This window comes from Thunnus thynnus, chromosome 22 (genome assembly GCF_963924715.1).
Source record: "Thunnus thynnus chromosome 22, fThuThy2.1, whole genome shotgun sequence".
Lineage (NCBI taxonomy): Eukaryota > Metazoa > Chordata > Actinopteri > Scombriformes > Scombridae > Thunnus > Thunnus thynnus.
Window position 1 is genome coordinate 8,124,825 of NC_089538.1, and position 106,351 is coordinate 8,231,175.

The window sequence follows — 106,351 nt, forward strand, 5'->3', positions numbered from 1 at the left end:
ATCATGCTCTGCTTCACAGGATCTGCCTTGCTCCATCAAAACGTAAAAGAGAGATGAGAGGACTTTTTCCTCTTTCCCTTTCTTCTCTCTCCGGCTAATTAATTACTTTCTCCACCTCCTTCTTTTTCCTTTCTTCCTATGTGTCTCTTGTTAGGAGGAGGAGGAGAAGGAGAAATTATCTGCTAAGTTTTTGTCTCCCACTTTCTCTCCTCCCTCTTACTTATCAGACTTTCTGTGAAGTATCCCATTTCCTCTCTTCTTTTATCTTGTTCTTACTTTATCTCCCTTGTATTACCATAGATTCATAATGTATTAACCTAGATTTATTGTACTCCTCTGCTAAAACCACTTGTGATTTTTCTAGAAGTGGATATGCTTAGATTAAAACTAAGCTTTGTTTAATAAAATGGCTATTATATTAATCTGCAACTGTGAAAGGTAGGCTGCCAGGAACTTTGTATCCATAAAATAAAACTTTTTATGTTGCCAAAATCTTTGAAACATCATGCACGAATGAAATTACGTTATGTCTAACAACCTAAAACAATGTCTGTTTTACTCTAAACACTCTACATCCATTCACTATTCAACATATATGTAGCCAAGCTTGTGGGTGTTCTGTATTGTGTAATCATATTAACTGTTACACTGCCTGCAGTACGTACTGTTTGCCTTTTCATCCTTGTGACTGCCACCTTGAATAAGTAATGCTCTTTTTGTTTAGTGTTTTCCTTCTCCTTATTTGCCTCCTCCGGAACACTTAAGCTATTTCCACACCCCACACAGTTGCACTTGGATCAGCATACATCCCACAAATCCACTTTGAGTCGCAAGAATAATGACTCTGAACATTTATGTCCCTTGAGCAGAGGATTATAATCCACTGGCCCACAGCCAAGAATTATAAAAGGGTAAGCCAAGTCTTCATCCTGAGGCCTCACAATGAGACATATTTCTTGTATAACATTACAATAATAATGTGAAACGTCATTGATCCCCAGAGGCAACTTGTCAGCACACTTGCCCTTCTCTCAATGGGGAGTTCAGACCTACATAGCAGCAAATCCTAGCAGAGCAGAAGAGGAATAACTTCTGCATTTTATTTAGCTGTTCAGTTCCAACAATAACAGTTTAGCTAGATAGCTACCAACTATCCATAAAGTAACACAAACACATGGATGCATTATATTTATTTATACTGACCTGTAAACAGCTTTTTCACCCATGCATATCATTTAACGGTTGTACTGATCAGGGATCAGATAAATGCTACTACAGCTCGGTGCGCCTTCTGTATGATTGTATGAGTTAAAGTGGCTAAAGACGCTTTCTTCCTGTCACATTAATGTGAGTAAAAGTGACAAGAAATAAAGATTCCATGTGTGTCTTGGAGAGACGGATGTATTTAAACCTTTTCAACATCCGGCCAGAATGGAATGTCGATTTTATGTCTCGATTGCTTTTTAGACACATTTACACTTAGCTTGTTTATGTTTGATAGCTATCCAATCTGTCCAAGATGCTTGAAGTGTAAGTAGGGTCTAGGTGAAGGACAGTCTCCCTGCAACCTGTCCCCAAATGAGACTGAAGTCTCATCTGTAGAATTTCAAACTTGTCCAAAAAGTCAAATTTGGTTTATTAGCTAGAAAAAGATTTCATGAAACTCACTGTGCAAACTTAGTATTTCCTCTTCAGTATATCTTAAGATTTTGATGCATTTGTAATTTCAGCATTTTGAACACCCTGGGAGTAAGTAGAGGATGTTTTTATGATCTGCTTAGAACAAGTCTTGTGCTGCTACCTCCAGTATAAACTCAACTCCAGTAGGATGTTAATAAACACCATTCCTACATTTTTGTGGCCTTGGTTCTGCGTAAAAACAACTTTCCACCCTCTCTTTCTCTCACCCTCAGCTAGTATTACAACCACACACCTGCAGTGATTCAACCCCGGGCCGCCCTTCTCCCTGTCAGGCTCCGTCTCTCTGTTTCTGTTTCTCTTTATCTTTGTCATTCAGTTAATTTTTCCATCATAGTCAGCTAGTTCAGGTTTAGTGTGCAGTCGATAAAAGTGCACAGAGGTACTCAGGAGGAAACCCCACCCAGTCACACACACCCAACAACTACTACAACTACTGCATAACATTCACACAGACACTACACACGCTCAGATAAATTGGCCACAAAGTCAGTCACAAGAAGTTCATATCTTCTGCTGGCATCATTGTTTCATGTATTTGTCCATAAATATGGTTTAACAAGATTGATAACGAAGATGCATGACAATCAGGAGTGCGTGTTTTTCATCCTGCCACACACACACATGGTGCCAAGGTCAGGCTGTTCACACCTCTGTGTGACGTTAGCAGAGCAGCAGGTGGCTGTACAGATGGATACTGGTATCAGTCTTCACACCAGGATATGGAACCTATTAGTCCCACACTGAGAGATGGCTGGTTGCTACGCATCATGCAAACACTCACTTTTTAAAATCTAAACCCACCTAAAGTCTTGTTTGTCAGCCAATCCATCTAAAATCTTTTCATCTTTTTTAATACCACTGTTCATTCATTATCAGATCTACAGTATAGCCTGACAGACATATTCATAAAGGAAGACTTAGAACAAAGCAGTTGATCTGTAAATATTATGAGGTGGGGTCTCATAGGATTTCCTGTTGTTGCAACTTGCAGCCAAAAGAGGTTTTAATTATCCCTCCCTCTCGCTCTTTTTTTTTTTATTTTGTTCATTTGTCTTTATGATCTGTGCAGAATAAGGGTTGATAAAGGAAAAGCAAGGTGAACAAAGAAAACTGGTTCACAGCTATTAAACACTCAGAGGGTGCTGTTACACTCCATTCTCTGACATCCTGCTGTCTGCCACCACCCTGCTCCTTCAATCATATCCCTCTTCTGTTTGGAAAAAATTGGAGTTTGAAGAGTGTAACACTAGATACATTTGATGGACAATTGAAGGCAAAGTCTAACAATTATTTACATCATCGAAATCAATCTTTTCTTGATTAAATCATTAATTGTTTAATCTGTGCATCAAAAATGGGAAAATGGCCATTAGAATTCCACAAAGGCCGAGGTGTCTTCAGATTTCTTGTTTTATCTGGTTTTATGTGGTCGACTAATGAATCTCCTGAAAAAGCAGGGCTGGCCTGAGATCAAACAGGGAACTCAAAACCCATTTTAGCATCTATCCTGCTGCTGTACCATTGAGCAAGACCATCATGACAGGCCTCATGGCTTCTGTTTTGTAGCTGATCTGACTTCTGATCACCCTGTCAAGGATGACAAGATATAGAATTTCCTCATATTAGCATAAAGGTTTTCAGCTGCATATCTTAACTCAGTGCTATACTCCAACTCTTAAACCCAAATATATAAGAAATATGCCAAATGCTGTCATTCCAGTGCCAAAAAGTGAACCTGCTAGGATTGTCTTATCATCACAAAACAGCAATTAAATTTGTCCTTGCAAATTTCTAATTCCTGTTTCATTTGCCTAAGGTCTTAACAAGTACCAAAATGAGTCTGCACTCTTCAGTTTGGTATCTAACATCAGATAATCCCTTCCAAACTCTCATTTCTTCTGTAATGACACACTTTCTCTTCTCACCATTTTGTTTCTCTCAGACTTCTTCCAACACTGTTTTCACCTCATCTCCTCTCTTTTAGTTTCACTCTATTTCTCAAGTCACCATTTATAAGAGGTCAAAATTACTGCTCCCACTCCTCATCTCTCCTCCTGTCTTCTTTATCTGTGTTTTGGCATACACAGATAGACCGTGTATCCTGCTCTCTCTCATCTTGGCCTTAAGGAAAACAAGGTTATTCTTCCCTTCCTCTCTTGAGAGGTTTGCTATTTTGCTATCGCCTCTCCAATCTCTCAGCTGTGCTCTCATCTCATCTGTCCATCCTCTTTTAAAGGCCAGCTCTGCCACATATCACCCTCCCTATTCTCATTCATCTTTCCTTTCTGTCTTCTTCTACTTGAATTTGCATGTGCACTTTTTTGGTTTGAGGACGTTGCATGACATTAGAGACAGTGAAGCCTCTTCAAAAACATTTTGTACCAAAAATGAGTGGGAGTCACTTTGAGATTGATAATACCTTCCTTGGAAATGGACTTTTTGGAGTCATAATTGTTTAATTCCATAAAAGCGATCCTGGTCAGAATCCCAAAAAACCCCAAGTTGTCTGTTATTTTTCTTTATCTCTCCTGGTTTCCTCTCCCTCTGTCTAACCCTGTGCAACCCCTGAATACCAACTGAAGAGCTTTTCTCATCCTGCATCCTCTTGTCTTTTTCAAGTGCTTCAAAGAAGTTGTCCAGCTGCCACCCTCTCTGAATCTCTGTGTCCTTCTCATCTATCCAGCACTCTCCTATTTCCAGATTCTACTTGAAACCATGCAGTTGATCTCTTGCCATCACTTTATTTCTCCTTGCCTGTTGGTCATGCTCACTGTAACGTGATTTATTTGAACTAGAAGTGAAGAGCAACTCATCCTCTCCAACATCTCCAGGTTTACATGATTAGTTTGATATTAGTTTAGTGTCTTATTAGCCCCACAATGTGTGGTGGCAAACCTGATGCTCACTCATAAAAGGATGTCGCCTCTTTTTCGACCTTCTTTCAAGTATCTCTCCTTTTCTCTTCTTTTGTTTCTCCACCTCTAAGAAGACATGCAGATAACTCGTCCTCCTTGTCCTTCTCAAGTGTCCGTCTTCTTTAATTGCTTCCATGACCGCATGGCATCAACAGAAGTGACTGTGAGGCAATTAGGTCACACAGCCACTGGTGTGTTTCAGACTACATGATCAATGTCCCATTTGTCACAGTCTCAAACTACATCAATGAGCTATTCATCATTAACGCTCATGCAGACGTGCTGACAGACAAGGACAGAGTGTGCGTTGTCTTTGTCGCTTTGTACGTGAAATATGGATGTCAGAGGGAAATTCCACAGACAGACAATCATCAACACTTCCTTCATGTTTATGTACACTTTATGATGTTTGTGTCAGGGAAAGGCATTAGGTTGATATCACAGTGTTGCCTCACTCCTTAAATTGACACATTGGTGCCTTTATTTGTGTTAAGTAAGTTGTATTGTATTTATTGGGACAATGTACAGTTTTAAACATAAATGTTAACATTTGAGGCACTGCACCAGAGTTAGCTTTAAAGCTAATTTTCATCTGCAGTCCCTTTCAATTAAAACATATAATAGCACAAAGCAAAAAACACACAGGACATACTACACAAAATACAAAGCCACACACAACAGCATATCACATATACCCACAATGTCAACCAGAAATCAACAATGCAAGCATGTCAAACCAATAGCAAGATTATTTGAGAAGACCATGAGATCAAATCCAGACTCAGTGGCCACAGGGCTGAAAAGCCTTTAGCAGATTCTTCAACCTGGTTCTAAATGCACTGATTGAACTGCAGCTCTTCATATCATCAGGTAGGACATTCTACTGAGTTGTGGCTTTCACAGAAAAAGCTGACTGTCCAAATGCAGTGCGACGAAATGGTATGGTACAATCATGTATAGAGGATATTCTGGAGGATCTAATAGAACTTACTGAGTGAGAGTACACAAAGTCACCCAGTGGAGGAGGGGCCAAACCATTTAAAATTTTATAAACTAGGCACAAATTTGAGAATAATCTAAAATTCTCAAAGCTCAGTAAATTGTATTTCTCCAGTACCCTACAGTGATGGAAATGCATTGGCTTTTTGTTAATACCTGGTGAATTGAGATTCTAATAGCATAGGGTAGCACTTAGCTTTAATCATAAGTAAGGCAGTTATATAAACTTTTATTATATTATTTAACCAGCAAATCCTCCAAATGAAACAACCAAAAACATTGTTTGACCATGCACTTCACAACGACACATGGAGCGTTTTCTAATCTGGCACCTCTATCACCAGTAAACGTCAGGACAGCATCATTTGTCCGTGCTTTCCAAAACTGTTACAAATCACTGACAACACTATGTGGGTTAAAGTTACTACTTCCTTAAAGTTAGGCAACCTTCGTCATCATGGCTACCCTAATGATACCCACAGGATTAAGGTTAGGGGACGACGCAGTTACGGGCTTTTTTCACGGTTGGCAATGTGACACTCAAGGTTAGAAATGGGGAACAAACTGCAATCTCCTGTGGCAAAGTCCATTGTTGGGTTATAGCTTATCATACTCCTCCGACTGAGAAAATTTGTCAATAGACAGTTTATACTATATGCCATCTGAACTGCTGGTTATAAATACAGCAGCCACTAGATGGCATCTGTCACTCAAACGTAACAGTAGCGATAGTAGTAGTAGTAGCAATGAACTTTGTGACTATATCATAAACAATAGAACTGATGGCCAAACCTAAAAAAATAAAATCCTAGCTGTCGTAAACTGGGATTATCCTTCAATGAGAGTTCAGACCCCATACGTATCCACTGTATTGAACTATCACTGAGAAAGAAACCTCCAAAACAACTGTTATTTATCTGACCTCTGAGCTCACTGGAAAGGAAACAGACATTTTATACTATCATGAAAGTGTCATAATTTAGATGAAAAGCTAAAGTTATATATATATATAATATGGATGCAGTAATTAGGCCCTGAGGAGGCCTTAAAAGTAATGTTAACTCATCATTTTACTAAACTTCTGTCTGTGTCTTACTAATTGTTTTTCACAAAAGAATCATTTAAAACAGAACAAGGAATTCCAAACTATTCATGTTTTAATTAATCTTTCAGTAATATGGCCTACTTCAACATAGTCCTCCATTAACATGATTTTTCTAGAATAAGACAAACTAATCATTAGAAGCTTTGAAGAGAATTTCTACCATCACAGAGCACAGTGTCCATTATCTGTATCTGGTCAAGCTGATTCATATCTAAACGAATGAGTGAAAACAAGGTTGTAGAGTAAAGCTCTGCTTCCTCTCCTGGTTGTGCATTAGCTCCCTGCATCACTTTTTTCCCCCAAACAAGCTAATGTTACATTGGTTGATGGTCATGAGGATGATGCACTCATGCTAATGCACAGAGTAAAAGGAACCATTAAATGGCGTGGACCAGGGAGAGTGGAGGGTAGAGGAAGAAGAAATAGCCCAGGGACAGGCAATAAAACAGAGATTGGGAGGGAGGAGATCCATAGAGTGTGAGTTGAAGGAAGCAAGGAATGTTGTAGTGAGAGATTTATATATAATCATATTATTTCAGTTACCAACTTGCAAAGCAAAAATGATTGCCCACCTGGTCATAGAGACACCATGGCTGTAGCCAATTAGGTAGATGTCCGCCTTGTAGAACTAACTAACACATATATCTTTTGAATTATTTTGAATGCAACCATTGCAGCATAAACTACTTTACAGAATTTATATTGTTCAGTTCATGTTTGGCGTCTCTGCTGCCTCACTTAAGTGACAAGTTAACCGGTTAGCCTGTATTTGAATCACCTACATTTCAATTTGTTCAGTGATTTGAAGCGAAACAAAATGGCAGTTCAATCTTATTATCAGGCTAACAGGTGACTTCAGATTCGTTGTGGTCATAATGTTTCTGTAAGGCAGCAATGTTTCTTTTCCTCCATTTTGTGTTAACAAAGACAACAAGTCTAGTTTTGTGAGAGTTCAGCGGGACATGCAAAGGGTCTGACTGCACAGTACATTTTATTAACACACCTGCTGGAGTGCAAGGCTTGGCTTGATGAGCTTATGCACTGATTTTTTAATTACAACAGACCACTAAAGGTTACTTTTATCCCTCATTCAGAGGGTATTCAAATAAAAATCTCTTTGTGTGAGAAATAACCTGACCTTCTCTGAAGGCACTTGCATCAATCATTTATTTAACAAAAAGAACAGAGATCTCTGGGGAAATTATAGCAAAACATTTTCATCTAATCGAGTAGTGTTTTGAGGTTATTTATGTGTGTGTGTGTGTGTGTGTGTGTGCGTGTGAGTGTGTGTGTGAAGGTGAATGACAAATATGATTGCCCTTGCCAAATTTCAACAGTGCAAGAGATTCAGTGGCACCTCTAGACTGTGAACTAATATTGAAATGGGTGTAGCACATTTTTCTTCAGCGTGGTTTAAACGTTATTCAACATCAGGAGATATAAATGAGTCATTTGGAGAGAAAAGAAACTCAGATAATTAGTGAACTTGAAACAAATAGAGATGTTAATGTGAAATGAAACAGGCATAATCAGGCTTTTTTTTTTTTTTTTTTACATGATGTGTGTTTCTTGACTTGGAATGAGTCAGCAACGGTAACTCAGTTCCTGCAGTTTAAATCTCCACTTTCTTAACTGCCCAAACAGCTAAAGCCTATTACATACTGTTATGTAGATACAGTAGACGTGCATGTGTACATGTATCTCCCTTTATTAATTTATTTTAAAGAGTAGTAGAGGTAACTTTGCAAACTACAAGATGAGAAAATAAAGCGATCTTAGGATTCTAGTTTTGAGCCCTAAAACCCTCCAGTGAGTTATTGTCTTTGCTGCATGAATTCTCGTAGATTAAAATACTGTTTGACTGTAGATTTGACAGTTTTACTCTTGAAAGTTAAATAAAACATTAAACATCCCATTTGTGAGAAATTTTAGTTAAGAAACTGTCTTTGAAATCCAACTACAGTTATAATATTTTCACATCTCACTTACTTTCTCTAATTTATAGTATCACACTGCAGATTTATAAATGTATGTTCCTTTTATTCAATATGAATACAAGGTTTATTGCTGTTTTTATGTGCAGTATCCGACATGTTGCTAGTGTTTATTGGTGGATATGTATTGTATAATTCCAGTATAGTACTGAGTGTGAAAGGGGGGAAATAATTATCTTATCTCGTGACCACCCCCCAGCTGACGGCATCTAATAGTCTGTGTAAAAACAGCTTAATATAGTGTCACACATTCATTCACACACCTACATATGTTTTCATAGAGATCCCTGTTTAACTCATAACCCTCATGTTTAACCCTACAGTCAGCACACACACTTAATGAGATTCAACTGCGAGCCTGCATCCTTACCTCAGCATGTGTGTCACACTTTATCTTCTCAGGTATACACACACTCATACACACACACACCACAGGACACGCTAATGAGATGCAGTAGCACAATTATACTTGTAGATCAGAGGGATGGGTCATTCGTAATTTAATCTATCACACTAACAGAGCAGAGAGAAAGGAAACAGACTAGAACGATGAGGAACAGGAAGAGCGAGAGGCATGGGAAGATAGAGTTGGGAGGCACGGATAATACATAATTGATTTTTTTTTTTTTTTTTTAATCTTCCATGCCTACAATGAACACACACTTAATGAAGTCAGTAAAGATTCGGAAGGAGAGACATCTGTAGGAGGATTTAGCAGTGTAAACACATTCTTCATGAAGTCAGATAAGACTGCTGGAGAGAAAACACACACACTTCGAGGTTAACTGCTCTCCCCTTTCCTGCTCAGTCGGTAATGTATTACTTTGTGGAAAGCATTAAGTCTCTCACACACACACACACACACACAAGCTGGGCTGTCTTCAGCAATTCACCTCATTTTCTCTCTTTATCTCCCTCTCTCTCTCACACACACACACACACACACACACACACACACACTTCATGGTCTAATTACAAGAGAGCAAGCACTTCCAACACTGTGGTCCATCATCCATCACCCACCACACCCATCTGTGTCTTCTCCCTCTCTTATCTCCCTCTGTCCTCTCTCCGTCCTCCTGTTCTCTCCCTCGCTGTAATTTATACTTTCTTTTCCTCCTTTTCTGCATTCTCCGACTTTCGTAATTCTTTCTCCTCTCCCTCCCTCCCTCCCTCCCTCACCCTCTCTGTCTCTTCCTCTCTCCAGTCTTATTCCCCAGACAGACATTATCGGAGGGAATAGCGATCGATTTGCTCCAACTCGCTCATCTCCACCTCCGTCCATCTAACCGAGGGTTTTCCTCTTATCTGTCCATTAGCGTTTCCACAACGGCAAGAACACATCTTCCTTCCTCTTCTCTTTCTCGTCATCCTCCTGCACGTATTTGTAATGTGTCCTCTCCATCTCTGTCCATTTCTCCCTTACCGCTAACTTTTTACTTTCCCCTCTGTCTTTCTTTCATTATTTTGCGTTGGTATTGATTGATCCATGTTCTCCCTCTTCTTACTCTTCTTCTCTTTCTCTGTAGTCACTCTGACTTCGATCGGGAAAGTAGCAATACTGTTATAGGATGCTATTCTAACGCTAATCCCGAGTATCTGAGAATTTCCACCAGTTCTTTAATCCGTATTAGAGCAAGAGCGATGTGGCATGTGTCGGAATTGACTTTACAGTGTGCTTATTTCCACACATAAAAAGAAACTGGATGGATTGGAGCAGAGCTCGTAAAGCAAAAGTACCATTAGTACATCCTTTTGTTACCTTCTTAATCGTCTCTCTCTCAACCCTCATCCTTCTTGCCTTCACCCAGCAGGGATCAGACCACAAACATCCATCACACCAACTCTGCAAAAAAAAAAACCTGGCAAACATAATTCTTCCCCCCCTCAGATGAAGTACTTATTTCTCAATGAAGCACTTTTGGAAACTTTGGCCTGAACCAGAAATAGCTTCTGTATCCGCCTCTGACAGATGAAAGAAGGAATGACATATATTTTATTCTAGGAATTTAAAGTTTCTCGTTTTTTTTCTCCTCCAAGAAGTTTCTGGTTGGAAGAGTTTAAATAATTTGTCTATTCTCCATCCATCCTCACTGCTCGTTTTCTCTCTTATCCCCTATTCTGTCAACCTCTGCTCTGTCTGCCCCCTCCCTCGCTCTTACAGTACCTCCTGATCCTCCTGCTCCCTTTAGTCCCATTAGTTATCTCCTGATGGATCATTAACTATTAAACACCAGATACAGGGAAAAGGAGAAGAGGGGCGTTCTATGAGGTTTCTGTCTAGTTTGCAATAATAAATGAACATTGAACGCTATATTGAACCCATTGATCGTTGCTGCCATCTAGTGGTCAAAAAGGAAAGTTGTTCAGAAGGAATGAACTAGTGCAACTGTGGTCTGTCTAATACATGGAATTGGAAAACTTGGAGAACCAAAATTGATTTCTTGAATTATTTAAACAACAAGACTGAATTAGCTGCCAAAAGTAAATGTATAAAAAATAAAACATGAGTACTGGTTTGTCCTTATTGATCTTTTTAAAAGCATCCAATGTCAAAGAAATTAATTAATTAATTGGAGCATGGGAATTCTTCCAGGTTCTCTGTCAGTCTGGTCTACTTTTTATCCAAATATTGATGCCACAGTGTGTCTGTCTTCAGACAGTCTGATGTTGGGGACGGAGGTTGACCTGCTGCAGGTGGACAACAGTGTGTTCGCCATGGAAACAGTGTTAAAGGCGTGGCTTCAGGAGCAGGGGGGAGACAGAGAACACCTCCACCTTCTTCTGCCAAGCCCCCTGGACAATCCCATCCCAGGTTTGATACTGCATACACATACATGTATCCACCAGTTTGTTAACTCAGTGGATATGACTTGAACTGACGTAGTGGAGACTACATAATGTCAGCTTCTCTTATGGCCTCCTGTGTAGTGTGTGTTAAGTGTGACATGCAGGAGCGTCTGATAAGCCCTGCCCTCATCCCCCTGACCCCCAACCTGGGAGTGAAGACCGAGAGCGTCCGAGACTTCATGCCTGTCACTAAGGGCTCAACCAATCAGAGCACAGCGCCACAGAGACTGAAAGTAATCAAGTAAGAGAAGGAGTGCAGGGGAAGGGGCTTCTTACTCTAGACGGAAACATGAAGTAGTCTGGTTTCCATTAATCAAATCTATACATATGTATTCTTTTTGAGCCTCAGTGAAACAAATGTACAAAATACTAGTGATGTTATTTTCACTTTTATCATTCTTTCTCTTTTCACACTAATATACAACCAGTTAAAAGTGATTTAAAGTTACAGACTACTAAAAGGCCATGTAAATAAATATGGATACTTTTTCACATCCTATGTATGTGTTTAAATGTCACATGAAATTGTAATGTAATGACACTTATAGTGAGTAAATATTTAAAAATTTTGTTTTTTGACAATTTTATTTTAATAGTCATGCAGTTGTTTCCCCAAAATAACCTCAAATCATTGATGGAAGCAAGGAGCAAAATGAATATATCATATTTATTCCCTGAGGGTACAAAGTTTTAACATGAAAGGGAGTGTTTAGATCTTACTGTGTGAGCCATGCTCCCTTGTTTTTTTTTTTAGTTTTGTAGAAGGGAGGGAGGCAGAGTGTCTGTGTATGACTATGTGTGCATGCTCCATCAACCACGCGTGTACTGTTGTGTGTATTCAGTAAAACCCTCCCTGCCTATGAATGGCTCCATTCTGATTGCAAGGAGTAGTGGAATATTTCTTGGATGAAACTCTCCCCATCACATCAGAGTCTGCTTTGTTCTGCCCGAGTCATCTGCTCTGTTGACCCAAAACGACTACAGTCGAGCAGAAAAATTGCTCCACGTTGGAAAGCTCCAGTCCAGTGAATTTGATGGTGTTTTTATTCTCATACAGTAGAAACTCACGACACAACAGCAGCAGTGGTACAATGGTGGTGTACAAGGAAAAAGACAGTGATGCAATAAAAGATAAGCAGACGACAACACACTGGCTAGAATAACACACAGCAAAATAAGAAAAAGATGTTAATTGAAAAGAGTTTATGAATCAATCACAACACAAAACACAGATCAACACATAGCGCCAGAAACCAACTTAATATCAACTAAATGTTTAAAACATGATGAATATAATCAAATCTTTCACAGTCTTCTCATTTAGCTGAACTAAGTGGATTGAGTCTAACAAATTAAGGTATGTCTAGTTCGAGGTGATTATCCTAAAGTTATGAATTTGTATGGTGTGTTTTACTGTGTTTTCCAGTCTTTGTGAATGCATTTTTGTGTATCTTTATACAAAATGACAGTGTTTTAAATAGATTCAAGAAAGATACCTTGCTGGAAGCATATTGATACTGTTGCATTGGTATAAACAGCTCTGATCGTTCAACACTGATGTCATTTCTTCTAAAATTCACACAGACACAGACTCACATATACAGGTGAGCACTAAATGCGTCGTATGTACACACACTTACTCCACTGATGATAGAAAGCAGACATTCACGTGTAACCTAGATGAACTACTTCCTCCTCTTCCCCGATTTGCATGAGTTTTACATTTTCAGGAGCTGCAGTGCGATGTTGTACGTGTGTGTGTGTTTTGCATACCAGTCAGTGAGAACGTTCTTGTGCGTCGTGTGTGTGTGTGTATGTATGTGCTTTACATACTGATGACTCATGATTTACAGCTGTGACATTTAAACGAAGCCGGGGGACGGTCGCTATGTTAACAAATTCACCTCCGCAGGGATAACGTCATTCTCTGTCTCTGCGCTCCTGATGATTTGTTGTGTTTGCATACTGACGGTGTTCTACTGAAAAATATTTGATGATTGACATCATCTTCCTCACAGGACAGATTCAGCTGTCACAGTTAGTGCAGGCTACAAAACATTGTGCGAGTCTGTAACCAATTGTTTGTGTGTGTGTATGTTTGTGTGTTTGTGTGTGTGTGTGTGTGTTGTAGGGCCCTGCGAGCAGACGGACTGTGTGAGAGTGTGTTGTACGGCCTGCCGCTGGTGATCCGCCCCACCACCTGCTGGCAGCTGGACTGGGACGAAATGGAGACCAACCACAACTTGTTTCACGCTCTCTGCCACACACTTAGGGTGTCTTTTAACTTACTTTTTGTTTTTTTACATCTTTGGACAATTGCCTGTAATTTTTTTTAAAAGATGTTAGAGAACAGAAATTGTCAAAAATAACAACTATATATAGCTGACAACACAACTACTGCAGACGCCTCTGTATAATTAATATCACTATGTTATAGATCACTGTCACATTTTCTAGTTTATCTGTTGATGTTACATCTCCATATATTAACATCTTGCAGGTGTCTCTGTACGTTAATGCAAATCTTTGACTGGATGATAGGAAATCACATCAGCAAAGATAGTAATGCACTTCTTTTGCAGTCTGCTCATCCATGTCTGCGTCTGCATAATACAAACAAGGTTCCTATTAAACAAAATAGTTACTAAGACAATGTCATATTTTTCATAAGAGTAGAATAAAGTAGTGAAACATTTATGCTACTGAACTTTTCATTATAATCACTGAGTAAATTTAAAATAATAATCAAGGACACAAAATTATTATTTCCATCAGTCTCTTCATCCTCTTGTACTTTGTTTGACCCTCTGATTGGTTCTTTAGTTTATTTTGTAACACTCAACATCTCACTGTATGTTGCAAATGTATGACACTGTTTGATGTGAGATTTGCTTTTCCCTCTTTCAGAGTCGTGACTTGTTCCTGCTGCTGCAGGTGGAGCCTGCCCAGAGGTCTACAGCTGGAGGCTCAGGTCCATATGTGTGTGTGTGTGTGTGTGTGTGTGTGTGTGTGTGTGTGTGTGTGTGTGTGTGTGTGTGTGTGTGTATGGGTGTGTGTGGAGTATGTGTGTGTGAAAGAGAAAGAAACACACTGTACCATATAACCGTAATATCCTCAGTTGTTTTTTTTTTTATCAAATAAAATATATAAATAAATAAAATGCAGTAATGCTTGTATTCATATGTCGTGTGTGTGTGTGTGTGTGTGTGTGTGTGTGTGTGTGTGTGTGTGTGTGTCTTTGCATGCAACGTAGGTGTGCATTCTCACTATGTCCTCCAGCCTTCCCCGTCTCTCTCCCTCCTCCTCAAGCCGGTGGTCTCCAGAGAATTGTTGCTGCCCTGCTCACTGCCTGTCTCAACTCAGGACCCTTCACCTGAAACCATGCAGATTATTCAGGTTAGGTGACCTCTGTTCTGCCTTATTAAATTAAGCAGGACAAGTAAACACAACTCAAAAGCAGAAACTCAACTTTAAAAGGATTCCTTATCACTCCTGAGTAGAAAACATCATCAGTTAGGAGACTCTCCTCCATTCTCCTGACAAATTCAAATACAAGAATACATAAATATGTACTTCCAGGCGTGAGAGGTTAATCAATAAACCTGTATATTTTAATAGACAACACTACAACACTAAATGTTCTCTCAGCAGCACAAGTTTGTATTCTTGTTTACTATTTATTATTACATATGTCACATAACTGTCATGGCCAGAAGCAGAAAAAATCACCTCTTATTCTCAGCCACTCACTTTTCTGTTGTATTTAAACATTTTTCATTATCTGTTTTGTTTATTATGGAAATTACGTCAAGCAATACCCACAAACAGCAGTTAAGACATTCGAATGATGCTGGTTTGGTTGATGTTTTATTAGTTTTCTGTCTGTCTCGGTCAGGGTTGTCTATCTCAGCTGGACGAGGAGTTTGTGTTCAACCCCCTCTCCTTGAGCAGTAACCTCTACCAGCACCTCAGGAGCCGAGGCCTGCTCTCACAGCCGCGATACCCTTACAGGTCGGTTGATAGTGGTAACATAACAGACGTTGATGTCAATGATGATGGTGATTTAACAGTGCTTTTGTCATCATTATCCTCATAAGTGTGAGCATTATGCTCATATTAGACTAGATATGAGTAAAGAAGGTAGTTTAGGAGACATTTGATGATGATGTTGGTGTTTAGGGTCCAGCCAGCTGCCCACAGAGACCAGTCTCAACCACTAGAGGGCCCTAAGAGCACAGCCAGCAGACAGCCTCGGCAGGTAAACAAATCAGCTTTATGACAGTGTAAAGGTCAAAGCTCAATGATGATCACGTGAGTAATCATGATAAGCTGCATAAAAGATCATTTGATAGGGTCATATTCTGTAAACCTCATTATGGTTGATAGTACGTAGTACTATTGCAACTTCCTCCTCACTTCTTTACTCACTAGGTGGCAGCACTTACCACTAAGTAGATACTTCTATATGTCTCTTTATTATAAGCTGTTGAATTTCTCAGATGTCGGGAAGTGATCCTGCAAATTATTTGTGTCAAGTGACAAGTGAGAAGGTTTCATAGAACTGAAGATGAGGTTGATTGATATATTTTACCACATTTTCAACTGTTCTAAACAACATGAACAGCCTAACGCTTCTTCATTTTTGTAGTTTTGATGAATTTGCATTTGTTACATGTTAAATGACCAACATTCTCAGTATAAGAAAGACATATAATCAGAATTCTTGTAATAGTCCCAACTACTGGAAGTCTCACTAAACTCACAATAAACCTGAATTTCATGCTAATAATCATTTTTATTAGACTTTGAAAGGATCTCAACATTTCATTCTTCCATGTTCTTTTGTTACATCAGTTGAGGCCTACAGTGACCTGAAAGTGTGTAGCTGTTGGCAGTGTGACTCATCAGGGTTGATAAGGCTGCTGACATGCAAATAGTTCAAAAACACAAAGAAAATGTTCATCTGCTCTGCTTTTGTTTCATCCTGTTCTTTGGCTCGCTCTGTTTAACCCTAAACTCTTAAAATAATCTTGCTGTATTTGCCCTGTTCATGTCCTCTTCCTCTTTTTTCTTCTATAATTCTTGATCTCTTTTTTTCCTCCTCCTTCAGAGCCTCCTCCTCTTCCTCTCTTTTATCTTTTTTGCTTGTCTTACTGAAAAATAAAATTTCACAGCTCAGACTTCTCTTTTTTACTGCATTGTTGAGAGTTTTTATGTAGTTTCTTAAATTGTTTTAACTTTAGCATTTAATAATTGATTATAAAACATGTATATACCCCGGATTTTTAAATTTGTTTTTCATTCAGCAGCAAAACCAGAGTCGCCAACTGGGAATGAACAGCAAGGTCAGAGCCACTGTGGCTCCTCTGCCTTCCACCTCCTCCTCCTCCTCCTCCTCCTCCTGCTCTTCCTCCATGGGACCTCCTCCGGCTAAGGCTTCTCGTCCAGCTTTGACCCTCATGAGCAGCAGCAGTGGAAGCCGCCGGGCCACAGCCCCTACGCAGCAGGAGGAAGACGATGATGGTGACTCCATGGTAATACTGTAAGAAAGGATGGAGGGTGAGTGGAAGAAAGTGCGTAAAGAGAGCAATGCGGGGATGGGGAAGTGATGAAGAGGGAGAGGTGGTGTAGTACGTACCTAACAAGTCATTTTACACACTCACGCACGCACACTTTGCAGTCACACAGCGTGCTGAATGAGGCCTTCCATATCCTGACCTGTCATTTCAAAAAGCCTTTCCAGTTACTATACAGTAAGACAGCACAGCTTAGTCAACACACACACACACACACATATAGCTAATTGGTCTCCATTGTCAAGTTTGTGAGTAATCAGACAGCTCATAAAACCTTTAAAGACTTTGTAAAGGTGGAAAAGACACACACTCCTTTGCGTGTAAACGTGCATGACACACACTTCTGTGGTAGACTCTGGGTAGTTACAGCCTCTTTTGATACTACTGTTCATCTCTGTTTTAGCAGTCCCACCACACAGTGTAACTGTAAGTTACATTTGAATTTAACAAGCCCCTGTGTGTGCATGTGTGTGTGAGAAAGGGAAGTTTCGACTCACCGCCATCTGCATCTTGCTGAGACAGCAGAACTTCAAAGAATGGCACACCATAAACAATGAAAAGATGAAAAGAATGGAAACAGCGGGACACTGGAGGCCTTAAAAAAGTCAGAAAAGGAGGGAAGGAACGGAAAGTTCATTAGAAATTACTGAAAAAAAAAAAAAAAGGTGGGTGTTTGTGCGTGAGAAAAGGAGAGGAGGCTGTCGGATAAAAAGCATTGTGTGCATGTCACCGCACGCAAAGTTTAACTGAAAAAATTAAAAAAGCAGAAAAAAACAAATGTAAAAATACAAATGTATACGAATAGTATATACTGACTAATAGACAAACACACATATGCACATTCCTTTTCCATTTTGCCCTTAAGCCCTGGTCTGAACACAGCTTCACTGTTTTAACGAGACAGAGAATAAAGCATCAGACAGAGGGGCCTCTCTGCTCTCCTTCACCCCCACAGCAAGGACTCTCTCTGGGGGTTGAAAGGCAGCGTGAAGGGGGGGGGGGGGTGGATGGAAGGAGAACAGAGATGAGAGGAAACTGATAAAAAAAAACCTGAGAATGTTCTTAAAAATTGTGAAATACGGCAACTTTTTCACACTTTGTAAGAAAGGAGAAAATTTCCATTGTCTGTGTGTGTGAGTGTGTGATTGAGACAAGGGTCAATTAGAGTTCATGCATTTACATCACGGCTTGATTTCTGCACAATGTCAGGCTTTTCTCAAATTACATTCACTCACATTTAGTCATTGACTTATTGCTCATACGCACATATCTGTCAGTTACACACATCCATCGTCACTGTTATTAATTTTGCCTTCCTCACACATGCACACACTGTTACATAGGCTTAATCAGTCTCCCGCCATTCCACCCCCTTGTTGAACCTTATAACATTAGGGACTACCAGTGGCAAATGACTTCATGACGCTGTGATGTCACAGGACTTCCGCATTCAGGAATTACAACCACAACGATCCTTTTGTCTCTGAGGAGAAGTCAAGCGGACCTCCAAAACTTCCCACTGACATTTTACCCACTTCTCCCTCTCTCTCCGTCCTTTCCCTTTTCTCTCTCTGGCTCAGTACTTTCCTCTTATTGCTCAGTGGCTCAGAGAAGTTGAGTCAATGTGTGCGAATTTCATAAATTTGTTCAAATAGAACAACAGCAGCTTCTCTGTCCCCCAAAAAGGTCAAAGGGCTGAAGCCAAAGTTCCCCTGTGCGACACTGAACGCTATCAGCCACTCTCCTCAGTAAATGTCACAACTGTAAGAGATTCATGGGATGCGGCCACCAGTTAACAAAAGCGTGATTATTTGTGCAAACTCATTCAGAGTTGGATTTGACAGAAATCGTCTCGTTGGTCTGGAGGTGTTTCAGATTTTGTTCTCAGTTTTTGACAGATAGCAGATGTTCTTTTTTTAAGAAAGTTATTAGTTCATCATTTTTGTTTCTACAACTTGTTATCATAGTGCTGACTCAGTCATGTTCCTGTTCAACTTTCGTGTTGTGTGCGTTGACTGTTTTTAATCTAATTTATTGTCTGAGCTACAAAGGAAATTGAAAAAGATTTATGTAAGTTAGTTGGTGATATTTCAGCTGATTCAGGATATTGTGAGTTTTTACATATTTATATATATATTTATTGACCTTCTGTCAGATTTGTAGTTCTTTTCATGAACTTTGGGTTAATAAATTGTCCTTAAGTTACATTTTGGTTGGATGATTTGTATGACAGCTATCTTAACCACATTTAACCTTTTAACACCCACTAATTCAGCCGCGAGACACTAAGATAATCACATCAAATAAAGGTCAAACATGTGCAGCTGTCCCACATTTCAATTCATTCAGTTATGTTGAATATTTCAGTTGCCTTTATCCAATTATGTTGAATGCTTTGGCCAACAGTGTCGATGAAATAAAGTGAAAATATCACTTTTGATGAGTCAATAATTAGCAGTTTTAGGCCCAAAAAGAAAAATGCTGACCCAATTATTTTTTTTTCTGGCACCAGGGCTGGAATAGCCTCTCATCTTATCTGGTCTCAAGTGAAACCTTAAAAATATGATTTCTTGCTATCCTCAAAGCAGTCTTAAAGTCTGACAGTGTAATAAATCTGAAAACTTTGTGTCCAAATCGATTGTGTTGCTCTAATTATCACAAATGTAGTATTTGTTTTAATTTAGGTGGGCCAATCCAAAAGGAGAAGGAGTCATAAATGACATTTAAGGATCTTTCAGTTATTCTTAGAACATTGAAAAAACTGTTTTTAATCCCATTTTTTTATATCAAAAGACAACAGAAGGATGAGTATGAGTGGTGAGTCTGGATTGCACACTCATGTTTAGGAGACAGTTTAGGAGACAGTTTGTCTCTGACTTTTAACGTTTTGATTCATCATTTCCTTCGGGTGGAGAAGTGACCTTTTATCGCACCATTTTGTCTCATTTTGCAGACATGTCAGTTCACGGACGATGGCACGAGTCCAAGTTTTTGAACATCGATTTCTTGGCTTCCTCTTTTATTGAAACGTCTATCATTTGCAACTTTTAAAATAAATATGCTTTTTTTTAAATTTTGACAACAAAAAAAGAACTTTTGTCTGGTTTGGCTAAAAGTATGATAATATTTCTTCTATGCCTCATCAGCCACTATATCTGACTCAGGATAATATTAGTGCTGTGACTTCCTGCTTTATTCTCAATGTTCCATTTCCTTCTTTGCTGCAATCTGCAGAACAGAAAAAAAACCTCTTTCAGGCTCTCTATCTGTCTCAGAAACTCTAATACACTGTGTCTTTCCTGTAATTGTCTGTGTGTTCTGGCCACAGTGTCGACACAGCACTCTAACATACAAACAAAGCAGAAACACACACAAGAGACACAATTCATTTATAGGTTGCAAGCAGAGAATAATCGACTCTCACACTGACAGCGCTGAGTGAGAACAGAAAGAGGAAGTGCATCTTTAGTGAGGAGGAAGTGAGGAGGTGAAGTCAGGAGGCTACAGGGCCTGAACTGTAATCCCACTGACAGAAATCTGAAAGGTTTGTGCTCCTACGCAGGTCTCAAAAGTCTTGGAATTTGATTTGCTTATCTGCATGTCTACAAGATAAAATCACAAACATGAATCACACTAAAAACCAGCTCTAGTCACCAAATCTGGTCATTAGAGTGAGCTCTACAATGTATGGAAACGTGTACTTTTTTGCATAATTATGGTTTGCTGTAGCAGGATCATAAGATCACTGAAACACTTTAAAACATCACTTTACAATTCCCTTTTAGACACATATTCTGCCGGGTTTTGCATACACATCTCTTTTATTTACATGAGAAACTGTCATTTCCTTTAGATAGCACTGAGAGGTGAGTGAGTGAATGAAACTCTCTTTCAGAGACAAATGACTGAATGGATTGCCTACGCACAGCTAAAAATAGATCTTGGTGGTCTACTTTGTGAAAGTTAGAGGAAACCGGACACTTTCATGTTTGTCTGAGGTCAAATGTGCAGAAAAGAAAATGGTGATATTTCAGTTATCTTAAAAACAAAATGAGGAAATACTGCAGCTGACAGGTGTGAATGTTACGCAAGATGAAGAACATAATGTCCATATTATCCTAAAATGATACTAAATGTTACAAATATCATGAATTTTTGATATTTCCTATTCTTTTAACACTTTAACAGTCCTTAGAGATGATTTATATTACATTAATGGGAACATTATTGCATTAAGAGACTTTTTACAGATTTCAGTATGTTACCTACATCACTGGGGAGTTTTTAGATGTCTTAGCTTGATCAGTTTGTTAGATAACACCAAACCCCAGACATCACCCACCCACTCTGCAGTTTCCCTCAGCTCAACAGAGCTTTAGCATCTTTCAGCTCATTGTTTTGGTTTTTCGGCCTGCAACTTTTACTTGAAGCAGTCTCATCGCTCTCATCGGCATCGTTTCCAGTCAAAGATCTCTGATAAACAGCAGACAAACAAAATTAGCAACTAGCTGATGAACACAGTGGAACATTTAGCAGCTAAAGAGTTGGTGGCGACCAAAACAGAACTGAAAGGAGAGTAAATATTGGATTCGGTGATTCAAAATGAATGCTTATCAATAAGAAACTGTTTGTTAACACATTCACCATATGAACTTAAAAAGGGAACAATAAGTCAATGTGTATACAGCTTGTTGCGCTGCCCCCATGTGGCCAAAAAATCAGTTAATACAGCTTTAACAATTTAAAAATTTAAGTCTTAAAACTATGGGATTGTTTTTCCAGTAAAGACAGCCCAGCCTCCTATATAACACCTGTTGTTGTAAAGGCTAGTTTCAGTGCTTCTTGTTGATGAACTGAACCTGTTCTCTTTCCATAAGTCTGACATGACCTTTTAAAAAAAAAAAAAGACAGGTAGGCCAAGTAAGGGGCCTTGAGGGGGAGAGGACAATTACATAACATGTAGAGAAAGAGGACAGGAAGCGCGCCACTGACAGGATATTAGTTGAAGTTTACACGCATGTGTGTGTGACACAGAGACGTGACGTGCAAAGACCTCAAACCGGCAGATAAAACTGTCTGGACAAATATAGCATCATGTGGCTAGAAACAACACACAAACACAAACACGCGACTACATAAACACGTCTTACCTTGAGCTCAAACCCTGAAATACATTTTTGATTAGAAAAAATATGTAAGGACATGTGAGTGTTAGTCATGCTAAAGCGAGTGTGTTTATCTGTACCGAACTAAAGGAGTCTCTTTGTCTCCTTTTTCAACATTTATCAGACTATTGTAATCTAGAGACTTTGGTGTCATGTGTTTGTGCCTTCTTACTGACTTGACATTTCTCTATAAAACTGAGAGATCTTGCAGAAGTTGATCTGAAACTATGAAGTGAGGTCTCTGATATGCTTTCGATATGAGGCGTCCAACCTTGAGCGCGCACACACACACGCATCATCACACAGGAATGTGCACTAGGTGATATGGTAGCAGAAGTGGAGTGTATTCTCACATTTTCACAGACTTAAGTCCCACCCTGATGAACCATACACCGAACCAACTTGACAGCAACAGGTCTGTTGGCACATTTTCTCACACATAGCCCTGCCTGTAGCTGTCACACACACACACACGCACACACATTCATCAGTGATCAGGCAGGCAGTTGAGCTGTTCTGCAGATGCATGAAAGGTCAAAGCAGATATGGAGAGAGATGTGAAGAAGGAAGGAGAGGAGGTGACAGAAAGCACAGAGGAACATTTTGAAACAGAACCAGTAAGAGTTGTCAAGACTATAACCAAATATGTTCTTCATAAGTTCTAATTACCCAGTATTTTATGCCAATAACTGGTTTTACTGGTGTTTAAGATGGAAAATGTTCTGAAACTACATTTAAATCATGATGAGACACAAAAAAATGAAGAAATACTTATAAACAGGCAGAGAGGGTCTAACGAAAAGATGCCACTGGTTGCATTATGGGAAACGTAGGATCCAGCATCTCTGAAGCATGACCCATAATAGGGAACAGAAGTCGGGATATCTCTGCACCTGTTTCTTCGATTTTTTTCATTTTTTTTAAATCTGACGCTTGACTCGAATTTTCCAATTTTTTCGAAGGGGAAATATTAAATCTCTGGAGAAACTCTTTAATATTTGTCTAATGTGGCCCAGCAGACCAGTCTAGTCCCAATGGAAACTGGTCAACACTTAACTTTAAGTCCCCCTATTTAGCATTTGTAAGCTGTGAATAAACAGTTGATAAATTACTTTAGCACACTATAATGTAGCTGTAAGCATATAGAGGTGTTTATTAAGTCTTCTTAAGTTATAATTGTAAATTAATAAACACTTAAAAATGTCTTTATACACTGCTTATACAAGCAAAATAGGGGGACTGGAAGTAATGTGTTGCTACTTTTTTTTTTTGCTACGATGGTGAGCAAAAATGAGGTTAAAATGTCACTGAGCCGCTATAAAAAAGAAAGCATTAGTATTTATGTCCATGATTTATTATCTGACGGGTGACAAAACATATGATATAAAAAAGCACTACAGCCACCTGCTCAAATCTGACCAATGCACAGTTAACACACTAATATGGTTTTCAACTCCGTATGGTGAATGTAATTTACATTTAAAAAAGAATAATATCGCCCTGTGGTAAGTGTGGTAAATATAAGTAGCTGTGTTCCACATCAAAGTGAAACAACAGTCTCTAGATATAAAATGACACATTTTATGGTTAAAGTTCACAGAACTCACACTGAAGTCATATTAAATCAAACACAATAGCAGTCATTAAAAAAGCAGCCATTTGCAGTTCACTGTGGGCAAAGTCTTCCACCCACACACACTGCCTGTGAATGTGTAAACGGCTTGTTTTGGATATTCCAATGGGAAAGTATTGACCCATATAAACAAGCAAATGTTGAAGGCATGAAAACTGTACCATGTACCGATGCTGAGTGTGTGTGTGTGCCTCTTTTCCAATGAGTTCACCGAGAGTTTAATGAGAAAGACAGAGGTTTGTCGTCCTGTTTTTCTTCCCTCACTCTGTCTGAAAGAACAGAGGAGGGGAGAGGCAGAATTAGGAAATGTACTCTCAAAAATGTAATCCTGTTACTTTTGGAGGACTTCCCCGTCCAGAACGTAGTGCAGTGGCAGGTGGGGAAATAAAGAAAGAAAGGGAAAAAAAAGAGACGGATGAAGAGGGATGAAGGGGATAAAGAGCTGCAGCAGTGGAGGGAACAGTCTGTACCTGCCAACCAGACACAGACAGGTTTCATCCAGCCAGCATTCATCATGTCAGCATCTTTTTCTCCTTCTTTAAGTCCCTTTCTTCTCACTCTTTCGTCATCCTCAGCTCCGGATAAACACCCACATGTTCCCCTCCCTCTGCAGCATTCTTCAACATGTCAATTAGCTGTTTTTTCTTCTTCTATCTTCCTTTTTTCCATCTTGTACTCCTGCCCTCCTCTCACGGTATCTCTGCAGTTAAAATGCACAGCGTGTCGGACACAAACCAGCCCCCATTAACCGTCGCCACAGCAACCGAACAACAGAATCGATGCGGAGAGGGAGAGAGGAAAGGGAGAAAGACGAGAAGAAGAAAGAGAGCAAGAAAGAAAGTCGTTGTTTCGTTTTTTGAGGCTCAACTTTAACGGTGTGATTAAGTGGTTGGAAACGGACCGAAACAACAAAAACAGAGCGTGGCAGCGGGAGGGAAGTGGAGGATGAGGTCAGACCGTTTAACTGTCCCGTTCGGTCCAGAACAAAAAGTCTTTTTAACATGAATAACTGAGCGTGATTGGCTCCTGGCAGGACAAACACACCGAGGGGAAGTGGTGATGTAGCAATTAGAGTAGTTCTCTTGTTTACAGACCCACTATGGAGAAATATTTTAGGTTTCTTGAGTCATTTTTATTATTAGTTATATTTACAGACAGCACAGCTGTTTCTAACACACACACATACTGACACATTGAAAGGGATTAATTAGTTCCATATTTAGTTTGTCTGTACACACAACCATACAGGATTCAAATAATATTATCTTATAAAACTGTGACACTCTGTGCAGGAATGGCCGCATGACCACCCTATGACCCCTTCACATCTGGTAAAGTCCCACTTTTCATACTTCCTCCAAAACAGTAGCAATGATGTTTCTCCATTTTGAGGAGCCCAGGATGAAACCACCTCACATGTTAGTGTCCTGGGCTGAAAATATTGCAATTCTCACTGTTTTGGTGGCATTTAGCATGATTAATCAGTCCAGAAAACACAAAACAGAACGGAAAAGGCTCCACTCTTTTGGTTCTGCAGTGAAAATCCAGAACATAGTCCGAGCCTCAACCTGTCAAACAAAATCTGTCATATCGTCTCATATTGCAGTGAAACAGAAACGCAGCAGTACAAAAAACATGTTTCCCAGTCGCTTCATAAGCATGACATTTTATAAAAGAAGAGCCAAGCCGCTCTCTCAGCTTGTTAAAAGTGAAGCCTGTAGGCTGAGCTGCTTTTGGCAAATGCGTACACTTTCTGTGTGTGTGTGTATGTATTCAAGTGAAGTGGCTGGCTCCAACCACAATGTGGCTTGGTACACCAATTATGGGTTTGACCATGCAAACACTTTCACTCTCTTTTTCCTCAAACACACACACACACACACACGCACACACCCGCAGAGGGTGGCCCATGCCTACCCTTCAATAGTTGCACTCCATGTCTCAGAAAACGCAGGCAGTTCTCTCATGAGCTAATCCACTCCGAATGAATCTCAAATAATTATTCCAGTCCACAGATGGAAGGAATCTGAAATGAGAAATATGCTTGGTCCTTACAAAAACTGCATCAACCGAAAGTTCGTTTTTCTGCGACATCTTTTCTGCGTTAGCGTCTCTCCTCTTCTCAAAGAGGGGAGGAGCAGCAGCTCTGCAGTCCACAAAGACAAAGGAGGATGTCAAATGTCTCCTAAGTTGTCATAGATGATATCAGGTGATCTCAGCGGCGCCTGGCTGTACCACGAATTAGAAGATGTAGGTTTCTGTTTGGACACTTTGCTGTACAGCTCCCTCCCCGTGCTTCCTCCTCCTCCACCCCAAATGTTGTTGTTGTTGTTGTTCACATTACTGCCAGGTTTCCCAGGGGGCAACGGTACAGGCTCCTTCCGTGCAAAAGGGCTCCTGCCTGGCTTTGGGGCGGTGACTGGTTTGGGCCACCTCGGCGCTGGAGGTGCGCTACGGCTCGGGCCCTGCTGCGGAGGAGAATGTCTCTGGGATTCTGCCACCTCTTCCGGCCTCCTCTGGCTGTGAGGCTCCAAACGGGCCTCGTCGTAAAAAGTCATCCTTCCAGCAGTGCACGTGCTCGCACCTGCTTTGGCACAACCCTCCGGCTCATCGTATATGTGCTCCAGAGCTAGAGAGGGAGGTGACGACGCCCCTTCTGCTTGACCTCCCGGGGGTCGCCTGTTACTGTTCACCCCTCTCGCTCCCCCTCTTCCTCCCGCATTTCCAGCCCCGTTTAGACTCAGCGCGCTCGTTTTCTGGCTCAGCTCCAGGCTGATCTGGTCGTACAGGTGTGAATACAGGTCCGGTGGTTTCCTGTGGTTGCTGCCTCCGTGGTAAGGATCCCCTTGGGCGCCGCCTCCCGAGGTCTCGTCGCCCACCGGTCGGAGGCGTGGGGTGGGCACTGGGGGAGTGGATGGGTTGCTAGATTGGTTCTGGCCCTTGATGCTGTCCACCGGATCAGAGTAGAGGCTATCAGAGCTGTGCAGAGGCAGGCGGACTGAATCTGCAGGCTCAGAATAGAGACCTGCATGCTCATCAGGGGAAGAAAAACCTTTTGCTGCTGCCTGCCCTCTGGGAGACCGCGGAGGGGTGCTTCCTCCTCCCAAAACCCCCAACATGGCTGGCGGTTCTGGTAAACTCCTCCCTTTGATTCCCGATGCTGCTGCACCACCCCCTTGCCCCCTTCCTCCTGCTCCATCTCCGCCCTCTCTCTTCCCGAGCACGCCATCTGCAGAGCCCGGTTTGCTGCCGCCCGAGTCGCCATCCGCCTCCCGACTGCTGCAGCTGCTGCTGTCTCCGCTTCCCGCTGTCAAGCCACCAGCGTTGCGTAAGTGCTGCAGTGACGCCGGGCAGTCTGGGTCAAAGTTGATGGGACAGCTGAGGTGGCGTTCCTCAGCCTGCGCCTTTTGCGAATGGATGGCCTGGTCCACCAGCATGAAGATCTCGTTGCCTTGCTTGGTCTCGAAGGTGAAGTTACCGGGGCCCGAGTCGCAGCGCCGGCCCGCCTCGAACGAAAACATCACCTGGAGATGGAGACAGAGAGGAGAGAAGAAAGGGAGAAATGGAGCAAGGAGGAAGAAATGAAGGAAGAGTGTGAGCAAAGTGTGTCTGATCATATTAATACACATAAATACAAATATACATACAAATACACAGGAATCTGCAGAGAGTAATGGAAACTAGTCAAAGAAGTTCCTGCTCCAGTCAGCACTCAAAACTATTCTTGCTTCCTTTTTCCACTGAACTGTGCTTTTCAAGTTTTCTCAGAATATATTTTTTAATGCTTCATTTCTTTCACTTTCCACTTTTTAAAAAATCTTATACTTCCTCCCCCTGACTTCTTTCACAAATGACCTATTATTTCCACATAGGAATCAATAAAGTCACACCATCTTTTTATCTTCAGATGCGAAGTGATGACCTGCCACATGCATAAATAAACATGTTCAGACAAAAAAAGGTCATCTGTCATTTTTAGATGCTTGTCTTGAACTTTGAAGCATCAAAGTGGCAAAAAATAATCACAGACTCAATAGCAGATTTTTCTCGCTGACGCTGACGTTCCAACCACATGGACGAACACTGCTGCTAAAATTATTATTCGCACTTCTGAGCTGAGTTGTGCTTATATTTAACAAACCGCACATCGTCTGTCTGCCTACAAATGTCAGGTGTGTCAGAGATCGACCTTTTTTGATCCCTGAAGAGAAATGTTCTTTTCTTATAAGCACAGGGCTTGTCCGTGCTTTATGCACCCACCCGGTCTCTCCCGTATCTCCTCAGCAGCTTGTAGGGCCAGACCAGAATGTTCCTCTTGGTCTTTGGCTCCTTACAGATCAAGACGTCGCTTTCGGCTTTTAGCCAGTAGTTGCCGGACAGGCCGCAGCGCTCTGACGCCTCAGTACGCTGAATGCTCACCCAGAACTCGTTCACTGCAAGGAGAAATAGAAGAAAATTTTGTTTTTGCTTTGATTAGCCTAAATTCTACTAATTATGAAGGATCTTTTGTGCTCCAATTTTTTTTTATCTGTGTCCTGACCTTCCTCTCGGGAGTAGTAGATGAGGTTCTCAGACATCTGCAGGTCATGGGGTCCTCCATTAGAGTCTGCAGCACAACTGCTGCTGCTGCCGCCTCCTCCCTGTGCAACACACAGAGAGACAGAAAGACACACTGAAAGTCAGCCAACAGGATTTTTTAATTATTATTTAATTATGTTATTAATCTACACCCACATGCAGGAGTTTGGATTATGTGTTGTTGCTTTGTAGACAGAAAGAAAGAAAAGAGAAAAAGAGTACAGCGGATGGAGTCTTCCCCATGGAAACTCCCTCCGGCTTCCTCTCTGAAAAAACTGTGTGATGTTCATGCTTTTGTGTGTGTGTGTGTGTGTGTGTGTGTGAGTGCACACAATAGAAACTGCGGCCTGTTTAGACACTCCTGGGGTATGTGGGAAAATTTTGGCAGACACAAACAAACTAGAAAACGAAGCTACGATCCCAGATGAAAACTAAATTTAAAGCAGCAGGTCTTCAGGCTCTTCTTTTTCCCCATTTAAAAATATTTGTATGTTTTATTCACATTCATATACACACACAGTGAGAGCAAAGAATCATTTTGTAGATGGAATAAAAGGCACACAAATTCAAAACACACACAAAGAGGAAGCTTGCACCTTCAGAACTCACACATCCACCCATGTCTTTACTTACTCACTGCAAACGCTATTTCCTGAAGAAAAACCCTGTAGCCACTGGTCACACTGTTTTTTGACACATATACACACACACATTTAGGAGCAGAGGAGGTGAAAAAGTGTAAAGATACCTGAAATGCAATGTCACACATGGTATCCATCCAGTCCTTGGCAGCGTTCTTCTCCGCAGCGAACACATGGGTCTTGTCGTTGGTTTCCACACAGAACGCTGCCATGTTTTCTTTGGGACAGCTCTCCGTCAGCGACGGCAGGATGGAAATGCATTCCGACAGGCGGATGATCTTCTTGTCCAGCTTCCTGGTTTTCTCGTTTGACCCGCTACCCGAACCTCCACCTGCCACGCCCCCTCCGCCCGATGGCGAGTCGAAGAACTCGAGACGGGCGATGCCGTTCTGGCTGGCGGGGTAGAGGACGAACCAGTTCTTCTTCCATTTCTGATGGGTGGAAAAGAAGGGACAGTTATAGAGGAGGAAGGTTAAAGCTGCAATAATCAGTATGTTGATATTAATAATGGAACAAATGAGAAATGTGAGAGACGTCGCTCGTAGTTATGAACCCACAGAGAAATACCACCGAACTCTGCAGCTCCCCTCAGCCCCACAGAGCGTTTTAGTGCTTTCAAGACATTGTTTTGGTTTTTTACGACCCACAACTTTTCTGTTTTGATTCAGTGAAAAAACTCTGAAAGCCCACTGTACACTACCTTCTAAGCACCAGACAGCAGACAAAGTTAGCGGTTAGCTGATGAGCATAGTGGAGCATTTAGCAGCTAATGAGCCAGATTCCTACAGAGTTGGTGGAGACCAAAACAAAGCCAAAAGGGAGAGTGAATATCAGATTTGTCATTTGTCAGGTTGCCTAAAACATGAGTCTAAATGAATGTTAATGTTGCTTTATATCTGTTTGATTTGCTAAAATGTTCGTCATATCAATTACAGCTTGTTCCCACTGCCACTAAAAAAAAAAAATCAATTAATGCTGCTTTAATATGATTTTTTTATCTTTTGAGTTTCTTCAGTTCATGATCAAAAACAAGATTTTTAAAGGTTTCTATGAGATCGTATCATGTTAGTGTTACAAACGCCCCCAATTTCCCCCTAAGCTGCATCACCAAATGACAAATGAAACTGGGAAACAGTAGTCTATTTTTTTTTTTATGTATTTGTGTTTTGTGGTGTTAAAACAAGAAACAAACATTTTTGTTCCATTTGGTGCCATTTACTGTCAGAAACGGCTGCTGAAACTGAAAGTAGACAAAATGAGAGGCAAGACTGGAAATGGACGACAGGAAAAAAAAGAGGAGGTTGGAAAACAGAAACAGAAAATGTGATTCTTCTTTTTTTTTTCGCAACACACATCTGTCCTGTACACAGCTGTTTAGGGAGGATAAATCATTTGGATGCAGTTTGTTCAGAAAGCATTGGGGAAAATGCAAAATGCAGAGTTGGCCACAAATAATCACAATCTGATGAAGACGAGAATTTTAACGCTTGAAGTCTAGAGATCTGACTCAAAATGACATTTCCGGGTCTTTCTTTTACGTCTACTCTACTGACAGAAACGTTATGTAGGAGGCTTGTGGTGATAGACCTAATACAGTCTGACTCAGATCAGTTGCACACACTACTGTTTTCTCTGCATTCAATCAGCAGCAGCAGCAGCGGACCACAGTTACAGCATTAGTCACTGCTGCTCTTAGAGAAAAGAACCATTTCCCCCAAAAATCAAAACCGGTACTGTCCCAGTTTTTATAGTTTGATCAAAGAAGTGAAAGTTTGGTGTGATAACCTTTATCACAACAAAACAAGGACATACTGTGTGCTCAAAACCAGGATAAACACAAAATAAGATAAACTTCACACTACATAACTAGTTTATGATGTTGAACGCATTCCAAAACTTATTTTGGATGTAGGAAGTCACTCCACCCTTAACTCAATCCGCATCCGCCAACATCTGTTTAAGTTACAAAGAAAAACACAGTGTTTTAGGTTGGATTTTTCTTTGAAATACTCATCTACCGTGTTGGAGTGGCCACACACACGTTCCTTAAGATTTTGTCAGTGAAATGAAATTAAGAAAAAAGAAGGTGACACTTAAAAAGTGCACCAGCTTCAGTTTACATGTTAACATTGTGGTCTTGAACGAGTCAAAGTGTGACATGGTTTAAATTAGGTAGCAGGTGCATCGTTTGTCCCTGAGGACAGTAGAGAGGAAGCAGTGGTTAACAATGATCTCTTCCACCTCAGACACAAACATGGACATGACACAATGCCGAACAATAAGACACACAGCTAGTGTGTGTAAGACTCCAGATGTTCAGCGCTAACAATGGACACGATGACACACTGCGTGCGAGATTATGTGCACGGCTGAAATCACTCAAACACACACTTGTTTGGGAAGTCCCTGTCGTCCCCTGTGCCCTCTCTGGATACGTGTGTGTGTGTGTTTTGCTAGTCCACCCCACACTGTGCCTCATGGCAGCTACATTTCTCCACAGTGTGTGTCTATGTTTCCCCCCTACGTTCACCGAGCGCGGCGGACGCTGCCTGACGGTCAGAGCTCAGCTTGTGACAAGGAGGTCAGTGATATGAAAATTCTGCAACCAAAGGGGGAAAAACCAGCTAATGAAGAAGAATGAGACACACTAAAACCTACAGGTTTCCAGCGTGTTACGTCAGTTGTGGCCATTGTAAAAAAAAAACAGCAACCAGAGGCTGACAGATGTGATTTTTGAGGCCGCACCAATATCAATATTTGAAAGTTAGAGGTGCCTTTTAGTCATGCATTAAGACATGTAAAATTACTCTGCTTTGAATAATAAATTGTCTCATACGGTTTTTCCACCAAAAAGTTGATTTAACTCATTAAAAATTCTTAAGTCCAGTCTCATTGTATGTGTGCTGGAAGTTATAAAAGTTCATATCACACTTCTTTAAGTTGCTTATTGGACTGGGACTGGATTACAAAATATTTCACAAACTGTGCTCGTACGTGCACATGTTCAAATTTGTTTCATCTTCTTTCAGCAGATGAATGTAAAAACAGCTTTCTGGTGTTTTATTGATACTTTTCTCCATCATCCTTCATTATTTTAACATTTCTCCCTGTTTTTTTGTTTCTACCGTAAAGCATTTGAAGTGCTACAGTACATAAATCATTTCAAATCATTTCTTTTTGTCTATCTGCTAAGATATACATCAATACTGACATATCTGTGAGTCTGTATTGGCCAATTCTATCATCCTGCTGACTCACTAATCATTGGTTCTGGTACCAGATGAGCTTTTACACGTCGTCAGCTTATGTCGCTATCATTTACAGTATGAAAATAAGTGACATGTTAAGAGTCAGTCTAAAAGTGTAATTGCAGTATTTGCATGATGGAACTGATACACCTGTAGCCACAGGGTCTATATGCTGCACAGCCATATGGTATATTTAGCTCTCAATGCTATTTATTAAAAAGCACGAACCACATGTGGCTTAGCTGCGATATAAGTGACACAATTTGAAACTATTGATAGAACAAAAACGGAGGTACATTCATGCATGAAAGCTATCTTCATCTTTTTCTATATAACACATACACACACGCAAGGTTTCAAAAGTCGACACAACCTGTTAAAATTAACTGCCAGAAAGGACAGGAAGTGTGTGGGATTGTCATTACCCAGGATTCTCTTCGCTTCCTTCTTTTGACTCCAGGTGTGTCTCAGTATGTGTATATGTGTGTGTGTATACATGTATATGTGCCTGCATTTGTTTCCGTTGTTTTTATTATTCCCTCGGTGCATTTTGGACCATCTGTAACTGTGCACAAACAGATTCTGTTAGTCAATACACGGGGTGTGAAACAGTAACCTCTGCTGCAGCGTGGTCCACACACACACACACGTGTGTGTATGTGCATGTGAAACAGCTGCTCCATATAAGGCAACAGACCGTTATCAGCTACTAATACACTGAGTGGAAATTATGCAAAAGGGTTCATGAAAGAGAGAGAGAGAGACTTCCTCACTGATGTCCTGCTGGTTCAAGGGACCACGTTAACGACACGTCAAACGCTCGTGTGTGTGTTTGTGCCTTTCACTGCCGAAACGTCACGCGGCCTTCACTGTCACTGTCATGTTATCTGTCACATTTTATTGTTACGCTTCGAAAAAGGCACAAAGATCAACACTGCTTTACATCAATTATTGACGCTTTCAGATTTTCCTTCTCACTATATTCTCTTTGTCACTGAATTCACGGTTTTTCTATATCAACAAGTTTTTCAGAACATTATTATATCAGAACTTGCATTTGTTCTTCTAGCCGTTCAGAACTGTGTAGAGGCATTCAGTAGCAGTTTTGTTTTTCTTTTACAATCCTTTTGAATACCACAAAGAAAATCTCAACTCTGTCTTCAAAGCAGTTTTCCACCTGTCAGTCGTTTAATTCATTTGTTTATGAATATACATCAGTTTCATTTTCAATGCATTTACTGATGTATCATTTTTAGATATACTGCATTGAATATTATTAAATTGTTGTAGAATTCACTTTGGCTTTCACGCATATGCCCACAAACACACTCTGCTGCAATAACTATACTTCACAGTGGATTTGTTTCTCAATCATGTCCTTCAAATAGCAACACATGACAGCATATTGAAAGGACATTTATGATTCAGTGTGACTTCAGGCTGCTGTGGGGATTTTAGTCACTTCAGATCAGTTTTGATATTCTGCAAGCTGTCAAACGTGTCGTTAAGCAGCGGGACAGCGGTCATTTCTGCATAAAAGACTTGTGTGGAGTCGTCTATCATTATAGTCATTATGTCATTATTAATCGGGAAGATCGCTTTCTAGAAACTGAGAATTTTCCTCTTTAACTCCAAGCTTTCATTGCTTAAAAACACAGGATCCTCTCAATCTGTCATGAAGCTATTTAACTAAACCACTCGACCGTGTTCCCGCTGGCCACAGACAGACCTCAATGACACATGCAGGAACAGAGAGTGTGTGTGTGTGTGTGTGTGTGTGTGCGCGCACTGTATGTTTAACAGAGTACAACTGTGTCTGCTCTTGTTAATGTTTGTTAAAGGAAGGGAGAAGGAAAACAGGAAAGCTGCATGACTGTGTGTTAGTATGTGTCATACATGTGTGTGCGTGTGCATGTGTGTGTGTAAGAGACCACAACTCGGTTGCCCTAATCTCAACCCTCTGTTGTGTCAACAAAATACAGCTCTGGAGAATATTTATTTTAAGAGCTGCAGAAAAAAAGTCCTGAGAAAATACTGTACTCCTGAGTACAATGATGAGCTTTGGGGTTTTGTTTTTTTTGACTGCTTAACATTTTCATAAAAAAAAAAAAAAAACACTGAGCCCATGTCGTGCGTCCTCACACAAATGGCTATTTGTGGAACTGTGAAAGATTTCAAGGGAGATAGTGATGCCTGCAAGCATGCTCAGATGAGTCAGGTGCAAAAAGCATGCGGCCAATGCAAAGACTGGTGAGGAGAGAGAGGATCCACGTCCAATGCAGTGAGCAGTGATAACATGACGACCTGAACCTCAGAGCCGTGTAAACTGTAATTCAGCTCAGTTCACACAGCAGGTGTCCAATGTCACCTGCAGGCTAAAGGACTGGTTCACCCAAATCACTAAACTAACTAAAATTCATTAGACTATAGTAGGGCTGCAACTAACAATTATTCTTATCATCAACTGATCTGGTGATTATTTTCAATCAATTCATCAATTAACCATTTGGTCAATAAAACATCAGAAAATGGCGAAAAAGACCCGTCAGAACATCCCTGAATCAAAGGTGATATCTTATTTGTCGTTATTTTAGACCAAACAACAGCCAAAAACCCCAAAATATTACATTTACATTGATGTAAGACCAAGAATAATAAATTCTCACATTTGAAAGTTTTGAACCAGCAGAAAAAAACAATTCTTCAATTATCAAAATAGTTGTTTCTGAACAGGAACAATAGATGAATCAACTAATCGTTGCAGCACTAGACTGTAGGCTACTATAACAAAGCGTTTACTGTACAATCGAATAAGAGCGCAGCCTCTCTGATGTCCTCATGTCAATAGTCACAATGCTACAGAATGAGCTGTTTGTATGTCCAACACAAGTAAAAACCTGTAAAACAGCAAACATTCAACGTGTGCCTGATAAGATAGAGATCATGCATGTTTTTCTTTACTTTAGCCTTTGACCAACATTTACAAAGTATGTTTGTTTTGGTGTTTTTTGCTTCCAGCAGTTTGGTTTCTTTCCCCAACAGAATAAGAACATGAATTCATAAGCAAAATGGGAACTGAGATCGATCAAAACGAAATGACACCCGACCCTGTTGAAACGTTGCAGCGTCTGCACACCGACTACAGTGAGAGGTGGACTCCGATATAAGAAGGTTTGTTTGTCGTGATATAAAGTCGTTCTTTATCTGTTTAAAATCAGCCTGGTCTCTAAAGACATGCTCATGATGGGATTGTTCTGTTCTGTTTTGGTTCAAGTATCCACAATTAGACCTAAAGTCCAGTTTCCACTCTCTTTTCTTTCTCTATTGCTCCTATAACGTCACATCAGCAGCTGTGTCAGTGGAAGCTGTATCACAGTAAAGAAGCAGCTAAGCGAGTTAACAACTGTGTCCTGACCGACACTCATATATCATCCAGTTAAAGACTCATGGAGAAAATAATATGCCAAGTTACAGTAATTCATCATGAATTGCGTTGAGGGGAAAAGTCACTCAAATTTGGCTGAGATAAAAATACTACGTAGTAAATGACTGAATGAATGTTGATGTGACTGGAACTGATCCTTTATTAGTTGAAAATATTATAAATATTATATTGATATTGGAAACTATTACAATCCATATGACTAACTTCCGAAAAATAACATCACACTGATGATTTTTCACCACACGTTTAATCATTCTTTTCCACTTTGTGTCATCAAATCCTCAGATCATACCATTCTTCCTAAAAACACAGCTACTGCAGAGTATTACACACTTTTCTAGTGCTTCCTCATAATTATTCTTCATACCAAAGATGATCTGGCGTTTGTTTTCTGAGAAAAATGATTAAGTGTCTGAGATCTTGCCTCAACTTGTGATGAAAGAATGAGAAAACAAATGAAAAGAGAACATCTGACAGGTCATAAACCCATTAATCCAGTCTGCAGTTATTTCTGTAGACGTGATTCATATAAATGTAGCCTCAGGATGTGTAATATCACTTTATCCTGACACACCCTGTCTGTTCAAGTGACGGCTAGCTGCTGGTTGAAGCTGTCTTCAGGCATGATGAAGGATCATCTACCGTGCTCACATCTGCAACGCTTCACTGTTAGTCGGGACGTTACAACAGCTGCCAACTTCAACATGAAAATAAAAGCTTGTTGTGGCTGCAGAGAGCAGCTGAAATCTACGAACTGCAGGTCCGAGCATCTTGAATGCAAATGTGTGACAGGTGAGCAGATGCATGTACAGACAGTTATCTACTCGCTAAACCATGCACACTATTAAAATTCTTATTATTGAAATCTAATGACGGCTCAACATATGTAAAAACTGTGATAACAACAGCAGGTTGAGGACTCGTCCATCAAGCACTATATATAACCACACTGACTGCGTATGTAAATTCAGACAGCTCAACATCCAGCTCACTGCGGATATTCGTCATGCTTTACCATTGTGCAGATGTGAATCTGATTGGCTGAGACAGAGGTATGTGTCATGCTTTGATGTTATGAATACCTTTGTAATGTGCAGCATGCGTCAAACAGCAGATTTATTTTTTTTTTCTTCTCAGTGTTCTGCAGGAAGTTTTGAAATGTGTCCTGGATATGATTCAAGACTCAAGAGAGCTTTACTGTCAATCCGCCAAAATACAAATATACTGTATGTATCAAATGTCATTCCTCTGGGGCTGATAGAGCTACATCTAAGATTTGACATTATCTTAAATATAGCACATTGCAGTTAAAAGTGAAAAACAGATGAATTTCTCCAGTGTTTTATTAAGCACAAGTCTGAATGAAAGAATAGTGAACAATTTACAATGAATATTTGATGTCTTATTTGTCCCAAAATATTAAATTTACAGTAAAGTAAAGACCAAGAATAGCAACAAATTCTCACATTTGAGAGCTTTGAACCAGCAAACATTTGCCATTTTTTGCATGAAAAATTGCTCAAAAAATTATTTGATTATCAAAATAGTTAAATACTTTTCTGTCGGTCAAACAATCAACTAATCGTTGCAGCTCTAATTAATATATTATGTCCAATCCAAAGTGTAATTTAAGTGCAATGACCAACTACAGAGTGCAGATACAGAATAAAACCTGAGGCTGCAGCTATCAGCTGTTTTTATTTTCGATAGAGCTAAAACAATTAACTGATTAGCTGATGGCAAATATGATCTGGTTCCAGCTCCTCACGTGTGAATATTCTCTGGTCTTCTTACTCTTCTATGATAGTAAACGGAATATCTTTGGGTTTAAAACTGTTTGAAGATGTCACCTTTGCTTACATTTTATAGAGCAAAGAATTAATTTGTTAATTAAGGAAATAGTCGGTGAACCAAAAGTGAAACATCAAAAAGTTGAAATGAAACGACGTGTGCTATGTAATCAAAACATGTCCGGTTCAAACCTGGCTTGAGAACATCAAAAAAATACTAATAAACTTAACTAAACAAATTTTATTAAAAAAAATATAATCTTTTTTTTTTTAATTATTTAGATCTTGTGCTGGTACAAATGTTTATTTTGTCTGAACAACAGTTAAGGAGGCTGGGATCTATTAAATTATTGATGAATCATTTCAGCACTAATAGAGACAGTGTAATAACTTAGTTTAAAGTAGGACTGAGCAATATATCAATATTATATCTATATTGGGATATGAGACTAGATATTGTCTTAGATATTATGATATTGCGATATGGCGTAAGTGTTTTAAAGGCTGCATCACAGTAAACTGATGTCGTTTTCTGAACTCTATTTTTTTCTTTCACTCACTTATTCATTATATCCACATTACTGATCATTACTTATCAAAAAGCTCACTGTGTAAATATTTTGTGAAAGCAACAATAGTCAACCCTACGATATTGTCTCAATATCAATATTTTATTTTGTCCGTATCGCCCAGCCCTAGTTTAAAAGTTGCAGATAGTATACGAGCAGAAGATACTAAGTGCGTAAAAACGATGTAAAGGCTTATAGGAAAGGTAGATGTAGATTGTATAAACTCTATACTGGCCATTACTTCACACATCATAAAACAGCAGCCAAAAACAGAAACCATGGTCAGACGTTGCCAGTTCGCTCTTGAGTCACATTTTCCGATTATGCACGTGGGAACAAACCTATATGTGTGTGTGTGTGTGTGTGTGTGCCCACTGACAGCTCTAAGATTGCATAACTCTCCCAACAAACATCATACCAGTTTCAACACTTTCAGATCAGCCACCATTCAGCTTCCTGTTCTATTCTTTTCTGCTCTGCTGCTTTTTTATGCACTTCGGCGTGCTTTTGCTTTAGATAACGTTTTTTCTGAAAATGCAGGCATTTTTCTTGTTCGTTTCTTATATTGTATACAGTTTATAAAAGGCATTGAAAGTGTGTTTTGGGAGTATGAATATCTATTGTGGACTGGTGATTTCTGGGCAGGAAACAGGGCCAGAATGTTTTGTTGGTCCATGTCATATGACCAGAGAGAGACACACAGACACACAAAGACCCTCTTACAAATCTGAAAGAGTAGATGAGCTCTTATCAAGCGGCGCTCTGAGACTAAAGGCAAGGTTGCATGGAGGCCAAAGACTAACACACACAGGTGATATCACTGGGTTAACAGGATCTCCAGTCTTGCAGTTTTGTAAAAGAAACACAGATATGTAACTGGCAACATGTGCATGATGTTACATCCTCTTTACACATGGTGAGTGAGAACGCAACAGTGGCATGTTGCTTTAAACCGCTGTGTGCTCTGCTAAGATGAAGTGGAAATATGTCTACCACCTTTCTTAAGAAGAAAAAAAAAGGGTTTCTCCACTGTGTCAACTCTCTGTCAACTTTCCAGCTCTGCAGTTCTGGTACTGCAACCGTGGTAGTCTTTCTCTCATGCAGCTCTTGTTTTCTGTTTGCTCTGATCAAGTAATGGGTCACCAGCTCACACACACACACACACACACACAAACAGAAACACAGCAGGTTTACCCTAAACCACCACATCAAAACAAGCCCAGCGCAGTGAAACTCTCCAGTAGCTTACTCCCTACACTGCATCTACAAGAAAGTTTGTCTTTGACGCAATATGTGCAATCTGTTTGTCCTGACATTTTTAAAAAATGCTCCTTTTTTACAGTTTACAACTGTAATAAGGCCACTTAATTGTGAAAAGACATTTTAAAGTCTAAATGGAACAGTCATCTCCTTACATAAAAATATTCATAATATTGTACATATCAGAGTCATGAGGACGTGAAGCGCCTCTTTCTTTAGTAAACTGCCATTAACAGGGTTTATTTCACTCATATGGTGCAACTTAATCATTTAAATAACGTTCCTAGAAAGATTTTACATTGCGTTCGTACTTTTATGAGACAAATAACATCAACATTACATTTTTATAAAGACTCATAGAGTGTTTGTAGTGACTTTATCAACTCCATGCTGTACTGGTTTCTTGGTGTAATATTGTATCCCGTCATACTGTATATTACTGAGTTATTAGCTTAAAACTGTCATTTTCACGTGGTAGCATCCAACGGCGAGTATTAAGGGCTCACAACATCACATTTCTGTCAACGCAACAACCCAACAAACAAGAGTTTTCTCTTAGACTCACCTTTCCAAACTTCTGATGCTGCACATAGAGCTGTCCCTCTTTAACGTGGGTGTCCATGCCCCCCGACCTCCAGGGGTCCCAGAAAAAAAGAGCGAGATGTGACTTGTGACTTGACAGAAGGAAAATCAACTTTTTTGAAGGGGTCTATTTTTCTTCTATGCTCCCTAACAACTTCCCCCTTCTCTCACTTCCGCTCCCCGGCTGTCACAGCGCGTGTATCGTAACGCTCGTGCGCAGTTGAAGGTGTCATGGTGCAAATTAAAAAGGTCCAAACAGTCGCTGGGTGGTCCGGACGAAGTTTAATAATCTCCAAATGTTGTCTGTAGGTCGCCTGGCTGTCGCCTGTCCTCCTGCAGGGCTGGACCAATGAAAAGCCAACCTTAATAGATAATTCAAGCTTCCGGTTACAACCTTCACAATAAAAGCCTAATTGATAATCATCGACCGCCATGTTTTTCTCACTTCCTGAATATGATGTTATTTTGTGTTTGAATTATTTTGTGGTGACTTGATGAATTTTATTTAATAATATACACTATTTAAAGCTGCAGTGTGTAGAACTTAGTGGCTTCTAGCAGGAATGGAATATTATATTCATAAGTATTTTTTAAGTAGTGTAAAATCCCCTGATAATAAGAACCGTTGTGTTTTCGTTACCAATTAGCTGTGATGACCTCTGGTGTCATCTTTGTTTGGCCTTGTGATTTACCTGTCTGCTCTGTCTCAACAGGTGCTTGTTATGGCAACTAGCGACACCTGATGGCTCGCAGGGTTGCCAGGTTATTAAAGTCCGGGTTGCAGCTCCGGCAGTCTCTCTCCCTCTTCTGACTGCTTTCTACTTCTCCCTCTAGGCACCTGTTCTGGTTTGGTTTAGTTATGCTGCCTCAGTTATTTACTTCGCTTTCATGCATGTTCCAACACTCACGCACACACACATTCTTCACTCATGCATCACGAATACTACTGATACCACTGATTTCTACACTCCATACCATAACTATTTTGTTTATTATTTAATTTGGCTTAATTTGTTTAATAAATGTATCTTTTGTTACCTCTTTATCATGGTGTGTCTCCTTTTTGTTGTGGCCACTTGAGCGAGGTCATGACAAAGCCCTTTATATCTACATATGGAGCAGGTCCCCGTCAACGAAGCCCGCCATGTTCACCGCCTTTCTACAGTAGCCCAGAATGGACAAACCAAACACTGGCTCGTGTTTTTCATGAGTTTCACAGCCACCTTACGTTCTCCTACACACTTAGAAGGGAGGGGGGGTTATTTAGTTGGTTGCAATCTGCACCCTCACTGCTAGATGCCACTAAATCCTACACACTGCACCTTTAAGTCACTATCTATCGCTGAACAAGGTAACACTATGGTGATTGAGCCTATGACCCACTGATGAAAACCCTTGCATTTGCAGTGTTATGATTATTATGAACTGAGTGTCAGTGGCGACACTCACACTTTTTCCATCACCGAGCAGTGGTTGGTCCAAGTAGGTCTATCTGCGGACTTGCAGTATCTACAGGACATACCCACTTTACTACAGGACACACCCACTTGGTTAGGTTTAGGCATGAGCAGGAAGATGGTTAGGGTTAGGGGTGTGTGTTGTGTAGCATGCCGTTACTGTGACAACACTGAGATTGAGAAGATCGTGTAGTGAAGTGGGCATGTTGTATAAGTCTGCAAGACTGCAGACTTCTCAGTTGCTAGCATGCATTATTTATTTATCTTGAGGCCCTGACTTATTGAGTGACCATGTGTCAAAATCTAGTTTCAAGCTCTTAATCAATTTAATTTCTATTGTGTTCACATGGTGAATATTGCTTTAAAAATGTGCGTGTAATCAAATCACAACAAACTTTTATATACTATATACATACAATATATATTTATTGTATTGATGGACAGAAATCCTGGGGCCAGGTTGCATTGTAGCATCAAATACAGGTTGCTCCTTGGATCAACACAGAGGTGACAGGTTACATATATAATGCACAGAGGGCCGCAAGGTGAGGGGAGGGTCTCATAATGGGCCCAACAGAAAAATATTCCAATGGTCCCATAAGAATGATTATCAATCCATAAAGAATTGATCACTTTTGTCAACACCTTTGAAATGTCAGAGTGGAGTTAACATGTCAGAAAATAGCATCCCAACTCAAGATCATCAAGTTAATTTAGTCAGGAGTTATCTCAAATTGATGAAAAAGATGAGAAGTGACAGAATGCCTCTATCTCTCAGAGGTAATATCAAATCTAGCAGCACTACTTTGTGTTATGAAAACAACAAATTAACATTAACATACAGCGTGCAGTGTTAATGTTAAATCTTATTATCTAATGGAGAGTTCAATATTAACTCAAGAGGGTTTGAGAAATATTAATCAAAGTTCACGCTGTGCCTGGGTTTTATAATTCTCCAGAGACAATAAATCATACAAAATGAAGGATGTTGTAAAGGAAAAATCTGATATACTGTAATTACACTTATATTGAAGGCTGGCTCAGCTCATATCCGGTATGGTAGTAAGTGTGCAGTGTTTGACGCAGCTCAGTTTGCAGGAGGAGTGAGCAGCGCGCACCGAGCCGCTCCTCTTCCTCTCCTCCCACCTCCTCACTCTTGTGTAACTTCTCTGTTGGTTTCAGCAATGACACACGCACACTTTCTAACGAAAATATAGACTATAGCTACATGTAAACTACATGCACAAGCAACAGGTGATGATTATATGAGCAAATAAACTGCGGGACATCTTATCCATACATGCCCCATAATGGTCGATTGTAATACCTTCTAGTAGTACTCAGATATAATTACAGACCAATTATAGGAATTTTGAGAAGCCAAGGAATGATAATTGTTTTTAAGCAGCCTATGTTGGCAAACAGAAGCAAGTCCCTAATTGTTGCCTTAATGTGTTGCAGATGCCTCCTGCTGGCTCACAGTGTAACTCATAGTTTGTGTCCCTGTTTTTCAGCCCATAACCAAATGGTGCGAAGTCTCTGTCAATATTATTCTTGACACTAAGTGTGGATTTTTAAACCATGAGTCAATAGTTTTGTTTTTTTTTTGGTTGGCCAGGCTTCTTTCATAAGACTGGAAAAGCCTGTTTTTGTCCTGTCAGGCTGTATTTCTCACATATAAAACATAGTATTAGGAAAAAACCTTCATACCTTACATAGACCAACATTTGCTGCGGTTCTATATGTTCTATTAAACAATCAGCATAGCGTTATTTATCCTTGTGTTTAATCTGGTCTATTTTAGTTGCAGGTTATTCTAATTAGGGTATTTCTGCTGTCTGTATCTGTCAGCACTCTTACACACCTTTGCACCATTTGCATCCTGCTAAGTTCACTGAAACTGTTTCACCTTTTTATAGACACTGTGTGTTGTTGTTGTTGTGCACTTGTTTCCATGTGTATGTATCTATTTTTTCACCAATTTGCATATACATAGTGATATATTTATGTTTACTTATCTTTGTTCAGCTTTTTGTTCTTGTGTATCTTCCTCAACATTATGGTGTGTAAGCACACTGAGAGCCACAAAAAAACAGTCAAATTTTTGTATGTATTAACATACTTGGCCAGTAAAGCTGATTCTGATATAAAACATACAAAAACCTTATCTTACAGAAACCAACATTTAGGCCTACTGCTATTCTATATGCTTTCCTTTATAATAATCACCATAGCATTGTTTATTCTGGCATACAAACATTATAGTGGTTAATTTGGTTTATTTTTGTTGCAGGTTGTTCTAATTTAGGCCTCAAACATCCTATAAAAAACTAATCATGTGCCCCATACACACATAGAAATACACAACTGCCACCTACTGGTTATTGATTAGCATTGCAGACATTGCAGGTTGGAGCTATTGGAGATATTGCTGTTCTCGCGATATCAGGGTGTCAGGACCAAAACAGGAAGTGAGACATGGCAACGGTGTTCGGCGGAGTAGAGGGGTGAGAATGATATAAAATGTACAAAAAACTGGTCTAACTTTGTTTTTGTGACTTGTCAGACGTTGCTGGTGTTAGTTAGTCGTGTTTTCACGGTTGTCATCTTGAATACTTTTTTTTTTTTTCTGAGCACAGACTAGTCTTCTCATTGAACACTAGGAAGCTTTTTTATTGATGTCTCGTGATATTTTCCCCTCACTAGTGTTTTTTGGAGTATTAAATGTATCTTCAGTTTTACATATGAATATGTGTGAAAAGTCTTTCTGTAATTCTCTATATAACAGAAAATGCATAATAATTAGTTTTATTGATGTTGCCTTGGTGCCCATGTACCTGTATTTCTGTCTGCAGTGGAGGGAGTCACTCCGTAGCGTTGCTGGTGGCAGAAGATGGGAAGATCTTGGCAGAGACGAAGGGACCGTCCACCAACCACTGGGTGAGCAGAAGTGGTGATGGAGGCAGTTTAGGGGAGAAATGAAAGAAGTAAAGGATGAAATGTAGAGAGGAAAGAGGGGATCCAGGGGTTTATACTTGCCTTATGTGTCCACTAAATATACTCTAGATGCAGAGAAGTTGATTGATCTTTCTCTATAGCCCAATCAATACACCCATAAATGAGAAAAACTGATCTTATTCTAAAGGTTTCATTGTTGTTTGTGTGTTTGTGTGTGTGTAGTTGGTTGGTGTGGACAAATGTATTACAACTATCAACGACATGGTCCAGAGAGCCAAGATTGAGGCGGGACTGGATCCAAACACCCCCCTGTGCTCACTGGTCAGTCAAACTGTCCGTCACGCTTATTTTGACCTCTGAAGTGTTTTATAGAGTAAGAAATAAAAGACAAGTAGACAAGATTAAAGACATATATCCTGTCTCTGTGTGTAGGGCATGTCTCTGAGTGGAGGGGAGCAGAAGGAGGCCATCAACCATCTGATGGCTCAATTGAAGGAACTGTTCCCCAATCTCAGCAAGCACTACTTCATCACTACTGATGCCATCGGCGCCGTGGCAACCGCCAGTGATCGTGGTAACCAGTAATTTTCTGATGGATTTACTTTGTAGCTACTTTTGTACCAGCTACATTTACATTTAGAAGACACTCACACAGTTGAAATCATGACCTTAAAATGTCATAAAAGGGCAAGGCTTGATACTTTACCCCCTGAGGTATCATCTTCAGGTATCTTTCCACACTTTATGGCTTAATAAAATCTACATAGTCAGCTATTATTGTGTAGTAAAAGACAGCTCAATGAGACGTCTCTGTTTTCTCTCCAGGAGGTGTAGTCTTGATATCAGGGACCGGCTCTAACTGCAAGTTAGTCAATCCTGATGGATCGCACGTCGGCTGCGGAGGCTGGGGTCACATGATGGGTGATGAAGGATCCGGTAAGAATGGAGACATGTAAGCATAAGCAAACAACAGAAATATACACTAAACACAAATATATATTAAGACTTCTTTCTGTATCTCAGCGTTCTGGATCTCTCATTTGGCTGTAAAGACGGTGTTTGATGCCAAGGACAAAATGGTCGCTCCTCCGCATGATGTTAAACACGTGAAAAAAGCCATGATGGAGTACTTCCAGGTCAGTCAGAGAAATATGTTCATTTATAAAATAATACCAGTCAAGGTAAAGTAAGGAACTGCTGAATAAAGCACAGTAGAGCTGAAAGAATTAATCAGTTAGTTGATCAACAAAAAATAAATTGGAATGATTTGAGTCTTTTTTTTTTAGGAAAAAAATTCCAAAAAATCACTAGTTCCAGCTTCTCAAATGTAAATATTTACTGTTTTTTTAGTCTTATGAGTATTTTCTGACATTTTATAGATCAAGCAATTAAGCGAATAATTTCAAAAGTGATCAGAAGATGAATTAATACTAATAATAATTGTCTCTTGGAGCCGTAAGCACATTGAGTTTAGTAAATAATGTTCTAATCAGGGTTAGAAATGAGCTGGGCTTTGAAGCAAAACCACTCATGACGAGTCAAACCAGCTGAGTTCTGTGAAGTTTCATCTTTGGAAGTCACATAGAACGACGGCTATACCCTCAGATGTTGCATGTTATGACAAATATGGAAATAAATCATGTATAATTCATCTCAGGTGTCAGATCTGATGGGCATGCTGCCGCACCTCTACAGAAACTTCCAGAAGTCCCACTTTGCTGGTTTCTGTAAGAAGCTGGCTGAAGGTAGGCGCTGCATCTAATCTGCTTGGTTTTGTGAAGAGAAAGCAAAAGATTAGTAAGTAAGGTAAAATGAAAACTACGTGTATGTGTTCAAGGTGCAGAAGCAGGGGATGCTCTCTGCCGGTATGTGTTCACTCAGGCTGGGAGAGTCCTGGCAAAACATGTAGAAGCTGTTTTACTTGAAGCACAGGAGGTAACACACACACACACACATACACACATACAACGCTATGTTTTCACTCATTTCCTATAAACATTGACTATTTTAATACCTCTCATGAACAGCCTCTACTGAGTGGTGACCTCGGCCTGCCCATCCTGTGTGAAGGCTTAGTGTGGAAGAGCTGGGAGCTTCTGAAGCCAGGTCAGTGTCTGCGTGGATGGATTTTACTTTCATTTTCACACTGAAAGAAATGGAGGTGAAGCAGTCAAAAGATCCGCTAAATCTTTTTTGTTTCGGCTTTGTTTCTGTGTCTCTCTGTCTCTGTCCAGGGTTCAATGAGGTCTTGGATAAAGTGGCATCATCTGACAAGTTCAAGGGTCGTTTCCATGGCTACAGCCTCCTGGTTTTGAGGCAGTCTTCAGCCCTTGGAGGCGCTAGTCTCGGGGCTCAGAGTATTGGTGCCACCATAAAAATGGATTACGCTGCCAATGCCAAAGTTTTCTACCAACATACCTTCAACAGCAACCAATGACATTTCAACTGAGGGAAAAAATGTGCTTTTGCTAATAACATTTACTATAATGATGATAATGATGATTGTTGTGTAATAAGGGTTTAGTACCTGATCTCACTACAAGATACCAAGATGGTGGTTGAAAATAAGACTTGGGTATTCTGGTGACTTATCAGCTGCTTGTCAGCCCCTCGGACATTTGATTTGATATTACTTTCATTGTACTGTCAAAACAAATCCTTGAGATTTCAGAACTTGTTTACATTTTACATTTATAATAAAGGTGCAGTTGATTTTGCAGAAATCTTATTTAAGGTTGCAAATATTCAATTAAGTTGTGATCCAAAAAATCCAGATTTAAACGTGGAAATGTAGGTGTTATAAATGCTTCCCACTACTTATGTTATTCACTTATTAGAGATAGAGAAGTGACTCCTGAAACTCAGGGTGGATTCAATCTTGTGACCATGTTCTGCACTTTTGTTATTAAACAGTAGGTGGCGCAATAACACTCCCTTCACACTTGTGACTGACACATGTCAGCATTGTCTGCATTTCCTCAGTAATGATGCAAAAACAGGCAGCATACAAACTGACGGATCCTCAATCACTGAGATATTGAGATACTTGCTGTATTTGCGGGGGAAAAAAACATTTTTACAATAGTTATTTTCATGTAATCAATTTGTAATTTTGAGATGATGTTTATTTTTAATCAGTCATATTTTCTAATAAACATGATGTATTATTTTGTATGAAGGTAAATGTATTTATATAGCACAACTCATTCATAAAGCAGTTTCAAAGTGCTTTGTAGACATTTAAACTATAAAAAGTAACTGGAAACAACCTTTAGAGATTGAATAAATAAAAGTGTGAACATGTACACACATTTGGAGGCGATACTGTCATAAAAACTGAAAATAAAGATGTAAAAACAGAGTAAAAACAATAAATACAACATTAGAAGGCAGCAGATCCTCTGCTTATTTGTTCAACAAGTGTAACTGGATGAAGTTTCAACTATATGAGGGATTTAATAGTTTGCATATCACAGCTTGTGGTCCAGAAGAGGAGAAAACTCATCTTAAAACCCATAAGAAGAAGCAGTTTCCTGTTTACTGCTGGTTTAGCAGTAACTGTGCGTGCTGCCATAGTGAATAAAATGAATATAAATACAATTTAATTAAAAACAGCAACAAAACAGTGAACATTCCACTGGCTCCTACAAAGAGTCTGACAGTCTGGCTCCTCAGTTCAGTTCAGCTTCAATGCTGTGATGATGATCCACTGAAGAGGAATCAAAAAACCATCAGATGATTCCCTGGAAAGACCTGAAGGTAAAGACTTGAGATTTAAGTAATATGATTCTTCTTCTGTTTATGCATCTTTGAGTTGAATTATGCAATCGCGTGACTCGTTTTCTGTTATTTCTAGTGTGTTTTGAATTGAAACGAGGAGGTTAAAATGTTTTTGTTTTTTTCCTACTGCTGCCACAGCTACTATTACTTCAACACACAGCTGCTGACCTTTTTCTCTCATGTACACTTGAGTCTGCAGCCTCCAGGCGAACTCGTCACCCACCACAAACAGCAACAACACGTCAGTCAGCTTTACCGCCTCACCACAACACTAATCTCAGCTCATGCATACTAACTGTTTTCTCCCACGGATTATTTGTTTAGATGAAAAATGTCAGAGGATGCATCTAAATTCTTATTTTATTATTAATGTACGGTAATCTCACAACTGTACCACTGCAATTCTGTTTTTTTAATTTAAAAAATAGTACCTGGTAGAGTTAATCTTGTCAACAGCTTCAGAAATGTGATTACAACAAATATTTCCTACTAAAATTTACAACTCAGTTTAAACTCCACTCCACCAAAACCTTCTTTTTATTAATGGTGTTTTTCACCTATGATGCAATGTCATATTATCTTTAAGTTATATATAGTCTATAGGTATGATGTATTGCATATGAGTCCATCATGTCTTTTGTGAGAGGAAGATTGTGTTATTTCCTGCCTGAGAAGTTACACAGTCTCACTTTAAGTACATCTTTGAGGCACTTCTCTATTTCATGCTACATTTATTTGACAGCTGCAGTTACTTTATAAATACAACTACAAACAGTAAAACGCCACTTACATTAATTCACCAGTAATGTAATCCAATAATCTTTTTTTGAATTTAATCTTCATTATTTAAACTTATTTGATCTTTAGTTATTCTTTATTTAATGAGAATGAATAAAAATGTTACAAGACTCATAAAAACTTCGGATAATAAATCTTTAAATCTCCAAGGGGAATAAACAACTTCATAGATATTAGTATAACACTCACAGGGGCCATTTTTCTGGATTGAGTACTTTTACTTTTGATATTTCAAGTTTTTCTAGTAATACTAATGTACTTTAGTAACATTTTCAGAGCAGGATTTTTAGTGTGGCATTGCTACTTTTACTGAAGTAAGGGATCACAATACTTCCTCCATCACTGTTTGCCTAAAAGCTGTGCATCAGCTAACCTACTGACCGCCCTCACACACACACAGTTAACTCCTGTTAGGTAACATTGTGTTTTCCTTTCAGACTCCAGGTGCGCAGCCTTGGGAGAGATTCGTCACGACATACAGTGGTGACTATAATCCCTTTAGTGAGCGCCACCTACAGGACAACCAGCTGAACCACAGAACTGAAGCCAAGCCTGCTCCAGCATTAATCAGCCCACCTCAGGTTGGAGGGATTGACGAATGGATGGACTTGACATTTTAACTGATCTATAGATTTACACTCTTTCTTGTTGATTGTGTTGTTTTCATAGACTGAACGTGAAACTTGGCCTATATTTCATCAATACTTGTACAAGACAACCAACAGCACCTATGGCTCCTTTTCACCGGTGAAACACAGCAACACACACTCACAGCTGTGGCAAGTTCACAATAACCTCCATCTGTTTCTGACTGGTTTCCTTACACTCCCCTCACTCTGTCTCCCAGCCTCCCTCTTGTTCCCTCCACGTCATCTCCTCACCTCCATTTAGCATCCTCTCTCCTGTTTCTGAGGCGACTGGGGTTGTCGGCGGCGCCCTGACAGAGGCTAGGAGGGAGACTGGGCCTTTACTTGTCAAGAAGGGGAAAGGCCATCTGCACTATGTGTTTGGTGGAAATGGTGAGAACCCATCTCTACCTAAAACACACACACACACACATAGCTAAGATCTTAATAATAATAATAAGCTGATAATCTATTATCTCCTACTGACAGCAAATGTGTTGGAGCAGCAGGAGGCAAAAGACGAGTTGCAGCAGAAGGTTGACGTTCTCTATGAGGAAGGTTAGATGGCTGTTTTCACTTCAGAAGTGTTTGATTGGATTTATCTGGTCGTTGTGAACTTATAGTAAGCTGTATTTGAAAGTATTTGAAACAATTATCTTTGCTTTGTGGTTTCACTGTTAAAGCTGCCTTTTTTTTTTAAACCTAAACCTTTGAACTGTATGTTACCTGCCAAAGTGGCTTATTTTTGTAATCCCAATCTATACGTGTGTACTTTTAGGTGTGATTGTGTTGTCGTCCCACGTTGTTCCGGCCTGCTGTGAAAGCTTTCTCAGTTGTGTGTGCAGAGAGGCCGGACTGCAGCACCTGCTGAACCTTCCTGTGGCCTCTTCTCCCATTGTCAAAGGTTAGAAAACTGTCATCTAACCCAATAAATGACCTTTATACAGTAAGATTAAGGGAATTTACACTTATGTGAGGTTATGAGGTTAGGTAATTTCACCAGAAGATAGTTAAGACCAAGCACAAAGTAGCAGAAATGTATAATTTATAAAGTACCAACCCTGCTTGAGAAAATCTGTAAATAATGACAGAACAGATTACTGTGAAAGAAATGTATAAAGAAAAGAAGAGGACATCATCCAGAGCAGAAATATGCTTATTCACTTTGCTGGTGGGAGTCAGATGAGAAGATCAATAACAGTCTACAGTCAGGAGCCAGTTAGCTTAGCTTAGCATGAAGATTTACTTACAGGACTTACACCCCTAAAGCTCATTAATTAATATGTTAAATCTTGTTTGTTTAATTTGCACAAAAACTAAAGTGTAAACAAGCTACACATTTACTGGAGAGATCTGAGAGTGGTGCAACTACTGCTTTAAGTAATCTTGAGTCTTAAGTACTAAAATATTCATTCATTTCCCTGTAAGAACTCTGCAGAGACTAAAGTACCAAAATCTCTAAATTGCATTAAAGTGCAAATGTGTTTTGGTACTTCCCATTTGTGATTAGCTGGAAATTGGGAGACCAGTGCCTACTTGAGGGGCTTGAGACAATCCGTTGGACTGAGAGACTTCCTTCAGCCTACTTGCAGGCGGTGCAGTTGGTGAGTCATAAACACACACCTCACATCGTCAACACATTTTTCCAAATTCTTCTCACATGTTGCCCTTTAATATGAAATTTCCGGGCTTTTTGTCTCCTTTCTTCTCCCCTTCAGCTGTGCATGGGAAACCGAGTGTGCTGATAGGTGCTGCTTTGAGATGCAAACCTTCCCTCCTCACATCCCTCAGAGCAGCACCGTGCCTCTGGCCCCCGTAGAGCCGACTGTCTACCACGCAGAGTCCAGCAGGACGCCGCTGCTGACGGAGTACCAAGCCAGCTACGGTGCTGAGGTAAGGAGAGGACAGAGAGGTCAGCTGTCTTTGTAATGTTATTATATCTATATATCTGTCCTTTATTATCTCTGTGTGTCCTCATAGTGGGCCCAACCTAATATCCAGCAGCAGAGTGACTTTCCTCATCATCATCCTCCTCATCACTGTGTATTTCATCCTTCACTCTGAATCTCAACTTTTGTCTCAATAAAAAGCAGATTTTTTTTTTTTTTTAAAAAGTGTCTTTTGAATCAAATATGACAAACCACTGAGTTTAAAGTGCTGCATGTCATCTTTCAGGTTTTTATCTTAATCATGTGAGCGTGTAGTTTAAACAGTGGCATTAAAAAGACAAACCATCTGCACGTCCGAGGCAGAAAGGCTTACCAGACGCTCACATGAAAGATTTTTCCTAAACTATTCAGTGGTCAATTCTCTGGTGACTAATGGTGAATCTTGTTGTCAAGGAATGTTAAAGTTTCAGGATTGTTTTATAAATCTGGGTCAAACAAACAATATTTTTTTAAAAAGAGAACGAGGGAGGACAGATCGACAGATAGGACAGTCTGGTATGAATCACAATCACTGCAATTTACGCACTAATCCACGTGCTGACCCACCAATCAGCTTTTATCTAAACAGGACTGATAAGAAGCAGAACTCAACACCTGTAGAGGACATGCTTGACTTCTTTATAGCAGAGAAATGTGAATTTTAAAAATGTCTAAAAGAAATGTCATTTTGTTAAAAAGAAGCTGTTGTGAATAGTAAAAGTAAAAGTAAAAACTGTTCACACTATTATTTCTTTATTTTTAAATACTATATTGTTTCATTTTACAGTTTCATTTATGTAAATAAATTCACAGTTGGAATTTACCTGAATTTTTCTACATAAAAATCCCATAACAATACTCTGCAATGGTGATTTAAGTGAGAGAGTGCTAGTTCAGAAGTATTGTGAAATTAAAGCAGCCTATCATGATCTCAGCTGCCATAGTCTCAATTAATCTATATTAAAATACATAATATGAACATTTTGATAGTTCATACCATGTTTGTGTACCTTGTGAAAACATGATGGTAGATGCTTTATGTTGCATGTTTACTACTGAAGGGAGTGAAACATGACATGTGAGTCACAGTACACATGTAGAAGTTTCCTCCTTTAGTTAGTGTATGTTGACAATATCACAAAATGTTATTTGGGATATTAATTCTAAAAATCTTTAAAAATGTTAAAGATTATAATAACCAAGTGACGCCATCTGTGGAGGCCCCAGAATTTCCAGAAAAAAGTTTTTTGGGAAGTTTATAGAATTTACAACACGTTCAATTTGTCTTTTCTATATTTGCTTTTAAACACAGATGATTTTTGTATTTAATACCTCAGCCAATATAAATATTAATACACTTTCTATAACTGATAATGATGTGCTAATATATAGATTAGGAAGAATCAGACAAATGTGTTAACTTTTTTTTTTTTATGCTGAATCCGTCTTGTGATGAACTGATTTTAACTTCTTTATGTTGTCATACATATCATACATTACCAACATCTACTGCTCACTCCTGACTGGGTGAGCAGACCTCTGGAGCTCCCTAAAACAATATGGTAGTTGAAACCACATCTTTATGTTGTTAACATGTGTCAGCATAGCACTTCCTCTTCATGTCCAGCCCAGGTCCTTCATTTGGCCGACAAATAAGCATTAGAATAACCTAAATTGTGCAATTCGTCTGCCTATACTTAGCAATGAAACATGCAATAACCAATTTTTTCTATACTAGACAGTATATTCTGCATAGCTGTATTGCTGTATTGTCACTGGCGTGAGTTGAGTGTGACAAAAGACAAGAGAAAACAAATTTGTCTTTAACATCTTTATTCATCTTTTTTCATTATTTTTATTTGTATTGAAATTCATACTCTGTGTCTTCTGGACCTCTTTTTGTTTTTTAAACGGCTTCTGTCATCTAACTCAAACAAAATCACCAAAAATGATTTCATGTTGTACAATCCACCTGGCGGACATTCCTATTGGCTTCACCAGGGTGCCATTCGACAGCTGTGGTCCAACGCCATGTGAGGAAGTTCAACTTTAAACCAACACGTTACTGTCTCTACTGCACTGTTTAAGAACACACCTGAGTACTTGTTCGGCTGAAAAGTTGCACGGATGGACAGAAGTGCTTTCGCCTGTCAGATACTTCTAAAATTCAAAGAAGTACAAGTGCTCAAGTGTCTACTTAACACTGTTACGGTAAAAATGCATGACACATTATTGTCACCGTTAAATACCACAAATGAACAGTGGTCTACTTTAATCATTTAGTGTGAAAATGAATGTTCGGATCATGCGGAGTAATTGATTACTGTTGATTAGAATCTGGGTTTCCTCAAAAGCATCTTCACATATACAACTTTTTCCTATTGGCTCACAACTTAACGGAGATTATACTTGCACTAAGGGGGCGATGCTTGAGGGAAAAGCCAGACCTCAACAGAGATCGATGGTTAAAAACTTGTACATGTGGCTACAGTTAAAAAGAAGAACTTCCTCAAAAAAGGGGGAGAAAAAAAAAAAGAAAAAGAAAAAAAAAAGTCAATCCGAGGAAGAACAGCAAGGAGGAAATACTGTCCGCCACATGTTCCAATACTGCTTTATTCAGACTGGCTGTGAGAACATCCCCTCCCAACGTTTCCTCCTTCAAACAGGACTGAATGGACACCACAGGCTACTGTACCCAGTAGAGACACAAAACGCCTCATCCTCAAAACATGAAGAAAAAAATAATGAAGAAAAATAGAGGAGGAGAGGCTATTTGAAAACCTGATTTGGGTATGGACACTTGATCTGATGCTGGACAAACCAAGGTGTTCCAGCAGTAAGAGGCGGCGGCTGTGTTCCGCACCGAATACTTCCCCCCCTGTTACAAAACCGCTCGCTACACCTCATTTATTCACACTTAAAAAGGAACGAAGCTGTGAACGAAAATATAACTGACTGAAAATAACGTTCAAAAAGCTCTGACCTTCACTCATGATGACTTGATGCATGGTGATCGGGGGAAAAAACTCGCACTTCTGTTCTAATAAAGCTGGACGAAAGATAAACATGGACTTCCACATAAATTGGGAAAATAATTTCTTATCCATGATTACACGTGTCCACGTCTGCTCGGATCACTTCGGGGGAAAAAAAAAAAAAAACGAGCGTGCAGGGAGGGCGGGGGGCTGTATTTGGTTTGGAACAGAGCCGCTGCAGATACAAATAACAACCTGCATCTCTAGATGCACGAGAGCTGTGATGTCACAGGGAGCTTATGACACCATAGGAGCTAACATTAGAGGATTTGACTGTGATGACTCTGCAGAGCAGCGACAGAAACCCATGAAGTCCCCTGAAATGTTAGTCATTCTATAACCTCACTTGTTTTAGAGACCCTCAATGTTTTTCAATTGGACAGCACACAAATTAACAAGTATGTGAAGTCATTTTTCAAGTTTATTAGACTCTTTTTGGATTGAAGTTTTTTTTTTTTGTCCTGGCATCACTCCTTGGTAGCTGCCTCAGTTCCGAGGGGACATCAATGAGATCTGTATACTCTGCAAAACATCAACACGTATTCTGAAATGCAATGATGAGCTAGCGCCCGCTGTTGGGCGGTGCTGGTATTACACCCCTCCCCCGCCCCAGTTCCCAAATGTCCCTCAGTTTACAAGAAACAAACAGGAAATAAAAAGATTAAAGAAACAAAAAGAAAAGAGATAGAAAGAAAAAGAAATCCCCCCACCCCCCGACTGGGCCTGCCAGCACGCCATTGACTTCAAGTGTATTTGTTTGTGTGTGTGTGTGTGTGTGTGTGTGTGTGCATGCATGTGTGTGTGAGAATCAGTGTGTGCGCGGTCATTGGCCGCCAGAGTCTCTGAGAATATGTGAGGACTGCTGTGTGTGTGCGTGTGGAGGCTCCATGGGGGTGAGGGGGACTCCTAGTATTTCTTCCCCGGGACGAACTCCTTCGCTTCGGGATTCAAGATGCTCTTCCTCTGCAGAGAAAGAAAAAAAAAGAAAAATAAGAACCCATCCCTCTTAACCTAAAGTCTGATTGTTTCCAATCAGTTCACAGGTGAGTTTTAATTGATTTCTTCTGGGTTCAAGCGTTTTCAACTCACCGCCACTTCCTCCAGGTTGCTGTGGTGATCGGACACGGACAGGCCGTTGAGCTGCTGCTGCAGCTGCCCCACACCCTGGTTGTTGAGGTCACGCGACGGGATGAACCAATCCTGGTCCTCCTCCTCCAGCATTTCCTGGAAGCAGCGCTCCAAGAACTCCTGCTCCAACAGCTCTTCTTCCACCTGCGAGATGACGAGGGAGAGAGTCAAGAGATGAGTGAGACGTCAAACACAGCAAACAAACAAGCGGAGAAACTGGAGGGGGAAAAAAGAAGAGTGACTATGACATAACGTATGACTCATGCGGCAGAGCAAGAGAAAAAGACCTGAGGGGTCGAGCTTGAAAGGGTGTTAAATATCAAGAGAAGACGGATGAGACAAACAAACGCTTGTCACATGAACAATTCCACCTATACGTCATAAATCATGTAACTCAAGTGGTTACGATTGTGTCTGAATAACTTCAGATCCACAAAGAAGAAAAATAACCGTCACGGAAGAGGGGAGTGGTTAGGAAGAGTGCAGAATGGAGGAGGAAAAAAAAAAAAAAGAGTAGCAAGGGAGTAAAACAAGTCGGTTAAACTGTTATCAGTCATCAGCTACCCTGAGAACCTGCATGGTGGGAAACAAACGAGAGCGGAGGGGGTGGAGAACTGCAGGAGGCGAGATAAAATGGCCGAGTTGAACGTACAGGAGGATTAAAAGAGAGAGTAAAGAGACAGAGGAGCGGGACAGGAAGAAAGAAGGAGGGGGTAAGTTTGTTCAGAGGGACCATGGGGACGTAAGAGGGAGTCATGTGTGAAAAGATAGAAAAAAGATTAACGGGAAGGTTAAAAAAAGTTAAATAAGCATTAGAGGCAAGATTTTAAAATGACTCGTTTGGCCAAGTAGCCTAGAATCAGGTCAAAATCTAAGAAAGTACAGGAGTAAGTAAGGGTTTTGCATTTTCATACATTTTAAACACATTAAAAAAAATCAATTGAGTCTTGTTTGAGTAACAAAACTATGTGTTTGAAGGCTTGAACACCAAAACACTGAGCAGCACTTATAATACAACAAGACAGGATTTTACAACTCTGGAAAATTACTCTGGACGTTTTATTTGTTGTTTTGATGATTTTATTTAAGTTAAAACTTAAAAAAAAAAAAAAAAAAAAGTATTATTTCCCCTTGTAAAATTGTCCAAAATAAGTTGTTTAATGGTAGTAAATGTAAGAATATGTAAAGGGGTGTAACAAGACAAAATGGGACAAAGAAAAGATGAGGAAAGGTCAGGACAATCTAAACTAGGTAATAATATTTAATTCAACCCAAAAGTGTCCATAGTTCATGTATGAACAAACTAGTACAAACCTGTCTGTTATACTCTTCCTCATTCTCCATCCACATGTATTCAGCGAATGGGTTGGCGTCGCTGCCCTCTCCTGCGTGCCCATTGGCCACCGGCTCCTTCCCCTCCTTTCCCGGAGCTCCGCCTCCCGGTGTCTTGGCCACCTCTGGACCGCTCATCTCAGCCGGCTCTGCACGGGGGGGAGAGAATAAGTGTTAGAAAACCAGTCGAGACAGAATTTTTTTTTTTACTTTTTTTGGTGAAACACCGTAGGAAAAAGTATCCTTACAAAGACCACCCTGAAAATATCTTCACATCACTCACTACTGGCTCCCAAAAACCAACGAAGCAGCAGGCGTACTTCATTCACTTCATCATACTTTGTCTCTTGAAGGCAGATAGGTTTGGCTCAACTCCTTCTCATTACCCCACAGCTGCGTCTTATTGGCTGTTAATTTAACATTATCTCCTCTGAATCGAGGCTTCCGCATGTCAGCCCGGAGACCAAACTGAACAAATTAGCTTTATCTCAATTAGATTTTAGCTACAGCTGGAGAAACGTTCCTGAAAACTGCAGCAGCAACTGTGTGTGATCCTGCTCTGTGCACAAACAAAACCTCCACCCGGTGATATCTAAAAAAAAAAAAATAAAGTTCTTACTGAAGCCTTAAATGAGTCTAAAGGCTTAATGGACTTGTTGGCATTTTACGACTGCAGTTTTTCAGCTCGGTGAATTGTAGCGCAGCTGTAAAAGGCCACAGTGTGTATTATTAACCAAGAACACACACTGACCCAGATTAACATCATGAAGACGTACAGCATCACTATCAGGCAAACAAACACCCAGAGTGTTAAATCAGTTAACTTGTGCTAATAGAAAGAGAAAATACATCCTCATTTCCCTTCCAAGTTTAGCTTCAGTGTGTTTGGAGAAAGTCAAATCAGATTTAAATTCAAGTCAAGGATGGAAAGAGAAGGAAATGTAACAGATCGGTGAAGAAAATTCAGAGAAAAGCATCACGGAGAACAAGAACACAAGCAGAGCTGGAAAACTGAGAGGAAAATAATCAATTTAGACTAAAAAACATCAGTAAAATGAAAATGAGCATTATGATTTCCCAAAGCCAGAGTCTCTCTATTGACTGGGAAAAGCAGCCAATCTACACAGTGGAGATGCTGAGGTCATTCAATCTTTGGCACTGATGCTTAAAAAAACAAACAAACAAAAAAAACCTTTAATCAATTATCAAAATAGCTGCAGATTCATTTTCTGTCCACTTTACTGATCAACTTTACAGCTGCAATGATTAGTCAACCAACAGAAAATTCCTTGGCAACTATTTTGATAATTACTTAAACAATTATTTGATTATTTAAGAAAAAATGCCAACATTTGCTGGTTTTATTTTAGCAAATCGGCTAAAATCTTTGGGTTTGAGACTGTCAGGAAAAAAAAGACACTTAAAGAGACGTAAACTTTGACTCTGAGAAATTATATCAACCATTTTTCACCATTTTCTGACATCTTGGAGACAAAAATGATTAATCCATTCAATAAAATAATCCATGAAAAGAATTGTTAGTTGCAGCCTTAAATCAACTTTATGTTTCAACTCTAGACAGTAAAAGCAGTTCAGAGGAAGAGTTGAGTGTTTCAAGTGTTTTGAAGTTTTTCAAGTGAAAACAACAAACACTCAGGAGGTCAAAGCTCTGGTTTTGTGTGCCAAGGATCACGCATCCTGCTCTCCAGTCATACATGTTGCAGCATACTTTGCACAAAAAGGTTACGTGACAAGATGTTTAACTGAGTCAACTTTTGTTCACTCATTGGCCTTTTAGCCAATCGCAGAGCAGAAGCACTGCGTCAAACATAGAGACACATGACAGATATTGCTAAACAAATGGAAAGGAAATTCCTGTTAGGAAACTCTCGGTCAGATAGATCTTGTTAGATGTGCATCAACATGCAACGTTACGAAGCAGTGAAACCAGGAGATGTCGTGTTTTTCATGCATAATTTAGCACATTGCTATAAAATACAGATGTTTGTGTAGTTATTTTGCAGCTTGAGGTTAGCTGCACATGATTAAATCAAGGCAAACAGTGAGTCATTGTAGGTAATGGTCCCGTACGATTCAGTTTAGAGGCTGCAGGTGTAAAAAACACACACACACACACACACACACACACGGCCTGCTGCTTTCCGACTTCTGCAGGATTTCAATGAAAAGGCGTTGAAGGCTTTCATACAGTAAAAACAAAAGGTGTGCATCAATCTCTGGCTTTAGTGCGGCTGCTTTACCAGCATTCTTGCTACAGTTGCATCAAATGTGAAGTTTTAATGTTGTGCTTAATGCTGTCCAGTGTTTGTTGTTCAGTATTGTGATGTTCTAGCTGCTACTGATTTCTGTTAAGTATTTTATCGCTCACTTTCTAATGGAAATGACTAAATTCTCCTGCGCTGAACGAGGTGCCTGGACGTCTAGTCTCAGTTCAAAGAGCCTTTGTTTGCATGTGCAAAACCTCCATCTTAAATGTGCCTCCTCATGCATCCAAGTGATAGACAAGGGGCATCAAATCAGGAAAATACTAGGGCTGCAACTAACCATTATTTTCCCTTATCGATTAATCTGACAATTTCTTGAATAATCGTTGTCTATTAAATGTCAGAAAATAGTGAAAAATGCCTGGTATTGTTTCTTAAAGCTCAAGGTAACGCCCTCAAATGTCATGTTTTGTCCAATCAGCAGTCAAAAAACTAAAGGCATTCAGTTTACTATCATGAATGACACACAAAAAACCTCACATAAAAAGAAGAAAAGAAGCTGCACCTGGTAAATGTTTGGCATTTTTCCTTTAAAAAAAAAAAATTAAAACAATGATTCAATTATCACCGACCTCAACAAAAGTGAGGAAACAGAAGTGAATCCTTTCACTCTGACTGAGGAAATCGGAGGAAACTATCTTCAACTACAAATCAAGTGGAGCCGTTTAGACAGTCTCTCTACAGTGGGACAGTCCCCGACTACACGTCACATTTCCTACTGATTCCTAAACTCACATCGAGTGAGATCACATAACTGCAAATCCACACCTGGCCTGAAAATACCGTCCGCCCTCTATTACGTGGCCTTCTCTCAGCGCTGCGTGTGCAGACTCTAGCTGGATTTCCTCCAGGCTACCAGGAATTCCAATCAAAACACGAGCCCGACCACTACTGTATCTACTTTGGAAGATCCAGTATTGATTGTGCATCCAGGCCTGTAACTTTTCACAATAGGACGGTTGGCCTACTACAGAAACAGGGTTGTCGTAATAAACACAATCCTGCTGATACAGAACAACAGACAAACCTCTAATTTAGGCCTGTACAGCTATGGCTGAAATGATGAGTGATCAAGATCAATATTCTGTGATTACTATTTATAATTTTGAACAACTGAGAGAAGATTTTACTGTGCTTTCTCTCTCCCTGACATAAAAATCCTGACTGTGCTATAACACAGGACAGTCTAATATAAATTTAATACTTCCAGGTATCCTACATTTAATAATGACAAAAGTCAGACATGATTATTTGTGCGTCCCTGCTTCTGTGACAGAGTACTCTGGCTGGGATGAGACATGCCTGCTATAATGACCTAATCCTCAGACTGCCTGCCAGCTCCAACAGACTTGTCATGACTCAACTGCGGCCTCACAGTGGGGAGAGAGAGAGAAAAAAAAAAAAAAAAAAAAAAGTAAAAGGGATGATCTCAACCGAGCAGCACACACAGCCCCGGGCTCAGCCTGATGCAGACACACCATTGCAATGTTTGACTTCCGAGGACTGACTTACATCCACAAACTCTTGGCACCTTCACCAATATAATGACCCGATTCCAAATTCAGGATATTATGTTACTTTTATGAGTGCTCCTGATGTTTCCGTCCTGGTAACAAAGCCGACATCTGTGAGGGAGCGTGCGAGTTTGACCCGAGTCAGATTGCTGTTCACAAGTGACGGTGTGGACACGCTGTCCTTCAGAGGAGTTCAAATAAACATGTGTTATCTAAGTGGGTTAGCAGACTAAGAGTAGGTGTGTCTGCCTGATACAAAGCTGACAGTGTTTCTGTCTGTCCGTCTGTCTGTCTGTGAGAATGATAACATCGATTTTAAACCCAAATAATAAGCAGGAGTGAGTGAAGAGAAAACTAAAAGCCCAGATTTAATTCTACGCTTGTGAACGACATAGCGGCATGTTCAAAGGGTTTGAAGCCCGTATGTGTCGATGTGTGAGTGTGTCCGTGTTCATTTTTACTGCAGTCTATAAAGTTTTATGGAACAACACACACTTTTACGTTGTGATTGCCAAAGTCTACTCTACTGGACGCTTTTCAAACAAATGCACAGCACTCACAATGTGTTGCATGTCAGGTATTCAAATAAGAAAAAACAAAAGCAGAAAACAATTAAGCACATGTCTATTAGAAATGTATAGGGTTAGAGCTCAAATGATCATGATCTGAATCATTTATAAAGCAAAAATGCCACAGAGTCTCTGGTTCCAGCTTCTGAAAAATAAGGATTTGCTGTTTTGCTCTATTTCATATAATTTTAAATCAAATATCTTTGGGTTATGGACTGTTGGTTGGGGGGGAAAAAAGCAACTTGAAGACATCTAGAGCTGCAACTAACAAGTATTTTCATTATCGATTAATCTGTTTATTTTTTCAATTAATCATTGTCTATAATATGTCAGATAATGGTAAAAAGGCCTTTTCTTGTTTTGTCAAAACAGTCAAAAACCCAAAATATTCAGTTTACAATTATATAACAGAAAAAAGCAGCAAATCTTTGCATTTGAGAAGTTGGAACTAGCAAATGTTTGGCATTTCTGTTTTAAAAAAATGACCATTTGACCTGCAATTATCACCTTTTTCTGACATTTAACTCAAATTCCTTAATTGAAAACAAACAAACAAAAAAAAAGAATCGACAGTTTAATCAATAAGAGAAATAGCCTTTAGTTGCATCCCTCTTATAGATATTTCTTCAAAAAGTAGGAAATCCTTTAAACTGGAAATCATCATGTGACTCCCAGCATGAAAATAAACCCCAAAGCTGCCGAGAGCCACAGCAAACAGACTCTGCTCAGACGACACAAGAGTGCACGGCGGGTCAAAGATCATAAATAAAGGAAAAGTGGAGACGGCGAGCACAGTGCCATTATGTACTGCATGTAGCACTTAACATGTTGGTGTTGCATAACCATGTGTTGGTCACCATGTAATATTTAGTTAGTGAGGCCTGGCCTGGCCCATCCTCCAGGGCCGCAAGCAGAGTGTGATTTAATCCAGTTCGATGAGGGTGAAGGATAAACAGTAGAGACGTAAACTGCTGTTGTGCAGTGCAACTACACAGAAAAATAATTTAGAAAAAAAAAAAACCATGGTATGATTCATCTCTAGTTCTGCGTAAAATTACCTCATGTGTTATGTGATGTGAAACACTTTCCGTTGCACACTAGTTTTAAACTGATTGGGATATTTCTGAACGGATGACGATCATTCCTCCTCACACGTTGCCTTTCTCTGCTAAAATGACTTATATGTATTTTTCTCTTATTTTGCATGCATGTCTCTCCTTAAGACTTAAATATTTGTAGTAGTTACATATGTGGAACAAAGACTTTGTACAGAAATGAGATCAGAGATGGAAATTTCAATTTCTCTTAATAATTGGAGGGTTACTTTTCTTAAAAAAGGAGACAAATTACAAGTTACACAATTAAAGTAGAACTTAAATTACTGGTTAATGGATCTATTAGTTGTTAAAGCCTTTTTTTTTATAATAAATTTGGCTTTTTAAATCATTTTAAAGCAAAAATGCCGGATTCCCAAATGTGAATATTTTACTAGTTTGTTTTTTTTGTTTGTTTGTTTGAAATCATTGTAATCTGAATATCTTCAGGTTTTTAAAACTATTAGACAAAACCATCTGAGGATGTCACCCTCTGGGAAACTACGATGGACATTTCTTCTACTTTCTGACATTTGACAGACCAAATTCCATATTTTCCACAATTACAATACATCATTTAAGTACTTTATAAAGCAAAAATGCAAACATTTACTTGTCAAAATAGGTGGATTTGCTTCTTTTCTCTTTTTTATATAATTGTGAACTGAATATTTTAGGATTTTGGACATTTTTGAGACAATGGACCTTGGTCTTCTTGAAAACAGGATACTTTTTCACAAGGATTGACATTTTAAAGACTAAAAATCATCTCATGAGATGTATTATATATCAATCTATAATATAATACTCTTAGTTGCAGCCCAAGAGTTTGTAAAAATATTAACATTTAACATTTCTCCAGGTCAGGGTCACTATGTGGGACCATGGGATATCATTTTAAAAACTTATAAATTAATTCATTTGTGTAAACTGCTGAAATTTATAATAATACACTTAATTTACTGCACTTTTCATTCATAGTGAAACTCAAAAGTGCTACAGTATTAACATAGAACACACACCACGAAGAAAATATAATAATAATAATAATAATAATAATAATAATAATAATAATAATAATGAGTAGTTATGATGAAAAAGCCCTCCTGAATAGAAATGTCCTCAGGCCTTTTTAAAGAGTCTGGGGTCTGTGCTGCCCTCAGATGGTTGGGAAGGCTGTGGGATAACAAGAAAATAGGCTTAGATACAAGTCCCATTAAAAATAAAACCGTTTAAAAAGGTCAAATATAACACCCCATGCGTGAAAATGTAGTCAGTCTGCTGAAAAGTCTTGTTTTTTGTCTTCATATCATTTGTTAAATCAAGATTTAATGTATCTGCATGTGAAAATAAGTCTCAAATACAAATATGTAATCGGACAACAAGAGAAAAACAAGAGAAAGTATAAATAGATTTGTGCAACTCCATCAAGTGTACATAATAGGTGCTTTAAAGCGCTCCATAACACATTATGTAATGTAACACTAAGTGTTTGCATGCATGTACTGTAATGGGGGCTGCGTCGTTACAGCCTGCTAACATCTTCACGGAGCTCAGGCCTACCTGGAAAGTTGGATAAATGGATTTAGTGGAGGTAATGCTCCAGTGGCTACAGACAGACAGATACATGGCTGTGCTGTCAGTGAACGGGCCTAAATGATAGCAGCAACAAAGGGTAGACGGGCTGGGTGGCTACAAACAGTTATTCCCATCAAACTCGCCACATGCACCGACACGAAAACCACAATGTACCTCGTTTGAAATAAACTCTAAGCTATTACAACGCCGACACCGTGCAGCGAGGTCAAACTCCTTTCCCGTTTTGGATGATTGAGGCCAAACAAAAGTCGGCTAGCACGCTGTGCTACAAGCATGGCAGCATCTCTGAAGCAGGTCAACAAAAAAAACAAGCCTGCGCTCCGGGGGATTACAGCAGCTTTAAACAACGTTTTCATACGTCAAAGTTACCTGGCATTGTGCTGTCGGTGTTCGCCTCGAAGTGTAACGTTTACACAGACTTGTTTCAAGTACACCACGAAGTGTGTGCGTGTTCGTCGTTTTTCTCCGCTGGCTGGTTTTCTCTCCCCGCTGCTGCTGCGATGCAACGTAGCTCGAGTTAGCTAAGTCCTGTTAGCCACCTTGCTAACGTTAGAAAGCTGGGGCGGTCACGTGGTATGCTGCTGCATTCATGTGTTCTTAGCAATGTGAGGATTACAAAACTCTTCTTGATCTTCGAGGTTTTTTTTAGTTTGTTTTGGTTTGGTTTAGTTCTATTTTCTCATGAATACATTTTTTGAAGCAAGAAGCCAAGTCTGAGCTGATTATCTATATCGACTATTATACATTACCTGTAAGTCGTAAATAACCTTCCTTGTGTTTGTACACAGAAGTTACATAACCACTGGTAAATACTTAAAGACCCCCTCCCTCCAGACATGTATTTAGACATACTATGTCTGAACATGTTGTTGTTTTTTGTTTGTTTGTTTGTTTTTTTAAAAAGTGTAATGTAAAATATATTCTACTATTAAAATCACAGTCAATGATGTTGAAATAAAAGAGTGTATGAGGACAAATATGAGTGATAATAGCTCATAAACTCTGTTGGAAACCACACATAAATCATTTTAAATCAAAAATATCTAAATCCATTTCATTATTATATAAAACTAAATATATCTTGAACCAGAACTCACTGTATATACTGTATCGTTCTCTTATAGTTACATACATTACTTACTGCGTGGAGGTATGGAGAAACACATATAAAACCAACACAAATCCACTTTTCATACTACAGAAGAGAGCTTTAAGAATTGCACACCAAACAGATTATTATGAACCAACCAACACACTATTTATTAACTCTCCTGCTTTAAAATTCAGTGATCTGGTTGACTTTAAAACTGCACAAATAATGTACAAAGTAAAAAATAACTTGCTTCCTGACTGTCCACGAAATCAGAGACGGTCAGTATAGACTCAGGGAAATATGTATATTGTCAAACTCTGCACGTACATCATTCTGCACAGTGAAGCTCAAAGAAGGAAAACATTTTTGAGTGGAGGGGGACTTTAACTTTATTTGTGTTAAAAGCTTTTCAAATTGAATGTAATAAAAGCGTGTAAATGGGCAACAGGAGACAGCTGACATGCTTGTGACATTTAGAAGCATGGATGCCTTGTAATAAGATATAACAGGGAAAATTATACTCACTATTTTCCAGTTGCTTGCAAAGGATTTTAAACATTTGGCATGTTTTTTTTAACAGCTGCTGTCTTGCGTTTATCTGCATGCAATTACTTACTTGTTCTGAGGAAGCATATCCAAACCCAGCTGAAAATGATCTAAGCTCAGATGTCTTCATTCATTTAGATACTAATCTATAAAGCAAGCAGCAATATTCAGGAAATAGGAGGACACTGATTTCCGTTTCAAGGCTGACTAGCATTAGCACTAACAAATACTTAAGTGAGGGTAGACTTACCACAGTACATGTGGAGAGCGAATGAAGAGCAAATATCGTTTTCCAAAATACCGTCAGAAAGAACAGATGCTTGTTTATTGTGCTGTAAAATATTTGACTCAAACAGTGATGCATAGAAGCAGACATCTTGGCCCGGATATGGAAGTAGCTACACCAAAACATCTGGTTATATCCCACATTATTCCCATTCCTGTTCCCCCCTGGGGCTAATAGTGAGTGCAGCGTGATTAGACGATGAATCCCAAGACTGAACGTGGTCCAGCTCTGATGCACTCTGAGCAGAAAAACACTGTAAATCATTGATCCTTTTTCCTCTACTAAAGATACTGATGAAAAAGAACTAGGCCTCTTTTTCTTTTAGAAAAATGGGGAAATGTAGATGTGTGTGTTTTTTATTTCCCTAGTCAGAGGTTCCTTCTTACAATCAACTAAGAACAGTGCTGTCATATCTTATCGGAGTGACCACCTCGCTTATAATTTCCAGTTTTTACAATGAAGAAATGTCAGTGGAGTTGTAACGTTTCATCGATTAGTTGCCAACTATTAAATTTATCACCTACTATTTTGATAATCGATATTCGATTGATTGAAACTGATGTGATTTTCTACTGTCCACTCAGTCATGACGTATGAAAACAGCCACATATAGAAAACCACCTGTTTTGTTATAGACCCTATTTGCTGTTGTTCATGACCAAACACGTTACTAGGGCTGCAACTAACAATTACAAACTCTCTTTTTTTGATAAATTATTCCTTTTTTTATTGATATTTGTGTCCAACATTTTGTCACAGCAGGAAAGTTATAAGACACTTCCACTTCCTGGAATGTTTTCACACTATGAACACTCACCCACCCAGAAATAATAAATAATTATAATTATTTTAATTATCAATTAATCTGATTATTATTCTTTTGAATAATTAATTGTTTGTCTAGTCTATAAAATTATATATTTTGAAAAAAAAACCTGCCCATCATATGGTTTCTGAGCCCAAGTTAACATTTTCAACTGTCCAACCAACAGTTCAAAATCCCAAAACATTCACTTTACAGTGAAATTTAAGAAAGAGAAAAGCCATAAATAATAATAAATATGAAGTTTGAACCAGTGAACGTTTGGCCTTCTTGCTTGATAGAAGACATGAATGATAAATCACGTATTAAAATGGTCACTGATCCTTTTTCTGTCCATCCCTAACTCAGTTATTTCCAAACTGGGAGTCAGAAACCCGCCAAGGGATCAGAGGATAAATCTCAGGGGTCACAATGTGACTAAAACAAGGCTGACTTTTCTCTAATCCTTCCTGTTTATTAAGAAATACTCTTTTCATGCATCTAAAAACTATGCAAAAGCAACAATCTGAGAAGGAAACATCACTTTATGCTTGTAATTTTTGCACCTGATTGATGTGTGCAACGCTCAAGGCCAGGGGGTCGCAAACAGACATAGCTTCACTTAAAAAGGGTCATAGGCCAACAAACATGGGGAATCACTGAACTAATCGATTGAGTTGCTTCAACACTACCAGTAACAGTGATACTGAGTCTCGAAAATCGAGACTCAAAATGGGTACCTGAAGGCAGCATCTGAACAAACATCCCACAAGCTTCCACCACTTCCACTACTCTTTCTTCAGTCTCCTCCAAAACACAAATGCCTGCGTGGCTTCGCAACCAAAAGCTCCTCTGTCAATTAAGTGCTAATTATCCAGCCAATCACACTTTAATTGACTTTTAGGAGAGAGACGATTGGCTATTAACAAGCTATAGGATCTGTTTTTTAAATCAGTGTGTTTACAATCCCACACATTATTGATCTAAGTAAACATATACACATCCGACATGAGAGGACTGCACATTTTCATGGACTTGACAGTACTCTCACGTAGTAGTGAAATATTTCTAGGGCACAGGAAGACTCTTAAGTTGTTTCACCAGATTTTCACCATTTTCGCTCATCTTTTCAGACTAATATTTGAGGTTTTAAGTGGTGACACAGAAGGTAATATTGGCCTACTGTGAGTTTGCTGCAGATTATAATAGGCTCCAACAGAGAAAGTAGGATAAGTTAATTGCTTTTCTTGCTGCTGAGAAGCTTTCTTTCTATTTTCTTTCTGTCTTTCTTTCTTTCTTTCTTTCTTTCTTTCTTTCGCAAACAGCCAGCTTACTCCTATTACTCTAACAATAACAACAGCAACAGACTCACCACACAACTTCAGTGCAAATGGGGGGAGAATCTGCAAACCAGCTGTCGTGGGGAGGGGGGTCCTTTCCGGTCCCGGACGTCACAAGACACCGCACAGTGAAGAAATACTTCGTTTAATATCCAAAACGCTAAACAAACACGTGTCTCCTTTGTCGATTTGCTCGCGTTATTGGTAAAAAACGAAGAAATCCGTTGTTTTACTGCCTAAAACGTTGAGAGGGGATAGCGATGTGTCGTGGTCGCGTTTGTCCAGCTGTACACTTCACCCATTGGTTGGAGTCTACGTCACTCAATGCTTTTTAGCGATGCTATTGGTTGAAATGACCACAAGCCCCGCTTTTGCTTCCCCATTCACGTAAGTAAACAAAATATAACCCATTTTTCTCACTGTCCCCTTTTTGAAATCAACATGAGCAGTTAATATTTGACAAAGCGGCTGTGTGAAGTAGGTTTGACCCTTCTTCAACAGACGAAGCTCTATTTTTTTGTTTGTTTAGACTGTTTGGGATGAGAAAGCGAGTGAACAAGACAAGAATAAAAGTAGATGCAAGAATTTCATATGTGAGTGTCAACAGTGGCGTGCACATGCTTTTCAGGGGTGAGGACAGCCCCAGGTTGTGCCACTCGTTTATTACCGTAAGGGTCAAGTAAGATAATTTGGGGGACTTTTTGTTAGATTACCAAGAAAACCACCTAAAATTCTGAAAATGACCTTAAGTGTTACTTTTAGAACTTACTATTGGTCTCTGCTATATTTCTATAAAGAAAATATGTTGCCAAATAAAATAAAAAACTTTGGACCTTCAAACACATCAAGAACCCCTACCTCACTCCAATGACATGTTCAAGTAAAATGGGACAGTCACTGATGGTTGTTTTCAAATAAAGTGATGTGGAAATTGGCCAACTGAAATTTGTTTGCTAATTAGGCCTTTAAATTCCTTACAGGCATAATTAGCCTATAAATTTCAATCTTTTTTTAATGAATAGTTAGGTCACATTAATTATGTAATGAATTAATGACTGAACTGATAAATGGATTTAACCATTTAAAAAACAAACAAACATGAAATACAATCGTTCTGTAACCTGTAATATGACCATAGACTGTAAAAAATATGTCATCCATTGGTTTCTGAAGAGCGGCTTTGAAGCTCAAAGTGGGCAGCTCTGGCTGTCGTCATCCTGGCAGTGCCTGACTACGCCTCACCCCCAGCTAATCCGAAATGGGCAAAGAGGTGTAGCTGAGGTGGGCCAAATGAAGCCTGGTTGCTGAAACAAGCCACCTAGATGCTAGCGACCTGTCACTCAAAGCAGCCACGTCCTTAAATACGCATAACTTTATAGCTTGATAAAATTTAAGCGGGTGAGTTATAAAAAAATTCACCCCCTGTACAGTTGTTATGAAATTAGCTATAGAGATCAAAACCGTCTTTTGTACCTGGCTGTTAACATGTTTATTTCTGCTGTAAAGTTGGGTATTTTAACATAGGGGTCTATGAGGATTGACTTGCTTTTGGAGCCAGCCTCAAGTGGCTATTCAAGGAACCGCAGTTTTTTGCACTTCGCATTGGCTTCATTTTTCAGCCCCGTGAATATGACAGGGTGGCACACAATGGCATACTAACTCATGATTTTATGGCACCTGGTAGCTTAGAAACATGCCAGTTTCACTTCAGAAAAATGTCCCATTTTAGCTTAATTTTTAAGTCACTCAAAACCTCTCCCATAAAAAGCAAAGTGTATTGTGAAAATATTTTGATCATAAGTCAAACAGATAATAAAATGCAACATCCTACAACCATTTTTGGTGTTATACCTGTATCGCTTTACCGACAGTATTCTTATTACTAAAAAGAGAAAATCAACATGCTACATGGCTTACCTTGCAAGTTCTGGGACCAGTGATTTTTTTTTTTTAATCTTTGCTCCACCCATCCTAGTTATCTCAGACCAATCAAAACGATTGTTTCATGTAAAGGACATTAGTAGCAACAATGCAATAACATGTTGGATGACTGGCTGCTAATATTTAAAGAGCCCAAGATGTAAAACCTTATTTGTCCCATTTTATCTGACTTCACTCTACATCACATTACAACATAACCATTACATGACATTATAAAATTAATGTGTGATTCATGTTGTAAAAATTTTCAGCCACCACCTTTTTTTTTTAGATTAGATAGATAAATAGAGCAGCAACTTGTAAAACTGGTTAACAATCTTTTTATCATGCAGCACATCAAATGTCTTTTCATGCAGATGTTTAGAGGAGTCTTTGTGAATTTTGGAAATACCTTTAGAAAAGCAGTAAGACCTGAGTTTTTCAATTCACTTTACTTTTTTTCTAGCATAATCCACTCACTGCTTTCCAGGAAATACTGGGTACATAAGCTACATTAAAAACACAATAAGCAGTGCAATCACAGACTCATTTTTTCATAGCAAAGTAGCAGAATAATGTTATGTGGTGCAGAGCAGGTGGACCCAGTTGTAGGAGACTGCAGGCAGACCAAAGCTGAAGAATAATGTCTTTATTCTGGCTCAAGCGCAGGCAAAGCAGCACTGAACTGAACAAACACAGCAGAGGATCCAACAAAACTGAACTGAAAACCAGGACTTAAATACAAACTAAACTGACGAGGGAATGAGGTGCAGGTGGAACAGGAGAACAGGAAAGGAGCTGATAGGCTGGAGAAGACACAGGGAGCAAGGCAGGGCTAATGAGACTAATGCAGGGCAGGTGTGGAGGGAAAGTGTGAAAAGGAAAGCAGGCTGGGGACACAAAAGGAAAAACACAGAGTGAAGGAAAACCTCAGAGACAAAATCCTCTCTTAAATATGTCACACTTACATATTAAACTTTCAAATTTACAAGTGAAACGAGCATAAGGAACAACAAAATCTGACAGACTGATACTGTCAAATCATTTTAGCATGCTAGATATTTACAGAACATCCACCTTCTGTCCACCTTCATATTCCTCTTCCATCTATCCATGAATATCGATAGAGGACAGATCAATAAACACAGAGGGCATCATTGGCAATGTAAGAGCACAACACAGGATTAAACAGTCTGTTCATCTTAATATTCAAAGTATCTGTCCTTCTCCCACTCAGTCTAGACTTAACGTCACAGGGAGAAAAAAGCGGAGAGTCTCTGGTGGACTGGCGGATAATGGCAGCTAAGGAACACAGAGCCAGACTGGAACACAACCATAACAAATAAATGCTTTTCAAGGACAGTCAGGAAAGAGAGTTCACATGACTGAAGTTTCATACTGATGAAAACTGAGATAACTACAATTCCTGATGAAGACTGTCAGACGTGTTTGAAAGCTTGAGAAAAGGTCAAGAATGAACTTTCACACTCAAGAGTTCACTTTGTTTGAATTAAAAAGAAGGAAACTTCTCTAATGTGACAAGTACAGCTAGGTGCACTCCCCCCCCCCCCCCCCACCTCTACAAATATCACTACACCGTTGTTTCAATGTGAGAAGTCCGTTGCTGTGGAGGAGATGTTTTTTTAGTTAGTTTCCAGAAGCTCATTTGCAGGTGTTTTTGAGAAATTATTTAATTTCAAGGGAATGTGCTTTTCAGTAAATGACTGATCCAAGTGAGACTCAGCGTGATTAATCCAAGTATATGAAATAACAGGAGAAGTTGTGCCAATATTGTGAATGTTTTATGATTATTGCTCCTTCAGAGTAACTACCTCATTGACTGCATATTTTTTAGTCAAAGCCAGAAGACTCAGCTTCACCTGTTTCCATCTTGTAGGTTTGAAGAGCAGAATCTTGAACAGTGTTTGGTGTGAGGAACTTGATTACACTGACATGTACTGTATATTGGTGACATTTCATGATGGCAGTTTGTGCACAAAACTGATATTAAATATTCTACATTGACTCTTTTTAATACTGACAGGTTAAACATAGTAAAGCACAGTTTGTAGATATATTAATATTACTTTATGTTGAGGAAGATAAATAGTTTGGGGAATCTTTCTTTTGTGCAGCTCATGCTGTAAATGGCAAGTAATAGACAATTGTAAGTTTACATCTTCAGGTTTAATATCTAATAAATCTCAGCTTATGTTCTGAAAATAGCTAGTCAGGAGCACAGACTAATAACTACAGCAAAGTCATTTGTTAGCTTTTCGCACTTTTACACCACTTTTCTGAGACTGAATTTTAAAAACCTGTTTGAAGAATGAATCATTAAAATCCTCACTCAGCCTCTGTCCTCCGCACCTCCTCATCATGACTGAGGTGAAATGAACAACAGCTTCCACCTGCATTTACACAGCCGTCCTCTTCCTACTGTACTTCTTGAGAAAATGCGAGGGTGCATTACCCTGAAATCACAGTGGAGGGAGACTGTAACACACAGTGTGATTGTTGGGCTGTGTCCACTTACACACAGTGTTGCTGCTCTGTGTGAGTGCGTGTCTACTGGCAGACACATTATGAATGTGTTGTAAATGTAAGATTTGATCTAAGTGGTGTACCTGGATCTGTAGATGTAAATATTGCTTAGTAGTACTCCGCAGTAGTGTAACCAGTGCCTGTCAAAATGAGGGAAAAACCACTTCATTCATGAAATGTAAAACAGCTGCTACATCTGAACCATGCTTTTATATTGCTTTGTGAGTCTTATATGTATGTAGTCCATCTTTCAGATTGTGAGTTTAGGAGAGTAAAAAATGTCAGTCTTTGAACTAAAGATTCCTCTCAGATTTTTTTTATCACATACTTTTTAGACACAGGAAGAGGTAGAATAATCCAGTGATTTACAAGAAAAAAGCAAAGATTAGAGGAAAGTCTGAAAATATGTAGGACACCAGTTTGGTAAGTGTTAGTGCAGCTCGAATAAACTGACACACTGCTGTCAGTAAAACAGTTAGAGAAACTTAAGGTGTGAAATATAATACAGCTCCACGTCACCTTAAACTGTCACTGTAACAGATTTCCAGCTTGCTACATTATCTCCTCACTGTTTCAGCTGGGTGCAAGATGCATGGCTGTGCATATGTGTTAAGAAGGAGATGGGGACATTAAATCAGCATGCAAGAACGCCAGATGTTTCTAAGACTCTGCATGTGTGTGTGCGGCAAGTGTGTATCTGCAGCTGATGTCTCCACACTGACCTATGATACCTCTCCTCGGGAAGCTCATAAAGGGTCGTAGGATTTGGATTTGTTTTCATGTGATTACAAGCACACATGAAAACGCAAGCTGTATGCGAACTAAAGCCAAAACTAGTCGAATATGTTGCGAGACTAACTGTGGTTTCTGCTCACTTCATGACAGACAAATGAAAAAATATTTTGATTTGAGGCTCCTCATTTTGCGGAAATTCGACAGCCCACACCCATTCACTGTATATTGTCCTCATGCATGCACACAACAATTCTCACACTAGCTACCCAGTTACAGACAAAAGGAGGTACACTTTACTCTTTCCCCCCTTCTTTTCTTCTCCCCACTGCTATTACATCATGTCTCCCTCCCTCTTCTCTCTCCCATTCAGTCCCCCTCTGCTATAAGTTTCTCCCTCTGTCTCTGCTATTGAATCATAAATCATAATTTCCCTTCCTGTTCCTCTTTCTCTCTCTTGCTCTCCCTCTCTTTTTATTACACAATGGCCCAGACTTTATGTCAGAGGGCAGTCATGTGTGTGTATGTGTGTGTATCTTCTAACCCAGCCTTTCCTGTGGCCCTGCGTCCCCACCCTAGGCTGCACCGGTGAGTTTGTCCAATGCTACTCACACAGACACATTCACATAAATATGTGCACTGGGGAACATACAACACACCCTCTCATGCACATGCACAGGAAGTGGCACATTAGTACAACCATACACACTCTAAGGTACAATATTGCCTTCATTATTTTCCTGCACAAACTCAATATTCCTGCACGCACAAGTGCTTATAGGCCGAGGTCCTGTTAACACTCACCACTGAGTTGCTGTTAACACTCAGCCTGTAATAAGCAACAGGCTCACGGTATGTTCAATATTAACGAGGACTTTGGTGAACATGGAAATACATTCCCCCTACACATTTGTTCCAGCAGAAACCTTTAAGAAAACAAGGAGTCATACAGTACATGCAGATATTTCTACCTCACTCTAACTCTAACGGTTCCCCTGTGAGTTTTATACCTCCCATGTTCAGACCCTGGGCCCCTCATTTGTATTTGCTTGAAAATGGTGCAAAAAGTCTCCCAGTACTTGTGCAAGGAGATGTTTCTTAGGATAAGTTGTATAATACACAGTAAGTGGATTTGCATAATAATGATTGTTATACACCTTGATTAAAGAATAGCATTTCTCTTTCACTTATTCTGGAAGCAAGTCTGAGCACCTCTAGGACATCCACATTGACTTTATATATATACTGTATATCATATATTGGGTAATATTTGATGACAGGTGTAGTTAACCATCCAATCCACCCACGGTGATGGGTAGAAGTAGTGTACAATGAATACTTAACCATTAATTCTAAAAGGAAGAAGTACAAAGGCAAAAATTTATCAAAAATATGAAAAATACACAGAAGAAAACTTTAAAATATCAAAAACAAATCCCCCCAAAAACATTAACTAAAAAATCCTCACGTGTGCATTATATTTTTCTTTTTAAGTAGTAGTTCAACATCTTGGGAGATTCGCTTATTCGCTTTTTTGCCCACAGTTTGATCAATATCTCAATATCACCATTGCCAGTTAGCTTAGCTTAGCATAAAGACTGGAAACAAGGGGGGAAACAGCTAGCCTGGCACTGTCAAAAAAAGTTTTAGAAAGTCCGCCTACGAGCATCTCTAAAACTCACTTAACAATATTACTCACATGTTTAATTTGCTCAAAATACAAAGTGTCAGTCAAGTAGCCATTTCCAGTCTTTGTGCTAAGCTAAGCTAACTGCCCTGTGACTATAACTTCATATTTACTGTAAAGACATGAGAGTCATATCAATCTCCTCATCTTAGTCTCGGCAGGAAAGTGTATAAGCATGTTTCCCAAATTGCCAAACAATTTCTTTAACACATGCTAACATGGATGTATGTTATGGTTGAGACTATGAAAAGCTATCAATTGTCATTATGTGGCTGTTTCACATTCAGTGGTGTGGCATTTGATGCTATCTGGAGGGGAAGTAACAGGTTCTCAACCAGGCTACGGTGAGATCCTGGGCTATTTAGAGGACCTGGAGGAAGAATAGTTTCTTGGTGTGTATGTGGGTGTGTGTGTGAGTGTGTGTGTATGTTATGGGTGTGTTTCCGTTGCTCGAGGACTTCCAAGGTCCCAGAGATAATGTGGAATTCATGAGAGGAATGGCGTACAGGGGTTCCTTCCTGTCACCTGACTCCATCACTTCCTGCACTGGACTTCCTGCGTCTGGACCTCCAAGGAGAGAGCTGGACCAAGACATCTATTCTGGTTCTGTTTTATAATTTTGTGTCTCGGAAGTGATGGAGGAGCTGGACTGCAGCCCACTTGATGAGTTCAATCAGTTATAATGCAGGTTAGGTCGGAGCTGATTGCTAAACAAAGGTGTCAGGCAAGCGCCCCAAATTTTGAAAAGCTCACATTTGATAGGGAAGCTGGTGAGATGTTGACACCTGACTACTAATGTTGAGAAATTAACTTGAGCAAATGAATGTGGGCAAGGGATTAACTAAAATGGACTAAACAAAGAGAGATGCAAGAGAAAAGAGAGAAGAATGGCCTATAAAAGAGGGCAGATGTAGAACAATAAAAGAGCCAATAAAGAAAAGAGGGAGAAAGAAACGGCAGAGAAAGAGAGAGGTGATGGCAGGATCCATATGGGGCCTCTTGGTTTTTGGGCAGCAAGGGGAGACATGCCAGGTAATGGCTTCCAGACACACACACACACACACACACACACACACACACACTCTAATTCAATTTTGAAATCTGACAGGACAAGGAGTGTGTGTGTGTGTGTGTGTGTGTGTGTGTGTGTGTGTGTGTGTGTGTGTGTGTGTGCCAGGTATTCCTCATGTTATGGGGACAAAAAGCAAGTCCCCTTAATGTAAATCATTAATTTTAGGGTGAAGACTTGGTTTAAAGTTAAGGTAAGTTTAGGGTTATGTTGCGGTTAGTTCAGGGTTATGTTAAGGTTAGGGTAAGGGTTAGGCATGTGGCCGTTATGGTAAAGGTTAGGATAAGTCCCCAGGAAATTAATGTAAGTCAATGTAATGTCCCCTGAAGTGGTGGAAACACGACTGCGTGTGTGTGTGTGTGTGTGTGTCTATGTGTGTGTGTCTGTATATATACCAGAGGCCTTTCTTTCGCATACTCAAGAGGTCTGACTTCCTCTGCCCATTGGGAGTGGGGCCGGCTAGTCTCAGTGTGTGTGTGTGTGTGTAACAAGCACTGGGGGTTAATGTATGCTTTCAATCACAGCTCTAGTGGGGAGAAATCAGATCCCTGCAGCGTAGATGTGGACCCCCGCAAACACAATTCTACACACGGCATAAGAAAACACTTACAGATATGAGGTCGGGTAAGAATGCAGCAAATCTATTTATCTACGGTTTGAACATTAAACTGATTTTCATTAAACTGGAACAAAACATTCGGAGTGAGTCACCACTTTTCCTGCCCTTCCATGTATCATGTTAGATGGTTGACATTAAAGAAAAAGAAAAAGGGGGTATGGAGACAAAGGATAAAGACAAAGAAGAGAGAAAAAAAGTTTTTAAAACAGCAACCACAAGTGAAGAGAAAAAAAGAAAAAGAAATTGAACAGAGGAAAAGATGAAAAGAGAAGCAGAGAGGAAGACAGGAAGAGCTAATTAAACAGAGGAAGGATAGATATGGAGGAGTGGGAGGAGAGAAAGGGCAAGATGACTTAACTGGGATACACTGCCTGCTCAGGAATACTCCACCCTCAGTCTCCAACTCACACAAATACACACACGGCAGTTTCCCAATGAGGTAAATCCCCCAACATTCCCCCCCTATGTGCTGTCACAGCCCTCCCACTCCTGTTACTCATGTGTGTGTGTGTGTGTGTGTGTGTGTGTGTGTGTGTGTGTGTGTGTGTCACCACTTTTTCTCTGACTTTCCAGTGCAGAGCAGAGAGACGGTGAGCTCGGCTGCAGAAAGCAGCAAGAGAGACAGAACTGCAGATGCAAAAACTAAGAAGTTCATTAGGAAAAATTGGGATTTTCACAGAAGAAGAAGAAGAAAAAAGAAAGAAGAGAAAATCTTCCATTAGGTTGCAGCTCATCTCTCCATCCATCACTTCTCACTGATCAGGGGATTTAAATTTTTTTGGAAATCTGCCTGCAAGTCAGCTGGGAAGAAAAGCATCCCCTTAAATCTGCTCACAGTTTCTCCTTCTCTCTTCTCCTCTACATCTTCCTCCCTGGAGGCGGATTCCAAACACCAGACTGCCATTTTTACCAAAGTTTGGGGAAAATTTTTGAGTTCCAGCCAGGAGTGGCAAAAAGGGACAAGGGCATAGTGTTGCAGCAGCACTCAAAGGGGTGAGTTAAAATTTTGATGACACGATGAATGCACTAAAGGCAATAAGTGGATTTTGGAGAAATGGGTGCTAAATGTATATAATTTAATATAGTACTGTCTGCAGCCTTTTGATTTTCCCCTTTGTATTGGTTATATGTTGCATTAAAGGTCCTTAAAACAAAGCTACATGATCATAAGCATTGATAAAGCCTTTCTTAACAGGAAATCTGTAAGTAAAGTTTCCAAACTTAAACATACAAGTCAAAGTGAGAGAGTGCTATTGTTAATTGTGCGTAAAAGTGGAGTGTGTTGCACAATCTAACCATAATGTAGCGTCTCAGGGGAGTAAGAGTTGCTTGTTATGCTGTTATCCCTGCTAGACCTCAGTCATGTGTCGAGAGAGAGAGCGATTGTCCACTGCATATTGAGGTCTTAGAAAGAGAGAGAGAGTCACAGAAGGGAAGAAATAAATACGTGCAGAGGAGAGATGTGGAGTTTCATCTTTCTCTGGTTTTATCATCAAACGGCAAGGACAGACGAGAGCCAAATGACACACACATGCAACAGCACGCATTATATTCAAATGTTTCAGGCATATGCTGGAGTAAATGTACTCAGATGTTGCATGCATGTAGCGTACGCGAAGAAAGGATGTCAAACTAATTTATGGTGTCTTTCTCTCTCACATACACACATACGCACACACACAGAAAGAGATCTAAACAAACACATCTTTGTTTCATTGCACTCATCTGTTTAGTTTGCTCTTGGCTCAGATCACAGACTGATCCAATCATTCCCAGTGCTGCAATTTAATACAATACACACACACACACACACACACACAAGCCAAACAAGACACATAATACACACAAAGAGTAGATGCATGTACAGCAGGACACACTTAACATAGAGACAACTCACTAATAAGGAAAATATAAATAAACAAATTAAATGTAATCAAGTGTATGCAATCTAACAAGTTTACTTGTTTTCTTGTTGCCCATCTTATTTGTTTAACCCAGACAAAACTTGCAAATCTATATGGTGTTTGGCAAGATCTCCATAAACTAACACCTGAAAGCTCCCAAGTGCAGCTTGTCTTTGGCCTCTGATCCGCTGTAGTAGCTAGAGGCTTGAAGTTCAAGTGCAGTGAGACAGTTGCTGTGAAAGATGATCAGGGTGTGTCTCATTCACTTCCCTTCCCTGGCCGCTGAGTGTCCAAAATCGTTCCCTATTCCCTGGCTAGTACGCTATTTTTATTTTCCCAGCATTATGCTTGAATGTCCAAATTCTCTGATTAAAATGTTTGTGCCATGTACAGCTGTCAGTGATGGAATACATGACAATGATTCATTAGTGCCTGAAGTTTTTTAATTCTGACCTATAGAGTACATTATTGAGGTGTATAAGATGATTGGCATTCATTAGTAAAGTACACTCATTAAATGAATTACTTAAAGCTGCACTAATCAATATTTTTATGTTAACAATTGATCACTTAATTATGCCTTATTATGCTTGTGACAGAGCCACAGATCCACAGATAACAATCACCCCACTCAGCAGTTCCACTCAACTCCATGGAGAGTTTTAGTATCTTTTAGCTCATTGTTTTGGTTTTGCACAACACATAGTTTCCAGCTGCATCAGTAATCCCACTGCATCGCTGTTTTTTACGCTACTGGCCCAGCACCAGACAGCAGTCAGAAAGATTCGCTTCTAGCCAGTAGATATTAGACACAGTGCAGCATTTAGCAGCTAAAGGGTCAGATATTTCTCCGAGGAGCTGGTGGAAACCAAAACAGAGCTAATAGAAGAACATTATATTCATCAGGTTGCCAGAAACATGACTCCAAATGAAAGCTAGTGTTGCTCTGTGATTGCTGGATCAGTAAATTGTTGATGACGTTCAGGTGACTTCCAACTGAATTGAATTTTACTTGCCAATATGCAGTTTTACAGAAAGGGAAGTAAACAATGGACCTTACACCTGACATCTTGAACACGTATTTTATCACTAAAACTAGTGACAAAACGAAGGGCAGGTTATTTCCTTGAAACTTGCAACCAGGTTCCCCATAACTTACATGTATTTTAAGGACTGCAACTATAAATACTGCAAATTGTAGTTTAGTTGTTTTTTTTAATATCTAGATATACTGTTTAAACTAAACATGAATTGCCTTATTTAATTACTTAAATCAAACAAGTCACAACATAAATAGGCAACTGTTTTCTAACACATTAGCCAGACGAACTTTATAAGATTGTTCCGGCTTATGAACTGCCGCCAAGTGGGAAAAAAAGACCCATTAATGCAGATTGAAAAGTATCAAGACTATATTATTTAGATGACTCTTTCTACATAATAATTCACCATAAATACCTAAAGCATTGTATTGTCAGGTCAAATTCTCTCCATTTGAATTACAACAATTCATCCCAACATCAGCATTTTCTTTACTAGTTATTCTATATGTCTCATGTTGGTGTTTATGGTTTTCTCTCCAGACCCTGGCTCCTGTAAAGATGGCTGACGTGGTGCAGCCGGATGCCAACAGCCTGCAGATACCGGGTGAGACACACTAACATCAGACTATATGATTGATTACTATGGCAAACTGGTCAAAGTGACTCACTTCTTTCCGTTTATCTTTTGGAGCATGAACACGCTGACCTTTCCGTGTCCCTCTCCCACTTGGGAAAATTACTCATTTCAGATTCCAAAGACATTCCAGTCATTCCCTTTCAATACAAACATTTAATCTCATATCTAGAAAGTTCCAAGTGTGTTTACACCCTAACATGCTAACCTCCACAGTAAAAAAAATAAGGTGTTCTCTGCATTTTTACATGTACAGTATGTTAATATCAGTAGCTGATGACAGTCAATACCGCCTCTTTCCTTCTGATAAGAGAGTTTTCCCATGCCTGCATATCGCTTCAAACAGACTGATATTTTGGCGTTTCTTTTCATTTTCCAGTAAGTGCGTGTGGCGCTTTTCCAAAAGACACGTTCATAATGAGATCACAATAGTTAGCCACCAATGAGTGTTGAATTCCAGCTTAATAATTTCTCTTCTCTTCTTTTTCTTGAATTCCTAGGTGATAATTTGTCAGTCCCGTCTTCACCTGCCACATCTAGAAATGACTGCAGCATCACACCCCTCACACCCTCACCCTCGCCGGTAACTACGCGCACACACACACACACACACACACACACACACACACACACACACACACACACACACACACACACTCACCACAGAAATTCTTACACACCCTTTCCTCTTTCTACGTATTTTTCTTTATATAGAGCTCCTAAACAGGCCCTGTAAAACCACATCCACTTCACAGTGTTATTAGTGGTTTATAATAACACTTACAGTTGCAGCTAAAAGCGAAGAGTACAAGTACCCAGTAACAGCTACAGTCTGTGGCAGAAAAATATACACACACTGGTAAAAAAAAGAAAAACGTAACTTTCACAAGTATTACAGGAACTTTATGTGTTAGAAAACATGTAATTTCAGCAGAGAGGAGAGGACAAATGAGAGAAGAAAGCACTTTTTTTATTATGATAAAAGGCAATAACAGTACACATCCAAAATGTTAAAAGAATAGTTTGACATTTACACGTAATCCACTTTAAAAAGTCAGTGTAAAAATGACATGTTGTGGTTTTCTACTAGAGATCATCACTACCATCAGTACCAGCTCTGATACACAAATCTCTCTCTCTCTCTCAGAGGGTGGAGGTCAGACCCAGGATGGCCTGTCCGTTCTCGGTTGTCGTGGCGATAGACTTTGGGACGACCTCCAGCGGCTACGCTTTCAGCTTCACACAGGACGCAGAAGCCATACACATGATGAAGTAAGAGTCTGTGTACTCTTCAGTTATATTCTACTGTACTCTATTATTTTCTATCCTTGACAGCTTTTTCTTCCAATCCACGCAGGCGCTGGGAGGGTGGTGACCCCGGCGTGGCCAATCAGAAGAGCCCGACATGTCTGCTGCTGACCCCTGATTTGCGGTTTCACAGTTTTGGGTTCGCGGCCCGGGACTTCTACCATGACCTGGACCCGGAGGAGGCCCGGCACTGGCTCTACTTTGACAAGTTCAAGATGAAGATCCACAGCACGAGTGTAAGAGAGAGACAGAAAGGAAGTTGATAAAGAAAGACAGTTTTATATGTGACATCCACATTTAAAGGGGCACTCTGCCAATTTTACACATAGATAAATTCACCACTCATATTGAGGTGAACTAGTCAGCCTGTAAAAACAGTTGCATAATGTCGTCTGAGGCTCTGGAGAAGCTTTGCCAAGTCAAAGAAGAATACCCTGATGATGATGTCATCAGGGTTTTCTCAGCTTGGTCTTGACCGGGTTACAAAAAGAGATGTGGATTTGATGTTAACATTGAGCTGATAGGGAGAGTCTAACAAAGGAACGATATGGAGTTGCATTATGGAAAATGTAGGATCCAGTATTTTGGGAGCTTGAACCACACCAGGGCCTCTCCTTCATCAAATTTTGACAACTCTTTTTTCAATCTTCATCTTAAAAGTCTCTCAAATTTATGGAAGTGCAAAGCTAATTGACTGAAGTACTCCAAGAGTTTAAAGGACATTTATGGTACTTTTCAACATGGGTTATATTCACATAATTGTGTCCACTATGTGTCATTGCACTCAGTGCCAACGTTTTAGAGATTTCAGAAATGCACCTCCAAGAGAACAACATACGTTGGGGCAAACAGCGCAAAACTCGATATACACAAGTCCACCATCCTTGAAGTTGCCCTTGAAATAGATCTATATGCAGTTAGCTACAATAGCCAATCCAAGGGGCTAAGTTCTGTGTTTACTTTTGGTTGGACTTGAATCATTTGTATGAAGTTGATGTTTATTTGGAGAGCTATAAGAGTATCTCGCTGCCTGCCCAGATACAGTATATGTTGTTTTTCTAGACTCATGTATCCCAGATCTCTACAACAGAGGTGGCAAGTGCAAAGTTAGCATCACCCATTAGTTACAATAGACACAAAAACAGAGGAATTTTCCTTTAAGCAGCAGAAAGACAACTTCTTGCAGCACTGTGTCTGTGTTTGCTGCAGGATCTCACCATGGAGACGGAGCTGGAGGCTGTCAATGGTCGGAGGGTCAGAGCCATTGAGGTGTTCGCTCATGCCCTGCACTTCTTCAGGGAACATGCTCTAAAGGTACACTTTAAAACTCCCCTCCATGTGTTCTTCATGTGTTCTTCCATCTTTTCTTCAATTTAAGCTCATATCTTGAATCTTAGTTTGAGTTTTACCCAAATAACTATTTGACGGGTCACGTTTTAGGAGGTGAAGGACCAGTCGTCATCGGTGCTAGAGGGAGAGGAGATCAGATGGGTGATTACTGTCCCTGCTGTGTGGAGGCAACCTGCCAAACAGTTCATGAGAGAGGCAGCATACCTGGTAGGAGCACACCTGCATGTACAGAAAGACACATTGTTGTCATGAAACAAACACTTTCTGATCTGACAGAATCAACACATTTCTTGTATTTTTATATCAAGTTTATTTTTTTAAATCAACTGAAAAAGATGCTTATCTGGGAAAGTTCATCTCAACTACGTCTTTTGATCAATTAATCTATCCATCCATTCATCTACCCATGAACATACTGTTAGCTTTTAAGTTTTTAGGTAATCTGAAGTATTAAATGTTGCTTTACATCTTTGACTATGGTGTAATTTTCCTATTTTATATTTCCTTATATCTGTTTTTATTATTTTCGTACCTTATTTGTTCTTTGTGATGCTGTAACACCTGATTTCCCACCCAGGGATCAAAAAATGTTAATTTATCTTTTTTAATTTTTTAAACTAAAAAAACAAAAAAAACAAACACGATTTAATTACCAAAAAATCCACATAGCTTAAAACAATGCTGTTTTCTTATTTCTTGAAAAGTTGGCATTTTGGAGATTAATGGTTTTCGTGTTAAATCAGCTGCCAGTATCTTAACTATTGCAGCTCAGTGTAGTGTGCATAAATATCACCAAAACCAGTTGACTTCACTGATTCAGAACACTAGGCACAGTTTTCTACACACACACACACACACACACACACACACACACACACACACACACACACACACACACACACACACACACACTCACACACGGAGGATGACTATATGACAGTGTGTGTGTATGAGACAGAGAGGAATAACAAGGAGATGGAAAGAAAGGCTGTGTATAAACCATGAGATAAAGTACAACACACACACACACACACACACACACACACACACATAAACACACAGATCATAACACTGCACTCTTGCACTTTTGACTCTAGTCACCCGCAACACACACCCCTCCTTAGTGTACTGTACGTGTTACAATGACTTGTAGGAAGTGTGGACAGGAATGCAGGGGGTCCTATGACAATACACATCAATGAGAATGGACTGCCCTCTGTGTGTGTGTGTGTGTGTGTGCACGTGCGTGTGTCTAATTGTGCCGTGCATACGCAATGTACAACCTTTTAATTTATCATGCTTTCCTCCTTCTCTTTCCCTCTCTCTCTGTTTAATTTTATCATTTTTACACACACACACACACACACACACACACACACACACACACACATAGCTCAATTTGCTAACCATTATCTGCCATCTGCCATTCACTCACCCGGTTATATACATAAACAGTGTGACACATACACACTTTCAGATGCACACTCACATATATATGCACACACACCCTGCGCTGGCTCGCTGTTTGAGGCTGTCGGGGTGTGTTTGCTTCCTACTGGTGATGATGTCATCAGGAGGGAACAATGAGGGAGACCGGCATACAAACACAGGAAGTCGAGACCAGACCCCCGCCCTGCGTACTCACACACACACGTTGTTCCAGCCGCTCAACTTTACTCCCAATTTACCAAGACTGGTGCTCATAGTATAGACCTCCTCTCCTCTCTACCATCACTATCATCATTTTCTCATCTCTCCCTTCTCCAACCTTCACCCTGTGTTTGTGTTCCTTCATATGTGTTTATGCTGTACAGCTGTCCTTCAGCATGTTTTACCCAGTGACTCCTCCTCTATCAAGGTCCTCTCCTCCTCCTTTTTTTTGATAATGTCCACGACTTAGCCTTGGCCCTCCATCCAAATCTCATCATATGTATACTGAAGGTTTGTTTTGTTTGCTGACATCTTTAAAAAACAAAAATCCTGTTAGTTTCCCTACGTCTAAATGAATACATACTTGTCAGTGTGTTTAGATAAAAGCTTTAAAATATTTGCATTTTGTCTCCATCTTCATTGTGCAATGCTGTGGTGTTCCAGCACTGCACAAACCTGCAAAAACAAACTTTGGCCACAGTGTTGGTGCTGTTTTTTCTTTAACTTTATTTTAAAAAATGGCACTAAGCATAGATATATACACGACAGTGCAGTATCCACATGTACTTGTCTATACTCATTTGTGTCATTTCGTGCTGTATTCTGGTTTGTAGCAGCAGTCATGTTGTGAGAATTTGATGCTAAATTTCTGACTCTGTCACAATTTTGTGGCAGGCTGTGTTTAGTCGCCAGTCTTAAATTGACCGTGTGTTGTTTTAGGATTTCACCACATTTTTCTCATCAACTATTGTCTTGGAGAGCCTCAAAAACCAGGGTTTATAGGGGCCTTAATAACTTGACTTGACTTGAATTGAAGGCAAAAATATTGTGGTAAAAACAAAACTTGAGACTTTACAATGACTTAACTTGAGACTTGAAGGCAATTTTAATTGTGATATTAAATTTGATTATAAAGACGTGTGACTTGACCAACTTTCCTAGTCATAACAGGATAATAAAATTCTGCATCTTGCATTGTTCTCTATCTCTTTTCTCCCACCAGGCCGGTCTGGTCTCCCCTGATTGTCCTGAGCAGCTCCTCATCGCTCTTGAACCTGAAGCTGCTTCCATTTACTGCCGCAAGCTCCGCCTCCACCAGGTGATTGACCTGAGCCTGCAGCCGATCCCAAACGGCCTGGAACTGGACGGATCTCGTCCCTTCGACTCCAGCTTCAGACAAGGTATTTGAGAAAGGGGCAGAGTGTGTGTGTGTGTGTGTGTGTGTGTGTGTGTATGTGGGTCTTCTTGTACACTATGTCATTAGCATAGGCATGAAACCACACTGTGTTCCTGGAAATGTTGTTGTTAGATTTCACTTGGGAATTGTGGGTTTCGCAAAGGATGAATCTGTGTTTGTGTGAGAGAAAGAAAGTGCGCTTTGGGTGAAGATCTGACTTCAGATACTGCTTGTGGTTTTGCCTCGGATGACTGTGCAGTTTGTGTGAGTGTGTGTGTTGTTGTACACAGTCACATATGACTTTGGACAGGCCATATGTGGTGTGTAAAGCACACAAAGCAGCAGGAGAGATGGAAACATGAACAGAGGGAGAAAGAGGAGAGCTGTGTTGAAACAGACCACAAGATTTGTGCAGAGCGAAGAAAACAATCTGCCAAAGCAACCATTAGTCACTAATTGTCCAACTATTTAGCAAATAAGCTCTTTGATGAATTTCACACTGTGTAAGAAAAACTTTGACCCTGTGAGGTAAGATTAAACTTTTTTGCTCCTGCAAGCACAAAAACTGTGAATCATCACAAAAAAGTGATTACAACAGTTTTGTGAGCAGTGCATATGAAAGGACATTGCGTTTCAAGACTACTGAATGTATAATTAAAAAGCATGAACATAATCTGTGTTCAAATACAAACAGCTATTTTTTGTATGATTTAAAATGTATTTCTATATAGCGAAGTATTCAACATGATGGTCATGCTTTTCAACTCACTATGAGGTATTTCAGGCATCCAGGGTTAATTTTTTGCATAGACAATGATAGGTGACTGAGTGTTGGAGCTTTTATAAGGCTTGGATGGACATGAAAGTCTCCTGGTTGAATCATCAGTACAAAAGATGAGCAACAGCACAAGAAAATGTGTGGTTCTTTGATAAAAAAAAAAAAAGTCAAACTACTTCCACTACCAAGGAAAAATAACCTGACGATACATGTTACATACAGATGAAGCAAAAGTTTACGCTTTGTAAAGAACCTGATGCTACATTCTGCAACTTAAATAAGTTCATTTAAGGATTCAGACTTAATTTTAGATAAATTTGGCAGTATGTTTTGTTCAAAATTCACAAAGCATTTTGTATTTGCTACAGCTCTGATTCACACCTCTGATTGGCTCCTTCTATAGCAACAGCGACTGAGACTCTTGGGTATTGTGGTATTCAAAGCCATCCACTGTACTAAAGTGATGGAGAAACATGTGTTAATTATTTTTTTCCTACCTGGGGGCAGTGAAACAAGCTGTAAACACAACGCGGATATGTTATCATCCTAAACATATCTGATTTCATGAACGTGTTAGCTTACATATTTACACATCCAGCGGACACTATGCAACATTAACATTTTCTTGGCCAACGGGCAAATCTAAGTCCAATGTTCACTCTCCTTTTAGCTCTGGTTTGGTCTCCACCAACTTTTTAGGGAAAATATTAGCTGCTAAATGCTCCGCTATGTTCAGAAGCTAGTCGCTAACTTTGTCTGTCTGCTCTTAAATGGTGGGCAGGTACAGTACAGTTGGTTTGTCAGAGCTGTTTTGCTGAAAACAGCTGCCAGCTGATGCTGAAAATGACAAGATCAGTGGGCGTGAACCAAAACAATTAAGTTTCAGGCTGTAACAGCAAAACAGTGAGCTGAAAGATGCTAAAAGGCTCCATAGATCTGAGGGAAACTGCAAAGCTGGGTGGTAATTTTCTGTGGGTTTGTCTCTATGACCGACGCCTTTCACGTTACTCATAGTTATTTGATCCATTGTTAATATGAAAATATTGATTAGTGCAGCTTTAAAATAAACTTTCAAAGGGGAATTAAAAGTGGGAAAAAATACAGAAACAGCATCTCCTCACACTTAACATCTCTTTAGTGCATGATCGCAAAAAGCTTATCTGGCAAAAGTAAGTGTATAATTTTCTAAATAAACTGTCAGTCATTGCGATAAGTCTACAATAAAGCTGTATACAATGTTTTTTGTGTTTGCAATAGCCACTAAATTGTTGCAAAGAAACAAAGAGTGATTTCAGGCTGGGTAAAATAAGACTGATGCATAATTCAGCAAGCGAACATGCCGTCCAAAAACCCCCGCACAGCCCCACTTATACATATGCAGTCAGTGACACACACAAAGAACATTCACACACTCAACTCACACACACAAAGACACACACTAAACACAGGATATTGTAATTGGAACAAGGTGTGGTGAGACTATGATCTCACCCCCTCCTGGCCTGTCATTCTCTTTCTCCTTCACTTACTTTCATTTTTCTGTATTTTCTTTCGTTCTTTCTAGCATTTGTGCTCTTCCTCTCTTTCTCTCTCTCTCTCTGTCCCTCTCGGTGACCTTTTTTTTTTTTTTTTACCAGGTTGCACCCTTTGCAAAGGCTCTGCAAAGACTTCCACCACACACAAAGACTTATTTGCAAACACACACACACTTGGCATCACGGTCATGGTTTTTACTATCTTTAGCTTTTCTTCCAGCTCATTTCTTCTCCAAAGATAGCACTGGGGAGTCATTAACATACACACACACACACACACCCACATACACACACACACACACCCACGTACACACACACGTACACACACACACACACACACACACACACACACACACACACACACACACACACGTACACACACACACACACACACACACACACACACACACGTACATTTTCTTTTCTGCTGTTTCATGTAAATGGTTTCCAGACTTGCGTTCCATTCATCACCCCCATACACACACATACACACAGATGAAATCAAGGCCTGTATGATTGTGGTGTTTTTTGTTCAGCATCATTTACCATGTACATACACACACACACACACACACACACACACACACACACACACACACACACACACACACACATTTGGGCACACATACATTACCCCCTGCGTCATCTAGGGGGTAAAATAACTGTACTTGTACTTGCTCTCAATACAATGCAGGTCATTGTTACTCAAAAACTATAATCTTTATAGATAATCTGTTCTCAGAAACATAATAATCCAATATAATAATAATCTTAATTTCTTTCTTCCTTATTCCACCACTTATCTATTTTTTCTCCTTCTCTCTTAGTCTAATTTTTGTGGCCTGTGGCACTCATGTGGTTTGAGGGAACCTTGTAAAAACCACTTTTACCTAAATTATACAAACACTTTACTCCAGACTGTCAAACCTTTGACTTATGACACACACTTAAACTCTCATACACACTTACATCAGACCAAAGGTTGGTTTTATCAAAAGACAGAGAGAAATAGTCTTTTTTCATTCAAATATCCTCCTCTTTCTTCTTTGATCTGTGATGATTTATCATCTTAAAGCCATTATGTCTCATTTCACAAGGTCACTTGCATGTACTGAGGCATATACATGTATGTGCTCTGTCAAACAGGCTGTCCAGTATTTTATATTTCTGACAGCTGTGTTTGAGTGTGTTCTGTTTTTCTTGGCCTCCACCTCAAGTCTCAACCTGCCATTCAGGCGGTTTACATGTCGAGAACGAATAGATGTGTGAGAGCGTTCTGCGTTTCCAACAAATTGCTCCTGTCATGCAAAAACATTAGGACCCTCATTTTGGTATGTTTGTCCTGTTTTACTTGGATGGAAAGACATTATATTATATGTTGGGTAAATGTCATGACCCCATGAGATATGAAACCTGTTAAACATAACTACATGTAGTATAAATTAAAAAAAAACTGATCTTCATTAGCTTGAAAATGTTTGTTTTTGCTTGAGTGTAGTTTGCATAGAGCATCAGTTACGCAAGCTTAAGTGTCTGGTCTACAGTATGTTTATACAGAAATCCAAAAAAAGGCTTGACTGCAGGCAAAGTAGTACAAGGTGCTGAAAGGTGGTGGTGACTCTAAGGGGCCACAGCTGGAGAGAGTCCATAAGAATTCTCTGTGAATAATTTTGTTTAAAACCAGGGGGCCCATAGCAATATTTGAGGGAGTCAGAGCCTTCTTCTTGTGCCCTGGGGCCCAGATATGCTTGCTTTGCCCCCGAAGCAGGTGAAATAGATCCACCATTTTACTTTAGGGTCACTTGATTTGAAAAAGATGTAAGTTTTGAGTAGAAAATATTGCAGTAAAACCAGTTAGCTTACATTACTATTTCAACCTTTTGGAAAATATGCTTATTTGCTTAGAGATAATCTCATGTATGTATTTTAAACCCACAGTAGCTGATTTTGTGGCCACTTGGGGGCAGCAGAAACAAGCTGTGAACCCATAACTGACATGTCACTTTTAAAGTTGATATTGCCTTTTTGCACATTCAGGATCACAGAGCAATATTAGCATTCATTTGGAGTCATGTTTCTGGCCACCTGGTCAATGTTAGTCCAATATTCACTCTCCTTTAAGCTCCGTTTTTGGTCTTGACTGACTCCTTAGCAAAATATCTGGCCCTTATCCTCTAAATACTCCACAAAGTTCATCAACTAGTTGCTAACTTTGTCTGCTGTTAAGAGCCAAGCAGGTAATATACAGTGGGGTTTTTGGAGCTTTTTCGCAATGGCTAAAAATGACTCTATATGAAACCAGAGAGAGTGAACAAAAGCAGTAAGGTTGTGGGCCGCAGAACCAAAACAATGAGGTAAAAGAAGCTTTAAACAATGTGGAGGTGAGGGGAACTGTATAAAAGTTAATACAAGTGACCCTTTCCACATACAAGTAGTCATGTCATCCATTATTGATATAAAAATATTGATGATACTTTTATATAATTAGTATTATATAAAATATAGCCTCTTGAGGTGGGAAGTGATTATTCTAGCTTAACATGAAGACTAAAAGCAGCTAAGAGGAAACTCGGCTCTATCCAATTTTCAAAAATACACTTACCAAACAGAAATGTAAAAACAACTACTTCTGGATATCAAGAGAGTAATGTGCTGAGACTATTTCTTGACAAACAACAGTAACCTCACAGTGATACCAAGACCCCAGCAAGTCACTACGTCCAGCTGTTGTTCACCAAAAAATAGTTACAGTACTTGACTCTCTCTAAAACCAACTGGCCATTTTTACATTTTTGTATAAGAATCAGACGAACGAGATACAATGTGCTAATTAATGAGCTTTAGAGGTGCTGGTAGGTGTATTTTATGAACTTTGGACAGTCAGGATAGCCATTTCCCCTTGTTTCCAGTCCTCATGCTAAGCTAAGCTAATTGCCTCCCTACTATGTATGATCATTCCTCACTGGTCAGAAATAGAGTCAAGAAAGACATAAAGATAAGATGATATGTAAATATCAAAGGTCCTCAAACTGAAGTACATCCTGTAAGTGTGTGTACTTAGTTTTGTGTGTGTGTGTGTGTGTGTGTGTGTTGCAGCGCGGGAGCAGTTGAGACGATCCCGACACAGCAGGACCTTCCTGGTGGAGAGTGGAACCGGAGAGCTATGGTCAGAGCTGCAGACTGGTAAGGCTGTCTGTGTGTGTATGCATGTGTGTGTGTGTGTGTGTGTGTGTGTGTGAGAGAGAGAGAGAGAGAGAGACAGACTGGCAGACCCCAAATGTCGGCGATATTGATGATTTTGACCTATGAGGATGACTATGGGAAGCAGACACACCTAATGTCTCATTTCTACTGACCCTCACATTCTTACTTTTCCTTTCTGTGAATTATCATCTGCTTGTCTTGCACAACAACTAGAGAGAGACTAACCAAGGGACAAATCAAATTCACCGCTGCTTTAACTCTCCGCGTTTTCTTTCTGTTGAGCCATGACAACAATCTGAGGAGCCATGCGTCCCTGCTGACCTTTTCTGCTCCCTTTCCTGTCCACACACACACACACATACACACAGGAAGGACCCAGCCCATGGGACTCTCTGCCTCTTCACTCCAAATAAACCCAAGGAGCATAAACCCTGTTTTATCCTCCTTCTTTTGCATTTTCTTCTCTCATTCTTCTGTGCATTTCTCGTTTTTGTACATTTTTGTTCCTTGAAATTCTTTCTTTTTCTCTCTCACTCTCATACTACCACTCTCTCTCTCATGTTCAGGGTGTGGTCAGCTGAACTCAGGGTAGCTAAGCCAAAAACAGCCCCTTATCGCTGGACATATCATAAACACGCACAAAAACACACGCACAGAGGGAGCGCAGCAACCACAGATGCCTGAAGGTTGTTTATGTTTGAGAGTCCGCTGGTTGAAGAGTTTCGGGACGTACACAAACTAATCTGAAACATGACACTCTAACATACCACAAAAAATCAAGAAACGTTATCATTCACAATTTCCTCCCACAAATTAAGGAGAAACATCTTGTTCTGACAAAATATTTCCTGTAATCCAACTGAAAGAGATAAGCTTTCCCAAATCACTAAAGGTCATTAAATTGTGTTTATGTGTGCTCTCTTCCTGTAGGTGACAGGTATATTGTTGCAGACTGTGGAGGAGGAACAGTTGACCTGACTGTCCATCAGATCGAGCAGCCACAGGGAACACTCAAAGAACTCTACAAGGCCTCAGGTACAATTTCTTTACAATCTTCTAAAGCACAAAAATAACCAAATTTCTGAGTTTCTAAAGCTCTACTTTGTCTCTCCCAGGTGGTCCGTACGGTGCCGTCGGTGTAGACCTGGCCTTCGAAGCCATGCTGTGCCAGATCTTTGGCGATGACTTCATCCAGAGTTTTAAAGCCAAGCGGCCAGCGGCTTGGGTGGACCTCACCATCGCATTCGAGGCGAGGAAACGGACGGCGGCGCCGGGCAGGGCCAACGCCCTCAATATCTCCCTGCCCTTCTCTTTCATCGACTACTACAAGAGACACCGGGGGCAGAGTGTGGAGGCCGCCCTGAGGAGGAGCAAGTGAGTGTGGGCTGAGTGGAATGTGTGTGTGTGAGAGAGAGTGATGATAGATTGAGTGCGTGATTAAAACCCTTCTCCTCTGTGTGTGTGCGTCAGTATGAACATAGTGAAGTGGTCATCCCAGGGGATGCTGCGGCTGACACAGGAGGCCATGAACGAGCTCTTCCAGCCCACTATCGTCAATATCGTCAAACACATTGGTGAGAAACACACACACACACACACAAGATACATGTACAGACAACAGGGTGGCACACATCCACATGCATACATATGCACAGACAGATTCATACAAACAGATACAGACACTCAGTAAAAATTGCTTTCTTAACTCCTTCCTCTTTCTCCCTTTTTTCCACTTCGTATTATCATGTTTTCATATTTTTACCAAGGTAAGAACAATGCTGTTCAATCTCAAGTCACTGTAAGTTAAATCCACCCAGAGATACCTAAAAATTGAGGTGGCAGACCTGCACTGCTGTACATAAAGAATGAGAAGATAATCCTAAGTGACTACAGGAGACAAAACCCAAAAGCAGACATTTAATGGTATATGGAGACGTACAGTACATTGTACTAAAAGCAGCACTAATCATTTTTTGGGCCACTTGGGAGCAGAACTCTGCAACACGCAGAACATCACATTTGACCTTTCATGGCCTTATTAAGTTGAATTGGCTAACTTCTATTAGACACAGAGCAACATCAGCATCCATTTGGAGTCCTGGTTCTGACAACCTGACAAATCTTGAGTCCAATATTTACTTTGCTCTTAGCTCTGTTTTTGTTTATTTCTCCAATAACTCTTGAGGGAAGCATCTGGCGCTTTAGCTGCCAAACACTCCACTTGGTTCACCAGCTAGCTGTTCACTTTGTCTGTCTGCTAAGGAGGTAGCTTACAGTGGGATTATCTGAACTTTTTTTGCAGAGAACAGCAGCCTGTCTGAACCAAAACAATAAAGTTGCAGGTCGCAAAAATAAAGCTGCAATCGCAAAAACCAAAACAAGCAGCTAAAAGAGCCTAAAAAGCCAATAGACCTGAGGAGAACTGCAGAGTTGGGTGATAATTTTCTGTGGGTTTGTCACTATGAGCGACTCCTTTGACATTATACGTAGACATTGGCGCCACTGTTTATATAAAAATTTTGAACGCGCAGCTTTATTTTGCAGATATGGGAAAAGGGTATATTTTGATTCTCCCACACTGCCCAAACCTCAGACCTCACAGGATAACAAGTTGCCAGAACTTGTGTCTGCGTCACTTAGATTACACATCCTGGTTTGCTTGTAAGTGGACAGTGTGAAATGTAAAAGGAGGAAATAAAGTTCAGTGCTCAAAAACAAACTGCACTTTTCTGCCATAGCTGAGACCAAACAAAACAAACTTCAGCCACAATGGCATTTCTTAGAATCCCTTTCCTAGATGGTGGTGACTTCATTGTTTCTTTGTTTTTTTAACCTTGTCAAGACAGAATGAAGGCAGACACATGGAGAGTGTCTGTTTTAAATCAGTCACATTCCAGTGGTGCGTTCAAATCCCGGGTTTGTTTGGTTTTGTTGCATGTAGCTTTGCTGGCCTTTGCTGGATCACCATAAGGCAAAGAGTGAGAGGCAAAGAAGAGTTTTGCATGTTTTAAACTAAAGACATACTGATCGATTCTGGAAAGGAAGTGGAAATGATGAAACATCCAGAGCACGCCAGCCTCTCCTATATCTTGATCCCTTTTCTTTACTCACGTCCGCTCCTCGCCCATCATTTCAGTGGGGCAGTTTGCCATTCGTACACTCCACTTAAGTTTAATTATTTTTAAAGAGCTTCTTTTTCCGTCTCCTATCTGACAGAGGAGCTAATGGCGAAGCCAGAGGTGCGTGGTGTACGTTTCCTTTTCCTGGTTGGCGGGTTTGCAGAGTCACCCATGCTGCAGAAAGCAGTTCAGAGAGCACTGGGAAGGACGTGCCGCATCATCATCCCCCATGACGTCGGTCTGACCATACTGAAGGGTGCTGTGCTCTTCGGACTGGATCCCACTGTGGTGAGGGTTTAGGAGCACCTGCTAGTCCTGGAGTGGAACTTTGACAGCTGATTTAACAATATCTCTCTCTCACAGGTTCGAGTGCGACGATGCCCCTTAACCTATGGTGTGGGCGTCTTGAACCGCTTCGTGGAGGGGCGCCATCCCCGCGACAAACTCCTCATGAAGGACGGCCGCGAGTGGTGCACCGACATCCTCGACCGCTTTGTCTCCGTCGACCAGTCGGTGGCTCTGGGTGAGGTTGTGAGGCGCAGCTACACGCCCGCTCGTCTGGGCCAACGGAAGATCATCATCAACATCTACTGCAGTGTGACAGACGACGTGACGTACATCTCCGACCCCGGAGTCAGGAAGTGCGGGACGATAACTTTAGACCTACCGGAACCGTTACCATTACCAGGAGCAGTGGGAGGAGCCGCAGGAGGAGGACTACCAGAGAGGAGGGAGATCAGAGCGACCATGCAGTTTGGAGATACAGAGATCAAAGTCACAGCCATTGACATCATGTCTAACCGCTCTGTACGGGCCTCCATAGACTTCCTGTCTAACTGAGGAGCGGCAGGAAGTGCAGACAAGGATTTGAAAACACAGAAATAACTGATTCTAGGAATGATAATTATAGAAAAAGCGGTACTTTGGGAGGGGGCACCATATTGTTTTTTTTGAAGGAACATGAGCTTTGCATTCAAAGTAGAAACTCACATCCTATAATTGAGATATTTAGGCTTAACATTTAGAAAAATATCATGAAAGGAACATTTTTAAAAGCTCCTAAATAAAAATTTGACTGTGTCAGTATCTCCCCAACTGACCAGTAGGGTGCTGCCTCTGCGCAGAAAAGAAGAAATGAATTTGGGAGAGTTTGTCACATGACACCATATAAAGGAACACTTGTGTGAACGCTACGAAGACAGAGGCTGAGTACAAATCCCTGCTGCAGTGAACCAAACACATACCTTTTAATAATTCCAAGTATTTGGACTTAAGTAGACAGTTTGTCTGTTATCTGTACTATACTACCTAGAGTGAGACTCACTCATGTCACTGCTAAATATAAAGACTGTTGCCTTTTAGCTTATATAATGAATGACACAGGGGCATCTCTCTATTTCTGATCTGATACCTCATTTAAATCCTATTTCGCCATCTATATATGAGATATTGATACTACCTGAACTGCAGCCTTGTTTCTCTAATGTGGTCATGATTGTGCTCCATCTAGTGGTAGAAAGAATTAACTACAAGCTGGAAAAAAAGCTCTGGATGCATCAAACACATGTGAATGTCCTATACTAGGAGGAACTGGTATTATTGCACCATTTTAATGTGTCTTTTATTAAGTATATGTCCCATGTACATCCATGTCTAAAAAAAATGTTAGTGTTGGTTTTATGCTGAATTAGTTGGGTTTAAAAAAATCAGGACAGTTGATTTTTTTCTGTCCATATCAGATTAAGAACTTAAACTGTGTGACAGTTTAAAAAAAATCTTATTAAAAAGTTTTTTTTTCCTGGAGCTTTCAGCCACATCTTATGGTTGAATGGAGTTTGCTCACTGGTTTAGCTGTTATCATGTGACACCAGTATTCAGTTATCGCTTATTTTTTTATAAGTTAGTTAATTTTTCTAAATATTCTCCACTCAGAAACAAAAATGGGACCAAAAATGACCCAATTTGGAGTTTTTGGTTTGGCCAGAAACCAAGCTTTGATGTTTGACAAAAAATCCTAACTCAAGGTCAACTTACTCGGCTTTTCTTAGCTATCAACCACATCTTGAGCCATTGGAGATTGTTAAGTTGTCATACGGATAGCTCAGTTGTCTTCATGTGACGTTGTAACTTGTTCAAATGTGACTGAAATTTCATAAAAATATGCTATCTTAATGACAACTGAGCAAACTCCACCTGCTGAGGAAGACTGCGAAATGTTGTTGAAAGCTCCAGAAAAAGCTGGTTAGTGGAGCTTTTGGTCAGTTTCCAAGATCAAGAATGAACTTACACACTCAAATTTTGATGTGATGTCCAAGTATACATGCAGTTAATAATTAACCTATTAAAAAAATCAAGTGAGCTTCTGTAGAAGGAAGTCAAGGTGGGAGAAAGTGTTGGCACTAAGTATCAAATCTTCTTTTAAAATGAAAAAAAGAAACTTTCCGACCATCAAATAACATCCTGTGTCACATATTTATGTTGCGTATGCTGTAATAAAGTGTATCCATGTTTATGTTCATGTATAAAGTAACAAAAAGATTAAGAACCACTATATCATGTTCAACATGTTGCCTTTAAGTTGTTTCTTTTGATTTCTTTTCCCAGTTCATCATCATCTCAACTTTATCATTCTCAATCTTATTTTGAGACATTGATAAAAAAAAAAAAATTAGTACCAAACAGTATATAAACAATAACTCCAAGATTTTCCTATTTAAAAAAAAAACAAAACTTGTCCAGAACATCTGCCATTAAGGTATTGATACAGTATCAGGAAGCATCATATTACTGTATGTATGTTTAAATAATACACACATGAACAGTCAACAGTATGATTTCAGCTGTGAATTTATTGATAAGAATGGTCCAATAAATAGGTTCACACAGCGTGACCAATGAATGGTTCAGAACTACTCAACATCTTTTTCATCTTTCAGTGCTTTACTCTCCATGTTACACATCAGTTTGTCACAAACAAAAACCCGGATCAGACATTATGGAACAGCTCCTTCAGGTCAGAGAGGAAGATCTGGCCTGAAGTGGACAGGAGTGTGTTTCTTTCAAATCAAAAGGGGGAACTGCTGTCATTCTGCTTGTATTTAAACATCGTTTCTAAGTAAAAAGACTACAAGTAAAGATACAGTGTTCAATAACACGAGGAAGCTTCAAAATGTTACCAAACCAAAGCCTCAGTAACAAAAGACTACAGGTGGAAAAAAGTAAAGAAAACAGATGAAATGTCTTAAAGCACAAAGAACCTGTCTTGTAATTGCTCATTCAAATTCCCCCTTTTGTTTGTGTTTCACTCCACCTGCCATTTGCAATGTGTGTATGACTGGTTCATCACCTCATTTTATCTAGAATTCAAATCCAAATGCAGGTTAAAAAATCCAAACTACATTTAAACAAAATCTTTTTTTGTATCTGTAAATGTAACCTGAAGACACTATCTTCAATCTGCATTTGGATTTTAATGTTAGTTAAAATAGGGTTTTGTTCTCGCCTCCTCTTAGTGAGCATGGGGTCTTCCTCTGCCCCTGCCGGCGCCCCCTGGAGGTGCATCCACAGAGCTGCGGGGGTTCTTGATGGTCTCATCCACTGACAGGATGAGGCAGGCCGCCTCGGACGCTGCCGTCAGAGCGTTGATACGCACGATGGACGGCTCCCAGACGCATGCGGAAAAGTTGTCTGCAATGTCTTCGTTGTTGATGTCCACACCGTACCACATACCACCCTGTATCGAAATGAGCAAAGTTACAAAGATGACTTCATTTTCCTGTCAGTTCCACTTAGAAAACTGAAGGCCCTAAAAGCGCGTGTGTGTTTTCGTTTCTTACCTGTGCGTGTTTGGCGCGCAGTTTGTTCAGGATGTTTGTGGCATCAAAGCCAGCGTTGTCACACAGCTGTCTGGGGATGATCTCCAGGGCCTTGGCGTACGCTCCGATCAACAGCTGCTGTTTCCCGGGGATGGTCCTGGAATAATCCCGCAGGTACTTGGACAGCTCCATCTCCACGGCTCCTCCACCTGCTACAATGGCGTCGTTCTGGAAATGGGTTCAATACGGTCAGTTTATTTGAGTCAGTGTGCACAGATTAGCCAACAAATAGGTGTTCTTCTCCTCAGACATTTTGACTTGTCATTGTAGGAAGAGCACAAGTGTTACTAATAACATTAACGATGGCTGTTGTTTTACAATACATACAATGCAAAACTAAATCAAATTGCATCAAATATTGGCTGAATCAAATTTGAATCTGATTTGTAACAAACATGCTACAAGTTTCCATAAATGTTGCTTTAATCAAAGGCAAAAAAGATTAAAATTAAAAAAATCTAGAGATCACTTGTACAAATTTGCGGACAGATTTCTCGAACTCCTGCATCCTTTGAACTCAACATACAAATCATCAGCGTAAAATGAATGACGACACTGTGCATTCATAATGGCTGCACATCTCTCTCTCACTTCCTGAAAGATGTGCACACATGCCCCACGTGTAAACTGACCTTGATGGCTCTGCGCACGATCATGATGGCATCATGCAGCGATCGCTCCGTCTCCTCTGTAAACTGTTCTGCTCCACCTCTCAGGATGATGGTGCATGTCTTCGCCTTGGGGCATCCCTTAAAGAAGTTATACCTGCAAAGACAAGAAAGGCATGAGCTGTCTCAAGTAGTCATGATGCCTGTTATTTTCTGGAGAGGATGGAAAAAAGCTCTTACCTTTCTCCTCCGACCTGGACCTCCTCAAACAGTTCACACTGTCCCAGGACGTCGTCTGTCATGGCGCTGACTGAGGTCTGGATGGAGCCTCCGCAGGCCTGGAGGTCACATTACACACAATCAGTCTGATTCAATCATTTTTCAAGGTACTTTTATCATCTGGATTCATGTTTTCTGGCATAAATATGAGTTTATAAACACAAAAGTCGATTTAATAAGTAATATATCAAAGGAACATTTATATATACATGTTAAGAACAGACAAACTGAAAAAAACAAAATAAATCACAAACTACATTATTTCAGTTGGCCTGTTAGCTGAAAGTCATAACTTTGTAATAGAAGGTCAGTGTGTGCATGTCTCCTACCATCATGGTCCTCTTCAGATCCTCCTCCTGAACTCTACCGGCGCAGAACAAGTCTCTGTCAGCAAAGTACTGGGTAGCCACATCACCGATAGGCAACTTGGACAAAACCACCTTGGCTCCTGACTGATAGATCTTCTCCAGTTTGTCGTACAGGATGTTCCACTCTGCGTCCACGATGGCCTGGTAGTCCTGCAGACAAGTGCAAATAAACAGTTATCGAGGATGAGAAATTAATTACAGAGCAAGATTTTAAAAGGCTTGTTTCACGTCCTGGTCCTGTGTTTAGGGACTTCATACCTCCACAGATTTCACTCGGACCTCAGCGTTGTCCTTCTCAGCCTTCAGCTCCAGCTCCACGTTGAGCAATGCAATCTTTGGATTCTCATAGGATTTAGGCTGCATCTCAAACCCGGCGTAGGAGAAGGTCTTCTTGAAAGCAACCCCAGACACCAACTCGGAATCCTGTGAATTATATAGAGAAAGTACAACATTGAGGTATTTGGAATAACAAAATGAAAAGGAAAGAAAACAGGATGTCTAAACGCAACAAATGTAAAGGAGAAGTAGACGTAAAGAGATACCAACCTCAAGGCCTCCTCCCTGGACCTTCTTGATGCCAATCATCTTCAGAGACAGCAGCTCGTCCAGAGACATGACGGCATCCACCACCATCTTGGAGAAGAAATCCTTTTGACCAGCAATGAGCTTGGAGTTAAGCGCTGTGGCTGCACACTTCTCCAACAGCTGCCTCTGCTCTCTGAGAGAATAGAGAGGAGAGTACATTCAAAAATGTACAACTACTGTATTTTTAACAGCTCAATTTAACTACAACCATGTATAATTATTATACAAATATTATATATTGTCAATAGGATAGATCAAACAGTAAATGTCAATTATTAGAGAGTGAGTGAGCACTTACTGCTTGTCGTCTTTCTTCACAGGGACGGCGATCTCCTTGATCTTGTTGACGGCGAGGTTGGTGGCGGTACGGAACGCTCTGATGATGGTCTGAGGGTGGAGACCCTCCTCCACATATGGTTTCAGCTGCTTCAGGAACTCAGCAGCCAGGAGAGTGACAGAGGTGGTGCCATCTCCAACCTATCAGTATGAGGAAAAGAAAAAATATGAAAACTTCTTGTGATATCCTTTACTGTCTTGGTTCAGTATAAGAGTTACATGATTGATTTGATACTGGAAACAGATGTCCACTGCCTTGATTAAAACAGACGTGGCCTAAAACCTGAGAGAAACACACACACGCTTCTCACCTCAGCATCCTGGGAGCGAGCGATGTCCACCAGGGTCTTGGCTGCAGGGTGGACCACATCCAACAGTTTCAGTATGGTGGCTCCATCGTTGGAGATTGTGGCCTTACCTGCAAAACACAAACATCCACACATTTTTGATGAGGGTTCTGTAGTCTAACCTATTCCTCCCTCTGTCCCCTTCCATCGCTCTTCTCCTCACCTCTGCCATCCACCATCAGTTTGTCCATCCCTCTGGGCCCCAGGGTGGTCCTGACAGCCTCGGAAATCACCTGAAAAAGAAAATGATGGGTACTTTTAGGCATTTTTACTTAGTTAAACACATACCACAAACACACACAGCTAAGCAGAGACAAGCTAATTTTCTGACCTGGCAGGCATTGATGTTACTGATGAGCTGGGGAATGCCCTGAGACGTGTCCGTCCCCTCCTTCAGCAGGATAACCTGTGTGGGCTGGGTTGACAGAAGAAAAGAGGAAGAGGAAAAACAAAAGGGAGAGGAGAAGAGATCAAGTAAGCTGAGCTCAATCCAATATTTGTGTGAGTTGTAGTTATCACAAAAATTAATGCTTGCACACCTATCCCAGCATAGTTTGCTTCTTTATGAATAATGAATACACTTGTTAAAATAATATAAGTGCAATAAAAGCTTCAAGTAAAAAGACAATAAAGAGTCATTTATTAATGAAATCGGCACAAAAGATGAACAGACGGACCAGAAAATCGTAGTCGTTGCAAATAGTGCAAATTCATTAAAAGTACAGAGAATATTCTATAACATGATATGTATCATTATCTGTAATCTATAACCTGAAATAGTAAAACAAATCCAGGCTGAATAATTCAATATTTTACATCACCTTTCAGTGTCACTACCAACATATTAGGATAACATCATATGAGATCTTGTTTGGTAGCATAAATTCTGGTATTGATATTAATTTAAGCAAATTGTGATTACAAACAAATCAAGTTAGTTATTTGGGAAGTGTGAAGCCAAATTTAGTAGTTATTTATTTATTCCATCATGCACATCTAAGTGTCCAGCCCACAAGGACTCAGACACTAAAATATAGTTGCAGAGGTGAAACATTTGTCAAAACATTTATTTTTTTTTTAGATCCACCACACATGAGGTTCCCTACCTGAAACACATCAAGTTTCTTATAATCATTCATCCAGAAAATGAAGGACATTTACTAAATACCCCTTAAATCATCAGTATATATATTAGTATAGTTTTTAGCCAAACTTCCCAACCCCAGTATAATTTCAATCCATGACCTAAAATGGTAAAACACACCCAGGCTGAGGCTGGTACAGAGGCTGCAGGGTGTGATGCTTTTGTTGTTGCCCATCAGGGATGCAGCTTATGTGACTCTGTCAAATGCAAACGTCTATTTACAGTCACTTGTGCTTATTGTAGTTAACTAACTACATGTCATTACAACTTATCAAAGCCTTCACACACAAAGACACACACACCGCTATTTCCTGACCACTAATCAGCAAACCTTTGCTAGTGACAGTGACTCAGTTAATTCACTTTATTAGGCCTTTGCCTGATATTCTGCATGTTAACGCTTACGTTAGCCATCTTTATTTATGAAACGTAAACTATTGACAGATATAACCACTGAATGACAAGTAACCATAGCAATAAATTGAAATCAATTAGCTCTCCAGGCTGTTTCCAATGCAGCTACTTCATACAAAGAGGCTAAACATACTGCAGCTAACTCGCTAACACCTTCACCAACAAAACAGCACAATATTCCAAAATTAGTGAAACACACTTAGATACCAGTTTCAGCTCTTACTAGCTGAGCGTGCTTTATTCACTATCAGTATTTTCAGTAAGCAGTATTACTTAAAATACTAGTTAGCATCACCGTTAGCATCGTATACGCCCCATTGACAACACAGTCTGGCTCACAATTTAACCTGTTCAAAGACTAATCTCCACAAAATAATCACTTCCAAAGACCATCGACAGATAATACTTTAATTTAAGAGTCGTTTCGGTATGAATGCGAGCAAACAAAAAGGAGGATTGAGACGGATTTAGAGTGTGAGTGTCGGGCATGAATGCTAACTCACTCACCATCATCTTTGCGGTTCCTTCGAGAAGCTTTCCACCGGCATCCTTTCCCACAATGCCTTTCGAAAAATACAGCCGCTCCGGGGGGCGTTCAAGAGTGTAGCGCAACGTTTTGCAACAGTTATACTCGAGTTTTACTACATCTATCAATCTGTTATCACTCTATTAAAACGTAAATACACAAAAAAATTGTTTTTCATTCTAGATAGATAGATAAATCGATATATAGATAGATAGATAGATAGATGTATAAATGTATATATATATATATATCACTCATTACTGTATATATATGCAGGCTGTATATACTATACATAACTACCTACTGTGTGTATATAAAGTAATGTATCACTTTTCTACCCGTGCAATATTTATTCCAGCACTCTGCACTAGTTGTATCATGTTCACAGTTCACAGAAACAGTTTCATCTGTATATAGACATTGCATGTTGTTCTCTACTTCTCTACTCTATTTTTTCACCCATTTGCTTGTACATAATAATGATTTGTTTATGTTTAATTATCTTTGTTCAGCTTGTTGTCCTTGTGTATCTCTCTAGAGATTATTGTGTGTAACTACACTGAGAGCCACTAGAAACCGGAGTCAAATTCCTTGTATGTGTAAATATACTTGGCCAATAAACTGATTCTGATTATATTACATATTTTCATATATTTTTAATTGTATTTGTAAATAAATATGTGTCCAAAATGAATTGTGGCATTTTTAATATTAAGGTATTTGTTTGATTTTGTTTAACAACTTCCTTAAATGTTTTTAATTCATTGTGGGTTATATCTTTAACATTTCGGCCAAATTCTGAAACACACCTGTTGTCACATTGCTTGAAACAAAAACATTGCCATAAAGACAGTTGTCATGGGCACACGAACACACACACACGTTCATGTAACATCATTTTCATGTCACCACACATTAACATAGGATGGTGACCATGCAGTCTGTGTCTTTGCGTACTGTGATGGAAACAAAGCATCAGATACAGCAGTACACTCAAAAAAATTTGCATTTCTTAAAAGTACAACGATTCAGCTGCACTGTGTATTTGTACCAGATGAGATCATAAGTTTTATCAAGCTGTATAATTGTTTTGATTTGGAGTTCTTACCTCTAAATGTTGGTATAGTGTATTGTTTTCCCTGCAGAGCAGAAGGCAGGGTTCAGTTAGTGTTTATAACATATAGATTAAACTCCAGTCAGAACAAGTTGGAACAAGATTTTAATCACAGTATAAAGAAAAACCCCTTCAAATATGACCAAACATGGTAAACTTGTATTGGTGAAATCATCATTTTTGACCTTTACTTGATTCCCATATTTATGCTGCAATACATAAACACTATGGCATGTTCAGTTTCACAACATATTGGGCTTTAAATGTGCTGCAAGATTATAATCTTAAATCATAAAAGATATTAACTAAGATGTATGTCGACATTTTTTTTAAAGAAACATTCAGTTCTTTTTTGATAAATTGACTGAATTCCTTTACTCAACATACATACAGTCAGATTCTATACTGCAGCCTGTTTATGTAACAGTGTGCATACTGTGTGCAGTGTTAAAATATTTTAATGCTTTTGCTAAAGCCTAAAACTAAATAAATGAAAATGTTAAAAACAATCCGGAAACCACTTCAACTAAATTGATAATAATAATAATAATAATAATTGGATTATTTCTATTTCTAAAATTAAATGAAACTGTGAAGCAGCAAACTTTATTGAAGAATATTCACCATGTAAGCATATCTAAACTAAAGTAATAAAGCTCACAAAGTAAGTAAAGTAAGTAAGTAAGTAGCTCTCAACTATTGCCATTTAGCACTTAGACACTATGTACAATACAGCATCATTACTGGGGAAAAACAGAAAAGCACTATACAGTCTGCCATATGCATGCTCTTTTGGCTTCTTCTGTTACAATAAAGTGTGATTCACACACACACACACACACACACACCAAAACTGTACAATGTAATGCAATTCACCAATGAGGACGTCATTGAAGTAAATACTGGGATACAAAGCAATATCCCAGATGTTCATAAATGCATACATCTTTCAACAACATGCAAGAATTTAAAAACACATGTATAAAAGGACATTTACAAGAGTTTAGGGGAAATTTTAAATGACATTTGGAGATTTCAGTGTACATGTGTACACTTGAAGTATCACAGAAATCTTATGTTTTTCACCCAGTGATGATGCAGAACACGCCTTGGTTGATTTTATACTTTAGTGGTGCAACTTTGCAGTTAATCAAATGACTAAAACCAAGTTACATGCAGTAAAAGTGGGGCTTTTAGGGGTTTTGGGTCCAGGGTGAGGTTGCATATGTGGCCCAGTTGTCCATAGATCACTGTCAATGTCATCATGATATCAAGTTGCAGCATTGTTTTGTTGCCTCTGTGATACTTCTGTACATTGTAGGTATAAGCATTTATCAAAACTGAGACCACATTTCCCATAAACCTCATTCATTCTGTGATTGTGTTTGTCTTTCTCTGTAACTTGGGATAAATGTTAGAAGAAAGAAAGAAAAGGAAGAAAGTTACTGTAGCAATGATAGTCTGTTTAGTGATCCAGGTGTTCGTCCAGGTGTTTTTGTGATGTCATACAGGTCAGTCTGCCCAGTCTGTACAGGTAGAGCAGAGGCTGCAGGTAGCTACAGCTGGCTGCAGCAGCTAAAGCCATGGCCTGATACTGACACTTCAGGGCACGAGCTGGAAGGAGCCCATCCAGAGGCAAGATGATGATGAAGGGGAGGTAGTTGAGTGTGAGGACAGCCTGGATGATGGTGATGGTGATGAAGGCTTTCCTCTTCATGGAGTTCATCTCTCCTTTTCCCCCCGTCCTGCTTGTCTTCCCTTTCATCACCCTTTCTTCCTTCCCACTGCTCTGCGTACTATGAGTCTTTCTTTTCTCCACCTCCTCCCCATCTCCCTTCTTCTTCTCCTTCTTCTCCTGCACCATCTCTCTGTCCCCCGGTGGAGGTTTTCTTAATGTCTTGAGCACAGACAGGCTGCAAAAGGTGTCTATGGCCAGAACAGGGAGGAACACCGCACACACTGTGCTGCTGGAGTGCTCAACGAAAGGAACAAAGACCATCAAGATGTAAATGCACCATGAGACACCCAAACATCCCCATCTGTACTGACGCGCCTTGAACCTGGACATTCACACAATGACAATAACATGCTGATTTTTAGCAGGCATGTTTACCATGTTCACTATCTTAAATTAGCATGTTTGCATGCTAATATTTGTTAACTAGCACTTAACACAAAGTACAGCTGAGACTAGGAACACTGAGAAACTGGAACCAGCGATTTCTTGTTTTAAACAAAACAATTATCCATTATCAAAATTG

At 39.8% G+C, this 106,351-nt stretch overlaps 7 protein-coding genes and 1 long non-coding RNA gene across 16 annotated transcripts in view; 5 read left to right on the forward strand and 3 right to left on the reverse strand.

The window, feature by feature from the left end:
* Window positions 1-19,461, forward strand: part of m1ap (meiosis 1 associated protein) — a 44,726-nt gene extending 25,265 nt beyond the window's left edge. For 6 of the 7 annotated variants that reach the window (XM_067580464.1, XM_067580463.1, XM_067580465.1 and 3 more), the window contains 8 exons: window positions 11,374-11,529; window positions 11,646-11,805; window positions 13,696-13,837; window positions 14,472-14,535; window positions 14,818-14,960; window positions 15,460-15,575; window positions 15,744-15,822; window positions 16,871-19,461. In XM_067580464.1, the coding sequence (XP_067436565.1) occupies window positions 11,374-11,529; window positions 11,646-11,805; window positions 13,696-13,837; window positions 14,472-14,535; window positions 14,818-14,960; window positions 15,460-15,575; window positions 15,744-15,822; window positions 16,871-17,110 (1,100 nt within the window). In that variant the 3' untranslated portion in view covers window positions 17,111-19,461. The remainder of the gene's footprint in view (window positions 1-11,373; window positions 11,530-11,645; window positions 11,806-13,695; window positions 13,838-14,471; window positions 14,536-14,817; window positions 14,961-15,459; window positions 15,576-15,743; window positions 15,823-16,870) is intronic. The other variant, XM_067580460.1, reaches the window with a different exon arrangement.
* Window positions 19,462-25,048: 5,587 nt separating this feature from the next.
* dok1b (docking protein 1b) lies at window positions 25,049-40,913 on the reverse strand. The gene is made up of 5 exons (XM_067580458.1): window positions 40,035-40,913; window positions 29,265-29,588; window positions 28,479-28,578; window positions 28,199-28,371; window positions 25,049-27,462 (listed from the first exon to the last, which is right to left on the reverse strand). Exons 1-5 carry the CDS (start codon window positions 40,089-40,091, stop codon window positions 26,113-26,115), a joined length of 2,004 nt encoding a protein of 667 aa, XP_067436559.1. The 5' UTR covers window positions 40,092-40,913; the 3' UTR covers window positions 25,049-26,112.
* LOC137174926 (uncharacterized) lies at window positions 32,333-40,107 on the forward strand. The gene is made up of 2 exons (XR_010925502.1): window positions 32,333-36,642; window positions 36,759-40,107. It is a non-coding gene; the product is annotated as an uncharacterized lncRNA (long non-coding RNA).
* A 2,693-nt stretch (window positions 40,914-43,606) lies between the features above and the next one.
* On the forward strand, window positions 43,607-47,640 carry nagk (N-acetylglucosamine kinase). The gene is made up of 10 exons (XM_067580468.1): window positions 43,607-44,015; window positions 44,364-44,448; window positions 44,689-44,787; window positions 44,899-45,040; window positions 45,292-45,402; window positions 45,490-45,602; window positions 46,124-46,211; window positions 46,304-46,401; window positions 46,494-46,572; window positions 46,701-47,640. Exons 1-10 carry the CDS (start codon window positions 43,987-43,989, stop codon window positions 46,901-46,903), a joined length of 1,047 nt encoding a protein of 348 aa, XP_067436569.1. The 5' UTR covers window positions 43,607-43,986; the 3' UTR covers window positions 46,904-47,640.
* Window positions 47,641-48,097: 457 nt separating this feature from the next.
* Window positions 48,098-51,774, forward strand: LOC137174382 (uncharacterized). Its single transcript, XM_067579619.1, has 9 exons — window positions 48,098-48,225; window positions 49,482-49,625; window positions 49,714-49,791; window positions 49,892-50,063; window positions 50,160-50,228; window positions 50,449-50,574; window positions 51,181-51,274; window positions 51,389-51,563; window positions 51,651-51,774. The coding sequence occupies exons 1-9, from the start codon at window positions 48,202-48,204 to the stop codon at window positions 51,732-51,734; spliced, it is 966 nt and encodes a 321-aa protein (XP_067435720.1). The 5' UTR covers window positions 48,098-48,201; the 3' UTR covers window positions 51,735-51,774.
* A 1,640-nt stretch (window positions 51,775-53,414) lies between these two features.
* Window positions 53,415-68,500, reverse strand: paip2b (poly(A) binding protein interacting protein 2B). Of its 2 annotated transcripts, none has more exons than XM_067579130.1 (4): window positions 68,254-68,500; window positions 57,076-57,242; window positions 55,723-55,905; window positions 53,415-55,596 (listed from the first exon to the last, which is right to left on the reverse strand). In XM_067579130.1, exons 2-4 carry the CDS (start codon window positions 57,229-57,231, stop codon window positions 55,540-55,542), a joined length of 396 nt encoding a protein of 131 aa, XP_067435231.1. In that variant the 5' UTR covers window positions 57,232-57,242; window positions 68,254-68,500; the 3' UTR covers window positions 53,415-55,539. The 2 variants fall into 2 exon arrangements, with proteins under 2 accessions (XP_067435231.1, XP_067435230.1); XM_067579129.1 differs by lacking the exon at window positions 68,254-68,500 and adding an exon at window positions 64,524-64,690.
* Window positions 68,501-77,344: 8,844 nt separating this feature from the next.
* Window positions 77,345-97,868, forward strand: hspa12b (heat shock protein 12B). Its single transcript, XM_067580981.1, has 14 exons — window positions 77,345-77,785; window positions 80,280-80,343; window positions 80,874-80,956; window positions 81,521-81,645; window positions 81,731-81,917; window positions 82,891-82,995; window positions 83,122-83,238; window positions 85,685-85,862; window positions 91,268-91,354; window positions 92,306-92,410; window positions 92,491-92,749; window positions 92,846-92,949; window positions 94,592-94,782; window positions 94,858-97,868. The coding sequence occupies exons 2-14, from the start codon at window positions 80,298-80,300 to the stop codon at window positions 95,332-95,334; spliced, it is 2,064 nt and encodes a 687-aa protein (XP_067437082.1). The 5' UTR covers window positions 77,345-77,785; window positions 80,280-80,297; the 3' UTR covers window positions 95,335-97,868.
* Window positions 97,324-103,054, reverse strand: cct7 (chaperonin containing TCP1, subunit 7 (eta)). 2 transcript variants are annotated; one of them, XM_067580982.1, is made up of 12 exons: window positions 102,958-103,054; window positions 101,224-101,307; window positions 101,056-101,125; window positions 100,857-100,963; window positions 100,508-100,686; window positions 100,171-100,342; window positions 99,883-100,047; window positions 99,586-99,774; window positions 99,218-99,315; window positions 99,002-99,134; window positions 98,331-98,537; window positions 97,324-98,227 (listed from the first exon to the last, which is right to left on the reverse strand). In XM_067580982.1, exons 1-12 carry the CDS (start codon window positions 102,961-102,963, stop codon window positions 98,003-98,005), a joined length of 1,635 nt encoding a protein of 544 aa, XP_067437083.1. In that variant the 5' UTR covers window positions 102,964-103,054; the 3' UTR covers window positions 97,324-98,002. The 2 variants fall into 2 exon arrangements, with proteins under 2 accessions (XP_067437083.1, XP_067437084.1); XM_067580983.1 differs by lacking the exons at window positions 100,857-100,963; window positions 101,056-101,125; window positions 101,224-101,307; window positions 102,958-103,054 and having other exon boundaries at window positions 100,561-100,685.
* Window positions 103,055-106,351: the final 3,297 nt, after the last annotated feature.

What these genes read in the sequence shown, in the direction of transcription:
- dok1b (XM_067580458.1), bottom strand. Translation starts at nt 40,091, where the DNA reads ATGGACACCCACGTTAAAGAGGGACAGCTCTATGTGCAGCATCAGAAG. An exon ending in AGCATCAGAAGTTTGGAAAG is followed by an intron (nt 29,589 to 40,034) that starts GTGAGTCTAAGA and finishes TCCACCCATCAG; the next exon opens with AAATGGAAGAAGAACTGGTT. An exon ending in CTACTACTCCCGAGAGGAAG is followed by an intron (nt 28,372 to 28,478) that starts GTCAGGACACAG and finishes TTCTCCTTGCAG; the next exon opens with TGAACGAGTTCTGGGTGAGC.
- nagk (XM_067580468.1), top strand. Translation starts at nt 43,987, where the DNA reads ATGGCAACGGTGTTCGGCGGAGTAGAGGG. An exon ending in GACCGTCCACCAACCACTGG is followed by an intron (nt 44,449 to 44,688) that starts GTGAGCAGAAGT and finishes GTGTGTGTGTAG; the next exon opens with TTGGTTGGTGTGGACAAATG. An exon ending in CTGGGAGCTTCTGAAGCCAG is followed by an intron (nt 46,573 to 46,700) that starts GTCAGTGTCTGC and finishes GTCTCTGTCCAG; the next exon opens with GGTTCAATGAGGTCTTGGAT.
- LOC137174382 (XM_067579619.1), top strand. Translation starts at nt 48,202, where the DNA reads ATGATTCCCTGGAAAGACCTGAAG. An exon ending in TTCCCTGGAAAGACCTGAAG is followed by an intron (nt 48,226 to 49,481) that starts GTAAAGACTTGA and finishes TTTTCCTTTCAG; the next exon opens with ACTCCAGGTGCGCAGCCTTG. An exon ending in TGACGTTCTCTATGAGGAAG is followed by an intron (nt 50,229 to 50,448) that starts GTTAGATGGCTG and finishes GTGTACTTTTAG; the next exon opens with GTGTGATTGTGTTGTCGTCC.
- paip2b (XM_067579129.1), bottom strand. An exon ending in AGGAAGAGTATAACAGACAG is followed by an intron (nt 55,906 to 57,075) that starts GTTTGTACTAGT and finishes GTCATCTCGCAG; the next exon opens with GTGGAAGAAGAGCTGTTGGA. An exon ending in GCAACCTGGAGGAAGTGGCG is followed by an intron (nt 55,597 to 55,722) that starts GTGAGTTGAAAA and finishes CTTTCTCTGCAG; the next exon opens with AGGAAGAGCATCTTGAATCC.
- hspa12b (XM_067580981.1), top strand. Translation starts at nt 80,298, where the DNA reads ATGGCTGACGTGGTGCAGCCGGATGCCAACAGCCTGCAGATACCGG. An exon ending in TCACACCCTCACCCTCGCCG is followed by an intron (nt 80,957 to 81,520) that starts GTAACTACGCGC and finishes TCTCTCTCTCAG; the next exon opens with AGGGTGGAGGTCAGACCCAG. An exon ending in ATGGTCAGAGCTGCAGACTG is followed by an intron (nt 91,355 to 92,305) that starts GTAAGGCTGTCT and finishes CTCTTCCTGTAG; the next exon opens with GTGACAGGTATATTGTTGCA.
- cct7 (XM_067580982.1), bottom strand. An exon ending in GTAACATCAATGCCTGCCAG is followed by an intron (nt 101,126 to 101,223) that starts GTCAGAAAATTA and finishes TTTCTTTTTCAG; the next exon opens with GTGATTTCCGAGGCTGTCAG. An exon ending in TCCGAGTGAAATCTGTGGAG is followed by an intron (nt 99,775 to 99,882) that starts GTATGAAGTCCC and finishes ACTTGTCTGCAG; the next exon opens with GACTACCAGGCCATCGTGGA.